The following is a 144,179-nucleotide window of genomic DNA, read 5'->3' on the forward strand; positions in this document are numbered from 1 at the left end:
TTCTACCCTGATCCCAGAACAACTGAGAGACTGTTGCTAGTTGTTGGGACAGTTTGCCTCACTTTTTTCCCTCACTCCTATGCTAAACCACTTATTTACCCATTATATAAATTCTGGGGACAGCATGTCTGCCAAAAATGAAATACACAGTCTGTCAGACAAAGTGAGGTCCAGCATTAAGGAGGAAGTTTCCACAATACTACAATTGGGAGTGATTGTGCACTCCAGTAGCCCCTGGTCCAGCCCAGTGGTTCTGATACTCAAAGCATCCCCACTGGGGACTGCCCCAGAACTCAGTTTCAGTAGGGACTACAGGGGAATTAACTCAGTTACCCTGACTGATGCACATCCAGTCTCCAGAGCTGATGACCTTATAGATAGCCTGGGTGCAGCCCAGTTCTTGAGGACTTTTAACCATACTTCAGGTACTGGCAGATAGCCATGAGGGGACAAAAGAGAGATCAGTGGGTCAAATGAACATAGGTTTCAATTTGCAAATTCCTAGTAGGAAATCTTTGTGATTCGCTATTAGGAAATCGCAAACACAAATGTACTAATGTGTCCATGACACATTTAGTGAGACCCAATGAGCTCGCAATTTACCTACCTCATTAATATTCATGAGGTAAGTCGCAAGTTGTGACCCATTGGGAACTGCTAAAATCACAGGGATGGTGTCCTTCTGTGGATAGCAGACCATCATGTCTGTGTATGCTTTTAAATAAAGCAACTTTTTTTAATAATGCAGAAAGTTTTCCTTTTTTTTTAGAGTGGGCACTGGTCCATTGGACCACTGTCTGCCATTAAAAAACATTTTCACATGCATTCACAAAGGGGGAGGGGACCATCGGGGACCCCTTCCCGTTTGCGAATGTGGTACCAACTCCTCCACAGAGTCCATAAAAAATAAAGGTTTTGCGATCGCATACCACTCGCAAAACATTCTTACAGACCAGAGCAAAATGCGATTCAGTAACAATTTACTGAGTCACATTGTGCCTTTGGTACATTTTAAAAAGCATTTACCTGTTTGCAACGAGAAAATTACTTCCTACATCTCGCCCAGTATTCTCTACCTCACAGGGTTACTTTCCATTTAAGATGTTGCCCTTTGGATTGAACAATGATAGTGTGGGATTTTTCTTGTTTTTTTTTGTTTTTTTACTTTAATGCTGTTTGCATGCTACATAAATAATTTATACATTACCTCTAATTTAATCATGACTGTTTTTGTGCCAGGCTACCACTCAGCCAACAACCCAGTTTCTCGCACATAGTGACAAGGAACCTGAAACTGCGGCAACAGAAAACTATCAATACATAAAGTTGCCACCTGCGAAACTTAGTTGAAGGGATGCGACAAATACGCAAGTAAGAGTGCCAGAAGGGGCCTAGATTAAGCAGCATCTTGGTGGATTAGATGAGGCAAACACTAGTAAACATACATGAAATAAACTAGATACAATTGGCAGCTCCTGGCATTGGAACATACAAAATGATGAAATCAACACACATGCTCAATAAAACAAGAAAGTAACTCCGAAAACTAATAGTGGCTGTGTTCTATAATGGTGCGCACTTCCAAAAAGTTTTTCCTTGCTAGTGTATAAATCCGAAACAGTCAGTGATATTGAAACCTGAGCATATACGTTATGAGGAGTGCCAGGGTAGTTCCACACCCAGCCACAAGGTGTGTAGGTTGTGATCCAAGAGGTCCACAATGAATAAATGAAGTTGAAAGAACCACGGCACATCCTATCATTCCAAATATTTGTCCTTTAATCTTCTTTGGTTATTCATTGAATAAAACATCCGCTACAATGTTCCATGTACAAACAGCCAACACGTGTTTCGTCGTAACGACGACTTTTTCAAGGCTTGTTGATATAGTATATATTATTAGAACTGTGCCGCACTACGGTTGGACTTATCATGGTCCAAGTACAACCTTTGACTTATTTCTAAGGTATACCCCTGAACACAAAACGGCATACCCTCTTATTTGGAAAGGAATTTCTACTTTGAACGACACAATATGGATGTGTTTTGGCACATTCAATGAATAACCAAAGAAGATTAAAGGACAAATATTTGGAATGATTGGATGTGCCGTGGTTCTTTCAACTTAAAAACAAGAAAGTACATCAGGATATCATTGACGTCAGGGCTGGAGCTTTCACAGTAGAGCAGGTGCAGTGGCACCGAGGCCCAGAGGCATCAGGGGCCCATTGAATCCAGATTAGTGCTGTATTTCATTGTGCAAGCAGTCAGGGGGACATTTCCTTCCTTGCATTAGGGATCAAACAAAACTGGTGATGCTACTCTGCAAACGTCCCACACATCTAGGCAGCAAATGGCTCTGTGACCTCATTGCAACAAAGATTTAACATTAGCAGTACCATTCTCACAGAAGGACTTCACAACATTTTCAATGCTCTGGAAAAAGGAGATGACCCTGAATTTGAGCAGTAGAAACAAAGCTATGTCTACCAAGCAGTTGTCCTAAACTCTGCCACTCAAAACGTGACAGAAACGGTGTACAACTGTGGAAAAATGATTATTAAATGATCCCATAGAACATGAAGATGGTACAACCTCTAGTTGACTCCTACTATTGGACAGAGGTGGCGCCATCTGTTCCTTCATGTCAATGGCTTGACATGTGAAAACCAAATAAACTATTGTTATTAAACTTGTTCTCATGGAGCAAATGGAAATGTTCTTCTGTACTGAAACTGATGAAAAGGGAAAGCAGAACATAGAAGCTGTACTCAGGAAAGGACAATAAGTACATTTATCTCATAAAACCATGTGGGGCAACTGTCATGTAGCACTCGTCTCCCTGTGCAAGAAGGGTTCAGCCACTAAAACATGAGATAATGCTAGTCAAATTATTGTAAATCAAGGCCACTGTTGGAGGCTGGAAGGTAAGGTGTCTTAATGCATCCTCAAGCCAAATAGGCTCTAAATCAGGAAGCATAGGACACACAAAACAACATGCAATCAATATTTCAAATGTTTTGTATGTGATTTATGATGTAGTCAATCTTGCTTTATTTAAAATCTTGACCTACATTTTTTTTTTTTGTTTATGAGTTGTAAACCAGCTGAACCATTCTGTTTATGACAGCACTATGCCACACTATACCAGGTGTATCTACATTTACTGATTTAAAAAAAGAGTTTGCTAATTGTCATTGGTTCTCACCCTTATTTAATTTTTGAGTAAACCATTGGGCTGTGCTATTGTCAGGACTATTTGCATTACCCCTTCTTCTGCAGCTCTTGTTATTCTGTGGAAATCAAAACTGATGGGATGCAACATTGATGACTGCACTTGTCCCGACTTGCCCCTCCTCATTGCTCATCCTGCTCCTAGTGTGCTGTCCTATTGTAGCACAGGCAAAAATATTGAAAAAGCATTGTTTTATACATTGTACTTTAGGCTAACAATATGTTAATCTGTGTGTTTATGTATGGCTATTTACATATAAAGAAGATGCACTTTGGATAACCCTAGTATCATAATTAGGTTATGCTATGTACGTTTGATCAAATGTCCTTTCTTATAGTTGCCCTGACTGTGGATAAGCCTTGAACGCTGAACCTCTCACTGATAGACTTAAGTTGATTTTGAAATGTGTTTTCATGTTTTCCAACTTTTACTTAGAAGAGGAACTCTTTGTTTGCTTTGAGACGAATTTAGACTAGATAATATTAATTGAAAGTTGATTGTTATTTTCACTGTATCTGGGGATGAGAAAGTGCCACCTGTACTATTCAGTGCAGACCAATGATACATCCAATGTCATGCAGCTGTGTGCGCTCTTGTTCAATGATGGGAATGAAGGATGGGAACTACCTGTTCCAAGTATTTACTATCCAATTATAATTGTATTCACTTGAGTCTGTCCACTCATTTCTTTGTGGTACAATACTTGGATAAGTGCTAATTTCCATGGTTCAATACTTCCCAACTTGAATGTATTTCAGAAGATCAGTAGTGGTACACGTTTTACTTTTTACTAGTAGCTTTAATACAAACCAAAAAGAACTTGTCTTTATTTCGGTGATTTTTCTAATAGTGCTCTGGCCAGGCAAATTAAAGTATATTACTATCTAAACAATCGGCTCTAAACATATTGGGCCGGATTTAAGAAATGTGACGCTACATCCAATGCAGCGCCACTTTTCTTGCACCCCACAGCATCCGTTACTGCTGCCATGTGTGCACCGTATTTAGCATACGGCACACCATGGTGCAGGGTAGGTGCAATAGTGTAAAAATATTTGACGGTATTGATGTACTGTTTATGAGTAGTGCTAAAATGTTGGCGCTAATCCTGTCCGGTACATAGGGACCCATTGAAAGCAATGGTCTGCCCCCTTTTACCTCCTGCTCTGTACAGGCATTACAAATAGCCACAAAAAATGAAGCAGTGCAATCTCTTAGATTCCACTCTGCCATTTTTGCTGTCCCCCTAATGGGGAACGCCCACTTGCATACATTATGCCTGGCGCAGGCATAATGTGGCGAAAGGGGTTACAAAGTGGTGCAATGCAGGCGTTGCGCGACTTTGTAAATATGGTAAGGCAAATCTGGGCTCATTAGGCCACATTAGCATATAAAAACTGAAGCTAATGTGGCGCAAGGAGGCACTTAAATCTAAGCCATTGTCCTCTACTTCAAAATTCCCACACGGTGACATACTTGCAACAACAGAGAAAGATGGTTTTAAAAGCAGAAAAGACCAGATAGTTCTATTGACTTTTCTACTGGTGTCTCAGGCGCTATCAGATAAATTGTTTTTTTTAAATCCAAATGCTGTTATCTCCTGTAAACTTCAGAAATAACGGCATGCTTAATTCAATCAAAAGAAGAGATACAAGCATCAATAGATTTTAATAGTGGGTCCTCGTTGCTGTTAAGTAATTTGTTTTCACTATCAAAATAACCTGCTCTAAACACTTTGGGCTGAATCACCAACATTTTTTTTTAAAAAACATCAGATGTACACCTCCTCTTAAATGTACTTTTACACTACTTGTATGATTTACAAACCTCCATTTGAATGCACTTATACACTTTTTTATAATTTACAAACCTCCTCTTGTATGTAATTTTAGATTTTTTTTATAATTTACAAACCTTTCCTGTAATACTCCCATAAACCATCATCAGGCAGACATTTTGGGCATTCTCCTTCAACAGGTGTGTAACTTTTTCAGGCATTAGCATTCTTCGAATGTGAATCTGTATTCGCAGTGCAATCCTTCTCTGAAAATGCAAGTGCTGATGTGCAGTTGTACATTTTTAATTTTTTTCTCCAAGGGTTAAATATTTGTCAAAATAGAGACTACCCCTTCTCCTACAGCCCCAACAAGGTTTGGGCTGCTCCATTTCCCTCTCCATCCATGTACTCCTGATGACCCAATCTCAGATGTTTTCCAGGTTAAAAAAGGGATGGAAAGCACCTTGTGAATGTCGATAAACGAACTTGTGAGTGGGTGTTCACAAACTCACAAGTCAAGCCATGCCTTTTACACCCACAACTCACCCACTGCATTGGATTTACACATCTGTAATTGCACAGTTATGGTTTACAGTTACCCAAGGTGTCAAAGAACTAACTCTACTTTTATGAATACATAACAGGTGTAAATCCAGCCATTTTCAGACAAAAACATACACTTAAGGGAGAAAAAACATTTCAGTCAGACTACTAGTGTTTGTGTGGAGTGCTTCTGAGACAGCGATGTTCATGTTCTTCTTGTTCAGACATCTAGGGGGTGATTCTAACCCTGGCGGTCGGTGATAAAGCGGCGGCCAACCCGCCAACAGGCCAGCGGTCCAAAAAATTGAATTCTGACCCTGGCGGGAACCGCCAACAGAGACCGCCACATTAACACTCCGACCGCCACGGCGGTACATACAAACAGCTCGGCGGTCACCGCCAACAGGCAGGCGGCAGACAATGTAACGCCCACCCTATCACGACTCACCAATCCGCCACCTTTTCCGGGGCGGGAGCCCCGCCGATAAAAACACGGCGGAAACAGACCACGAACGGGAAAACGCTCACCGATACACACTCCATGAGGAAGGAGGACAGCATGGAACCCGAATTAAACATCCTACCTGCTCTCGTCTACCTTCTCATCTACCACGAGTATGAAGTCCGGCGCAGACGACAACGGTGAGTACTGCACCCACGACACACGGGAGGGGGAGGACGAAAGGTTACGGCCACACACATATGCGACCCCCCCCCCAACTATGTACACACCAATGCAGAGCAACAAGTCACAGTGACACCACCCAAACACCCCAGAAAAATGCAAACACATAATTAAATTGTGAGGATAATTTATGTAAATAATAGGCTCGGACAAATATACGTCAACTATGTAAAAAATATATACAAAAATCAAACTATATACACTGCCATGGAGAACCGAGGCAATCAGTCCTGTACAACCAAAGTACATAGAATAGTCCGTGGGCCACAGTGTAGCGACACAAGGGCAAAGCCCACACAGGAGACCTGAGTCCTTTGGAGAGAACACTGCAGGGGCATCTGATGTAAAAACTACAGGCACCTCAGGGGGAAGGGAAGGGGGGGCACCACAGCCACATGAGTCCACGACGCCAGATCCACGAGGAGCCACCATGCCCACTGTACCATCCTGGGGAGTGCAAAGCCACAGTCTCTCAAGTCTCTACAGTGGGTGGGCTGCCCACTGTACCATCCTGGGGAGTGCAAAGCCACAGTCTCTCAATGTCTCTACAGTGGGTGGGCTGCCCACTGTACCATCCTGGGGAGTGCAAAGCCACAGTCTCTCAAGTCTCACAAGTGGTTGGGCTGCCCACTGTACCATCCTGGGGAGTGCAAAGCCACAGTCTCTCAATGTCTCTACAGTGGGTGGGCTGCCCACTGTACCATCCTGGGGAGTGCAAAGCCACAGTCTCGCAATGTCTCTACAGTGGGTGGGCTGCCCACTGTACCATCCTGGGTAGTGCAAAGCCACAGTCCATCAGGTGGATGACAGTCTCCACTGGTCAAGGAGGAGGCATGGTGGGCACAGTGAACCATAAACAGTGCTTGAGATGAAGGGCCCAGCGGAGCGGTGCTTGAGATGAAGGGCCCAGCGGAGCGGTGCTTCACAGGAAGGGCCCAGCGGAGCGGTGCTTGAGACGGCGGTGCCCAGCGGAGCGGTGCTTGAGATGAAGGGCCCAGCGGAGCGGTGCTTGAGTTGAAGGGCCCAGCGGAGCGGTGCTTCACAGGAAGGGCCCAGCGGAGCGGTGCTTGAGACGGTGATGCCCAGCGGAGCGGTGCTTGACAGGAAGGGCCCAGCGGAGCGGTGCTTGAGATGAAGGGGCCCAGCGGAGCGGTGCTTGAGATGAAGGGGCCCAGCGGAGCGGTGCTTGAGATGAAGGGGCCCAGCGGAGCGGTGCTTGAGACGGCGGTGCCCAGCGGAGCGGTGCTTGAGACGGCGGGGCCCTGTTCAGCGGTGCCTATCTTCACGGCGGGGCCCTGTTCAGCGGTGCCTATCTTCACGGCGGGGCCCTGTTCAGCGGTGCCTATCTTCACGGCGGGGCCCTGTTCAGCGGTGCCTATCTTCACGGCGGGGCCCTGTTCAGCGGTGCCTATCTTCACGGCGGGCCCTGTTCAGCGGTGCCTATCTTCACGGCGGGGCCCTGTTCAGCGGTGCTCTTCTGCACGGCGGGGCCCTGTTCAGCGGTGCCTATCTTCACGGCGGGGCCCTGTTCAGCGGTGCTCTTCTGCACGGCGGGGCCCTGTTCAGCGGTGCCTATCTTCACGGCGGGGCCCTGTTCAGCGGTGCTCTTCTGCACGGCGGGGCCCTGTTCAGCGGTGCCTATCTTCACGGCGGGGCCCTGTTCAGCGGTGCCTATCTTCACGGCGGGGCCCTGTTCAGCGGTGCTATCTTCACGGCGGGGCCCTCTTCAGCGGTGCTCTTCTGCACGGCGGGGCCCTGTTCAGCGGTGCCTATCTTCACGGCGGGGCCCTGTTCAGCGGTGCCTATCTTCACGGTGGGGCCCTGTTCAGCGGTGCTCTTCTGCACGGCGGGGCCCTGTTCAGCGGTGCTCTTCTGCACGGCGGGCCCTGTTCAGCGGTGCTCATCCAGTAGGTCAAGGGAGCCAGACCTGTGCTGGACTCCCTGCTCAGTCGCCCTCGGACCGTGTCGTGTCTGGACCCTTCGGGGACGGAGTCCTGGGCTCTTTAGTGTCCTCCTTCACAGCTGGGATGTGACATGTGGGGCCCACCTGCTCCACGCTCCTGCTGCCTTTCCGCTCCTTAGATGGGGCTCTCGGGCCCTTGCCTCCCCTAGATGTTGTGGCTGGTGAAGTGGGCGCACTTTGCTCCTTGGGGGCAGCCGTGTCAGTCCTCGCACGGCGGCCCTTGTGTTTGCGGGTCCTCTTGCCGGGGGGGGCTGGATGTGTCCTTGCTGCTGATCGAAGTGTCACTGCTGGCAAAGGGTGGACTCCAGTACCCATGCACAACAGTGACACTCGAAGCTGGGCTGGTGGTGGCTGAGGTGCTCTTGGGACTCTTTGCAGATGGAGGGGGTAGGTCATCGGAGGGAAAGAGGTTAAGATTAGCCAGGAAAAGTTTTTAGGGCCAAGGTAAAGGGTAGGAGAAGTGGTGATGGGAGTGGAGGAAGAGGATGTGGTTGTAGGAGAGTCAGGTGTGCTGTCATTGGGTGAAGGTGCTGGTGCTGTAGGCTGTCGTGAGGTGGATGGCTGTTGGGTGGGTGGCTGCCTGCGTTTGTGTGTCTTGGAAGAGGGGGTGACAGACACAGTGGGAGAGGACACAGGGGATGTGTAAATGGCAGTGGGGGTGGTGACTGCACGCGTGTGGACTGTACTGGAGGGTGAGGTGGTGATGGAAGCACTGGCTGATGTTGGGGTGCATGCAGGTGTGAGTGTAGACGTCACAGGGAGGGAGGAGGGAGACGAGGAGGAAGGGGACACAGAGGTGGTAGTGACTGTTGGAATGTCTGCATCTGTGTGTTGCTTGGGTGAGTGTTTGTGGGATCTGTGGTGCTTGTGTCTGGATGAGCTGCCCTTGGGTGTTGAGTTGTGTGCAGGCTGGTCTGATGGTGTGGATGGGATAGGCTGAGGAACAGGAGACAGAGACAGGCTGGAGGCAGTCAGAAGAGGGAGGCTGGAAACAGGGACAATGGCTGCCGTCAGTGCTGAGGCCAGAGCAGTGAACGCTCGTTGATGGGCAGCCTGACCCGAATGAATGCCCTCCAGGTACACATTGCTCTGTTGCACCTCCCTTTGCACCCCCTGGATGGCATTCAAAAGGGTAGTCTGCCCAACAATGAGCGTCCTCACGAGGTCAATGAGCTCCGCACTGAGGGCAGCAGGGGTAACAGAGGCAGGGGCTGAGGTGCCTGGGGCGAAGGAGACGCGCGCCTTCCTGGGCGAACGGGCACGGAGCAAAGACTGAGGGGCTGCTGGGAGGGCGGTGCTGGTGCGCTGGGTGGCGGCTGTACCTGTAGAGGCGGGGGCACGGATGTTGCCACCACCGCTAGGGAGCACCCATCCGAGGACGTGTCTGTGTCGCTTGTCTCACCACCGGTCCCCATTGTGGTGCTCCCCTCGCCCTCCGGATCATTGGTGCCCTCGGTGTCTGTTCCTGGGCCCACCGGGGCCTTGTGACTTGCAGCTCCCGCGTGCTCCGATGCCAAATCTCCTCCGCCTGATGATGCTAATGCACACATGCACAAGAAGATGAAGAAAAAGGATGGGGGGAGAAAAAAGAAGACCAGGTTGAGTGCATGCAATGTCAACACCGTTGGCGGAGAGGACAGACACAGGAGCCTCATGCACTAAGCCGCGCATTCGGGTACACTACTCAGTACTACTGACTAGGACAACAGGTCAAGAGACGTCAAACACGCACATGGGTGATGCTGGACCATCAATGGCTGTACTTGTCACCCTACAGAGGTGGGGGGCGGGGGCACAGGGCCATGCCTAAGGGAGAGGACTACACTACAGAAAGCGCCCTGGCCTAATGTCACCCACAGCCCTCCTCCCCCACCCAGACGCCTCCACTGCGCAGAAAGATAGGAGAATGTGCTGATACTCACCCCCTTGTGTCTGCTGTGATGTCTTCATGCGCCCATCCAAATCAAGGTAGGCCACCGCCAGGATCCGGGACATCAGGGGGGTCATGGTACGACTGGCACCCCTCCTAGGTTGGGAGGCCATCCCCAGCAGTGACTCGGTGGTCTTCCTGGTTCCGCGGCGGATGTCCTCCCACCTCTTGCGGCAGTGGGTGCCCCGTCTGTTGTGGACCCCCAAGTTCCGGACTTCCTTGGCGATGGCACGCCAAATGTCGACTTTCTGATGGGCGCTGACCTATTTGACATGTACAGGGTGGAAAGGAAACAATCATCAATGACCTGCATGTTAGATGTGATTGCCCCCCCCCACCAACTTTGCTATATGGCACATGCTCTCATCTGTCGTGCGTTGCACTCCTCATTCGCCCCCCACCCCACCAACTTACATCCACCCCAATCCACACAGGCATAGCCCATTCCATGTGCACCCGGTGTACTCACCTGTTGGTCTGGAGGACCGTAGAGTAGCGCATACTGGGGGAGGACCCCATCCACGAGCTTCTCCAACTCTTCAGACGTGAAGGCAGGGGCCCTTTCCCCAGTCGCAGCAGCCATTGTCACTTCCAGACCGAGGTCACAGCAGCACTTGCAGTATAGGTCCTCTCCTGTGGATGATCAGGTCTCGAGTGATCAATCAGCTAGGAAATGGCGGTCACGCCCGCGGCGGTGCGTACCGCGACCGCCGTCGCACATCGTCATTGGCTCCTGAAACCCATAGGCTTCAATGTTAACCAATGCGGCTTCGTATAGCGGTCTTCGACCGCCTACCGCCACGGTGTGCCCCACCAGCGCATTGACCTCACATCCCATTGTCCCACTTCTCAGGTCAGGCAGAAGCCATTTCAAGGGCCCACATGGCTTAATTTTGACTGCGTCACACAGGCCTAGGCCTTGCATTGCCACACATACACGCCTTTCAATCCATTGCGATTCTTCAACTGTGCAAGCTGTGTGAACGTACCTGTGGTTTGCCTGACTCTGTGCTCCATGTTGTCCTTCCTAGGCACCGTCCGCTGGGACTTGCGAGGAGAAGGATGAATCCTTGCGTGTACCGTCCGCTGGTGGACCTGTCGGCAATGGAAGAACGCCATATAATACTACGCTACAGACTTGACCGTGCCACTATCCATGATCTGTGTGCCCAGCTGGAGCCAGCCCTGATGTCCCCCATCCGCCAACCCACAGGGATTCCCCCTCTGGTGCAGGTTCTGTCAGTCCTCCATTTTTTGGCAAGTGGATCATTCCAGACAACAGTGGCCATGTCATCTGGAATGTCTCAGCCTATGTTTTCCAGGATTTTGACCAGAGTGTTGTCTGCCCAGATGAAACGCATGCGGAGCTACATCATATTCCCAGAGGAGGGTGAATTGCCTACAGTGAAGGATGATTTCTATGCCCTTGGACATATCCCCAACATCATTGGTGCCATTGATGGGACACATGTGGCTTTGGTGCCCCCAAGAGACGATGAGCAGGTGTACAGGAACAGGAAAAATTACCATTCGATGAATGTCCAGGTGGTCTGTTTGGCTGACCAGTACATCTCCCATGTAAATGCCAAGTTCCCTGGGTCAGTGCATGACGCGTATGTTATGCGAAATTGCAGCATCCCCTATGTGATGGAGCAGCTACAGAGACAACGTGTGTGGCTAATAGGTGACTCTGGTTACCCCAACCTGCCTTGGCTACTGACCCCAGTGAGGAATCCCCGGACCAGGGCAGAGGAACGGTACAATGAGGCCCATGGGCGGACTAGGAGGATCATCGAAAGGACCTTTGGCCTCCTGAAGGCCAGGTTTAGGTGCCTGCATATGACAGGGGGATCCCTGATGTACTCACCAAAGAAGGTGTGCCAGATCATCGTGGCCTGCTGTATGCTTCACAATCTGGCATTGCGACGTCAGGTGCCTTTCCTGCAGGAGGATGGTGCAGATGGTGGTGTTGAAGCAGCTGTGGAGCCTGCGGAGAGTGAAGAGGAGGAAGACTCAGAGGACGACACAGACAACAGGGACAGAGTTATAGAACAGTATTTTCAGTAGCACACAGGTAAGAATCACCCATGCCATTTTACATTTCCTGAAAGCCTCCTGCATCTCAACTTTGTCTATTTCCCCCCAGAACTTTTAACATGATGTTTGATTTTCCGTTCCCTTTTCAGTGCTGTATGTCCCGCTGCATGACTTCTGCTTGGTTAGCCCATGGACTAATGCTAAGTGACCTCGGTATGTGTTCAGCACAAAGTTAACAGAACGTAATTGATATGTAATGTGTTATACATTTATAAATAAGACAGGCTGAGTCCTGATTGATTTCAGTGCAATGAGTGATTTATTTTTTGTGCAAGATGATGGTACATGAAAGTAAAACAGTGATGGGTGGGGGTGGAGTAATGTCCATGGCAGAGTCCAGTTCTCAGTCTGACAGGTGCATTGTCCATATGCCTGTGGAAGGATGGAGCAGGGGCAGTTCAAGGTTTGACAGGGTGGCAATGTGGAACAGTGGGAGGACTTCAGGGGGTATCTGATGCTGGCGGGGGTCTTGACATACTACTCTGTCGATTTTTTTGATCTCAGGCTCCTCTTGCGGGGTGGTTGTTGTTCAGCAGGAGGTGGGGTTCTGGTGGCCTGTCGTTGTGGTGGGGCCTCCTGTCCACTAGCGCCGGCGGAGGTGGTAGGCTGTTCCTGTTCCGGGCTAGTGACAGGGGCCCTGTGTGATGCCACATGGTCCCGAAACGTGTCCTCTATACGGTTCAGGGCCTGGACTATGCTCCCCATAGCGGTAGAGATGTTGGTTAGGTGGTCGCTGAACCCCATGTAGCGTTCCTCCTGCTGTGCCTGGATCTCCTGGAACCTGGCCAGTACCGTCGCCATCATCTCTTGTGAGTGGTGGTAGGCTGCCATGATGGTGGTGAGGGCCTCTTGGAGAGTGGGTTCCCTGGGCCTCTCCTCCCCCCCTGTCGCACAGCAGCCCTCCGAGTTGCCCTGTTTTCCTGGGCCTCTGTCCCCTGGACGGTGTGCCCACTACCACTGCCCCCAGGTCCCTGTTGTTGTTGGGGTGGTGGGTTAGCCTGGGTTCCCTGTAGTGGCAGACACACCGCTGCTTGACCTGTCCTAGAGACTGAGGCATGGGCCCGCTGGGTGGGAGCTGTGCTGTTGTTCCCAGAGGGGGTTGGGTCTGCAGTGGCCTGTGTCTGGGTGAGGGGAACCGACTGTCCAGAGGTCCCCGATGGTCCGGGCTGGTCATCAGGGTCCAGGTCGACAGAGCTGCTGTCATCACTAGGGGCCTCTTCCGGGGGTGGGATGGACATTTCTGGTCCCTCCTGACCGGTGTGTTGTCGTTCGGGTCCTGCATGGGATAAGAGGGTATGGTTATTGTTTCTGTGTGTGCATTTGCTTGCGTTTTATGGGTGCCCTTGTCCCCCAGTGCTGGCATTCCCTTGGGGGAGGTGTTGTGAGGGTGTTTTGTGGGGGGGGGGATGGGTATGTGCAGTGGTCATGCTTAGGTGATGGGTGTCCATAGTTTGGGGATGGCATGCAGGGGTTGGTGTTGGGTGGGTTGTGCTGGAGAGACATTCTCAGGGAGGATGTGTGATGGGGGGTTGGGGGTGAGGGTGGGGGTGGGGGTTAGCATGCTGGGGGGGGTGAAGTAGTTGAGCTTGTACTTACCAGAGTCCATTCCTCCGGATACTCCAGCGAGGCCAGCAGGATGCAGGATGTTTAGTACCTCTTGCTCCCATGCTGTGAATTCGGGTGGTGTGGGTGGTGGTCCCCTGCCAGTCTTCTGCACTGCGATGTTGTGTCGCGAGACCATCGATCGCACCTTCCCCCGTAGGTCGTTCCATCGTTTGCAGATGTCGTCCCTATTTCTGGGATGCTGTCCCACCGCGTTGACCCTGTCCACGATCCGCTGCCATAGCTCCGCCTTCCTGGCTATCGTGGTGTGCTGCACCTGTGAGCCGAAGAGCTGGGGTTCTACTCTTATGATTTCCTCCACCATGACCCGGAGTTCTTGGTCCGAAAAGCGTGGGTGCCTTTGGGGTGCCATGGGGTGGTGTGTATGAGGTGTGGGGTGGTGTATGTGGTGATGTGTGTGTTGGTGTGTGGTGCTTTGTGCTTCTATGTGGTGTGTGTGATGGTGTTGTGTGCCTCTGTGTGATGTAGCTCTATTTTCGCTGATGTGTCTCTATCTCCTTCGTCTCTGATTTTTGTTAGTAGGGGTTTGTGGGTGATGTGGGTGTTTTATATTGTAATGGGTGTGTGGGAGTGGTGTGTGTATGTGTTTCAGGTGTGTGCCTTTCACATTGTCCAATGTGGTAGAGGTTTGTAAAGGTGTGTGTATTTTGACCGCGGCGGTGTGTACCGCCAATGGACTACCGCGTTTGAAAGACCGCTGCGTGGATTTGCCGGTCGTAATGGCATGGGCGTATTTCTGTTGGCGTGGCGGTGGAGGTTTAGTCATCTCCAGTTTACCACTGGCCGCTGATGTGGCGGACAGCATTGGAGGTCGGATTTTTGGAGGTTTTGCAGTTGTGGGTCAGAATGTCCGTAGCGGCTGACCGCGGCCGCAGCGGTATTGTGGCGGCCTTCTGACCGGCGGTAAGCGGCTTTTACCGCCGAGGTCAGAATGACCCCCCTAGAGTAATTGTCAGCAAAACCTATAACTTGGATGAAGAGAGATGAATCATATAGGAAATCAATTGGATTCAAAATGAGTGTTATCAAACAAGAAAGTCCTCTTAACTCGGAAGAAGCATAATCGATTTAGCTAGTTGGGCTATCTGATTGGTTCTTTGACGGTGAAATTACACAAATCTACAGAGTGTACACGAAATACGTGGAAGTTGAAATAAAGTTGGATGAAAGTTTCAAAATGAATGCAGGGGTTTTGCCATTGTAAGGCAGGACCATGAATCAAGAAAGTTAATGGAGTTGGAGTTATTGAGTTACCACTCAGAAATTCACCACAAATGAAGTAGCAACAATATCAATTAAATCATTTAGTGGATCAAAAGATGAAGTAGTTATGTACTGTTGAGCTGAGATATACTATCAACGAGAAAGCCCTGATCTGTTACTTTCCACCGTTTGATGTATGTTACACAATCAAGCTTTGGCGATCTTATCTGTGATTCAGACTTTACTGTCCAGAATTCTCTAAACAATGTAAGTACTCTTTGCAGCAGAACTAAATCACTTGTAAACCTCACTAGATCTTGAATTCAAGACATCTATTTAATTTCTGGAAAAAAGGGGTGCTGATATAGAATTCTCCTAATGCTGAGCCATAATTTGTGATGCAAAACTATACTAATGACTAACGCATGGAATAAAAACCTCAATAACATAATTAAATATTTTACAATGTGTTCCATTCCACCTCAAGATGTACTTGAATCTGGGAATTATGGATTTCGACCTTGCACAAAAAGGCATGTTTAAAAACAAAACTTGCAATAACTGACCTCTTGCGTTCAGAAATCTCACTGAGACTCGCCTACTTAGCGATTTCTCTCGCGCGCACTCACCAAATTAATGTTGTAGAGCTAGAGAAAAAGCTCTTCATGGATTTTTTAAGAACTCCACATTCCACGCAGAGTGGGGGAAGCTCTTCGAACTCCGTGGCGGAACGGAATTCTTTGCCACCCCTAAAAATCACTCACCAGCCCTAAACTCTGTGAACGCTTAAAACCCCTCAACCTCCCTCACTACCATAAATCCTATAATCCCTCACCACCCCCTAGTCTCCACTGATCTGTGAACCCTTAAAACACTTCACCAGCCCTAAAATTCACACTTTCCCGAGTGCAAAAAACTCTCACCACCCCTAAACTCCACCAATCCCTGAATTCTACTTAGTGCCCGTTCCTCCTCTAATGCTTCTCAACACAGGCTTGCTTATATTAGCACAGTTCATGAGCACTCTGAGGAACTGATACTTGACATTTTAGTTTTCCTTTGTTGAGCACCCTTCAACCACAGATGCACACTCTGGCCAGCACCCTTTTCAACAAGACATAAAAATATGCTATGAGGAAGATTTATAATTACATTTCACTGGGTTTCTTTTACACAAGAGACACACAGATGGTGCAAAGTGTTATATTGGGATTCACTTTACAGCGGACAACATGTTTTGAGCTACAAAGTAGTCCTAAATAATGCAAAGTAGGGCTATGTGCTGCTTTGCCCTACTTTTCTGCTAGGAGGTGTATCATCAATGGTACATGGGCATTCCAGTGAAATTACCAATGGATTTTGAGGGCAATACCTATTTAGTGACATTGGTAGACAGAGATTTATGTTTAAAAAAACATGCATCCTCAAGATAGGCATAATGGAAAAAGTTTTTCTTTTTTCCCAAACAGTCCAGCTTTGCATGTGTGCTATACTATATAGTATTTCAGTGGATATTGTGCTGTTCTGTCCTCTCCCTTTCAGGCAATGCAGCACAGCAACTTTGAATTTTGCATTCTGTTTTGTGAAAATGTACATGCTGATTTACAGTTTGACAGAGAGGGTACTGCATCTCAACAGTGACAGAGCACACCCTCCTCCAAACTCTCGGTCCACCTGCCTGATTTAGGAGAAGGTGGCCCACCACTCTGTAGGAATAAAGCTCCTTCTAATGACCGAGAGAGTATATGCTGTCACAAATAAGCCATTAGACCTTATGCCCTATTTAGAGTGAACGATCCGACAGCTTTATTTTACTGTCCGTCACGGGTAGTTTTACATATGCTGGCGATGAGGGACAGTAAAAAAAAAAAACATAATTACCCACACAACGTCAGAGAAATTCTCGCTTTTAGAGTTTGTTTTTTAACCTCTTCAGTGCCATGGATGTAACCGTTGCATCCAGTGGCACAGCGCTGCTGTGCCACGAACATAACTGTAATGTCCTGGCACTGGCCCACACTAGCGCTCCCCCTGTGTTGCCACCCCGAACCCCCTGGGACATCCAATGACATCAAAACACACCACACGCTGACTTCAATAGAGGCCATAGGATGCCCTGGAAGCTACTTGCTTCCAACTTGTCGAGGAGTAATCAGGTAAGTTTCTCCTGCTGGCAGGCAGGGTGGTGAGTTTGTCTAAAAGGGACATTGGGGAAAGAAAATACTTTTCCTTTCCCTTGATGTCTCTTTCAGCATTCTTGCTGTCTGATCACACCGTGATCAGGCAGCAGGAATACCCCCTAGACACCTGGGACTGCATTTTTTGTCAGTTTCATTGTAGGGGAGTTGCCCCTTGGGCAAGGGTCGATTCCCTATGGGGGGCATATTATCGATGGCCATTTCTGCCCCCAAGGGGGGGGGAGATCAACCTATTGTTTTTAAGGTCTATCTGCCGCCATGGGGGCTTAAGCCGCTAAGGCACCAGTGATTGTTTTCTTTTTTTGTGGGGGGATGGCCCATTGGGCAACAGTCACCCCAAAAGGGTGCACATAACTGTTGGCCATTTCTGCCCCCCTTGGAGGCAGATCGGCCAAATTCTTTAGGCCCATCTACCCCCAAGGGGGTGCAGAAGCCATCAGACACCAGGGAGTTTTTTGTTGTTGTTTTTTTTGTGTGGGGTGGGTGGCCTCTTGGGAAAGGGTCACTCCCCAAAGTGGAGCATAGAATTGATGGCCATTTCTGCCCCCCTTTTGGGGACAGATCGCTCTATTTTTTTGGACCTATCTGCCCCCAAGTGGGTTCAAAAGCCACTAAGGCACCAGGGATTGTTTTGTTTTTTTTGTTTTTTGGTGGGAGGGTCACCCCACCCCAAAGGGGGCACACAAATAGTGGCCATTTCTTCCCCCCTTGAGGTCAGATGAGCTTTTGTTTTAGGCCCATCTGCCCCCAAGGGGGGCAGAAGTCATTAGACACCCAGGAGTTTTTTGTTTTATTTTGTTTTTGTGTGGAGGGTGGCCCCTTGGGCAAGGGCCACTCGCCAAAGGGAGGCATAATATTAATGGCCATTCCCGCACCCCTTAGGGACAGACCTGCCTATTGTTTTAGGCCCATCTGTCCTTAAGGGCGGCAGAAGCCACCAAGGTGCAAAGGATTTTTTTTTTACGTGGGGGGCAGCCGCTTAGGCGCAATAGTTGTTGGCCATTTCTGCCCCCAAGATACCAGGGAGTTTTTGGTTTTGGGTTGTTTTTTGTGTGTGGGGGCAGCCTATTGGGCAAGGGTCGCTCCTCAACGGGGGCATGGTATTGATGGCCATTTCGGCCCCCCTTAGGGATAGATTGGCCAATTTCTTAAGGCCCATCTGCACCCAAGGAGGGCAGAAGCCACTAAGGCACCAGGGAGTGTTTTGTTTTGTTTTTTTGTGTGGGGGTGGCCCCTTGGTCAAGGTCCAGGGTCACCCCCTCAAAGGAGGCACATAACTGTGGGCTTTTCTGCCCCCTTTAGGAACAGATCAGCCTATTTTTTTAGACCCATCTGCCCCCAAGGGGGGCAGAAACCAGTAGACACCAGGGAAAATGTCTAAATGTTTGGTGGCATGGTTTGTCGACTGGTGAATTATTTGCATTTGTGATTATAATGTTTTATTGCTCCTTTTTGTTTAAAGTTCAAAACTTTTGATTCCTTTGCTGGTACTCCTTGCGGTTTTGGCAGTCGTTGACCTGCAGTTTACATAGTTACATATTTTGGGTAGGAAAAAACTATTTACCTCAAATGAGTATCCCTGACATGCATGAATGCTTTTTTTTGTAAACGGTGTACTAAATGCAGGATTGTGTGTGAAATTGTCCTTAGATTTGTGCACAATGATATTAGTGTTGTCCCATGTGTACTTTTCTTTTCATTTTCCTTTTTAGTGCGATATCTTTGGTGTTTCCTGTGTCAGTACAAAGTAGTTGCTGTGAGTCTAGCTTTTTCAGGCAAGTGAGTGGTATAGTTTCTGAGTACATAGGTCTTTGTGAGCCACAGTTTGTTTGTTACTCATTTTACACAGTGTTGGTTGTTGTTGGTGCATTTGTCAAGTTACTTTTATTAGGAAGGATCATGGCTAGCCGCAGGTGACTGCTCAGCAGGTTGTTTGTAGGCTTTTTGAGTCATCTTCTGACCATGATTATGAGACCGACTCTGTATCTGAGGCAGAGGAGGAAGTGCAGAATTCTGGCAGTGAATTTTCTGTCCAAGAGGAATCACCTGATAAGGAATCACTCTCAGTGTGGATGAAGTGCCTGTTTTAGAGGAGGACACTGATGTGCCAATAGGGCAGCAGACTGGGGCTGAAAGGCTTCCCATTTGAAGATCTGAACTCTGGGTTGCCCCATACAAGGAGAAGCCGGCGTTGCCTGCCTTTACTGGTCTCCCAGGGCGTAGAGTGAATATGGATTTTTTTTGCCTATGAATTTCTTTCAGTTGTTTATGGATGATGTATTTTTGGAAGCGATTGTTGAGCAGACTAATATGCATGCTTAACAGTATTTGAGGGACAACAGTGCCAGTCTTAGGCCACACTCTGTAGATACCTAATGGATGGTTGAAGAAGTTCTTGGGTTCAACTTTTTTGATGGGGTTGATAAGAAAGCCGTCACTGTCTTCATATTAGTCTACTAGTCCCTTTATGGCAAAGGCTATATTTCCTGCAACCATGAGTTGTAATCAGTATTTGCTTCTTCGGATGCTGCATTTTGTTGATAATGCTTTGGCATTGCCACAAGATCACCCTGATTCTGTTTTTTAAGATTCGGCCTTTCCTTGACCACTTTGTAGATCGGTATTCAGAGACCTTTGTTCTAGGGAAAGAAGTAGTTGTGGATGAGTCTTTGGTCCTGTTCAAGGGCAGTTTGTTTTTAGGCAGTACATTCCTAGCAAGAGAGCACGTTATGGAATTAAAATGTATATGCTGTTTGAAAGTAGTACAGGATATGTTTATAATTTCCGCGTGTACCCTGGTAGGGATTCCAGTATTAACCCCCATGCTTGTCCGTTCACTTTTGAAGTTAGTGAGAAACTTGTGTGATAGCTTGGTAGACGACTGATTAACAAAGGTCACCATTTGTACCTAGATAACTTCTACACTGGATTACAATTGTTCAGGGAATTGTTCAAAGTGGACACTGTTGCTTGTGGCACAATCCACTCTAACCATAAAGGCTATCCAAGGGAGCATGTATGTAACAAATGTGAGGGGACAGTGCAGTGCCTTGCGTAGTGATGAGCTGCTAGCTGTGAAATTTGCAAACAGGAGGGATGTCTACATGCTGACTAACATCCATGATGAGCTTACTTCCCCTGTGACTGTTTGGGGTCAGGTTGCTGAAGTGTGGAAACCTGTGTGCATTTCAGACTACAATAAGCACATGGGTGGTGTAGATAGAGTAGATCAGAGCTTGGAACCGTACACTGCTGTTCACAAGGCTTGTGTTTGGTATAAAAATGTGGCTATGCGTCTCTTCCATTTAGCAACTTTTAATGTTTTTATGGTGTTCAAGGATTGTTCCTCCGATTCAAAGATGACATTTGTTAAATTTCAGAGGTCTGTGATAGAGAGCCTTGTTGTGGTGGAACAGGCAAGAGGTCCTAGAGAAGCAGTGGTGATCACATTCCTCCCACCCCACAAAAAGACATTCCTGCTAAGAAATGTAGGGTCACATTTACTAAAAAGAGGAGCGGTGCTGTGCCACAATTGGCAGCATCACACTGTGTCACTTTGGAAATGCAAGGATGCGCTGTTTTTATTAGAATACGGCACTTCCCCCTGCGCTTGTGCTAAATTGAGCTGCCTAGCGCCAACGCAGGCGTCCGTGCACCAATGTGCAAGGATGTCTTCGTTGAGGGGTTTGATTGTTTAAAGGTGGGATGGTGTCCCTTCCTGCACATAAACAATTACTAATGGTGATTTGGTACTTCTATGTGTGCTGCATTCTGCAGCACAGACAGTAATGCCAAAGCGTCATTTTAAAATGATTGTTTATGTGCAGCAAGGGACACCTTCCACACATAAACAATAATTTCTGGCATTTCGCGCTTTCTATGTGCAGCACACAAAGAAAAAGCAAAAAACGAAGGAGGAATAAAAGTGTTGCTCCTTGTTGCATCTTGCTTACGCCACCCCTTGGGTTGCGTTAGATTTTGGAGCTACCTCAGGTTTACAAAAAATTAGAAATCTGGGGCAGTGTCAAAATGCAGTGGGAGTTGCTGTGGCACACCCAGAGCAACACCCATTGCACACCCCTTCCACCAAGGGACTGTGTGTGAAGGGGCCATATTTACAAGGTGCGTTAAGCCACAAAAACTGGCTTAACGCCACCTTGTAAATATGGTGCAGGGCATAGTGCGGCAGGAGTGTCATGAAAAGTGACGCTCCTGTGGTGCTAGGGGCTCTTAAATATGCCCCATAGATTCGGTGCTCGAAGAGGTATCCAGAGGGAGACTCGTATGTACTGCCCCGATTGTCCTTCTAAGCTTGGGCTCTGTGTGGCCAGCTGTTTCAGAAGTTACCACACTCAAAAGAATTATTGGGGACTACTGTGAGCATAAATGTCAACTGCCTGTCTATATTGTTTGATATTTTTTGTTCAGTCTAACGGTTGGCATTACGCTTGGCTGGCAGTGTGCCTGGAGTGGTGCTTGGCTGGAGGTGTGTGTGGAGTGGCACTTGGATGGTTGTATGCGTGGAATGGCATTTGGCTGGTGGTGTGCGTGGAGTGGTGCTTGGCTGGCAATGTGTGTGAAGTGGTGCTTGCCTGGCGGTGTGCATGAAGTGGCGCTTTCCTGGCGGTTTGCGTGAGCTGGCACTTGGGTGGTGATATAAATAGTGACTTGCTGTTTGCCACTACAACAAACTACAATGGACATTTGTGCCGATGCATTGATCCTACACAGAAATGTGAGGTAAATATACTTTCCGGGTAAGAAAACATTGGGGGATCCACACAAACAAAAAATCCCTGGACTCCACTGGGTATCTAGTTTTTAAAAATGTCTGGGTTTGGTAGGTTTCCCTAGAAAAACACTACAACTGGGACCAAAAATGCAGGTGCCTCCCCTGCAAAACAGGTAGTTTTGTAATAGAGTTTTTGATGTGCTCATGAACTGAGGTATAATTTTTATCATGATACTTGGGGTAATGCTGAGTGGAAGGCAGTTTGTGGGCCCCCTCTGATTCCAGAACTTTCCATTACCGAAATATGAGGAAAAAGTGTTTTTTAGTGACATTTTGCGATTTACAAATGATTCTGGGTGACAGCATCTGGCGAAAGCCCCACAAGTCATCCCAATCCTGAATTCCCCAAGGTGCCTAGTTTTTAAAAATGTGTGCGTTTCTTAGGTTTCCCTATGTGCCGGCTGGGATATAGACCAAAATCCACAGTTAGGCACTTTGCAAAAAATGCATCAGTTTTCATTGGAAAAATGTGATGTGTCCACGTTGTGTTTTGGGGGCATTTCCTGTAGTGGGGACTAGGCCTACCCACACAAATGAGATGCCATTTCTATCAGGAGGTTTTGGGGTAATGCTGGGAGGAAGGAAGTTTGTGGCCCCCCTTTGATTGCATAACTTTGCAACACCAAAATGTGAGGGAAAACTGTGTTTTTCTAGATAGATTTTGAGGTTTGCAAAGGATTCTGCGTGACAAAACCTGGTGAGAGTGCCACAAGTCACCCCATTCTAGAATCCCCTAGGTGTCTAGTTTTCAGAAATGTATAGGTTTGTTAGCTTTCCCTGGGTGCTGGCTTAGCTAGAGGGCAAAATCCACAGCTAGGCACTTTGCAAAAAATGCATCAGTTTTCATTGGAAAAATGTGACGTGTTCATGTTGTGTTTTGGGGCATTTCCTGCTGTAGGGACTAGGCCTACCCACACAAGTGAGGTATAATTTTTGCATGGAAAATCCAGTCACTCAGTGTTAGAAAACCATGCGGCGTGTGGTTTGCGTCATTTTAAGCCTCTGTAAGCAGTTGTTGCGTGCCGTTTCTCCAGCCGGGATGCGTTGATCTCCCAGCCACGATGTAGGTGGAGCATCGCTTTCAGCTGCAATGCCGGTATCGCGCCGTGTATCAGCTGCGTAGTAAATTTCCCCACATGGAGTTCTGTGCGTGGATTTTCAGTTCTTGTCTGCTAGCTTCACTTCTCAAGGGCCCAGGGACTGGATAGGGCACCTCCTGGCAGGGCAGGAGTCTCAGCAGAGAGTCCAGGTGCTGGCAGGGGAAGTCTTTGATGGCCCTGGGACTTCAACAAAAGGAGGCAAGCTCAATATTCAAGACCTTGGAGATTCTTCTCAAGCAGTAATGCACAATAAAGTCCAGTCTTCGTCCCCTTTCACAGGCAGAAGTAGCAACTGCATGATTGCGGAACAAAGCACAGTCACAGGCAGGGGCAGAACTTCTCCTCAGATCTTCAGCCCTTCTCCTTGGCAGAGGTTCTTCTCGATTCCAGAAGTGATCTTTTTTTTTTTTTTTTTTTTTTTATTCAGCACGTGAACTTTTTGTATTACATATATGTATGAATGAATCCAACTTTCATCTTTGCCCACATTAATGTTTTGACATATTAACTTATAGCATACAATAGAATTTTTCATATTTTTCAAAATTGAATTACTTAATCTCCTTGCTCAACTGCCCCTACCTTCCGCCTAGTCTTCCGCTGAGTTACTCATTTTGGCCCAAATCGCATGATATCTTTCATGGCTCCTATCCGCTGAGCATACAATTTTTCTCTAACCCTAGTAGCTTCCATTTTCACCTCCCATAGTGCGTATGTCGGGGGGCTGATGATTTCCATGCCAGCAATATAAGTGATAAAGCTATCACTGTACTTGCAAATACCATCTGCCTAGATGCATTAGAAAGATTAATAATTTGCATCATGCCCCAAAGCGCAACCTAGAGGTGATCACATGGCCTATCCAGGAGCTTAACCTCTGAAAAATCTGTTCCCAGTACCTTGCCAAAGATATACAGCTAAAACACATATGTATCCAATCCCCATGGGAGGTTTGACAAAGTGGGCAGGAGCCTGATTTCTCAGAATGCATATCTCTTACTACAGCGGGGGTATAATACAACAACCACCTAGAAAATAAGATACTCTTTTTTATTTTGGCCCATCTAAGTGCTTTGTACGCCACCTCGTTGTATTTTCTCCAGTGCTGTATCTCTATCTTACATCCTGTCATATTGGTTATTCGCACCAAAATTTGGATGGTTATCTTGGTTGTCCCTGCATCCTGAAGTAGTTTAAACCATTTTCCAATACCTGGTTGATTATTGTAGAAGGCCTGAGCAATGGGTTTATTTGTGCAGTCTAATGGTTGTCGCGCTAGATGCAAAGAGTGTTGAATTTGACAATATGAAAATTTTAAGTTTTCTGGATGATCGCTTGCACCCATTGCACACTGTGCCCATGTTTTCAAACAATCCACTAAGTAAAAGTCCTCTAAGGTCTTAAAACCCAGCTCTTCCCATTGCAGTATATGGCTTTGACTTAATTCCACTCCTAAACAACCAATGTCCCTTACTCGGAGGAACGAAAATGCCTTATCAATTTGATATTTACGCTTTAACTGTGATATAATTGCTTGAATCATGACTGGTAATTTATACCTGAGCCTTTTTGCTAGGTGAGGGAATGTAAAAAAATCGGACATTCATTTCTAACATCATCTGATTGAGATAAAAATTACATTTTGGCTTTTGCGCTACTCTCGACACCCAATCAAATACAGCTGCTTCGTAATAAGTTACCATAGTAGGGAGAGCTAACCCTCCATCTTCCACTGACAAAGATAATTTAGCCAATTGGAGCTGGGGCTTCTTGTGATTCCAGATAAATTGTCGAATTAATATGTCTAAGTTATCAAAACACTTTTTTGGAACTCGCAGAATCACACTTGAAAAAACTAATAGTAGTATCAGAAGAATCGACATTTTGACCAATGCAGTCCTTCCTATTATAGTCATAGGAGACTCCTGCCATTTAAGTAAGAATCCTTGCATTTTTTTGAGAACATTTGTGTGATTCAGTTGAAACAAATTTGCCGAACTCGGAGACACATATATACCAAGATATCTAATGGGATGCGAGGCTGAAGATGCAACACGAATACCTTGTGGCAGGACCGACACCTCTGCATTATATAGAAACACCTCTGATTTAGATTGATTGATTTTGTAGCCCCCTAGCTCAGAGAATGCCCTAATTTTTGCAAGTGTTCTATCGATATTCTGTTATTCTGCACTAAGATATAAGATCATATCATCTGCAAATAGTTTTACTTTGGGAGCTAGGGGTAGAGGGGCTTGAATATTTAAGTCCTGTCGAATCACTGCAGTTAGAGGTTCAATGAAGAGTGCAAACAAAACTGGAGAGAGAGGACAGCCCTGTCGCATGCCTTGCGTGATTTATACTGATCCTACTGTCTGGGCACTGACTGAGATTATTGCTTGAGCCACTGTATAGAGAGTCTGTATAATCTGGATAAATTTCCCAGGAAAACCAAACTTTGCGAGTACCGAGAATAACACTTGCCATTGAACTAGGTCGAACGCCTTTTGTGTCAAGCATCATAATTACTGCCGGATGACTGCTATGCGATAAATAATCTATGGCTTGAATTAAAAAATTGGTGTTAGTGGATAGTAGCCTAGCCTACCTGGCAGAAATCCGCACTGATCCTCATGAACCAGTGCTTGAGCAACCTGAGCTACACGAACTGCCAGAATCTTAGTAAAAAGTTTATAGTCCTGGTTTAGCAAACTAATTGGACGATATGATCCAGGATATTCCGGTGGTTTGTCTTTTTTAATAAAACTAACCACGATTGCTCTTGAAAATTCGGAGGCAACCTCTACACCTCCTAGCATTGCATTAAATACATTTGTTAATATATCAGCGATTTGATCTTTTAGAATTTTGTAAATTTCTGCCAGGAGGCCATCCTCACCTGAAGCTTTTCCGTTGGAAGCATCCCTTATTACTCTAATAACTTCTTGGGAAGAAATAGGAGATAATAATACATTCTGTTCTTCTAGCCTAGGTAGAAGTATTGCATCTTGATTTGTAAATCATTTACTTGTTTTTCCTCTGTATATAGCTTAACGTAGTGTGAGAGAAATACTCTTTTGATCTCCTAAGAATGCATGTCCATACTACCCTGCTCTTCATCGAAGATGGCTTTTACTAAGTTAATACTGGCACGCTTTTTGATTGACCAAGCAAGAAATCTACCAGCATGCTCACTTTCTTCATATTGACGTTGATAACTAGTATTCCTATTAAGTATTTCCTTTGAAAGAAAGACATTTCTTAGATTAGCCAGAGCCCTTGCCAACCTTTATAGTGTCTCCGGACTAGAAAATAGTAGCTTTTTTCTTAATGCCTGTTCTAGCTCATTTTGCAGTTTAGAGCTCTTTTCACGAGCTGTTCTACCTAGATGGGCTTTGAAGGAGATAGCCTCCCCTTGTATGAAGGCCCTAACGGCCCCCCATATATAAAAAAAGGGGCAGATCCCTTATTTATCTCCAAAAAATCAGTTACTAATACTTTGAGGTTAGTTACCCAGTCTTCATCTGCCAAAAGCGACCTATCAAGGCGCCATTGTGAACGACAATGCTGATTAGCCGAATCTTTGAAGTCATCAAAATCGACCCAAGGAACTGAATGGTCTGAGAAAGAGTTTACGAGTATTCCTGTTTGGTGCCACTTTAATCTAAATGAGATCAGAATAAAATCAATTCTTGACGCCGTATTATACCTCTTAGAATAACACATATACTCTTTAACATACTGAGGATCAGCTCACCACGCATCTACTAAGCCTAACTCTTGTATCAGTTTTGCCAGATATTGAGAAGTTTTTGGTTTCTTCTGTGCTTTATTCTTACATGATGAGTCCCACAAAGTATTTGGCATCACATTAAAGTCCCCTCCTACTATAAAATACCCTTGAAGAAGGGAAAGATGCATATATAGTGTCTGCATTGGTTTTATATTATCCTCTATCAGACCATAATAGCTTACGAAATGGGCCTCCTTATCTGCCATTGTTGTGGAGACTATTATCCATCTCGTCTGTGGGTCTCAAACAATCCTATTTATTTTCCCTACAAATCTCCTGGAGAACAAGATTGCCACGCCTCGTACTGCAGCATCCACTGAAGCGTAAAAAGAATTGGCAATGTATGGCGGAAGTCTAGGTAGCTTAGCATTAAGCTTTAAATGTGTCTCCTGTAAAAGAAGCACTTGAACCTGTGCTGTTTCCAGCCAGCCAAGCGCTGCACAAAATCTCACATTTTTGTTGGCCCCATTTAAATTATGTGAGGCTACTCTTAATTTAGATTCCATCCTTATACAAAATGCTATTCCTTCCTCCTAATTCTCATCGCCTTTGTACTATTAGTTTAACTGAACTTTTGTCTTGTTTCTTTTCCTCAGGCGAGCAATTAAGTTGGATGACTAGCACCTGCATTTTTCGTTCTAACTCCCTTTTGAACCCCCTATCCCCTTGTGGAACTCTCCCTTCCCCGACAGATCCAACCGGTCATGAATCCATCGGACAGTGCACCACCCCCCTCCCTGTGCCCAAATAACCCAATATTAGTGTGTATTGACGTGGCATCGGTGGAGCCTTGGTCTTAAAAAGAGCAGCAAGGTGGAGGATCCACACTGACACCGGCATACAAAAGCTAATCGTCCAATCGAAAAAAAATACCTTGAGCGACTCTAGCACTTCCCCCTACCTCCTCCCCCTACCCCCGCTATACATTTCACATCCCCTACACCTCTTGTTAATATCTACTATCCTTGTGCTCTAGCTTATGATGAGAAACAGATGTAAGTTCCTACTAAACCATGGAAAGCATACAATATTGAAAAACCAAAAAATCAATACGTAATATGCAAAATATGGCCTGACGCACTACACATAAAGGCTTCTACTAACTATTTCCTTGTTTTTTTACAAGCTGCAAAAGATCCTTGCTTCCTGGACATTTTGGAAGACTTTCGCTTGACCTTTGTACAATACTTTCAGTTTCGCTAGTTGCACTGTACCAGCCGGGGCCCCCCATCTTTTGAAATCATCAATTAGACCGACAAACTCCAGACGCCGATGGGCTGCTGCCACTGACTTGTCAGAAAACACAGCAAATCTAGAACCATCGTCCAATTTAAATTCACGTACTTTCCTTGCTTGAGAAAGAATTTGCTCCTTTAAACTAAAAACGCCAAAATTAACCAGAATAGTAAGTGGATACTTTGAATTAACAGGATGCACAAAGGGTACCCTATGGGCCCCCATGATGGATAAATCTCCTTCCGGGTTTGCCCTGTCCAGAAGAATGATTTTACCAATAAGTTCAGACACCACCTTAGTTACAGATGAGCCAGCTTCCATCTTCTCCGGAACCCCTACAAATCTAAGGTTGGAACGTTGTGATCTATTTTCCATCTCATCCAGCTTATTTTGTAAATCCTTTAGTTCGGATTGGACCCGTGATGTTGTCGTCTCCACTTGGTTATTGGTGTCCTCTAAATCCGAGCCCTTTGTTCCACCTGTGATACTCTAGTCGAAAGAAGCGTTAAATGAGTATTAAGTTGGTTCAACTGTTCCTTTGTTTCCCTACAAGTTTCTTCCTGAGAAACGTTTATGGCTCGAAGTTCCAATAAGATCTGGCACATCAACTCCTCCATTGTTGCGGTAATATTTGTGGTGCCTTCTGTATTCACCGTAATGAGGGGTTGTGTAAAGAGCTGGGTGTTGAAAGCATAGTATTGGTTGCTAGGTTCTCTGAAATTAGATAAAGTATCCTTGATCCACTTGACACAACAGCAGCGGCATCGGTGGGGGGTGCTGTGATGTTAGTTGCAGTTTCTTCTTCTGGCAGAATTGTACCCTCGGATCCTCCTTCTTTTAATGAGCCTCCTGCGGTCGCTTTAGGTGTTTCTTTAGTATTACTGGAAAAAAGCGGATAAGCTTTCCCCTTATATTGAGAGAATGTCGTAGAGTGAGAAGGAGGGAGATTGTTTAATGATACTAAGGTTGGTGATAAAGAGGAAGTCGCATCTGTTGAACCATCTTGAAAATGCAGGTCGGCCGACTGCACTGCTGATTGAATCTTCTCCTATGCCGAGCTCGGGCATGACAGAGAGACCTAATGAAGAAGATGTAGAGTCCTGGCTCCCCGCAGAATCTCTAAGAGAGACTGATCCGTCTTGTTGATGAGAGCTATGCCTATAGCTGCCCAAGGCAGTAGTAAGAATTTAGATTTTTTTCCTTTTGTGTGTTTTGCCATTGTCCGTGCTTTAAGGCCACCGTCCCGGGTGATACGTTTCATCGTACACTGGGAGGGGAGGACCTTATCACGGGGTAAGTCCAGATGAGACTGAAGTGGAGTAAATAAGGCTATAGGGAGTGGCAGCCAGATAGGTAACTTGAATGTTTTAAGTACGGGAGGTGTAGAAACCACAAAAGTGAGTAGCAGGGGTGGCAGGAGTGGCAAGAGCAGCAGGCGCTACCAGGGAAAGCAGCCACATCCACATAACTGCAAACCACTTCCCTTGTGCTCCCCAAACCCCTGTTAATTTTGAAGGGACATCTAAAGGCTGATTTGAAAAAAAATTGAATTTAAGAAATGACCTCTGCCCGCACCTGACCTGTCACACTCTTACCTCACCCCTTGCAAACAACTGTTTATTTCCGTTTTATTTTTTTTGCAGTCTTTTTCACTCCTTCCAATCCATGCGAAGTATCTACAACGGTTTCCTTATGCTGGCCACCACAGCTTCCTATGCTGCCACCCCTGTTCACCCAAACCACATGTCCCACTCCAGCGCTCCACTTATCTGACTGTTGCAATCCGTGTCATTCGTCTCCCTCCTCTCCTCTCTCTCTGCTTGCCAGTGTCTCCGTGCCTCCTGCCTTCTTACGTGTCCTCAAGATGTACAGCCAATAATCGAAAAGGAGGCAATACTAGCAAGAAGTGGCTGGGAAATTTCCGAACACTCCCGTTATTGTACCGCTTTCCTCCTCCTCCTCCTGCAGCCTTTCGGTCTCCCAGCACCAATGCTGGAGACCACCGACTCGTGCCGACTCGCACCTTACACCTTCAAAAAAGAATTTTGTTCGGAGTCACCTCCCAACCTCCCGATGAATCCCGAACGGGGGGAGCGCACCATCAGCCGCTCAGGTGCTCGGTTTCAGTGCAGCGCGATCTTCCGCGCATCGCGTCCGCCCGCCATTGCTGCTCCAGACAGAAGCTCGTTAGTCACGGAGCATGAAGGGAGCTCCATGTGACATCCAGAAGTGATCTTGAAGTAATCTAATGTCTGGGGTTTTGGGTCCACTACTTATACCCGTTTCTGCCTTTGAAGTAGGAAAACTTAAAAGGAACGTATCTCTTGTTTGTAAGATCCTGCCTTGCCCAGGCCAGGCCGCAGACACACACCGGGGGGTTGGAGACTGCACTGTGTGAGGGCAGGCACAGCCCTTTCAGGTGTGAGTGACCGCTCCTCCCCTCCCTCCCAGCACAGATGGCTCATCAGGATATGCAGGCTACATCCCAGCTCCCTTTGTGTCACTGTCTAGAGGAGAAGTGCAAACAGCCCAACTGTCAAACTGACCCAGACAGGGAATCCACAAACAGGCAGAGTCACAAACTGGTTTAAGCAAGAAAATGCCTACTTTCTAAAAGTGACATTTAGAACACAATCTAAAAACAAACTTTACTAAAAGATGAATTTTTAAATTGTGAGCTCAGAGACCCTAAACTCCAAACTTCTATCTGCTCCCAAAGGGAATCTATGCTTTAATAGAATTGAAAGGCAGCCCCCATGTTAATCTATGAGACAGATAGGCCTTGCACAGTGAAAACTGAATTTGGCAGTATTTCGCTGTCAGAACATATAAAACACATTAGTATATGTCCTACCTTAAACATAAACTGCACCCTGCCCATGGGGCTACCTAGGGCCTACCTTAGGGGTACCTTACATGTAAGAATATTAAAGGTTTAGGCCTGGCAAGTGAGTACATTTGCCAAGTCAAATTGGCAGTTTAAAAACCACTCACAGACACTGCAGTGGCAGGTCTGAGACATGTTTACAGGGCTACTAATGTGGGTGGCACAACCAGTGCTGCACGCTTACTAGTAGCATTTCATTTACAGGCCCTGGGCACCTCTAGTGCACTGTACTAGGGACTTACTAGTAAATCAAATAAGCCAATCGTGATTAGCCAATTACACATACATTTTACATAGGAGCACTTGCACTTTAGCACTAGATAGCAGTGGTAAAGTGCCCAGAGTATCAAAAAAAGCAAAAACAGAGTCCAGCAATATCAACAACCTGGGAAACAGAGGCAAAAAGTTAGGGGAGACCACGCCAAGGATACCAAGTCTGACGCATGTCCCCCCCAGCTGAAAGTGGGGAGCAACTACCCGACCTCATGGGAATTCTCATCACTAAGGCTGAAGAATCTGGACAGACCATCAGCATTGGCGTGTTCTGTACCAGGGCGGTGTTCCACCGTAAAGTCCTTCCCCTGTAGGAAAATGGACCATCTCAACAGTTTTAGGTTCTCACCCCTCATCTGCATTAACCATCTGAGGGGGCTGTGGTCGGTTTGAACCCAGAAGTGAGTCCCAAACAAGTAAGGTGTTAGGTTCTTCAGTGCGCAGACCACAGTAAAAGCTTCATTCTCTATTGCACTTCACCTACATTCCCTGGGAAGTAACCTCCTGCCAATGAAGGGTACAGGTTGATCTAGATCCTCTTCATTAAGCTGTAAAAGTACTGCTCCTATACCATGCTCTGAGGCGTCTGTTTGCACAACAAACTCCTTGGAGTAGTCAGGTGCCTGCAGCACAGGTGCTGTACACATGGCAGCCTTCAGGGCATCAAAAGCGATCTGGCAAGCCTCTGTCCAGATCACCGTCTTTGATTGCTTCTTGGAAGTCAACTAGTTCAAGGGGGCAACAATGGTGCCATACCACTTGACAAACATCCTGTAATAGCCAGTGAAGCCTAAATAGGTCCTCACCTCAGTCTGGCTGTAGGGGTGCCACTGGTGTCCCAAATACACCACTGAACCCTGTCCTATTTGGCACTTGCTAGCCTTAATAGTGAGGCCTGCTTTTTGCAGGGCTTACAACACTCTGCAGAGGTGCTGCAAGTGTTCCTTCCAAGTGGAACTGAACACTGCAATGGCATCCAGGTATGCTGCGCTGAAGTCATCCAACCAAATCAGCACCTGGTTGACTAACTTCTGAAATGTGTCTGGGGCATTTTTCATCCCAAACGGCATCACTTTAAACTTAAAAGTGCCCATCTGGGATATAAAATGCTGACCTCTCCTTGGCACCCTCAGTTAGGTCTAGCTGCCAATACCTAGACGTTAAATTAAGTGTGCTGAGGTATTCGGCAATTCTCAACCGATCGATGAGCTCATGAGCTCGGGGATGGGGTGCGTGTCAGTTTTAGTGACTGCATTGAGACCCCAGTAGTCCACACAGAACCAGAGTTCTGGGGTGGCACCATGAGCAGCAGCCTTTGAGACCAAGACCACAGGGTTGGCCCAAGGACTGCTAGAAAACTCAATGGCCCCTAGGGATAACATCTTAGACACCTAGGGGGTCATTCTGACCCTGGCGGCCGGTGACCGCCAGGGTCACTGACCACGGGAGCACCGCCAACAGGCTGGCGGTGCTCCCGAGGGCATTCTGACCGCGGCGGTTCAGCCGCGGTCAGAAAGGGTAAACCGGCGGTCTCCCGCCGGTTTACCGCTGCCCCATTGAATCCTCCATGGTGGCGGAGCGCGCTCCGCCGCCATGGGGATTCAGACACCCCCTACCGCCATCCTGTTCATGGCGGGAAACCCGCCATGAACAGGATGGCGGTAGGGGGTGCCGCGGGGCCCCTGGGGGCCCCTGCAGTGCCCATGCCAATGGCATGGGCACTGCAGGGGCCCCCGTAAGAGGGCCCCGCAAAGTATTTCAGTGTCTGCTTTGCAGACACTGAAATATGCGACGGGTGCAACTGCACCCGTCGCACCCCTGCAACTACGCCGGCTCAATTCTGAGCCGGCGTCCTCGTTGCAGGGGCATTTCTGCTTGGCCGGCGGGCGCTCTTTCGGAGAGCGCCCGCCGGCCCAGCGGAAATGTTTAAATGGACGCCGCGGTCTTTTGACCGCGGTGTGGTTATTTCACGGCGGTACGTTGGCGGACGGCCTCCGCTGTCCGCCAAGGTTAAAATCACCCCCCTAATCTTTGATGCTAGCCCTGACCTTATCAGTCACCCTGTAAACCTTCTGTTTAATGGGTGGACTGTCCCCTGTGTCCACATCATGGGTACACGAGTGTGTGACCCCTGGAATCAAGGAGAACATGGAGGCAAACTGACCCAATACCTGGTGACAGTCACTCTGTTGTTCTGAGGTCAGGGAGGGGCTCACTCCCTCCACAGACCCATCCTTTTCTCCAGAAGACAGGAGGTCAGGAAGAGGCTCATTCTCTTCCTCCACCCCATCATCTGTGGAAAGCTAGGAGCATGGACAATTCAGTCCGCTCAAAGTGTGGCTTGAGACGGTTCACATGCAGGACCCTTAAGGAGTTCCTGGGAGTCCGCAAGTCCACCAGGTAGGTGACTTCGCTCTTGCGCTCCATCACATAAAATGGCATCACTTTAAACTTAGAAGTGCCCATCTGGGATATAAAATGCTGACCTCTCCTTGGCACCCTCAGTTAGGTCTAGCTGCCAATACCTAGACGTTAAATTAAGTGTGCTGAGGTATTCGGCAATTCTCAACCGATCGATGAGCTCATGAGCTCGGGATGGGGTGCGTGTCAGTTTTAGTGACTGCATTGAGACCCCAGTAGTCCACACAGAACCAGAGTTCTGGGGTGGCACCATGAGCAGCAGCCTTTGAGACCAAGACCACAGGGTTGGCCCAAGGACTGCTAGAAAACTCAATGGCCCCTAGGGATAACATCTTAGACACCTAATCTTTGATGCTAGCCCTGACCTTATCAGTCACCCTGTAAACCTTCTGTTTAATGGGTGGACTGTCCCCAGTGTCCACATCATGGGTACACGAGTGTGTGACCCCTGGAATCAAGGAGAACATGGAGGCAAACTGACCCAATACCTGGTGACAGTCACTCTGTTGTTCTGAGGTCAGGGAGGGGCTCACTCCCTCCACAGACCCATCCTTTTCTCCAGAAGACAGGAGGTCAGGAAGAGGCTCATTCTCTTCCTCCACCCCATCATCTGTGGAAAGCTAGGAGCATGGACAATTCAGTCCGCTCAAAGTGTGGCTTGAGACGGTTCACATGCAGGACCCTTAAGGAGTTCCTGGGAGTCCGCAAGTCCACCAGGTAGGTGACTTCGCTCTTGCGCTCCATCATCTAAAATGGCCCAGTCCACTTGTCCTGGAGCGCCCTAGGCTCCACTGGCACCATTACCCACACTTTTTGCCCAGGTTGAAACTCGACCAGAGTGTCACTATTATCAAAGCACCATTTTATGTCTACCTGGCTTGCTTCCAGGTTCTCTGGTGTGAGAGCTCTGAAGTGAGCAGTCTGGTTTCTAAAGGCCAGTATGTAGCTAAATACATCCTGAGGAGGTTTATTGAGGTCTTTCTGTAAGCCCTCCTTCACCAGATTCAAAGGTCCCCTGACAGGGTGGCCATTTAAGTAACTCAAAAGGACTAAATCCAAGCCCCTTTTGAGGCATCTCCCTTTAGGCAAACAGAAGGCATGGCAGGAGGACACATTCTTTGTTGATGCTATTTGCAGTGAAAAAACACATGCTTTCTTCTGCAGCACTTTTTTCCCATTTTTTCCCCCCAAAAAACAATTTTAGCAGTATTTTGGCTAATTTCTTTGTCTCCTCCAGGGGAATCCACAAACTCTAGGTACCTATAGAATCCCTAGGACGTTGGAAAAAAAGGACGCAAATTTGACGTGGATAGCTTAGGTGTACAAAAAGTTATGAGGGCCTAAGCGCAAACTTCCCCAAAAAGCCAAAACATGGCTTGGCAAAGTAGGGGAAAAAGACCTGTCAGAAAAGGGGTTAAAACATAGAGCCGAACGTATTTTCCTACGTTAACAGGAATGCAGTCTCGATTATTCCAGCCAATGTAGAGAGTTGTTGTTGGGGTAGGTGAAAGACTTTAAACTTTGAGGGCTGAGTATATGCAGAGAGGCAAATGGTGAGCACTCTGCCAACTTGGCTGCCTATACTCTGTTTGCCGAATCCTATATAAGTGTGTTATTAAATCTGTTTATGTGGAACACACAAATGCTAAGCAACAATAGCAGGAAAAATGAAAGGGCATATTTAAATATCACATGCGATTATAAAAGAATTCTAATCTATTAGTGTTAGAAATGGGGTCTTTGGTTGACAGTCAGGTTACCCCCTGTTCAAGCAAGGACCCTCACTCTAGTCAGGGTAAAAGAGAATCACCCTCAGCTAACCCCTGCTTACCCCCTTGGTAGCTTGGCAGAGCAGTAGGCTTAACCTCAGAGTGCTAGGTGTAAAGTATTTGTACCAACACACACAGTAACTTAATGAAAACACTACAAAATGACACAACACCGGTTTAGAAAAATAGGAAATATTTATCTAAACAAAACAAGACCAAAACTACAAAAATCCGACATACCCAAGTCAAGTTATGAATTTTTAAAGATTAAACTCAAAAATAGCGCTTAGAAACAAAAATGCTTCAATGAGATGTTAACACGGCGTCGTGACGGAGTCGTTCCCAACAAGCCAACACCAGCGGCGCCGGACACGGAGTCGTGTAGACCCCCAAGTACAGTACCTTTGGTGTAGAGTGAAAACAAGCCGAGACGCGAAGTCAGGAATCGCGGCGTCTGTGCAAAACGTTGAATCCGTGCACTTCAAGCGGTGTCAGTCACGCGTGGTGCGGCGACTTCCACGGAGTCGCGGACTTCAGCGGGGCTGCTGCAGCGACGGGCCTGCGAAGAGTGTCGCGTTCCAGCGAAGGTCACGGCGTCAGGTGCAGGCGGCGTTACCGGATTCAGCACTGGCGTCGGTCCGAAGTCGATTTCCTTGGATTTCCACCAGCTTTCCTTTCAAGGGCCCAGGGACTGGGTAGGGCACCACTTGTCAGAGCAGGAGTCTCTCCAGAGACTCCAGGTGCTGTCCCTGAGACTTCAAACAACAGGAGGCAAGCTCTAAATCAAGCCCTTGGAGATTTCTTCACAAGATGGAAGGCACACAAAGTCCAGTCTTTGCCCTCTTACTCTGGCAGAAGCAGCACTGCAGGAAAGCTCCACAAAGCACAGTCACAGGCAGGGCAGCACGTCTTCCTCAGCTATCAGCTCTTCTCCAGGCAGAGGTTCCTCTTGGTTCCAGAAGTGTTTCTCAAGTCTGTAGATTTGGGTGCCCTTCTTATACCCATTTTAGTCTTTGAAGTCACCTTTCTTCAAAGGGGACTCACACCTACTTGTGAAATCCTGCCTTGCCCAGGCAAGGCCTCAGACACACACCAGGGGGTTGGAGCCGGCATTGTTAGAGGCAGGCACAGTCCTTTCAGATGAGAATGACCACTCCACCCCTCCCTCCTAGCAGAGATGGCTAATCAGGAAATGCAGGTTACACCCCAGCTCCCTTTGTGTCACTGTCTGGTGTGAGGTGAAAAACAACCAACTGTCAAACTGACCCAGACAGGGAATCCACAAACAAGTCACAGAATGGTTTAAGCAAGAAAATGCTCACTTTCTAAAAGTGGCATTTTCAAACGCACAATCTTAAAATCAACTTTACTAAAAGATGTATTTTTAAATTGTGAGTTCAGGGATCCCAAACTCCACATGTCCATCTACTCTCTAGGGGAATCTACACTTTAATCATATTTAAAGGTGGCCCCCATATTATCCTATGAGAGAGACAGGCTTTGAAACAGTGAAAAACGAAATTGGCAGTATTTCACTGTCAGGACATATAAACCACATAACTATATGTCCTACCTTATCCATACACTAACCCTGCCCTTGGGGCTACCTAGGGCATACCTTAGGGGTGCCTTACATGTAAGAAAAGGGAAGGTTTAGGCTTGGCAAGTGGGTACACTTGCCAAGTCGAATTTACAGTGTAAAAATACACACACAGACACTGCAGTGGCAGGTCTGAGACATGATTACAGAGCTACTTATGTGGGTGGCACAACCAGTGCTGCAGGCCCACTAGTAGCATTTGATTTACAGGCCCTGGCACCTCTAGTGCACCTTACTAGGGACTTACTAGTAAATCAAATATGCCAATCATGGATAAACCAATTACATACAATTTACACGAGAGCATATGCACTTTAGCACTGGTTAGCAGTAAAGTGCTCAGAGTTGAAAAGCCAACAGCAACAGGTCAGAAAAAAATAGGAGGCAGGAGGCAAACAGACTGGGGATGACCCTGCATAAGCAAAAGTCCAACAACTAGCAAGAGAACATTCTGAGAGTGTTTCCACAAGAATATAATACAACATACAAATAAGCCGATAAGCTGTTGGTGATAAACGAAAGCAATAAATATAAAATGTGTTTTTTCTTTAGTGTTCTTCCCTACTTCTTCTTGTTTTTCCCTTTCAATGGAAGCGGTATTGGTGTCCCTGGACTGGTTTGGTGCCCAGAGAAACACAATGCTCTAGTGTCATGACCTTTAATCTAGCACACACAGGATGATAGATTCCAAATCAACCGTTTACTTGATAAAGGCTTATAAATTACATGGAACTAATTAAAAAAAAAAAAAAACACAACGGAGATATTTTCTAAACCGCGCGGCTGTATTCTCGATGTAAATACCCTGTGTGTGTTTCCTCTTTCACTCCACAGCGTCATTGGTATATAAGACGAACCAGCTCCGCGTCAATTTCAGGCAACTGCATGGATTCGAATTTACTGAACATCCTATCTTTCAATACATATTAAAAGGTGAGGAAACGAGAGAGAGGGCAAGAAAGGAAGAAAAGAGGCGCACATAGAAAGAGACAGGGTGATGAGAGATAAAAGAAAACGAGGAAAGACTAAATAAAGCAGATATGGCCATCATGTTTTCAGTAAGGACCTTGAACGATTTCTAGACCTTCCTTACATCACACCTACATTTATTTCAATATTAATATGAGTTGTTGCTAATAATTTTTATTTCAGAATTGAGACTTCCCTAACACATTGATATCAAATGGAAGCCAAAACATAGGAATAAATGAAGGAATTACAGTGGTAATATTGCATACATGCTGCTCCAGTGTACCATGCCCAGTTTCGGTTACTGCACAGTGTGATATGTCACTGCATTGCTGAGCTTTTAATCTATTTATCAGGTCTTGTCATGAAGATGGTCCTGGTTTTCTTGTCTGCGCTGCTCCTGGCTCTCATGACGCCATCTGGAGGGATGGAGTCTGGAATTATACTGCGGATTGATGACTGTGCCTTAGTAAATCGTAAGTACAGTATTTCAGATGTACTTCGGGTAAAAAAACACTAGTTGAAAGCAATCATTTAGGGAAGGCAGTCCATTCACACCATGCTATGAAGCTCAGTATCCTTTTTCTACCTCTGACCTTGAGGCACCCTTCCACCGCTTGCTAATGACACACCATTGAGATGCTTCTCACTGGTGGAGTCGCAGTGTTTGCCGTCATTAACTGATTGCTCTTTGGTTGATATATGTGGGTAATCGGTGCACAACCTAATATCTCTCTGACTCTCCCTCCCCTACAATGGAGCATGGGCATGATAGACTTCACAAGTAAGAATACATATTCATTATCACCTTGTTATCCCATTTTCAAAAACAAGGGTTTTGGCAAACCTACATGAATACAATACAACTCACACCTTCGGCTACCCTATATATATATATATACATATATATATATATATATATATATATAGACACCGCAAAACTGTTTTCAATGCATAGCCTGTTATCTTCAACATGCAATTACAAACTATTGTCTTTTTAACAGGAGGAGGGTGTGTCCACATACCGACATGCAAAAGAATACTTTTGTAACCTGGCCCCATCCCTAAACATCTAGGTCCACATAAAAACATCAATCAGTATCTATAGGTTTGAAACTTTTTCAAGGGTGTAGATTAATAATTTAGTTGAATTCACTAAACTATCCAGAAGCTGCACCAGTCACAGCTTTCCATGCGTAATACTGGGGATGTCTTTTGGAAAATCCTGGCAATTATGAAGTAACACTTCTCCTTTCTTTTTGTCAGAATTATCCTTTGCCCTTCACCCACAAGAAAGTTGGGGGATTAAATATTTTTCCACAATAGAAAGCCATATATTACAGCCCTTGGTTGGAGAAAATGGCATGGGAAAGTGTCAGGAAGGGGTTTGTAAATGTACACAAAGTTACCTATTTGAGCAGTTTAAAAACTCGCAGGTCTAACCACGTTTAACGCACACATCTGTCCTGGGATTTACTCCTCCATAATATTTCACACTTGTGGGTACTGGGTATTGTTACACAGGAACAAAATACTGCAAGCAATAATCAAAAAGTGACCTTGCAAGGTCAATTTTTCGTTATTCCTTGCAGTCACTAATCCAATAATGTGTAATTGTTAATCTGATTTACATGCCCTAATGGTCCTGGTATCTGGGCCCTTGTCTACGAAGCATTAGTCTGGGCAATATTTACTAACATTCGTGCGTGCTTCAGGCTGCTATTTTCTTTCTTAGCCAGATAACGTAGACTTTCCAGGTGATGCATTTGTTAGGCCTGTGCCAATCTGCAGCAAGGCGTGAGTTGGCACCTTCATGCATATTTGTAGTTGTTCTTCATCCAGGGGATTCTAATGTGCGTGCATTTACCCAATGACTAATTAAGGTGTGCATTGAGGCTGGGGTCTAGAATAGGTTCATCAGGGGTGGTTCTTGTGGCCTGCCATACACATTGATGTTGAGCTGATGTACTTGCGGGTTCCCTGTCGGGTCTATTACGGTATGGTTGCAGCTGTGGAAATTCAACCAATCACTTGGAAATGTGCATGAACCTGTGCTGCATCGACTGCAATTTGCTTTTTAGAAGTGTAAGTGGTGACTGTTCTGGTGGCTCAAAGGTCATATACATTTCTTATAACCCTTTTGAAGCTCTTCTTTGGTTGAGTCTAAAACGTATGTATTACTAGAGACTGATCATTTCTTTAGCTATGCATTAAGTAAATTCTCTAGTTTAGCTAGTGTTCACAAATCCTTTCGGGTTTCTGAAACAATATTTGTCCTAGTCCTGTGCCCCCACTTATCCTGTCTCTGTGTACCTGTCCCCCCTCTGTGGTTCACGGAGGCCTGACTCTTTCTCCCATCCATGTTGCAGTTGGTTTGATACAATCTGGTTTCTTTAGGTAAGCTACCATCTTTTTGTTAGTGATCCTCCTTATCCCACTATCCAGTGTTGCATTAGCATGCCTCTGTGATTTGAAACCAGTGAAACCAGTGAAATTGAGGCTAGTGAGGCAGTGGTGTGTGTGGTGTGTGTGAAATGAAGTCATCAGGTTTGTAGGAGCGAAGTAAGGTGAGCTGAAAATCCAGACAGTACTTGTCTAGAAGAGACAGAGTGATCATAATGTATAGGGCACTAATGAGGAATGAAGGTTCTGTTGTCTACTAAGCATTGTTGTTGTGCGACAAATACTCTGGGTACCAACCCCTTCCCCCTCGGAAGCCAGGGTGTTCTGTGAGAAAATCACAACAGTAGGTATTGTAAGCATTCCTTTAAATACACAAATAAAACTGCAGCCACGTGACTAGCCTCAAGGCATTTTTAAATATTAAGGCAAGGAAACCTGACATGCATATCTAGTCAATGGGCTGGAAAGTAGCACAAAACCACCTGTCCTTCAGTACTGCTACTGATCCACAGCACCCTATTCCACTCCTCCCAGATATGAGCGTGCAGGGTCGGGGTGGCTGCAGAGGAGCAGACTCACAATCTCCTTTCTAATATTCACTAGTCTCAGTCAACTGTGCTCCAGTCACGTTTCAAGGCCCCGGAGACAAAAAGGTGTCTCAGTAGGGAAGTAAGAACCATGTACTTATGAGCAGATTGACATGTTGCTCTCCCGCTTCGCCGATACAGCCCACATACATCCATATTGGGAAACTATTAGGTTCCATCCACATGAACAGTTTACTTATGTGAGGCAATGGTGGTTATGCCAACCTTGCCCTGTTCATTATGAGGATCCATTTCCTTCAGTAGAGTTTTAAAGTGTATACTTTTGTGAATAGTGATTTTTATGAAATTTCTCTCTTTGCCATCTTAGAGAAATTGACACACACAAAATGATGTATCAAAACGGGTTGATCTCTTCTATTTATTCTTCATTTAAAAGTGGAGTAGAAACAATGAATGCGTTTGTTCACGTTGCGGTCAAAGCAGCCTTTGATTCTGTTTTAGTGAGATCCTGTATTCTTTCTCTGCTTTATGGCTAAACAAACAATGCTGACAGTGTAAGCATACTACTGATACATATTTCACCTGCCTTATCATTGGTGGCACATTTTGAAGCAATCACTTTACAATAGAAAATAAACTCAGTAATCAAAGGAGTGAATGTATTTAAAAGGAAATTGGAATAAAGGTAAACATCCAACAAAGGAAATGGTCACCGCCAACTAGAGAGTCCTGCTCAGTGCTTTAAATGGAAAAATAGAAGTGCAGGTACTCTGTAATAGAGTACCTGCTTGTTTCTGAGAAGTGCCGGTACTCTCCAATTAAAAGTATTAAGTTTTTCTTGAGATATGCCGGTACTCTCCCTCTCAAAATAAAAAAGTGCCGGTACTCATTTAAAGCACTGGGTCCTGCTTTAATACTAACACGCTTGAGAGCCTTTCTCACTCCGCACGACCAGTTAAAATCAGGACTTGGGGAACCTAAAGGAGCTTTGACAAATATTTTCACACCAACCCCCACACCGCATAGTGTGATTGACAACGTTCGGCGAATCTGAGTATTTCAAGGGGGATTTATGGACATGTCTTAAAACAACTGGAGAAATGCTGTACTTTACACCACATTTAGTTATTTTTTGAACTGACATGCTTTTTACAATATATTCCATGGTGATCTCACAGTGTAATGTGATTTAACTAATGGTGGGAGCTCAAGTTCATAAATTCGTATTGATTATGACAAAACATCCTGTGCATGACAACAATAGTTTAGATGCAGTGTCTTTAATCTTAATATAAGATACTGTAAACAAAATGGTGTAAAAATGACATAGTTGTTCAAAACACCCTGCAAGGATATAGACGAGAAGAAATATAAGAGGCAAAGAGCAAAAATCAAAATATGTCATGGCTTGACTTTTGTAGAGTTTTAAAATAAAACATTTTTCTAAGTTTGTAACCTCACTTGGCCACGGAATTGTGAGCTCATTCACATTTGAAACAATTGAGATCTCTTGCAGCTTTTTTTATTCTGGAGGCAAAATAATGTTTATGTCCTTACACAGTCTCAAATACATAACACAAACCTGAGGATGAAGGATTCCAATTAGGAAGGGGACAGAAAATAACTAAGGGGCATATTTAAGAGCCCCTAGTGCCTTTCCAATGCCACATTAGCATAATCTTTTTATGCTATTGTGGCGTTAGAAGGCCAAAAACGCTGCACCATATTAACAAAGTGGCACAATGCATGCATTGCACCACTTTGTAACCCTTTGTGTTACATTATGCCTGCGCCAGGCATCAGGTATGCAAAGGAGGCGTTCCCCCATAAAGGGGGGTGGACAAAAAATGGTGCAAAGAAATCTAAGAGATTTCCTTGTGCCATTTTTTTCTGCTTTTTTAATGCCTGCTCAGACCAGCATTGAAAGGAGGCCCACTATTATTCATAATGGACCTCAATGGGCATTGCAGGATTAGCATCAACATTTTTGATGCTAATCCTGCAAAGCGCTGGACTAGTGTCATTTTTTTTAACATTAGTTCCCATAACTACCGCCATGGTTAGCCGTATCTTAGATATGACACACACATGGTGGTGTTACGGGGGGCGCCAAGGGGCACAATAAAAGTGGCCCTGCACTAGGTGCAGCACCACTTTTCTTAAATATGCCCCTACGTTTTCAAAAGATTCACTAAATATTGAATATTACTTGTCAAATACCACCTTAGAAGAGAAAAGCATTGGTATAGATGAGCAGGCAATAAATAAAGGGATGTTAATTTTACTGTACATGTAAGGTGTTCATAAATGATAGCAGCATCTTATGTTGTCTATACACATCGCACACTTTGACTTTTCCAATATTACACGGCTGTACCTGCTCATCTTCTAAAATTAGGAAACAACAGGTGTTTATTCATCTGTTTTTAATTGATAACTTCTCATACCCTGCAAATAGATTCAATTTTATTTAATTCAAATTGCTGCAAAACCAACCAATATATACTGAAGGGTTTTCCAGCAGATTCACTTAATTCAAATCTACTAAACAAGCCATATGTTTGTTCTAGTTTTAAATGTTCTGGAGAACTAAATAAACATCTGCAGCACACCTATGCATGATTGAATTTGCAAAATGATAATGAGCTTCTTTAATATGATACATATATATCCTGAACTTATAACATACTATCAACTGCTGTTTCACAAGGTATTAATTTAATTTTGCATACTCAAATCTCGGGGAAGTTTTCCTCCATCGGAATTTCACTGTCAGTTGTTGTATCCACCAATATGCTAATTGTCGAATTCAGTGATTGTATGGACATTCTAAAATTCCTGTAAATTGTCTGCACCTTGTGCATGGAAATACAGAATTAAAGACGTGGTATTTTGAAAAATAATCACATACATCCCTGCAGTTGAAATTGTGTCAAACACAAATGAACTGATCCTGTATCTGAACCAATCATGCAAGTCTTCAATGTCAGCAACTCAGCCATGGTTTGAAGAACCTCAATGTGCATGGAGTTCTGTTATCCATTACATGAACTAACCATTTTAGAGAAGGCAATATTTTTGGTCCACCAACTTATGTCTCCAATTATAAAAATAAACTGATATTTTGCTTGGGAATTTCAAGTTGTGTGTCAAACTACAGGTAAATACAAAGGTATGAACCATAAATAAATACTGCACAAGAATATACCAGCAGTAATGCCACAGCTATAGAGATTTTATTGATGCTTGTTATTGGATGGTTATGTATAGGTGCCAAGCTCCACACACAAATCTGGCTGGTGGTTTTCTGCTCAGACATGAAGCAACCACGTTGTACTATCCCTTCTTGCGGAGGCTCCATCATTAACCACGTGTTTCAGCTTTCTTGTTTACTTCAGCAATATCTTTTTGAATAATGATTACATAATATCAAGACACAGTTAACTGTTGTTTCTGAATTCTTTGTAATGAAACTAGGATTCCTGATTTCCAATTCACCATAGACACATTTCAGATTTCCTGCTTGCTAACATGCTTACTTGAGTCTGTTAACTGTTGTTTGTGAATTATGTGTAATCAAACTACAATGGCCATTTCTCCTATTTGCAACATAATTATGTTTTTTACTTTTTTCAATTGCTTACTGAAGGTTACTTTTCACTAAAATACTAAAGCTGTTGGAAATAACTGGTAGGCTGTCTTTAATTTTCAAAGTAATAGGTGGCTTGTGTGATTGCTCATTGGCTTACATGTTGTTTGGCAATTAGCTTAATCAGTTATAACTCTTTCTTATAACGAAACATTTTCTCATGACTTTCTCTCATTTTTCAGTGGCATGTTTTTGAAAAGGATGGCTTCAGATATTCAAATGTATTCATCACATCTTTGATTTAGAGTGATGAAGGTTTATCTTTTCATATTCAGTGATTCTCTAATACATATGCTTTTTATCTAACAAGCCAACAATGAAAGGACTTCCATCCTACTTTTTTTACAGACCAGACATAGCGTGTGGAAAAAGGCTCATCCTTTCTATGAATAAACCATGCGTTGTCTTTGTTTCCATATTTTTAGCTAGTATACTTATTAGGTTTAAAAAGTGTGTCATATGGATGGAATTGTAAAAGGTTGTTGATAAATTCTGATATTGGTTTGATACATCATTATATCTTGTTAAAAACTTCCATTACATGAGTGAATTCCACTCACTGCATCCTCAAGTTAGGAGTCTTCTTGAACCTCTTCAATATAATTGTTGGGTTCTATTATGATGAGATCTTCAATAGATTGTTTTGATACATTCTTTACAGCAGTATCAGTGCTAATTGTAGTCTCTCACTCTGCAATGCCTTGCTCAATAGTTTGAGTACTGGCACCAGTTGCAAATCCTATTTGGACAAAAACACTTAACCTAATTCTTTACATTTTCACATTCATTTTGTTCCCTTGCTCTAATGTGATGTCAATTTCCTTTTGTACACAAGGTAAACGTGGACCAGATCACAAAATATTGGTGACTGCCATATAATGAGGGGTGTGCTTGCTGGAAATACCTTTTCTTGGCTGTATTATGTAAACAGATTTCAAGAGATATTATTGTGTTGCAGGCACTTTTTCACATAATTGTAATAAAGGTTGTTGTGGGAGGGATACATTGCATTATATATTACATTGGCGGATTTGTGTGTTGCATCACTGAATTATGTTATTGTTGTGTGGTATTGTAGTTGCTGTGAAGTGTTCTGTTTTAACTGTTTTTTTTGTGCCGCGGCAGGGGTATTTTAGTTGTGAAACTACATTACTTTATGTTATGCTGGTATGTTATGTTCCGTTGTTAACTTTAGCAATGTTCCAATTGCTGCTATATTTTCAAGGAAAAGCAGCATGTACCTTTACATTTCCAGTAAACAACAACAATTTGCTACTGTATAAGCTGGTAAAATACTACAGCTTGTGCTGTTCATCTATTTAAGACACCAGCCCGCCCAAAGCTATGTCAGAGATATGTGTTATAGTAACACTGCCAATGTTAAATTTTCACGATTCAACCCTAAAATTATGAAAGGATTTATAAAGTTTACAATAGCTGATAAGGTGTTTGAAACAAGACCCTTGATCTTTACCTTTAAAGAGATCACAACATCTTCCTTTTGCCCTACTTATGCAAGCAGCTTTTTTCCAAATATATTTTACTGCATAACCAAATAATATTGAACCAGACAATGTTTTAACCAAAATATCTTCCCTGTAATTCCTTGGAGTTACCCTCACATATTAGAAAACAAAGCCAGGTTTTCTCACGAAGGGGAGCAAATATCAATCATCCAAAAATAATTACGAATTTACATTTCTGCTTTACATCAATAAAGTGGTAGATTGCTCAAAAGTAGATTTTTCATCAAATGTAATGTTCTTCAAAATACAAAATAGTCCTTTGCATTAAATAATCAAATACCTTACTCAGGGCCTCATTAGGAGTCTGGCGGTCCTGGGACCACCACACTCGCAATGTTGGTCACACCACCACCAAAGCAGTGGTCCAGCCTCCATATTATGACTGTGGAGGGGCTGCTACAGTCTGACTGCTGGCACCGCCAGGTTGCCCCTAGTCAACAGCCTGGCGATGCAACCAGCGCTGCCCTGGGGATTACGAGTCCCCTCTCCGCTGGCTTTTGCATGGTGGTCCCACCGTCATGCAAAGCTGGTGGAAAGCAGGTGCCGGGGGCCCCATGGAGGCCTCTTCATTGCCCATGCACTTGCCATGGGCAGTGCAGGGGTCCCCATGGACAGCCCCATCATTCTTTTCACTGCCCGACTTATGGGCAGTGAAAAGCGCAACAGGTTCTGTTGCAACCGACACACCGCAACATTGCCGCTGGCCCCATTACAAGCTGGTGTCATTGTTGTGGTGAGATTTACCGCTGGCCCAGCAGAAAATTCATAATAGGGCAGAAGGCGGAAAACTGGATTGGCTGTTTTTCATCCTAAAGAGTTTGGCTGGCAGCCTCTGCCACCCGCCAAATTCAAAATAAAGCCCTGAGTTGTTTAATGAAACACTAGGGGCTGCATTACTAAAAGTGAACTGAGGGCCCAGTGGCCTGTGCACCCACTTTTTGTGCCCGTTAGGCACTTTCGTATGACAGAAGACGAATTAGAGACGTGAGTGGCAACTTCTGTAATACAAATTGAGCCAGTGCAATATGTGTGCTCATGAATACTCAAAGAGTTATTCCCTAATTTGTATGAGCAGCATATTTTTATGCCTAACTATGTAAGTGCATAATATTTTTCCTAAAGGTTTCTCGGCTGCTTAAGACATCCCATTTGAGCTCAGTTCTTTGTGACTTTTTTGATGTAGGATGTAGCATATTGAGCAATAGCTGTACTTTGTTTCTGTAGCAAATTGAATTTTAGTATTAGAATTTCATACGAAAGTGATTATTGTGTCATAGTCATTAATGTATAGTATTCCTACAGTATGTTTAATATTTCACTTTTTTGTAATTTTTGAGTCTTTGAGACATTAGACTATTTAATTATCTTGTTGGCATAATGGTCTTGGAAACTGTACCTTCATCTTTTGATTATTGGTTGGATTGTTACTAGGGCAGTCTGCTGCTTGTAGTACACTTGCTGACTCTATGAAGTTTACACAGACCATACATTTTTTGGTTTTGGAATTTCACAGGTAGTATACTTTTAAATAAAGTATAAAATTGATTGAGTCTACGTCAAATTTAGCTGCATCTTTTGGCCATAATATCATATGTATATAAGATCCTCCTGGTGTATGACATCTTTTTTATATGAATTTTACTTTTGTTTTGTATGATTATAACTGCTTCATTAACGTGTGCTTTGGTTTTGCTTCTTCAGTAATTTCTAAGTTCATAATGATCCCAGATTTAATTTCTTAAACTCTGCAGTTATCATGAATGGCATAAATTGAGTTATGTTTGTGTTTATGTTTCCTCTGTAAAATATATCTTGGTGTTTGTATGTTTCTATTATCCAAGAAATATTAATCAACAATATAAATATTTTGTTTTATTTGCTGGTACGGGTATGCTATGTTAAAGTAAAATAACATTTTTTTATAACATTTTCAATTCTATGTCCATGTTATGCTTTAGTTGAGACCTTCCATAATTCTTATTTCCTTACATATTTTACTGAATAGGCCCTTTACACTCAAGGTCCATGCATATATATATATATTTACAAAATGATGTAATTTTATGTGGCCATTTCTTTGGTCTGTTGAGTTTGCATTTCCAGGATGTGGTAGTGTTGGGGAATTAACGTACATCACTCTGTTTCTATTTATTTGGCTGCATAGGCTTTTTGTATAATTTATATATATTTCGCTGTTTATTTTAGAAACATTGTATTTAGTATTAGGATCTGTACTTGTACTTGAATCTGAACTTTTAATCAAGTTAGAAAAAAATAGGGTAACAAAAAGTGGCAGATATCCTGTTCACCATTTTACAACTGCTGTAGGCTATCATACAGTTGTAGCACTGAGGACAGGCACCCAAAAAGTCTGTGATAGAGTATCCCGTCTGACAAACTCTGTTTGTAACCCATTATTCACATTATTTTAAATAGTTGTAAGCATTGTAGGTTTATATTGATCATTTTTCCTTCCAATATTTTTCAATGGCTTGATGGCTACCGTTTTTTCAATTTTTTGAATTAGATCCTAAAATATAAAAAGCATATTTAATTTAAAAAACAAACAAATTCTAGTACAATTCTGTTACAGTATATGTATTATATGCAATATGTTGATATGTACAGTAAATGTGACTACATTAGGAACAAACTGTGGGTTGGCCCTTTAAAGATGATACAAGCTTATTAATGTGTGTTTGCTTGTTACTTATGTATGTTTATGTATGCTGCATTCATATTGTTGCATACAACTGTTTGTGAAGTATGGGCTTATGTTTGCTATAAGTCTCTACACTGGTGAACATGATTTTGAGCAATAAGGGATAACGTTTAGTGTGAGTGTTATAATGGTTTTCAAAAATACACAGTTAAAGTCTGTTCATAGTGTATAACATGTTCATATGCTAAACTCCAACAGCAGCAACGTCTGTGGTCTGTATACAATAGCATTTATGTTCTTGTTGTAGGAGGACATATTTTGACCTGAATTAAATATGTAACACTAATACAGCACTCATTGTCTGTCCCAACCTTCACATATTTCTGTCTGTCTCACACGTCATATTTTTCTTGTGATAATATTTATGAAGTATTCCAAAATTGAGACCTCACGTCTCTAGAAAGACTAAATGCAACAAAAAGGCAGGGTGAAAAAAACAACTACATTAAAGACATGTCAATATCAACATGAATTCTGGGAAATTAACCCCTTCATTGCCAGGCCTTTCCCCCCTCTGGTGCCAGGCCTATTTTAGGCTATTTGTGGCAGTTTGTACTTAGGCCTTCATAATTTTTTGCCTACATAAGCTACCCACACCACATTTGTGTCCTTTTTTTGCAACATCCTAGGAATTCTAGAGATACCCAGAGTTTGTGGGTTGCCCTGGAGGAGATCAAGACATTTTCCAAAATACAGCAAAACTTTTTTTTTTTTTTTTTTTTTTTAAGAAAGGGCTGCAGAACAAGGCTTGTGATTTTTTTCGCTGAAATTGCATCAACAAAGGGTTTGTAATGCTAAAATCACCATTTTCCCAGCTTTCAGGAACAGGCAGACTTGAATCCGAAAACCACATTTTTAAACACAATTTTGGCATTTTACATGGACATACCCCATTTTTACTATTTTTTGGGTTTTTAGCCTCCTTTCAGTTAGTGACAGAAATGGGTGTGAAACCAATGCTGGATCCCAGACAGCTAAACATTTCTGAAAAGTAGACAAAATTTTGAATTGAGGAAGCAGTCACTTGTGTAGATCCTGCAAGGTTTGCCTACAGAAAATAACAGCTGAATTAAAAAAAAAATTGAAATAGAGGTAAAAAAACTGCAGTTTTTCTCCACATTTTACTCTGTAACTTTTTCTTGCAATGTCCGATTTTCAAAAGCAATATACCGTTACGTCTACTGGACTCTTCTGGTTGCGGGGATATATAGGGCTTGTAGTTTTATCAAGAACTTCAGGTACCCAGAGCCAATAAAGGAGCTGCACCTTGCAATGGGTTTTCATTGTATACTGGGTATACAGCAATTCATTTGGTGAAATATAAAGAGTGATAAATAGGTATCAAGGAAAACTTTGTATTTCCTAAATGGGCACAACATAAGGTGTTGAGAAGTAGTGGTTATTTGCACATCTCTTTATCCTTGGGTCCCCATGCTAGCATGTGAAGTACAGGTAATTTCTCAAATAAACGTCTTTTTTACACACTGTCTTACATTTGGAAGGAAAAAAATGTAGAGAAAGACGAGGGGCAATAACACTTGTTCCCCTATTCTGTGTTTTCTCAAGTCTCCTGATAAAAATGGTAACTCACTTGCGTGGGTAGGCCTAATTCCCCGGAAAGGAAACACAACATGGACACATCACATTTTTACATTGAAATCTGATGTATATTTTGGAAAGTGCCTATCTGTGGACTTTGGCCTCTAGCTCAGCCGGCACCTAGGGAAACCTACCAAACCTGTGCATTTTTCAAAACTTGACTCCTAGGGGAATATAGAATGGGGTGACCTGTTGGGCTCTCACCAGATTCTGTTACTGAGAATCCTTTACAAACCTCAAAATGTGGCAAAAAAACACTTTTTCCTCATATTTCGGTGATCGAACATTCTGCAATCTGAGAAGAGCCACAAATTTCCTTCCATCCAGCATTTCCCCAAGTGTTCCGATAAAAATGGTACCTCACTTGTGTGGGTAGACCTAGTGCCCGCGACAGGAAATGCTCCAAAACACAACATGGACACATCACATTTTCCCAAAGAAAACAGACCTGTTTTTTCAAAGTGACTAGCTGTTGATTTTGGCCTCTAGCTCAGAGGAAAACCTAGCGAACCTGGACATTTCTGAAAACTAGTCACCTAGGGGAACCCAGGATGGGGTAACTTGTGGTGGTCTCACCAGGTTCTATTACCCAGAATCCTTAGCAAACCTCAAAATGTGGCAAACAAAATACTTTTTCCTCCACTTTCGGTGCTGCAAAGTTCTGGAATCTGAGGAGAGCCATAAACTTCCATATACCCAGCATTTCCCCAGGTCTCCCAATAAAAATGGTACCTCACTTGTGTGGGTAGACCTAGTGCCCGTGAAAGGAAATGCCCCAAAACACTCTGTGGCACATCAAATTTACCAAATACAAAACTACGTGTTTTTGAGGGGGGCACCTGCGTTGTTGGTCCTGGGCTCAGCAGCCATATAGGGAAACATACCAAACCCAAACATTTCTGAAAACTAGACACCTGAGAGAGTTCAGGGAGGTGTGACTTGCGTGGATCCCCCAGTGTTTTCCTACCTAGAATCCTCAGCAAACCTCAAATTTAGCTAAAAAAATCTAGTTTTCCCCACATTTCTTTGTGGTAACACTACACCAGCACAAATTACCTACCACCCAACATTCCCCTCAGTCTCCCGGTAAAAATGATACCTCACTTCAAAGGGCAGTTTGAAAAAAAATGTTTTTAGGCTGACAAGTGGGGCAGAATTTTTATCGACATAGATGCGACAATGCTGGGTGGTAGGAATTTTGTGGGAAAAATGTGTGATTTCCAGCAAAGTTGGAGGTTTGCAGGGCATTGTGGGTAAGAAAATGGTGCGGGTGCATGTGAAGCAGACCACCCTGGACTCGTAGATTTTTCTACATGTCAGCGTCCCAAAGTCCAAAAAGTGCAGCCCTCACCACTCCTAATGGGACAAATTTGAGAGTTGGACAAGCTCTCATGGCCCAAATGTAAAACCAAAACCCAAAATAATCAAATGCCCTCTTGCTTGCTGTGGGAAAATATGTTTTAGTGTGCAGGGGGAGAGCTGAAAGACTGTTATCCCCTTCAGTTGGAATGGGGGCATAACCATGCCCACCCAATTTTTTTTTATTTTTTGCAATTCCCAGGCATCTAGTAGGCTTTCTGGCCCCCGGGAGTGGATAGAAGGTAATTGTCCCATCTGCCCACTGGTGTCTCCATTTATTTCGGGTGGGGGAAAGGCCATACCTCCACCCTCTTTTTTGGAAAAAAATCTTCCCTGCTCTCTAGTGGGCTCTCTACCCCCTTGGGGCAGATGGGCATTACACAAATAGGATGTTCTTCCCCCAAGGGGGGCAGAAAAGGCCAACAATAATGTGCCCCGTGGCTGCCCCCTCAAACAAAACACACACACCAATCCCTGGTGTCTAAGTGGTTTCTGCCCCCCTTGCGGCAGATCGGCCTAATAGAAATAGCTCAGCGGCCTGAAATAAATGTGTCCCCCAGGGGAGCGACCCTTGCCCAAGAGGCTGCACCTTCAAACAAAACACACACACACCAATCCCTGGTGCCTAAGTGTTTTCTGCCACCCGGCGGCAGATCGACCTAATAGAAATAGGGCAATCTTCCCCCAAGGGGGGCAGAAATGGCCTAAAATACATTTCCCCCCAGGGCAGCGACCCTTGCCTATGGGGTCGCTCCCCTTGCGTTAAATTGTCACAAAAAAAGTTAAATCCCTGGTGCCTAGTAGTTTCTGCCCGCTTTGGGGGCAGATTGGCCTAATTAAAATAGGCTGATCTGCCCCCAAGAGAGGCAGAAATGGCCTAAAATAAATTTGCCCCCCCCAGCGGAGTGACCTTTGCCTAAGGGGTCACTCCCCTAGTGTGAAATTCAATTAAAAAATAAAATCCCTGGTGCCTAGAGGATTCTGCCCCCTTTGGGGGCAGATTGGCCTAATAAAAAAATAGGTTGATCTGCCCCCAAGGGGGGGCATAAATGGCCTAAAGATAATTTGCCCCCCAGGGAATTGACCCTTGCCTAAGGGGTCGCTCCCCCACGTGTAAAAAAAAAAAACAAAAAAAAAAAAGCCCTAGTGTCTAGAGGTTTCTGCCACCCATTGGGGGCAGATCGGCCTAATTACAATAGGCCATTCTACCCCCGGGGGGCAGAAAAGACCTAAACATGAATTGCCCCCTGAATTGCTAGCGCTTCCTCTGAGGGCCCATTACTGGACAAGGTGGTTACGTCCCTGGAACCTGAGCGCCACGGCAGCAGACGTAACCACCTCATCCAGAGCACACAAGGGGTTAAAACATGATACATATTGAAATGCTACTGGAAAGGAAGTGCTTCAATCTGTTCTTTAAATTTCCATATGAGCAATTAGCCTGCATTTCAGCGTGAAATTTAGATCTTTGAGGTACTGCCTCTGAAGAAGTGTGAAAATACATTTTATTCTTTCAAGATCAGAGAATATTATTTATTATTGCGACAGAGTGGAGAGCAGTGTAGGGTATAGGAATCTGTCTTCATGATTAGCTATTGCAGAGTAACAGAAACAGGTTTTAAATGTTCAGTAGATTTTTCCTAGAGATGCCAGCCTAACTGCAGAATGTAGGGTTAATTTCAGAGGTGAAAAATCCAATCAAAGTTAGCAATGCATGATTAAATAGTTTGAAATAATTTGAGCTGGTTTTGTGTACTTACCATTGAAGCGTTAATATGAGCTTGTAAAGTTTGGTGTGTTAATTCTACATAGTAGGTGCGTTAATTTATTACTGGGTAACAATCTGGAATTAAAATGGAGTCTGGTGAAGAGTGAATTGTGATGGAGTGATCAGGTGGGAAAATGAGTGGATTTCATTTTTAAATGTTACAAAGTCACTCATAAATGTACAACTTCTAGAATAATACAGAAGAGAAAATGTCATAAAGAATGGAAAGTTTCATGTTCAACTTTATGTTCTCAGCATACAGTGGATTAGAGTTGTTGCAATGTGTTAAAAGTGTTCAAAGCAATTTAATGCAAAGGAGGAAGAGTCAGGAAGAGCAAATTGATCCTTGGACCTTGTGTTTGGCACAGAAGAGGCCTTATAGCAAATTGACATTTTTGTTGTTGATTGCAGGCCTCTAGAAATAAGGAGAATTTTTCAGGATACTATTCAAATCCATTTGAAATTGGATGATTTTAATACCATTTAATGAGGGACCATCTCAAATTAAGTTGATAGGAGTCAGAGGATTAGTAAACATACGTCTTATAAAACATCTGTGAATCATCATCTACTGTTTGTAACAAGGATTCTCACAGCTATATCTAGCTATAAGGTATAACTGTCCAACACTGAATTAAGTATTACCTAGAATTACCTTTTTCTGCTAAAGCAGCACACAGTTTTCAGCGTCTTCGGCAAGGGATGGATTGATAGTCACAGGGTAGAAGTTGATGCAGTCTTCAGGGACAGCTCTAACGTTTTGTTAGAACAGGTGAGCTTCTCAGTTGTTAAACAATTAGGTACCTCTTACCGTCTCAGCTTATGCATAAAGGTATCCTTTTATTAACGTTCTCCACTCACTTAAATCAACATGGGGTGTGGTATCTTGAAATTAAATATGAATACATCTGGTGTTTCACTCTATACAGCTTTTTCAAAGCATAAAACTATTTTTATTCACAACATGTCTTAACTTTAGCAATCCTCAATTGATATTCCATTTCAGGTGGAGACTGCAGGCACTGTGATGTGCTGTCACCTGGCAACCTATTGCATCCTAAACAATCTAAATCAGAGCTGCTAGAAATTAGGTTACTGGTTGAAGGGGGTGAAACCACAGTCAGGCAGCTACCCTGGTTCCTGTTTGGGTGAAACACAAATAAACCCCAATTTAACCTGTGCTTAGCCCTCTGGTAGAGTGGCATAACAGCAGTCATGCTTAACTTAGAGACAATGTGTAAAGTATTTATGCAGCACTTCAAACACTCCTACTTGTTCCCATTGCAAAGCTTTCACTTATTAAATGTAATAAGGTAATCCAATGTTGTCCTATGAGAGAAGTAGGCCTTGCAGCAATGAAAAACAAGACAGAAGAAAACCCACATCAATTTAGAAAAATAGGTTCAAATGTAATAAATGATTTCAGATCAAAACAACAAAAATCCAATCAGAAGAACCAGAGATATGCACCTTCAAAGGTTTCGGTGGAAATATACCTTGAAGCACAAAATGCCACCTGTGGTTACCCAGCTACCCCAGACTGGGGAAAAGTCACACGTTCTGGCTGACCGCGATGAAGCATGGGTCAGATACAGGTGCCAAGTTAGGCCAGTTAAACAAAGTACCTAAAATCCTGGTTAGGGAGTATTGAGACCCCTCATGTTGAGGATGTGTCACGCATAGTACTGCATCATTGTCGAGGATGCTGTTGACGAGGGATTTGCAATGCGAATTTCTGTGCCGCAAATACGTCACACACCTGTGTTGCCAAAGACTCTAAGGGGCCGCTATGCATAGTCCTGAGTCGTTGTTGAGGTTACCATCAGTAAGGGTCTGGCAATGCCAAGGCCTGCATCGATGCGTTGTGCAGCGGTGTTTCTGAGAAAGCTGCATGCTGCAAAGCGAGGCCCTGTGTTTGATATGCTTGGCGCTGTGGCGATTCTGAAATGGAGGTGGTGCTTCATGCTGGATCTGTTCTACCCATAGGACCACAGATGGGTTGGCAGAGCACCTTCAGAACCACTTCCAAGGGTCCAGGGTTAGGCTGGCACCATTGGGGGGGAAAACTCACCACAGAGTGTCCATGTGCTGTGTTTCAGATAGTTGGACCATTTTCTGCCCCTGAAACTCTGATCAGGAGGTCAGCCTACTAGCCCTTGGAGCCACTGTTGGACATGGGATCAAGATGTAGGTCCAGTACTTATACTCAGACAGCAAGACAGCAGAGCAGGAAGGCAACACTATTTGCCGAGCAGCAGAGTAGTCTTTCTGAGTCTTCCGCAAGTCCAGAGATGTACTTAAGAGTTGGGTCTGAGGGTCCATTATATATACCTTGTGCCCAAACTGAAGTAGGGAAAGGTTCTGTAGGTCCCCGTCATCAAGTCAGAGATGATTCATCCTGCTAACATCAATTCTCCTTTGCTTCACTGTCTAGGAGCAATAAACAAAGACCAACTGGCAGCTACACCTAGTTTTGTGAACTAGGAAACACACTGCTGGCACTAAATGGTTAGGACAAGAAAATGCCAACTTTCCAAAATGGTATTTTCAGAATTGTGATTAATAATCCAAATTTACCATTAAAGAGTGGTGTTTACAGAATTGTTACTTAAAATGTGACTTTACCATTAAGGAGGGTTTTAAATTACAATTCTTTAGACACCAAACTCAAGATTTATACTTGTTCCCAATACAAGTTTAGTGCTTATTAAATGTAATAAGTTAACCCAATGTTGTCCTATGAGAGATGTAGGCCTTGAAGTAGTGAAAAACAAATGTAAGAGTTTTTCACTATTAGGTCATGTAAATCTTAAAAGTAGATGTCCTTCTTTTTAAATATACTGCACCCTACCCTTTTGGCTGTTTATATACTACCCTTGAGGTAACAAATGTATTAAAAATGAAGGTTTGGCCTGACAAAAGGTTTATTTTGCAAGCTTGTAATGGCAGTTTAAAAGCTGTACACACTGACAGGCCTGATGCATTTTTAGAAGGCTACTTAAGTGGCTGGCAGAATCAGTGCTGCAGGCCCCCTAGCAGCATTTAATTTACAGGTCCAGGGTACATAGAGTACCCCTTTAAAAGGGACTTAATAGTAAATTAAACATGCAAATTGGGTGTAAATCAATGTTACCATATTTAAAGGTGAGAGCACCAGCACTTTAGCACTGGTTAGATGTGATAAAGTGCACAAAGTCCTATAAGCCACCACAGGCTCAGAAAACAGCAAAAAGGGTGAGGGCAAAATGTTTGTGGCAGACCATGCACAAAGGGCCAAGTCTAAAAGGTGCCTTTAGCCCACCCAATAAAACCTTTCAAGGGCGTCATTATCACTTTTCTTTGCTGCATTATAACTTAGCAGTGAGTTTGATGCAATCATTATTTGTTACATCCTTTTCTTGCTGTGGAACATGGAACAAGCAACGATTCATTAAGATTAATTTGTGTCCCTCCACTGCTCAAACTGGGATTTCAGTACTATGTATTCTTTTGTGTTTGCATTTTCATAAAGCAGAAATATGATCTGATGCAAAGATACTGGAGCACTTTATGAGCGTAGTTACATTGCAACATATTCACATTCATTTTCCTTGGCAACGGGAGATTGTTATTTGCCCAGAATCAGAGAATGTTGAGCCAACGTCGGCTCCACTTGTTAAATAACTGCCTATTCTTAAATGAGGCTATGAGGCAGAGAAATTACCTTAAATTTAGCAATAAATTACTAACCAAGTTATTTACTTATCTTTTTTTCCACAAAGGCATTTGTAACACCTTAAAACTCAGCCTCTCAGTGCTTAGAGCTGGTAACACCTCTCTGCTTCACAACATATCCCCGCTTCACATGCATGCACACATATTTTCATGCACGCACACCACAAATACTACAGCTAAAGTTAGATGTTTTATACATTTTATATGCCAGAGATATAGGGCAACCCTGATACAAGTGTATTTTGGGTTTGCTCCAGCACAATTCAGGGTGTGCTACCAGAACTCCCTAGTACATTTGATGGGTAATACCAAAACAAACCAATTTCACACAATGCCACTTTCTTTTCTTTTGCAAGTACACATCCTGTTAAACATAACCAGGCAATGTTCAGCAATCACAGGAAAAGGACTAGGAGCGCACAACCATCAATAATATTTCAGTACCAGCCCATCTTGAGAAAAGGCCAGTACAGTATGTAGCCAGTGTGTCATGGGCCTAGTGCAAGGAAGTATATGTCCCCTGGCCACTATTTGAACCTGCTGAAGACTAGTAATCAGTGTTCAGTGGGTCCCTAATGTCTTAGGGCCTTGGTATACTGCACTGGCTACACCACTGAAAGTTATAGCCCTCCTCAGACAGCACCAATAGAAGATATGCCCCTCCCAAGGCGGAATAGAAGAAGTTATCTGCCCAATAATTGTTTTTTTCTATATACTGTAAAGTATTTTTTGAACAACAGCCTTTCAAATATATTAGTTTAGTATTCATGGGTTTAATATCAATTTCCAAAGTGAAACTTGTGAAAAATGTAACTTTGTTCGCAGCAGCAGATCTTATAGGTTTCTTTCTGGAAACACAAATAAATGTCAATAAAAGCTAATTTCAGAGGTATATGAGGGACACTGGTGGCAACGAGGCATGTAAGCTAATTTCATCCTAACAAGTCAGTGTACAATCGCTGTGCTCCTCGTACCACTGGAAAGTAAATCTGTGTCACTATGGACTTGGCTCACATTTGAAAAAGCAAAGCAAGCATTGCAAAAGCTAATTAGTCTTGCCTATGAAAGATCTATTGGCTTTACCATTTTGTTAGCCATGTTATACAGCTGTGCAGCCACTGCACAACATGTTTGAAAATAATTAAAATAAAAGCGCTATGACATGGTCAACCACAGCCGCATCATAATGCTTTTTTTGTAAACTTCACCCATTTTGTACAGCAACTGTTGTGCAACATGTCTGAAAGTTATTTGAAATAGGTGCTATGATGCAGCCAGCCTGACGTAACAGTTATTTTCTAGCTGTCAGCCATGATGCACTGTTCAGCATGACAGAAAGTTTAAACAAGCATTCATGAAAGTTAGAGCTCTTGGTGTTGAAAATGACATTTTTTTTACTTTATTTTTTTAGTATGCAGTGGAGTGATGATATTGGCACAGCGCTATTACCGTTCATATGACTTTGCAGCGCTAGAGAACCAGAAAATGGGAAATAGGTTCTGAGGGAGGGGAGACAAGAGTAATATACTGGCTAAGAAAAAAAATAAGTAACAACACCTGGAAAAAGCAACCACTCATAGAGAATGCAAGATTAAGTAAAGCATGTGAAATGTTAACAGGAACAACATGGTTATGCTAACACATTCACATTTCTAATATGCTAGCTGGAAAAAACCTGCAAAATTTACCATTCTAATGTGCACGAACCCGGGAAAGGGTGCAGTATCACAGGCTGTCCCTTGGGAACTCTTTTAGCCACATATTGTATTGCAATTCAACACATCCCCAATGACTTTTGTGCACCGTGCCGAAATATGAAGCGCGGTGCCAATTTTGTGAAAGGTTTTACACTGTGCATTCAGGTTATGAGGGAGGAGAGACAAGAGTAGTATGCTGGCTGAAACAAAAAATAATTAACAACATCCTGGAAAAAGCAAACACTCGTAGAGGATGCTAGATGAAGTAAAGCATGTGAAATGTAAGCAGGAACAACATGGTTGCACTACAAATGAAAAGGGAAGCTTCAATGAACACGAGCAGGAAGCCATGAAAAAATGTACCCAAAAAACAGATAAACACAAAAGAGCATAATTACACAGTAGTTAGTCCCTGCTCTCAAAGAGGAAAAGGAGGGACAAAGAGGTATGACTAACCACTAGCAAGCACAGATTTTTAAATGACACTGAAACGAACAAATGAAATGGCTTTAAGCCCACAGAAGTGAGTATACTTAAAGTATACAAGAGGCCGTACGCATATGCTTGACCTTTAAAACTGCTATGACAAGACCAGTAAAAGAGGAGTATGAATGTAGAGAAGAGAGGTACTGAAGCAACATTTGGAGCATCAACTTGATAGGTGTAGGTGAAGGGAACAGGTGAGGTTTATATAGTAAGGGCAAATCACTCAGGACAGAGTGGAATTGTGATGGGTATTAGAAAAGGGCAAGAAAGAAAAGGTTGCAGTTAAGAGAGGTCAGTTACAGCAAAGAGGAAATGTATGCAGTCAGTAGGTTCAGTGCCATATGGGAAGAGAGAGGAATGAAATAAGATGCATTTAGGGATTAGTAAGAAGGGGAGAGTAAGAGATCAGATTGTTGATAGGAACTTGCATGGAAGTGGGGAGAGGGGCATGGAGAGTAGAGAAGAGAAGGGAATATGTGAGTGGCGGAAAAGAGAGGTGTATATGTCAGATATAAGCTATAAGACAGGCCTGGACAGCAGACAAAAAGGAAGCTCCCACAAAAGAAAGTAATAAAAAATGGGTTGAGGTTTCTCTCCCAACCTTTAGTGCTGTGCAAAATAGGGTATTCTTTACCCAAGGCCTCACAAAATCTTATAAGAGGCTGAGCCAGTATTGTCCATTGGTTTTGGTTAGTGCAGGTGTCCCCTCATGGAAATTCAATGTTGTCACTTTAATGTTTATGTTATAATATTTCATTAATGAAGATAATGCTATATCCTGAATGCATTTTTATGCAGTTAAATGAGATACATATCCCACTTAACAAAATATCTTCCTGTCTCACCTTAATAATTTTCCTTCAGTCGTTACAGATACCTTATTGGGGCTGGATCTCATGCACAGTGCAGCAAACGACCCATCAATTCAGAAAGCAATCGGCAAAAAAGGTTCAACTCCAATCAAAGGAATATCCAAGTGAGTGAAAACATCATAGGAAGCATCATATTTAGAATTTAGTCTCATTGCAAAAGCTCCAATCGAAAGAATATCCAAGTAGTAAAAACCTCATAGTAAGCAGCATATTTAGCTATTACTCTGTGCAAAAGTTAATACTTTTAATAAGTTCATATTGTCATAGTCTGTTAAAATATGCCAGCAGATTGTACAACTCTGTAAAAACCACATTGCATTTTTTTATTTTCTTTGGCAATTAAGTTCACTGTCATTTCCCAGCCAAAAGCTGAAATGTGAGTTGGTGAGTGAGTGAATAGTTTATAAAGTGCAATAGTTATATACTTTTTAAGAGTGTCCCATTAATTAACTTGAAATTTATCACTCTATTAAAATACAACCTTGCCGAATTAGAATTTATCAGGCATGATAACTACCGAATTACGCATTTTGGAAGAATAACACGTGGTCTTTACCACTTTACATACCAAAATCTGAATTTTTTGTTAAATATTGAGCATTAATCCACTGATAAATATTGTCAGTTGTGACGCAGATAATTATCATGTATTTAAATAATCATGATAGGTATAAGTATAGTAACAGAAGTTTCTTCACATGTCAAACATAACCTCTAAGACTCTTAGGGCTCATTATGAGTTCGGCAGGTGGCAGTGAAGCCCCTGCTTGCCCTATTATGATTTTCCTGCTGGGCCGGCGGGCAGAAACAGTGTATCCTCCCACCGGCCCAGTGGGAAACAGGGCCTTTATAATGTGGCAGTATTTTACTGCCCGTAATTGGGGCAGTGAAATGCACAACGGGGCTGTGCATGGGGGTCCCAGCACTACCCAAGCCAAGTGCTCGGGCAGTGCAGGGGCCCCCAGGAGGGCACAGGGTCGCCCATTCCACTAGCCTTTCCGTGGTGGTGTAAACCACCAAGAAAAGGCCGGCGGAATGGGAACCATAATCCCAAGGGCAGCGCTACTTGCAGCGCTGCCCTGTCAGATTTGAAATGTCGAGACTGCCAGTCTGCCTGGCGGTGGCATCGTTTCCACCGTGGCTTCTCCGCCTCGGTCATTATATGGCTGTGCAGACCACAACTACCGCTGAGGTCCACCCGCCACTGTGCGGGTCTTAATGTGGATTGACCTAAAGCACTTATTTTACAACTGAAACTGGCTAAACTAGTGTAAGAATATGTAGTTTTGTGATGCATGTGGGCTTTGGTGGTGTAAGAAATTAGCCCAATAATTGTTTCAACAAATTTAGACTGTGTGAGGGTTTCCTACCATTTTAAAACAGTGGACTTCTAAGCTCTACAGAGTGTGCTATTTTGTGACTACCGACAAGCCAGGTCAAGTTATTCTTCATTTGTAATCCAATGGAGCGCCAAGTTTCTGGTTCAAAGTGTTGGGTGAATGTAACTAAATTAGCAATATGGTTTAATAATGTCCTTCCAGATACCTATCATGTCCTTCACACCCATTCTATCTTTAGAGGATGAGGAGTATACATTTTAGATGCTACCTCAGGCAATCACAGGATAGTCAATGGGAAGTTTCCCACCTTGCCTATTGCTTGAGGCCAGAGTTAAAAAAGCCCCTCAAGCAGAAACCAATCAACTCCATATCCCAGGTGCTTACAAATCAATTCTCTGCTATCACTAAACAGGGCATGCCCTGACCCTCAGATCAGTACTAGGAGTCTTAGTGGAACCACTCAGGTGTATTTACCCTCCTTTTTGCTTTATGACGAGTCAAAATTGCCACTAAGCAAAACCCCACATCATTATATTTTTTTATTGCTGCCTGAAAGCTGGATTCACAATTAACTCTTAGCAGATTGTTAGACTTGACATCCTTGGCGTGGTCTCCCCTAACTTTTTGCCTCTGCTTTCCAGGGTGTTTCTGTGTGCTGGACTCTGTTTTTGCTGTTTTGTTTTCTCTGGACACTCTACCACTGCTGACCAGTGCTAAAGTTTAAGTGTTCCCTGTGTAACTTACATGTGTAATTGGCTTTCCATGATTGGCACATTTGATTTACTAGTAAGTCCCTAGTAAAGTGCACTAGAAGTGCCCAGGGCCTGTAAATAAAATGCTACCAGTGGGCCTGCAGCACTGGTTGTGCTACCCACATGAGTAGCCCTGTAAACATGGCTCAGACCTGCCACCGCAGTGTCTGTTTGTGCAGTTTTAAAATGCCAAATTGACCTAGCAAGTGTACCCACTTGCCAGGCCCAAACCTTCCCTTTTTCTAAATGTTAGGCACTCCTAAGGTAGGCCTTAGGTAGCCCCATGGGCAGGGTGCACTGTATGTTAAAGGTGGGACATGTACTGATGTGATTTACATGTTCTAACAGTGAAATACTGCTAAACTCAGTTTTCACTGTTGCAAGGCATATCTCTCTCGGAGGTTAACATGGGGCTGCCTTTTAATACTATTAAAGTTCAGATTCCCTTTGGGAGCAGATAGAAATCTGGAGTTTAGGCTCTCTGAAATCACAATTTAAAAATACAACTTTTAGGAAAGTTTGTTTTGAGATTGTCTGTTTGAAAATGCCTCTTTTAGAAAGTAAGCATTTTCTTGCTTAAACCATTCTGTGACTCTGCTTGTTTGTATATTGCCTGTCTTGGTCAGACAGACAGTTGGGTGGTTTGTGAATCTCCTCTAGACAGTGACACAAAGGGAGCTGGGGTGTAGCCTGCATATCCTAATGAACCATCTGGGCTAGAGGGGAAGGGAGTAGTGGTCACTTACACCTGAATGGGCTATGCCTACCTCACACAATCCAGTCTCCAGCCACCTGGCATCAGTCTGGAGCCTGGCCTGGGCAAGGCAGGATTTTGTAAACAAGAGAGACTTCCCTTTGAAGTTTGCCAACTTCAAAGCCAGTAAGGGGTATAAGTATTGGACCCAGAACCCCTGAAAAGCAGATTTCTTCTGGAACCAAGAGGAACCTCTGCCAGGGAGAAGAGCTTGAGAGCTGGTGGAGGAGTACTGCCCCTTTGCCTGTGACTGTGCTTGTTGGGCTGGCCTGCAGTAGCTGCTTCTGCCTGAGAGAGGACAAAGACTGACTTTTGTGTGACTTCCCACTGGTGAAGAATCTCCAAGGGCTAGAACTGAGCTTGCTTCCTGTTGTTGAAGTCTCAGGGACATCAAAAACGTCTCAATGCCATCACCTGGACTCTCTGCTGAGACTCCTGCCCTACCAAGTGGTGCCCTAACCTGTCTCTGGGTCCTTAAAGGTGACGCTGATGGAAAAGGACAGAAATCCACAGAAAGACCTCCGTGCGAGGGAAATTTTCGACGCACCTCCTCAATGCGGCTAATAAATGACATGCCGCTGGCCTCGCGACTAGAATCAACGTTCCACCTGCATCACGACTGGGAGATCGACGCATTGTGCCAGGAGAAATGACGCCAACACCTGCTAGTGGCTGCAGATCACGACGCAAGCCCTACGCAGCATGGTTTCCTTACACTGTGTGACCGGATTTCAAAATCAACATCGCTGGGAGTGAACAAATCAATGCAAAACCTGCCCGGACCCAAGGTGCCCATCTGGGAATCGATGCATCTCTCTCTTGCCCGAGGGAAAAATGACGCATGCCGATGCGACCAGAGATGGAATGATGCACAATCTCGCTTGCAAGTGAGAAATCGACCCATCGCTGGCCTTTTTTGACACACACGCACCATTGTGGCTTTTTTATACGAGAACCAGGTACTTTGTATAACAACAGCATGCTCACTGTTTTCTAAGGATTAAGGGCCAGGTGTAGGAAAATTCGGCATTGCGACTGACAAATTGCGAGTCTAAGCGACTCACAATTTGCGAGTCGCAATGCCGGATGCAGGATAGTGTCCCTGACACCATCTGCAAGTTGCAAGGGGGTCCCAAAGGCCCACCTCATTAATATTATTGGGGTGGGTCGCAATTTGCGTCCCCCTTGCGAGTCGCAGCACTCACAGGGATGGTGGCCTGCTGGAGACAGCAGACCACCATGTCTGTGACTGCTTTTAAATAAAGCAGTTTGTTTTTTTGTAATGCAGCCCATTTTCTTTAAAAGAAAACGAGAGGCATTACAAACGAAAAAATGAAATGTGTCAGTTTCATTTTTTCAGAGCAGGCAGTGGTCCATAGGACCACTGCCTGCTCTGAAAAAATGTTTTCAAGGCCATTCACAAAGGGGAAGGGGTCCCATGGGGAACCCTTCCCTTTTGCGAATTGGTTAACACCAGTGTGACACTGGTTGTAACTGCGATTTCTTTGCGACCGCGTTCGCGGTCACAAAGCAATCTTACATCGCGCTGCGACTCGCAAATAGGAAGGGGAGAACCCCTTCCTATTTGCGACTCGCAGTCCCATTTTGCGAGTCGGTAACCAGGTTACCGACTCGCAAAATGGGACTGCGAGTCGCAAATAGGAAGGGGAGAACCCCTTCCTATTTGCGACTCGCAGTCCCATTTTGCGAGTCGGTAACCAGGTTACCGACTCGCAAAATGGGAATGGCCATTGTGATGTGGGTTTTGCGCCGACGCATAAAAGCCTTTGTACATCTGGCCCTAAGACTCTTATTCTTTCTAAAATTCATATCTTGACTTATGTATGTTGATTGTTTGTAATTCTGGTCTTGTTTGATTTAAATAAATGTTATCTATTTTTCTAAACTGTTGTGGTGTCCATTTTGTGGTGCTTTCACTGTATTACTGTGTGTGTTGGTACAAATACTTTACATATTGCTTCTGAAGTGAAGCCTGCCTTCTCATGCCAAGCTACCAAAGGGGCCAGTTGGGGTTAACTGAGGGTGATTCTCCTGTACCCTGACTAGAGTGACGGACCTTGCTTGGACAGGGAGTAACCTGACTGCCAACCAAAGACCCCATTTCTAATACATATGTTTATAAATTGTAAGTTACCTCTATACAGAGGGCCTCTGTGAAGTCAGTATCCCCCACCAGATCACCGCCCACTGCGGGCGCACCAGTCACACTGCCCTAAAACCTGCCCTGGGTTCGAGAAGGAATGATACCACATGTTTTCACTGCCCGTCTGAGTGGTACTGATTGAAAGAACAGACTATTTTTTTTTTCTAGTGGTTTTTCCATTTTCAAAAAATATATATATTACTTGTTATCATTGACACATTGCATACAGGAGTTTTACTTGTCTCCTGTTAAATAGTTAACCTATATTCATTTCAACACTTCATGTATTGGTCAGTCCCCACTTGCTGCTAAGACAAAGGACGGGACATCAAAACAATATCTTTTGGCTGACCTGGCAGTGGAGAATTGTGTACCCAGAGTGATGCAAATATGTTGTGTTCGCTGGTGCCAGCTATATATCTGGTCTGCCCTCTTTAGTTCAGTTCTATTGCAGCCTGGATGGTGTAGTATAGGGTAATTAATATATGTCAGGTCTGATCTCAGGAAATTACTTTGTGGTTATTTTGCGGGTCCTTCAAAAGAGTATGTTAGTTTGCTCTAGAGTTCCCTGTGTTTTTGGATTTAGAGGGCTTTGTACTCAGATCTCGTCCATCTATGGACTTCCTCTCTCCAGCAGCAGTAAGGAGGTCTGTCAGGAGATTTCCAGTGCATTGCTCCGGCTTGTAAGGCCATGACCAGGCCCAGATCCATTACCTAGCCTGCAACCTTTAGGGCTGTGAACGGAGATATAGGCTCAGTAGACAAGCCTATATGGTCAGCTCGTGTGGTGACCTAGTTGCTCTCTCCAGGTCTGTGGGGACCACTTGCCTGAACCTGACCATGGTCGTCCATGTTTATGTCATGTGTATGAAGGCTTTATACGTCATGTGGCATCTGGGATACGCTTCATCTGTTGTCATGAAAATGGTGTTCAGCCTGTGAGGAGTGAGATATGTTGTGCACAGATAATTGAATTGTGTATAGCAGAATCTAGTTGGCCCTTTCTGCAGGGTCATCACAAACGTTTTGCTATTACCCTCTTCTTTGCTGAACCTGTTTTTATTGGCTTTAAGGACTCTGCACACTTTACCACTGTTAGCCAGGGCTTCAGTGTTGTGCTCTTTCCATATAACATTGTAGAAATGGCTTACACCCAATTGGCCTATTTAATTTTCTTGTGAAACCCTAGTAAATTTGTGTTACCTGTACCTGGGGTCTGCATTTTAAATGTTAGTAGTGGGCCTGAAGCACTTATTGTGCCACCCACTTAAGTATCCCTTTCAAACCTGTCTTGGGCCTACCATTGCAGCCTGTGTGTGCAGTTTTAGACTGGCATCTCTACTTGGCAAAATAAACCAAACCTTTTGACAGGCCCAAACATTCCCTTTTAATACAAATGTCACCCCGGGGTAGGCCCTGAACAGCCGAGAGGGCAGGATGCAGAGTATTTAAAAAATGGGACATGTACTTTTAAGTTTTACGTGTCTTGGTAGTGGAAAACACCTACATTATTTTTTCACTACTGGAAGGCCTACCTCTCTAAGAGGATAACATTGGAGTTCCCTTGTTACATTTAAAAAGGTGCAACTTCCAAGTGGGATCAGGTATTATGATCAGAAGCCCTCTTTATGGTAAAGTTGGATTATTATTCACATTTCTGAAAATACAATTTTTAGAAAGTTGGCATTTCATTGTCCTAACCATTTGGTGCCTGCATCCTGATCCTGGATCACATGACTAGGTGCAGCTGGAAGTGGCCTTTGTGTACTGCTGCCAGACAGTGAAATAAAGGGAAGGTAGTTAATGAGGGGGGGAGCTGTCACCCATCACACTTCCACATTAGAAAGGCTCTGCCTGAGCACTCTTACAAATGGTTCAAAACTGATCTTTTTTGATCCCAGACAAACTTCTGCCGAAACAGGGAGGAATGGGATGCCGGACACCTCAGGGTTGGAAACCTCTAGAAGCTTTCCACTCTTCAAAGTAGACACCTGGTATAAATGTTGGACCTCAGAATCCAAGACATCAGTGCACTTCTGGATCTATGGACTCTGCCAGGAAGAAGGACTGCTGTGTTGCTGAAAGGGCTGCCACAGTGCTTGACTACTGCTCTAAAGGACCGCTGCCCTGATGTGCTGACCTGCTGACCTGCTGCCCTCCTGCCTGAGTGAGGACTGGACCTGAATCTCTAAAACCAGGACCACATAGTGGGTCCAGGGGCTTGTTGGCTGGTGTCCTCATCAGAAGCCTTTGGGGCATAACAGACCTATTAAAACCTGGACGCCAGCAGACTCTGCTATATGTGAGGCCTGCTCTCCCAAGTGTTGCTACCCTTGTCCTAGACCTTTGGAAGTGGGCCAGAAGGTGCTCTGTTAGCCCATCTGTGGATCCAGCAAAACCATCACATCACTTCTGTTGCACTGACTTCCCTGACACACGGACTTCACATCACCTGTTTACATAGTTTAAATACATTTATTCTGCCAATTTATTGGCCCAAAAAACATCACATAAAACCAGCACCTAAAAACGTCTTCATCATAAATACAAATTCTGTCAAGATGTGACAAATTGTGACACTTTATCAGTGGACTTCAAAACAACAAAACATTAGAAAACCAATTAGCAAACAGTCATCTGCATTGACTATTCTTCTTAAAGTGCTAGTGCATAACAGGACCATGCACTCAAAATAATTCTATTATAATGCAACACAGGTTCATACACATGATGCATTTACAGATAGGATGCCATATCCATGTACATTTCAATTATAAGTTTTCCACTTAGAAGCCAGGCCTGCAGAAGATATGTTGATATTGAAAAACCCATCCACTTGGTGTCTTCAGATTGTAATATAGGCAATCACTCTAAAAAATATGTCAGAGGCAAATGCCGACACAACAGGGCTATCCACTTACTCTTGAACTTTATAAAATAGGTGCACAAGAACAATAAATGAGCCACAGTTTTTTTACAAAGCAAACACGCAAGGCACAAGGGTGATGCACTTGTCTGCCACTTATTTCTAAGTTCATTTACTGGTAATATTCAATATCTAAGTCTTAGGAAGAAAGATCTGGCCAAGGGTGGTTTTGTCTGGTCCTGAAATTGTTCAAAAACAGGGATACAATTTTACAATTTACATGAAAAAATCACCCTGTTAAGGTGCATCTTACATACCCAAATCATACAACCAAGTTTTAATATGTTTGAACCAGGGAACAGTGGAGTACTTATCAATCTTTTTAACCTCATCCACTGTGTGTGTCTCACCAGGATCTGTGACTTGCCCAATCATACCATTAGCCAATATAAAAGTGGTTTCAACACTGCAATGTTTATGATGTTCCTCATCCCAAGATCAAGTTGCATGGGAAGGAGTGGGGTTCATCAAGGTAATGTTGGCAAAAGCAATCTCACAAATCTATTCTCTATTAACCCTAAACCTCTAGTTTTATCATGACCCCATAATTCAATCCCATATGTATATATTATTTAAATATGTGAAAAAATGGCAAATTAATTTGTGCCTCCTTTCCAGCTTGGTGTGGTTAGCACAGTGCTAAATCCTATCCTTAACAAGTTTGCTAGAAAAACAGACAATTGAGGGGAGCAAATTTAGAGTGTCAGTGGTGTTGTAGGTTACTCCACATTGGAGCTGCTCTCCATCTAAACTTGGGAACTACTTAGAGCTCTCTCTTTTTTTAACTCTAAGCCTGAAAGGGTATTGTTTATATATATATATTCCTTTATCGAACCCTAACCCCTAAACTCAGCCACCCATAAACCCTAAAAATATCCTTATCACCCAAATACCCTTACCCACCCTAAACCCTACAACTCCTTACCATCCAAATACCCTTATTCATTCTAAACCTGAAAAAAAACATTAACACCCGAAATCCCCTTACCTACCCCAAAGCCTAAAACACCCTTACCACCCAATACCCTCGCCCACCCTTGACCCTTAAACCTTAAAAATACTCCTACCATCCAACAACTCTTACCCACCCCTCAACACTAGAAATACCTTTACCATCCAATACCCTTACCCACCCCTAAACCCTTAAATTACCCTCACCCACCCCTAAAACCTATAAATACTGTTACCCGCTATTATACCCTAAAAATAACTTTACTGCCCAATACCCTTACCCTAAACCACTAAAATTCATCCTTACCACCCAGTGCCCTCACCCACCCCTAATCCCTAAAAGTACCCTTACCACCCAATACCCTTCCCACCCTAAACCCTAAAAACCCTTACCACCCAAATACCCTTACTCACTCTAAACTCTGAAAATCCCTTGCCACCCAAATACCCTTACCCACCCTAAACTCTTAAACAGCCTTACCGCCCTATACCCACACACACCCCTAAAATACCCACACCACTCAAATGCCTTACCCACCTCTAAACCCTAAAAATTCTATTATCACCTAATACTCTTATCCACTCCTATACCCTCACCCAACCCTGAATCCTAAAAATACCCACACCACCCAGCACCCTTTCCCACCCTTAAAGCCAAGCAATATGCTTAGCACCAAATACCTTTACACACCCCTTATCCAGTTACTAAGTTATAGTTACCTTATGTTCAAGAGTTACAGTACTTGAAATAACTCTGACTATACCAGCTGAATTTCTATGTTTTTGTGTGTGTAGAATCCAAATTTAACTATACAGCCCCTGTTTTTTCAGTTATTTTCCAGGGGATTTGTTAATATTAAATAAAATGCCCATTGCAATGCACATTGGGGGGGAGTATGATGCAGGGCATAGCCTGGTATTGCTGGCATTGTGCTGCCCCAACTCAAGCTTGCTGCCCCTGCCCTTCTTCATCGCCATCCATTGTCCAAGTCCATGTCCCCTCTCCCTCATAACTATGGTTCTACTCCTCTGAATTCCGCCCAAACTCTGAGAAATTCCACAAAGTTGTACATGCGGAAGAATGCTGCTCCCCCTACATCACATATGCAAATAAATAATGTCCAGGCCCAGTGCCCTCACCCCTGTGCCCATAGAGGAGACCTTCAAATAAGTTTCTGGTCTATAGGCACAGGGAGTGGGCCAAAGGGCCTGTACATTATTTATTTGCATATGTGGTGGGGGGCTGTGCTCAGACAAAAATGTATCTTGTAGTCAGAACTCCACGGAAAATAACCTGTCTCTTTTTTCAGCTTTTTTCAGGCTCGGCCTGTTTTCTTTTTTCCAAGCACAGACCACTCCCATAAGCAAATCCTGTCCATGCCCAGTGATGGTCCCTTGTGCACCTAGAAGAGAAAGCAAAACTATCGTTTGAATGCTGTCTGGGTCCAGGGTCCCGTTGCCGGCAGCCTGGCTCTCTGCCTCCCTCTGCCCCCTTCTCCCAGGCTGCTGAGGACAGTGAAAGGTGGGAGGTCTGGATCCGGAGCTGGCACCTGTGCAGCCCCTCAGCAGCAGCTTACAGCAGCTCTATGCTGACCGGCAGAAAGCAAAGCCTTAGGTAGGGGTTCCCATTTCAGGCCTCTTCTGCTGACATGGACCACCGGCCTGGAGCCACACCTGCACAATTTACTTCATTAACTGCCCTCCATCACAAACTTGCTCCTGAGGGCCAAGCACACCCCCTGTCTTGCACCAGCCTTGCAATTGCTTCCTCTTTACTTACACACAGACTCTGACTGCCCTTTCATTAGGGCCCAGCACTAGCAGCAGCAAATCAGCTCACCATCAGCAGCCTGGTATTTTCACAAAGTGCCTACTCATGCTTGCCACTAGGTTCTAAGGAACTCTCTTAGGCTTGACACATCTCCATGAGGCAGGGCTGCCAGACTACCACTCAACAGTTCATGCTCCCCTGGTCTCTAGCACTCCCTGATGGCCTCACCACCGTGCCCTACAACACAACTTCTTTTCTCAGGGACTCTGGGGAGACAGATTCTTTTCAAGTGGAGCTCTGACTGCAAGCTTCCTTTTTTCCAAGCACAGACCCCCTCAGATACAAATCTTGTGCATGCCCAGTGTCTGACCCCGTGCGCATATGGAACAGGAAGCAAAATGAGGCTCTTAATGGTGTCTGGGTCCAGGGTCCCTGTCGCCAGTGGCCTGACTGTCTGTCTCTCTCTGTCCCCTGCTCCCGGGCTGCTGAGGACAGTGAAAGGAGGGTGGCCTGACACAGGTGCAGCCCCCCAGCACTGTCAGCAGCTCCACACCGACCAGCAGAAAGCAACGTCTTAGCTAGGGGCCTCCTTGCCTCTCGTAGGGCAAATTTTGTCTTCATTTTGGGCTGAGTGTAAAGTACAGCCCAGTTATGGGCCACACACCGGCAGCGCAGTACGCGTGCCAGTGAGCTCCGCGCCTGGGGTTGGGGGAGCGAAGTGGAGCGTGGAGTGCCAAAAACTCTGTTAACTACACCAGCAGAGTGGAGCTCACCACCCATCCCTACTCATTACAGCCCTGTGTGTCTGTTGTTCTGTCACTGCCCTTCCAATCTGCCCTGAACAGTTAGCTTACTTCCCCGTCCTCTGTACTCCTTACCCAGTTACTGACTTATAGTTACTTCATGGCATGAGTTACAGTTATTTGAAATAACTCTAACTATAGCAAGTGTATTTCTGTGGTTTTGTGTTTGTAGAATCTGAACCTAACTATACAGTCCCTGTCCCCTTTGTTTTTTCTGAGTTGATTTGCATTTTATTTCCTAGCTATAAAGTAACTGTAACATTTGTTTTTTTCAGAGATTTTTTAACATATAAAATGCCCATCCCAATGCATGTTGGGGGACGTTGGATGCAGGATGTAGCCTGGCATTGCTGGCATTGTGATGTGTCCACCCAAGATTGCTGCACTTGCCCCCCTTCCTCCTTGCCATCCATTGTCCAAGACCATGCCCCTGCTCCCTCAATACGGCCCATGTGTGGCCATTGTTCTGCCACTGGCCTTCCCATCTGCCCTGAACAGTTAGCTTGTTGCCCCATCCTCCCTCCCTCCTGTTGTCTGAGTCCATGCAACAGCCCCCTCCCTCCTGCCCTGCATGGACTTATGTGCTGCCCTCCATTTAGTTTGATGTTCCTGCACACTCCTTCTGCCCTCCGTTACCTAATTCTATGCTCCATCATAACCCTTCTGCTTAGCTCTGTGCTTGGCTTGCTGCCCATACCTTCCTTCCCCCTGCCCTCCGATGTCTATGGACTTGCCCCTGCTCCCTCCTTTTTTCCCACCATCTTTTATGGACCTGCCACTGCCACCTCTACCCTGCCTGTCCAAGTTCCATTCCCCTATCCCCTCTTCCTGTCTTTCATGGTCCATTTTACAGCCACTCCCTTCTGCCCTCCATGCTCTGTTGTGCTGCAACTGCACCTACTGCCTATGCCACGTGGTCTGTTGTGAATATTTGGATCACAAATCACGGCACATCCAGAGACTTCACTGAACCAGAAGACCATAGCGCTTTCTTGAACAACCTGACCTTGCAATCTATGGTTACCACCTCCGGACACCTGGAATCCTTCCTGCCACATACAGAGACCGCTCTCATTGCACCGTCTCCTCGGCCTCAGTCCCAGCGCCCATCCTCACAAAAAAGAGGCTGGATGTACGAACGACCCCCAAAATCACAGGATGCTAGTGAACACATCCTCCAAGCAGTAATCGACCACACACAGAATGCAGGCAGAGACAAATACCGCTCCCCCTGAAACCCTCACCAGACAATCACCACACGGAACACCAACAACACAGTGAAACAGAAACCTCCAGGACCCGAATCCGCTACCGGAGAAGCTACCCTCTGCCTTAGGACAGCCAAGTGGCGAATTCAACTAACCTAACTGTTGATTGCTCAGGGGAGGGAGGGGACCTGTTAGAGACATGACCACCAAATGCCTCTTAATGTATAGGGTAAATCACATACATTGGCTGCCATCCTCACCACAGCAGCCATGTCAACCTGGGACCCGATACAAGGCTGGGGAGGGAGGGGAGGATGGGGAAGAAAAAGAAAAAAAGGGGGGATGGGAACAGAGAGAAAAAGTACAACAAGGACAAAGTTCCTGTCCATTGGATAATACATAATTCCCAGCTTCAACGGTGGGAGGTTCCCAACATAGATACTTCCAGACTACTTGCATATCCCCCTAAGGCAGACATATACAAACATGTACATACACCTCACACCCCGCAACATATCGTATATCTTACATATTACCCAAGGAGGAAGTCATTCTCCCACCAACTACCACCCCCATTCCCATACGAAGGGCGGACTTGCAAAATATTCAGTACCTCCTACCCAAACACTCTACATTCACCAGTACTAGTACCATCTCACAGGGGACCCCACTACTCCCCCAGGAGAACACACAGACAAATCTAACAGCTAGCATCACACCCCTAACCTCCAGAGGGCGAACTAATGAGGGCACACCCATCAACCACCAAGGCAAATTCCCCCACACATACTAATCATTCTGAAGGAGGTAATAATGTTGACACAGCTTCATAGGCCCACACCCACACGCCCGCCTCCAGCGGTTCCGGGACTGCCCCACAAAACGCACTCATGGATAACCACCCGGAACGCAGCCCCATTTATCATAATTTACAGCAATTTTCAAAACCCTACACCAGTCTAACATTCAGAAATCATGGAATACATACTACAAGATATCCTGTGACTCGCCACCCCTGTTTCCCCCTTAAAGCCCAAACTTTCGACCCTATACCCGTATTCAGACTCCTCAATACCCTACGCATTATCATAAATGACTACCCGGTTAGGAGGCTCCTAAGAGGTCCCACAAAACTATGAATAAAGCATGAACTCCCCCATTACACTCCAATGATATGATAACACCTCCCCGGTGCGCGGAACCTACAGGTAAAGACTTTCAGGTTAGCAGGATTTAAGCAGAGAGTATTTACTCACTACGACTAATATCCCCCCTTTTTATTTATTATTATTTACTTCCCTTTTTCTATTGCAGTTCCTAGACCCGGTTTATTCCCACCTCCACCCCTGTAACCCGTGTACACACTAACGTAGTAGTCACTACCGGATCTTCTGGGTATTCTATTCTACTTCACCTTACCTCTTCCCTCTTTCTTTTTGTCTCTCCCCTTTCGTGACCAAGGGGTGTTATTTTCAGTATTATTCCTATTTTATTCCCCTCCCCCACTTATCCCTTATTATACACTCAAACTGAGGTCCCCTCCGCTTCCATCTTGGGTTTACTCTCCCCCCCCTAGACCTTTCTCATGGACCTTAGCACATTCGACACACCGTAAACCACGAAATATTCTACATTCATGGGATCGACAACTCCACTCACAGTCCTCTCCTGGAATGTACACGGTATGAACCAATACATTAAACGCCAAAAGATATATCTTACCTCCGCTCCAAACATGCCGACATCGCCCTACTACAGGAAACACACCTTTTCCGGCAGAATCAGAGAAACTACACGGAGATTGGGTGGGCAAGGCACTTTGCAGCGGAACACCGCCTACACTGGAAGGTCCACAGGGAACGGGAAGGAGATGCGGAGTGGCAATACTTCTTTGTCGCTCACTACAATTCCGATTACTTAAGACATGGCATGACCCGGAGGGATGCTACGTCCTCACAAAACTCATGGTAGGATCCTCCACAATCTGTATAGGCTCGATATACGCCCCTACCGGCTCCATGCGCTCCTTCTTTCTCTCCCTCAATCGTCTGCTAACGCAGATAGGCGCCTCACAATACATACTTGGGGGGATTGGAACATAGTCCAAGATGCTATCCTAGACCGATCAAGCGGTCTTGATATGGGCAACAACGCAGACAGAGCCCTGCTAAAAGACATCCTTTCAGATCATGGCTTACTAGACTGTTGGCGCCTTTCCCACCCCTCCAGTAAGGAATATACCTTTGTCTCCTCGGTCCACGGGACTCAATCATGGCTAGACTATTTCCTACTCAATCACAGAATGATACAATCGATTAGGTCAGCAGAAATACTGGTGTCCGCACTATCAGATCACTACCCGGTTTTAATAACCCTTGAACTTGGGATGATTACGCCAGGCCGCAAACCCTGGCGCCTCTCTAACCCCAGATACCAAACCCCGAAACGGAAGGAACAACTCAAGACTCATATAGCCACATACCTGAACAATAATAAGGGCTCAGTAACCTCACCGCAGCTTCTCTGGGCTGCGGTGAAAGTAACTATTAGAGGGCAGCTAATGAGGGACGCAGCCATCTCCAATGCCCATAGAAGGGCCCAGAAGCACACGTTATAAGATAGAATAGTCCATGCTACAAGGTAATACACAAGACACCCTACCCCTTCCAACTGCCGCCATTTAGAGCAGGCCAAAATGGAGCTTAACTCTATCTGTACCTCACAAGCGGAATATGCCTTACAATGGTTGAAGGGCCGACACTACGAACATGGAGAGAAATCTGGCTACCTGCTAGCTGCCCAACTACGCCAACGAGAAACCGCTCTAGCCCAACAGGCATACCGGCATTACACACCCAAGATAGCACACTCAAAACACATCCCCAGGCCATCACGGCTGAATTCGGTCGGTACTATCAAGCCCTATACACCTCAAAAACGGTTGAAGACACTACTCAACTAGCCGCCTTCCTACAGAGGGCACAAATACCCCGCCTCTCAGAAGATGGCAGGGCACTTCTAGAAGGAGACATCAGTAAGGTAGAGATACAAAAGGCAATAGCCAACCTATCATATCACAAAGCTACCAGGAGAAGATGGGTTCACATCAGAATTCTATAAATGGACGGGAACCGACACAGTGGATGCCTTACACGAGGCGTTCAAAGGGGCAGAGCAGGAGGGCTCCTTACACCCACTATCTAATAAAGCCTCCATCACAGTTTTTCCAAAACCCAGAAAAGACCCACTTCTCAGCGGAAGCTACCGTCCTATCTCCCTCCTGAATGGAGATATTAAAATACTGGTGGGAATACTGGCTACTCGCCTCAAAAAAGTCATCCCCTCTCTAATCCACCACACCCAAGTAGGCTTTGTGCCGGGCCGCTCCTCAAGGAATCATCTCCGCACACTCTTTCATGCTATCTGGACAGCACGAGATACGCGAGAGGAAGCCTTGGCCCTCTCACTGGATGCCAAAAAAGCATTTGATCGAATAGAGTGGTGGTACCTCTTTGAAATTTTAAAACACTTTGGGTTAGGAGACGGTTTCATCAATAAAGTGCGTCTACTATAGGATTCCCCGACAGCCCAGGTGAACTGGGGAGGGTTTCTCTCGGACACCTTCCCGATTTGTAGAGGGACACGTCAGGTTTGCCCATTATCCCCTCTCCTATTCCTACTTGCTGTAGAACCCTTGGCAGCGGTCATCCGTAGCTCCAACCTTATATCAGGAATCCTGCTACCAGGCGGAAACTCCGTCATCTATTTGTATTCAGACGACATATTACTTACCCTCAAAGATTCACCCAACTCCATTACAACTCTTAGAGAGATACTAACAGTATTTGAACACATATCGGGGTACCAGATCAACTGGGATAAAAGCGAAGCTTTACCACTTTCCCCAGTCACAGTTAGCACCTCAACACAAGGACTACCGGTCAAGTGGAAACGTTAATCCAAATACGGGGCTGGTTAACGTAGTGACACATAATTTATATCCACTACTTAGTAATATGAAACAGGATTTTGAGAAATGGAGCCAGCTAGGCCTGTCTATGTGGGGCAGGGTGCAAGCAGTGCGGATGGTGACCCTACCAAGATTTCTATACGTCCTAGGAATGTTCCCTCTACATGTACCCCTACCTTTGCTACGAGAGATAGACCATCGTATCCACGCTTTCGCTTGGGGATCTTTGAGCCCGCAACTACCTGTTAGCCCGAAGTGAGTGCGGCGGACTAAACCTCCCCTCGGTCGAACATTATGCCTCCGTGCTACACCTCTCACAACCGGTCTTCATACTCCCGAACACAAGAGACCCACCGTTATGGGTGGACGTACAACAAGCACTTACAGGAGCTCCCTACGGCCTCCAGATGCTCTATGATACGGGCCAGATGGGCCCCAATCCCATGATAGGAGCCATGAGGAAAATCTGGTGATAGGTACATCGATCCCTTAAAATAGATCCCAATCTACATGACAGAGCCCCACTATGTGGCAACAAGGGGTTCCAGATTGGGGGGAAGACCATTGTCTGGAGGGACTGGCATCAAAAAGGCATCATACGAGTAGACCATCTCATATCGGGGGATACCTGGAAAACATTCAGGGAACTCCAGGCAGAATTCAAACTCCCAGAATGTTATTCATGGCGCTACCTCCAACTCTGACATTGCCTGATACAATGACTAGGATCTTCCCCCCAACGACTCCCACTCTCTCCAGTACTACACTACCTGGCAACTTGGGGGCAACTGAAGGGAGCGGTATCGGGACTACAGGCATTATTGAAACGACACCTCTTCTCACACCCCCTCCTGAACTCCCTTAAGAATAAATGGCAGACGCACCTACAGACTGACTATGACCTACAGGACTGGGCTGATTTGATCGAAGCCAGAGATCGCAGAGCACGTGAGGCCCGCCTAAAATTCTGTCTCTTTAAGACCCTACATGACTGGTACTGGACCCCACAGAAACTACGTGCAGCAGGACTCCTACCCCATGCAACCTGTGGAGATGTCCACACTTGCGCTGCAATTTAATTCACATCTTACACGATTGCCTGGCCATACAAACTTTTTGGCGGTCAATGGGAAACACCCTCCGGGAAGCCCTACCTCTGCCACCACTCCTCACCCCATCTCTACTATTGCCACACGATACTGACGAACTCTAAAATGTTTCACGAAAACAAAGCCGACTACTACATACAACGCTGGCCACGGCAAAACTATGCATCCTCAGACACTGGCATGAAGCGGCCGTTCCCTCCCAAAACGAATGGTTGGTGGCAATGTACCAAGCAGCAACACATGAACAACTCATTTATAACTTACAAGATAGAACAGAACTGTTTCTATAGACCTGGTCACCCTTCCTCTCGGGCCACAGGACTAGACCCTTTTCAAAGAAATCTACATCAAACCACACAGCGGGAATGTGCCCTTTACAACATCAAACTATACACAGCCATCCCCTTTTGTGCTTTTCTCCCAGAACCCAGGCATGATCCCCCTTAGGAAGCTATCCCACAGCTTCCTGTAAACCCGCTGGCCTCTCGTTTTAGTTTTTGTTTCTATTTCTGTTTTTATCCTTAGTGGCCTATTACCATCATCTATGTCACCCTCCCCCCCACACCCCCGTGCCCCTTAACGCTCCGTAACTTTGTTCTATTATCTCCACACTATCACCACCACTACAATAATTTCCTTCCTGATTATTTGTGATCCCTAACCCCTCGGTCACCGCTACTGTTATTTCCATACTTGTTGCCACCACTGATATTATCACAATCCCTATCGTCATCCCTAGCATCAACACTCTTTTTCTTTTTCCCACACCCATATTTATCTATATCCCTGCCCCTCCTTAGCCCCTCTTTCTATTTTGATCTTTCATCCTTCCCTTTCCACTATCTTTCCTTATTTCTCTCAGTAAATCTGTACCGCTCTCCCCCCATCCTTGACCATTTCCCATCTATATCATGCAACATTTTGAATTATATCTCCCAGCGGTTAGAAGTGCACTTTTGAGAGGCTGTTGGACCTCAGAGTCTCTCGCCCATGTCGCTATATCAAGGTCCTCAGTAAGAGTAGCTCCCATATATCGAAACTGAGGCGTCACCTCAGCTTTTCTTATACCATACTGGATCACCATATATCGCCCCTAACTTTAAGCCCACACGTGGAAGTTATTCAAAATCACCTCTTCCCCCCTCTCATCTGTTGCTCCCCCACAATATACGTTTATTTTTACCCGTACCATGTATATATTCTAATCACCAGGGGGAGGACCACCTTCCACTAAGAAAGACAACCACCCGCATGACTCACCCCTAGAGATATGGGATAAGGCGATGAGAAGATTATTTGACTAGTATTAAGCCCGACTATAGCAGGACTGCACAACGAGAACATCATGGAGCGATTGGGTTCTACTTTTCTTTTCTTTTATAAGTCTGTCATAATAAGACGCGGATTGAGTCCCTATTTGTATTTGTATTATTTTACGAGAATTATTTCTACTTTGTCAAATAATATTGACGACGTCAATCGATAACTAGGAATGTAAATATTCACGCAAACTGTTTAAATAAGCGAACATGTGTATTTATAACAGACTACAGAACTTATACTTGTACATGTCAACCAAGCTAAGAGAAGATACGATCAGAAATAGGAATGGTATAAAATATTTCTTGTAAACTGTGTAAAGTGGTGAAAACAATAAAAAAGTACAACACAAAAAGAACTCTGTAGTAAAGCTGCTGATCACCAAGAAGTTAACTGACAGTCTGATGCTGTTGTTGAAAGTGCATGTTCCAGGGTGCATGTCAGAATGATTTAATGAAATAGAAGAGGAAGACATTTGAGAACTCACTTAAAACATGTCCTAATTTTCCTTTGTACAGCACTAACCATAATTTCTATCACAAAATGTACCACCCACAGTTTGTTCCTGTCTAGATGTTTCAAGATTCCAGTTTGTGATTCCCAAATAGCGATTTTTAAGAAATCGCTATTTTATAAATGCAAAATGGGATGTATCAAAATTGCGAGTCGGTATTAGCGATTTTTAAAAAATCACAAATGCAATTTGCGAGGTCCAAATACAGAATCGCAAAATAAATAGTGAATCGGTATTTGAAAATCGCTAATAGCGAAAATGGCAAACCGGAACAACCTGATGACATCACAACCAGGAAGTGAGTCAGCCCATGCTGTTTCCAGGAGCCACACCCACAGGAGCAGGCAGAGAGACACAGCCCAGCACCAGGGAGCCAGCTTTCTGAACCTGCCAGGACCAAACTGCAAGATGGCCAATGATGGGAAGAAGAAGGACAAGGGAGACAGGAAGCGCAAGCTCAAATTCAGTGAGCAGGAACTGGAGGTGCTCACTGAAGAAGTTGTCATGAACCATGACAAACTGTTTGGAAAGAACTCACTACAGGTGCCTGAAAGTGAGAAAAGGAAGCTGTGGCTAGAAATCCAAACAAAAATATGCGCAGTGGGTGTTGCGCAGCGCTCATTGGAGGAGATACGCAAGAGATGGTACGACCCATGTTAAAGAATGGGTAGCCAGCAGGCTGATGGAGGCAAGGAGTACCGGAGGAGGACCACCCACCCAAACACCGTCTACACCACTGGAGGACATGGTGGAGTCCACACTGCTTCCTGAAGCTGTCAGTGGGGTCACTGACATTGACACCTCAGGCACACCCAGCACCAGCAAAGGTAAGGCCAGTAATGATGTGTATCCCCATATCTGCATGTATAAATGCCACTTAAAAAATAGCTAGTAGTGCAATGCATTGTGATAAGTAGTCCATGCCACATCTTATATACGACCCAACAATGCCTTATGGGAGTGGTAGTCCACAACTCTAACCTGCAAATACCACCTAGATAGCAAGAAAGTGTACAGCCACACAGAGGAACAACACACACAACTCACAGTGGTACGATGTAACTGTACATTTATTACTATTGTGCAACAGTTTGTGATATATTCATAAATGACATGCTGCACATTGTCGTTGCAGATGTATCAGGCCCTGCCGCAGCAGAATGTGGAAATGTGGGGGATGTTGAAACACAGCCACAGTCCGACTCCAACACCAGTGGGTCTATGATCATTGCACCAACTAGACACAGGGCAAGGGTGTTACTTCTCTCAGAGTTGAACATGAACTCAGATGAAATGTGGGATGAAGTCCATACACCACCTCCAGAAGCTATATCCATTGGAAGACAGCGGTCCCTGCCCCAGCGCCAGTCAACTCCCCTCAGGAGGCATCACAAAGCAGATAGACAGTGCACAGATGAAGGAGAGGGCCCATCAATCGTTGGCGGCCTTGAAGTGTCCATGCTTAAAGTGCAGCACCTGCAGTGCAAACACATGAGATTAATACACAGACAGTTTGAGTCTCACAATGCCAATATGAGAGTACTGCACAAGCAGATGGATATAATCAATGAAATCATTGGATCAAAGAACAAGCAGTTGGAGTCTCTGAATGAGAGACAGCAAAAAGCAGCAGAAAACACAAGAGAGATGACAAACTCCATTGTGGAACTCTGTACTGTGATTAAGCAGCAGCGTGTCAGCCACAGCAGGCGCCATCACCAGTTTATTGCAAGGTTTAATGGGTTTTGCAGATCCATCAATCGGCTCGCTAGTTCAACTGCCTTGATATCATGGCGCGATGTGGCCATCCAGGTGGAGATGGCACATTGCAGTCGGGATGTTGCACAGGGATTGTTGCAAATAACCACCGTTCTGGATGCAATGCAGACATCACGCAGTTTTACAACAAGCAAACAGGGTGCTGGGGATAGTGAGGAGTCCTCTAGCCTCAGAAGTCTGACAGTCCCTGTGATTTATCCTAGCTGTCGCAGTCCCAAACACAGTACTGCCTGTGAACCCGCTACAAGAGGTGCCAGCGAGAGCACTGATCACTCAAGTGGAGTACGTGGACGTAAGTAGTGATAATGAGGGCTACAGGGGCATGTAGCAATACAGTTATACTATGATGTTAATAGTGTGACACTGTTAATCGCTCATGTCTGCCTATAGTGTATAGCTATGTCCTATTGATACATATGTTACCTGAAGTCAAGGTAATAAAGATGCTGACTACAGAAATACATATTTTTGAGGTGGTGTTGTCATTACTTACATCAGAAATGGTTGCGCATTATGTCAGAACGCCTTTGCCTGCCCTCTGCTGCACTGCTCCTATCTGCTGGCTGTAAGGGTGGTAAGGGATCATCATCCTCCTCTGAGTCTGGCTCCATTATTTCTACTGGGATGCCCTTGGTGGTTGCTATATTGTGCAGGATAGCACGTGCAGCCACAATTTTACATGTGGTCTCTGGGCTGTACTGTAGAGCCCCTCCACTTTTATGGATGCACCGGAAGCGGCTCTTCAGCAGCCCGAAAGTGCGCTCCACCACATTGCGGTTTGCCCTGTGTGCTGCATTGAACCTCCGCTCTGCTGGTGTTGCAGGGTTCAGGTAGGGCGTCATCATATAGGTGCGCACTGCGTAGGCACTGTCTCCTAGAAGGATGAGAAAGAAAAATGAGTACTTGTGACATCTGACGTCACACTAACCTCAATGCAACATTGTAAACTATCAAATTACCTAGTAGATTGCCTTCACCAAATTCCCCAGTTAGCAGTCTTGTGTGAATTCCACTGTGGTGAAAGATGGGCTCCCTGGGTACCTGGCCACAAGATCGGTGATGATGTAGGAGCCATTGCATACAACATGTATGTTCATTGAGGATTGATTTTTATGGTTATGGTACACGTACTCTGTGGCCGATGGTGGACCGAATGCAGCATGTGTCCCATCTATGGCACCTAAGACTTGGGGGAACTGTGCTATCTGGTAGAATTTAATTTTGGTTTGTTGTAATTCCTGTGGGGTGTTGCAGAATCTGATGTAGTGTTGTATCCTGCTCAGCATGGCATTGAGAAATTCGTTGAAGATTCTAGAGAGGGCACTCTGTGATACCACTCCTGCAGCTGCAATGACCCCTTGATAGCTCCCTCAGGCTAGTAGGTGCAGGGAGCATAATACCTGCACATGGGTGGGTATGCTATTGGTTCTATGTGTTGTGTGCTGCAGTATGGGTTGTAGCTTAGCTATCAGGTCAAGTATCATGGCTGAGCTCAACCTGTACTTCTCATAAATCTCCTCCTCAGTCTGGTCAAAAAGGGTTATGTGCACCCTAAAAATGCACTCCTGTCTCCTCCTCCCTCTTCTCAAACCTGCCAAGATCCTCAGTCTCCTCGTCATCACATAGAATGCAGCCATTGTGGAAAAGAGGCTGAGTCATTCTGGGCCTCTTTACATAGGTTGCACCTGGTTACCACCTGGTTTCAGTTTGTGGTAAATTGCATGTGAAAAAGGCCATTCTGTGTATAGTCGCAATTTGCGAATTTTTAATGCATCGCGTTGCGGCATGGTTTTGCGTGTTGCACTCAGCGAATCATAAAAAGCTACCTATTTTCGCGTATAGCTATCAGCGATTCGCTAATCGGTGTCACAATTTTGTTTTCGCAACTTGCGATTTAGTATTTCGTCTCGCTATCTGCTAAAAACTGTTTGCGATATGCCAACTCATGTCGCATTAGCAAAAAAACTTTATTTTTGTGATTCCTTATTTTGGCGCTGTGAATGCCTTTCACACATCGCAAATGGCGTTTTTGCATTCGCAAACAGACAAATTTTTGCACCGCTTGCGAATGCAAAAACGCTTGATACATCTGGCCCTAAATGTTTTAATTTTCACCAGTTTGATTCAATCAAAATGGCTTCAGGGGAACCACACTTTTGGCATAAGTAAGAATTTTACCACTCCAGTTGTCCTTTGAAGACTCTGGGATGCTGCAGTCAAACACAAGGGAATCAACTGACAAGCTGCTCCTATCAGAAGTACATGTTTTACTGAGAATCTCAGACTTCATTCTTATATGGCTGAAAAAGATAGTGTGAATTAGTAGAAAATGCGCTCTCATTGTAACGTATGGAGCACTTTCCATGACCTTTATGGCAAAATCATGAGAAAACTTTTTTCTCTCAAGCATGATTCATGAAATTCCAGCAGAAGGCTATTTCACATGGTAAAATCACCTTAGATCACACCACAAGTCCTAAAATGAGTATGGTACCATCAACAATTTATTTATATTGTAACTAAAATCTGCTATCGCTCTTTATATGGTCTCTTATTTCTGGCCTTCAAAACCTGCCATTCATTGCAGTGCATTTCAATGGGGTGCTATTCTGCCAGCACTTCCTGGTTGAAGTGCTGACAGCCAATCAGATCTCACCATGAGATCTGTGCTCAGGCTGTGCCCAGATATACCAATTTATTTTTTCTTTAATATCTCGAAACTACTGAGAGGAGTTACACCACAGAACAAAAAGCACTCTTTCTGGAGCAAAAGCTACATTTCCTCCAAATTTGGTGCAATTCAGTACAGCGGTTCAGACTGCAGTTGTTTCTAAAGATTCCTATGGAAATTACATGGGGAAAAGTGTTTTGGGATCCCCCCTTTTTCTGAGCCCCCACTTGAAGGATCACCCTGAAACATTCAAGGCAGCACCTGAATTGAGTGGCAAATTAGTTTTTAAAAATGTCATAAAATTTCATCACAGACCCACAAAACCACTCCACACCCACTCACAGACCCACACAGCCACTCACACACCCTCTCACACACACACCCATTTTCACACCCCCTCACAAATCCACTAAGCCACTCAACACACACTCACACCTGCACAACCACTCACATACCCACTGACACACCTATACAGCTACTCACAGACCCACTCAGAGACCTACAGTACCACTCACACCCACTCACAGACACACATATCCACTCACACACCCACTCATACATACACACACACAAACACACACACACACACTAGTTACACACCGATACCGCCACTCACACACCCAGTCACAGACCCCCAGTGTGGGATTGGGTGATTGCGAGGGTTTGACCGCAGGGACAACCGACAGGCCGCCATGACCAGTAGCGGTTGCATTAACGTATGGTAATTAAATATTACTTTATGTTTAAAAAACCCTGAAAAAAAACAAAGGGTATAGAGACCTTATAGCTAGGGAATAGAATTGAAATAAACCTTAGAAATACACTAAAAAACTAAAGGTCACAGGGACATCATAGTTAGGTTCAGATTTTACAAACACAAAACCATTGAAATTCAGCAGATATAGTTATACTTATCTCAAGGAACTAAAGCTTATGCCCTAAGGTAACTATAACTCACCCTCAGCATATACTGCCAATAAACCCTCATGCTACCTCATTCATGGCATCTTTTATGACATCATTGATAATATCAATGCAACATTTGCAATAAAAGTATTGATGAGAAACCTGTGTATGGGGTGTATGAGTTATAGTTGCCATAGGGCAACAAGGAGGGCAGTGGTCAGGCAGAGCTGGCGGTGCTGATTCTGCTTAAGATTTGTGTGGGAGCAGGCAAACTTAGGGTCTCCTGGCTGTCTGGACCTTGCAGCACATATCCAGTAGCTATTGGCAATACTCCTGTCCCTGCACAGGAACATTCTGCGGTCCGAACCATCCGTAGCTCAGTGATTCACTGCTTAGCTGCCCCTGTAGAGTTCCCTCTGGCATGGGCAGTGCTCCCGCCCACTCTGCCCACTCCCCACCAAGAGGCAGCAAGATATTGTTAGTTGGGAGCCTGATGCATTCAGGATGGCGCCCCGTCCTCTGCCGCCAGGCATGTTTGCTTGAGTCAGCAGTGGTGGGGTGGTTTCCCAGACTTGGGATCAGACCCAGGCTCACTCATCGTCATTCACTTTCTGCCTCTGTCCAGGGCTGCGTGGAACAGTTAGGGCCTTTCTCACTTCACTTGCTGTGCCATGGGCCTGGGTGGTGTGCGGTGATCGATGTTGGGGAGAAGATCTCACCTAGCCATGGTGGCAGTGCTTAATTTGTAAAGAAAAAAGTGCAGGTGCTCAAAGCCCTCCTCTTAAACATGCGGCTGCTGCAATCAAAAGTGGGAACACGGAATTCTGAGGCAGTGTAATCCTGAAGCCATTGCGGGCTTCTTAAATCCATTTAAAGCCACTCCCTGCCCCTGAGCTGACTTTTGCAGCTTTCTGCTTTCTCCCATTGTGACGCTTTTTTGTTTTTCTCTACCTCTGTCGTTCCCATATGTGTCTTTTGCTTGCAGAAAATGCTTGGGGCAGAAGAATAAGCACCGGCCCTCAAAAATAAGTGGTGATGCTCAGCACCGGAAACAACAAGCACAAATTAAGCACTGCATGGTGGCCCCTGATAGCAAATAGGGGTATAACGGTCCCCCAAGCTGCCGCTCCCACACAGCCTAGTCCTATGTGGGGCCAAATAACCTGGATACTGGTGCTTGGTCACCTGAGGGGTCCCAGGCAACACAGGCAAAGCCTGGGCACGTCTGTTGTGTCTCCAGTCAGACAGGAGCCACAGTTGATGTGGATCCCAGTTTTCTTCCCCAATGGGGACAGCAAGGGACATCGGTCTTCACCTGTTCAACTGCTGAGACCTACCACAGCTCCTCCTCAAGTGTCTCCTCTACAGCAAGATGGAGTGTGATGGATGTTCCAGCTCCCAACAGCAATAGGGGCAGGCCATGTGAGAAGTCTGATGCTCTAGCTGGCCCTTAGTCCTGGGTTACATGGTCCACCTACGGCTCAGTATGCTTCGTTGACCATGCCATAGCTGCAGTGTCGGTTGTTGGCTACAGTTAAGTCCCTGCAATCAGAATGGTTGCTGATTTCAGGTGAGGGCTAGGAAGCTCTCTAAAACACCACCATCTTCATGTGTGGTCGCCCCCCCCCCCAAATTGGCTATAATCCTGATTGGGATATTTATCTTAGTGTTATATGCAGAGAATATTGTACAAAGTGTACCCAGGGCATGTACGCTAATCGTCACTAGTAGACTGCAGCATATAATGTGCCACCACTCAAGTGGCAGTGCAACACATCACTGCAGGGATGATAACCCGTATCCTGGCTGTGCAGGTTTGAACTGCAAATTCAACCCGCCAAAATAACATATTATAAATATGAAAATATTAAATACAAATCCAGTTAATTTTAAAGTAGGATTAGTAACAAACATTTTACAAAAAGTACTTTTAAAAAGTCACCTTTTGAGTGCCTAAACCCTCTAGAAGCCCATTCACATGAGCTTCCAACCGTCCCAGGAGCTAACTAGAATATTTATGAGGTGTGAACTTGTTCCCAGAGGTGAGACAAAGGCTTTGGGTCTTGGGAGGTGTTTTGTTCCTCTAAAAGGATGATCATCTAGGCAGGGAGCTGGAACCTAATTTTCTTCAAAGAGGCCTACCCTGTGACAGACAGTGTGCTCCTGCCCCCTTCCTTCACCATATAGCCAGTCAGGCACAAGGCCCAGTGGGAGAGGAGCTGTCCTTAGAAGCATTTTTGAGTACCACGGAGGAGGGGTTGCTCATTTCCCTTTTATACCTCTGTGGGGTCGGGGCACAGAAATTCTGCACTGGGTAAGATAAATTCTGCTGTCTTGGTTTGAGGGAGCGAGGGGTACTGTGGGATTGTTCACAGTAGGGCACGTAGAAACTGTTGCAAAAATGTGTAGTGTTGCCACTGGGAACCTTTTCCCTATTAGTTAGGGAGGGGATACGGGTCATCTCGACCTACAGGCTAGTGCAAGAAAAGAAATATGGGGCCCTTAAGGGCTGGACCTGGTGTCACTTGTACCCAGAACAAAGAAGTGGACCCCAGAAGTCAGTTGACTGACTCCCTGTTAAGGTACAGAGACACAAAATCTGCAAGAAATCCACTTTCCTAGAACAGCACAGCTGACCAGTTTCTGGTGGCTTCTGTCAGAGTTAGCCGACCTCCAAGTGGTCTTGAAACCCTTGGTTGGTGTCAGAGTGTGTTTCTCTTTCCTAATACTAAATGCTGGGACTTAAAAACATTTTGCAAAATTTCTTCCTGGAAATCGATTCTGGGACGAGGACCAACCTGTGAGCCAATCTGCCAATGAAGCATCACTAGTTGTCCTGACTTCGCTCCGGCTCCAGCTATCTTCTTCTCTGCAGTGGCAAATCCAATTCAGTGGGCCCAACACCAACTGGTGTCTGATGACATCCAACCCACTTCTGCTATAGCCTGCAGCCTTGCCCCACTGGAGGAAATCTGATTTTCAGAGAAGAGTTTGTTGGGAGGTAGAAATCCACACAGGTCCAACACCAATCAGCATATGTTTCACATTAGTGGCTTCCTGAGCACAAATGAAAGACTTTTGCAGCTCAGAGCTTTTCCTGCCATCCTCAATGGCTTCACTGAGACCATTGTCAATTTTTAACCGTTTGTTGATGCGCCCAAATTTGGATTCAGATTGCAGCCTTCCTTCACTGAGGACTCTACCTTCTTGAAAAGTCTGAAGGTACCTCTTTGACTGAGACCAACGTGGTCCTCATATCCAACAGAAACTCCATCATAATTGGCCTTAAACCTCACCCTTGCCCTAGTCTAGAGCGACCAATTGGCAGTTTGTGCTTTTTTAAAAAAAAGATTTATTTTTTTAAAAAAAGAAAGAAATCATAGCTCCGGTTCCGCTTATTCGATTTTTGTCGTGTTGGTGTAATTTTATTCATTGAGATATTCTCTTTTTTACAAATTGGAATATGATTTTTATTGTGTTGTGTTTTTGACCTTTTATCTGTTTTGGTGCTACTAAATGGCTGGCCTGTTTACTTAAGACTGCATGCTCCCTGATATCGCGACAAGGGGGTGAACTCAGCTTTAAATTATTGAAACCTTTTCTGGATGTAATAAGATCACTGACATTGTTACTTGTGGTGGACCTCCACCCACCTCTACTATTAAACCACATTCTCACACTGGGAACCAGTTCAAAGGTTTTTTTCCTCATCACTCTTGCCATTACAAATTACAGTATGCATCTGCCTAAGTGCATCCTCTAGTTTCTCTGCCCCCATTTCAGTGAAACAGCTGCATGTCCATGCTGGCAGAGTGCCAAAGTCAAGACCATCTGTGCATGTCTGTGCCTGGACCATACATACAATCTTTTGTTGAACCTCTCAAAATAACGGCTACAAGACCTTTTCATTCAAAAGAAGAGTTCATAGCGCATAGCCCAATGGTAGGTCAACTGCCTGCTCCTCCTTCTCCCTTTGCCATCGACTTTAGGTTAGTTTCCTTTCATTTCTGTCATTTATCCACAGACATAGCCTGCACCTCTCCTGGCTATCACACACATTCCTTATCTAAGAATGTTATCAAACATAGCCCCTTTGTAAACTGTTTTTATTAACTCCATATCTCTCCCAAGACATCAACTTGATGTCTTGGTGTTTCTTACTTCGCAAAAACTGCTGCCTTTTTCCAATAGATGAAGGATTCATCTGGCTGAGATTTGTATGCTATTCATCTTTGTGATCGCCCTCTCACAATTTGGGCAGACTGGCTAACATTAATAGGACTTAAATAGTATGCTAGTACTCCCTCTCAAAGTGAAAAACAATACCTGAACCAGTTTTCAGTCTTTTAACAGTCAAATGTAGTCCTATGTTTTCTTTTTCTGGCTGTTTAATATACCATCCATCAGGCCCTAAAAAGATGTCTGTAAAAAAAAGGCCAGATAGATTTTTCTATTTTATTATGCAATATTTAAATTTCATCAATCTTTGAATAACATTTTTGGTTGTACTACAGATTATCAAGGATAAAATTATCACGAGGCCAAAATATTGAAGACCAAAACATTGAGACGGTAAATGCTCACAGTAAATATAGATTTACTATTCTTAATTCCACATCTATGTACCTTGAAGATATATATATTGTCAAGGTACATATGTGGAGTTAGGTATAGTAAACCTAGGTTTATCTATGTAAACTTACCTTCACAATATTTTAATCCTCAATATTTTGCCACAATATTTTGAGGCCATAATTTTCTGTAGACACTATTCTGGTGGAATATCTATGAAATTTCCTTCCCACTTAACAAGCCAGGCACTTATTAGGTGCGTTTATTTTCTAATATAATATTTATTTCAGTCTTCAACCCTTTACCCCTTTTTATATTTTCATCCCTTACCCGCAAATTACTCACACTAGAGGAAAAGTTTCCAGAACAAATCCATGTGTTCTTAATTATGTTCTAGCTAACATTCATGTTCCCCTGTCCAATGATGTAGCCACTGCTACTTCTAATTTACATGCGTAGATTTCCTCAACCCTTAATATGCTAGCCACTCACCCACTCAAAATACACCCCCAGTATGATAATGACGTTCACAATGCAAAGCTGAATTGTTGGAAAGAAACTGGAGATCAGACTATGATCCCATTTGAAAGACATGTGAAGACAGCCATCAGTGAGTATCATTGCTTATTATATACAACACAAACAAAATGTTATGTAGATTCTGTAGGATCCTTGGAAAATCAGCCCAGTGAAACTTTCACAATAAACCATAGCATATCCAGTTGCTAACAGTAATACCATCACTGTATCCATAAAGCTGTTCCCTAATCTCTCTCAATACCTTCATGATAAAGTTGTAAAATATAGGTACATTTTCTAACTGATCCTCCATAAATATTATAAAACTTGTTTCCTTAGTAGAATGAAGAGTCCACAACTAGCCCTATACTTACTGAATTTCCTCCCCCCCCTTTCTCAGGAAAAGATAGCATTCTGACCTTTGTTTGCCCAAATTATTCCCTATTAGCCAACATATGATTGATCCAGCTCTGCTGAACGTATGGAACATCCTTGGTTTTAGGTACAGTTAGAGATGCATGTAAACAAACATTTGCCAACCAACTATTGAAAAAACACATGGTTGATACCTCAAATCTGAGTAACTACTGTCCTATTTCTCTTTTGCCCTTCCCTACCAATGTTCTGAAAAAGCATGTGAATTAATCTCTTTCTCTCTGTCTGGAGACCAGTAGTATATTAGACCAGTCTTAATCTGACTTCTACTCTCTGTATATCATATCACTGAATCTGCTCTCCTGTGGGTCTCCGAAATCCTCAGGAACCTCCTCAACGAGAGAGGAACAGCAATGTTGGCCCCTTTTCATCTGTTTGCCACATTTGAACAATAACTCACACTATCCATATCTCATTGTTATAGCATTGAGATTTGTGGGCATGCCCTCCGCTCGCTCCAACACTTTGTACCTAATCAATCTGTTGGAAATGGGGTCTCTAGTTGGCAGTGGTTGCACCCTTTCCAAGTAAAGACCCTCACTCTTGTCAGTGTAAGGGAGTCACACACCTAAGATAACCACTGAACACTCTGCTTGGTAGCTTGGCTGAAGCATTCAGAGGCAATGTGAAACATATTTGTGCACACACACGCACACACACAGAGTAGCACAGTGAAAACACTATCAAAGGACTCCATACCAGTTTAGAAAAATAGCCGCTAATTATCTGAGTAAAGCACTAACAAACCGACAAAAATCCAACATACACAAGTAAAGATATCACTTTTTAAAAGTTGAAATGAGTCTTCATCCATAGGGAATCAATAGTTGACTCCTTTTAGCACAAAGTACCTGGGAGGCACCGGAAAAGCAAAGCTATGCTCCTGTTCCTTACTGCGCAGGGGATTCTTTACTCGCAGGTGAGATTATATTTTGGTTCCTTACTGGCAGAGGAGGTAATGCATTGATTCTTCCCTTGCAGGAAAGACGATGTGCTTATTTTTGGACACGCTGCCTTGGTTCCTTACTGCGGGGCGGGGTCAATGGAAAATTGATGCCGAAGGATGATGTGTGGAAAATCCATATGCGCTGTGTTGATGGAACCACATCGAAACAGGTGCAGCATTAATTTTGCAGCTGCAAGATGGGTACTGCATCAATTCTCTAGCTCTGGGATACACACTGCTTTGATTTTTAGCTACGGCACACCAGTGCGTCTTCAGGTCACTAGCTCACACTTCCTAGAGCCCAGGGGCTGGAGTTGGCACCACTTGGCAAGTCAGGACTCTCAGCAGAATAGCCCAGGCACTGGCAGGTTAAGTATTCAAAGTCCCTGAGACTTTTTAACAGGAGGCAAGCTCAGTTCAAGTTATTGGAAAACCTTGAAAAGCAGGATGTAGAAAGCAAAGTCCAGTCCTTTCACTCCCAGGACAGAAGCAGCAGGGCAAGTCAACAAAGTAATAGGCAGAGTGGCAGTCCCTCCTATAGCATCCAGCTCTTCTTCCTGCAGAATGTCCTCAGTCCAAAAGTGTTCTAACTATGTGGTGTCAGGGTTTCAGACACACTCTAGGTGGTTGGAGACTGCATTGTTTTGGGGACGGACACAGTCCCATTCAGGTGCAAGTGTAAACTCCTCCCATCACTCTAGCTCAGGACGACTCATCAGCCTGGTAATGAACCATCAGAATATGTAGGGCACACCTCAGCTCACTTTGTGTGACTGTCTGAAGTGAATGCACAAACAGCACAACTGTCATCTTGACCCAGACATGTATTCCACAGACAGATAGAAGTGCAGAATGGTTAAGCAAGACAATGCCCACTTTCTAAAAGTGACATTTGTAAACCTAAAATAAAAAAAAACAACTTCACCAGAAATGCATTTTTAAATTATGAGATCCCAAACTCCACATCTCTATCTGCCCCCAATGGAAAACTACACTTTAAAGATTTTTCAAGGCAATCCCCATGTTACCCCAAAGAGAGATAGGGTTTGCAAAAGTGAAAATCAAATTTAGCAGTATTTCACTATCAGGACAAGTAAAGCATACTGGTACATGTCCTATCGTTTAAATACACTGCACCATGCCCATGGGGCTGTCTTTGGCCTACCTCAGGGGTGACTTACAGAAGGTTTGGGCCTGGCAAGTGAGTAGTATTGTCAGTTTGACAAGGCAGTTTAAAACTGCATACACAGGCACTGCAATTCCAAGCCTGAGATGTTTGCAGAGCTACCCATGTGGGTGGCACAATCATTGCTGCAGGCCTATTAGTAGCCTTTGATTTACAAGCCGTGGGCACACCTGGTGCACTATACTAGGGACTTAGGGCCAGATGTAGGAAAGTTCCAAATTGCGACTTGCAATTTGCGAGTCCCTGCGACTCGCAAATTGCAAGTCGCAATTTGGGATGCAGAAAGGTGTCTCAGACACCTTCTGCGAGTCGCTATGGGGTCGCAAAGACCCACCTCATTAATATTAATGAGGTGGGTCGCAATTTGCGACCCCATAGCGACTCAGGGCACTCACGGGGATGGAGGCCTGCTGGGAACAGCAGACCTCCATGTCCGTGACTGCTTTTAAATAAAGCTGTTTTTTTTTTTAAAGTGCAACCCGTTTTCCTTAAAGGAAAACGAGCTGCACTTTGAAAAATAAACCGAAACCTTTTGTTTCGGTATTTTTCAAGGCAGGTAGTGGTCCATGGGACCACTGCCTGCTCTGAAAAATTATTTTTTGGTACAGTCACAAAGGGGAAGGGGTCCCCTGGGGACCCCTTCCCGTTTGCGAGTGGGTTACCATCCACTTCAAGTGGATGGTAACTGCGAGCCCATTTGCGACCGCTTTCGCTGTCACAAATGGAATTGCATACCACTGCGACTCGCAAATAGGAAGTGAACACCCCTTCCTATTTGCGACTCGGAAATGCATTTTGCGAGTCGGTTCCGACTCGCAAAATGCATTTCTACATAGCAAAGACGCATTTGCGACTCGCAAACGGCGAAAATCGCCGTTTGCGACTCGCAAAGTCGTTGCTAGATCTGGCCCTTACTCCTATTTCAGGTATGCTGATCATGGAGAAACCAATAACCAATACAGGGACAGAGGGCATATACACTTTAGCAGTGGTTAGTGGTAAAGTGCACAGAGTCCTAAAGCCAAGAAAAACAGATCAGAAAAAATGGGAGGAAGAAGGTTAAAAAGTTTTGGGATGACCCTGAAAAAAAGGCCAGGTCCAACAGAACGTCAGTCAGTCTCTCTGTTTCCTTTCACCTCCAAGTCCATTCCTAATCCATTCAGAGTACCTGAACACTCTTCCCCCGCTCCCAATTTATTCAAAATCTATATCACTGCTCTGGCAGCCCTAGTATGAATATTTGGTTTTCCAATTGTGTCATATAAGAACAGAACCCAAGTATTTGTTACCATCCGAGAAGACCGTACTTTCACACAGGACTCATTCAAAGCATGCATGTCTCTGTGGCCAAATGGATGAATCTAACTGTCTTAAGCTTTAACATTAATACAACAGAGTTTCTGATATTCGGCAAGTGGATATCACCCACCAGATCTTGGAAACATTCCTACTCTGGTCTCCACCGTCCAAAAAGTATAACCTGACAGTTTCCAAAAGTTCAGTTGTTCAGATACTTCCTGGTTTACATTCCAAAGAACATTCAAGAAAAGCATCTTCTGTATTCCCGTTTTCTCCTGTAAAACAGCAGCACAATTATTGACCACTTCTTGACCAACTACTCCAATTTTCTCTACTTCGCCCCACCATTTTCCTATTGCACAATGGAGTTGCACACAAATTGCCAAAGCTACTTGGGTTGCAATTGTTACCTTCTCACCTTCCAACTTTCCACTGGCATCCCGGTCAGGATAACTTCAATCTCCAGTTTTTATGGGTAATCCATAAAAGCCTTGCCAACACGGGCCCACTATATGTAAGGCAAAAAATTCTGCTCTACTGCCTGCCGGCTTTCTCTGCTCAAACAATGCAAATGTAATTCTCGTTCCTAGGATTTCATACAAACGTCATGGTGGTTGTACCTTCTTCCAATTAGCCGCAAGCATTGGACATAGCATTGGTCATAAAGAAAAAGTTACATTTATGACTTTTTAAATATTGACTCTCTTTCGCCCTAAAAATATTGCAGTTGACTCTAATTAACTTGAGGGTGCCGTCAGAGTAAGAAAACAATATATAAAATTGCATTTCAGTTCATTCTATTGTCAGTTTCCAGGCTATGCAGCTCTTTAGTATAATCTGTGTCCCTCTATGGACCTTAATAGTACAAGCTGAACTTGTAAATTAACATTTTATAGGTCAAATGCCTAGGACAAAAGCAAAATTGTTAACCGTTTAACTATTAACGGCACTGATCAGAAAATCTCCTTTCTCATTTGCAGAGGAAAGAGTGACAGGAAGAGAAAACATTAAATTAACGTTCCACGTGATTTAAACTAGGCCAGGAGTTAAGTTACTATCTTTAAATCACAATTAGGACTCTCAAATGGTATATTCATTATCCCATGCATGTTTCCCCACATTCTCTAAAGACAGAGAAAACCATGAGGGGCAGTGGCTGTTCTGACAGTTGATAGAGCGTTCCGACCTAATAAATTACCTGTATCTGGACGCTCTTAGGTCGATGAATCTTTTGACCAAGTGGGACTCTCTTCACCCGAGAGTAATCAATCAAAATCAACAATCAATAATCAATAACGAACATAAGCAATGCCCTGATCAACATAACACTTCACAATTAATCCAGAATACATTTTGGCGAAACCATGACCTTTCGGTCATGAATAACCACACCAGTTTATTCAAAGTTAGTGCGTTTATTTCCCTATATTAACAAAGCTAGCACAATATAAATGTGTCTCAACACCAAATGATATATGTAAATGAACATTAATAGCTGTCCATAACGACGGAAAAGATGCAATCTATGCAGCATTTGAATAACAATGCCTTCTATGATGACAACGCAAACCACTAAAACTATAATCTGTAATGAGCTAATTGCATACATTGGTCAGTACAACAAGGTCTCAAATTGCATCGTGCAACAAATGAATCCTCATCTAACCTCAAATTAGCATCTGCATGTGGGATTTCATGCAAAAACAATTTAGCAACATTAATTTAGGAAACTCCTAACTAGGGCTCTTAACAAAAATCAGCAGTTGGTTACCTAAAAAGAAAACACAATGCAATTGTACAATTTTCTTTCATATTTACCAAATTCAATCAGCATTCAAGGAAGTCTTCGTCTCACAGGTACCGGTTGATCAGCATGGGACGGGGCAAAGGGATAGGGTGGACGGGGCAATTGCCTCACCGCGGCAAGATAAAACTACTACTTCATGCAAAAGGGACAAATCAAAGTTAAAGTCTCTAGGGCGAGAATTATTTAGAGTCTCTTTCTCTCGATTAGAGAAAGCATCAAAGTCTCTTCCAAAATGGCGTCGCAGCAAGATGGGCCATAATAGCTGCAATGTCCTGCAAAATGGCGGGTAAAGTTCGTAATGGGCTCGTAATGGCTGGTAATAGCGGATAATGTCTGTAATGGCTCGTTTCTCCTTGTGCACCTGGTTTAAATAGACAACAGTTCAAATCCAGAAGGGTCTTCCATTGGAGGGTTCATAGGTTGGCTTCAAATTGTCCAATCAAAAACAACAATTCACAAGCTTCTACCTAGGCATACATTATCCTTGGAGTCGGGAACGTAAGTTGCAACATATTTTACCAATTAACTCACTTTCAGAGCTTCCATTGTCCGCACCTGCAGATTGACCTTGGAGCAAAGAAGAAGATGCCAGGCTGGCACGAAACCTTAAAGATAAGCATGTGAACCGATCTCACTGGAAAAGTACAGCTTCAAGCAAGAATACACGTTTATTAGCACATTGGAAAAAAAATACGAGCATCTAAACCGTGAGACAAGCAACTAGGCCGAAGCCTCCACTAAAGTTGTGCTAAGCTAAAACATTTCAAACAAGCAAATCATGGCATACGTTTATGATTATGTCGGATTCGTACAATTCTAATACATCACGTTATAAAGCACGCTTATAAATGTTGGCAAACTACTCTGAGGGCACATTTGTCCCCGTACAATCTTATTTAGTTCGACTAAAGTCACACTTGATTATTGCGATACTACGTTTATGCGCTAATAAATATAAAACCTTCATTTCTGCGTCATCAATCCCTCCTCTGATGACTACTTGTCATCACACAAAACCATTCCCACAAATTTTATTCCATTAAAATTCTGTCAGTTCTCTCTGCCTTTTAGTTCCCCTTGTTCTTGCTTTGTTTTCTTCTGCCATTCTTTTCATCATTTTCTCTTCCTTCCTTCTCTTAATTCTTTCCATGATCATTATTATTCCCCTTTTTATTCCCCAAATCCCAAAGATGCAAATTAGAACTATCAGAATTCCCTGTATTATTTTCAGTAGTATTCCATTCCAAATTCCACCAAGCCAATTTCCCACTGAAGCAATTCCCTTTCCAACCTTCTCCCAAACTCCTGGTTCTTTCAATTCCTTCAAGTCTGCACTCTCTTTCGTTAAATTTGCAAGCATTGTTTTAATTTTCAAACTGTTGTCTGGAATATACGTGCAACAGTGACGCGCACCAAGCATTTTGCAAACGCCGCCATCCTTTGCTAAAAGAATGTCTAGGGCAAGCCTGTTTTGAAGAGTCATAGCTCTTTCCGCTGCAAGTTCAGCATCCATCATAATTATAGCACCTGAAAACTTTGTCAACATGTTATCCACTATAGTAGACAACTTTCTTATTTTGATGGAATTCAACACAACTCCCAATGAAGGAATCATGGCTCCAAATATATCTCCTACCACAGCAGCTGCGGTCTCTCTTTTCTGGATACGATGAGATCCAGACGTCTTTGGAATCACCAATAGGTCATCCAGTTGATAAACCTTTGGGAACACTATACCCAAATAACATCTCCCCCACCATCCCTTTGGAAGACGATAATAGGCATTATGCCCACAAATGTAATATACACCTGGTATGACAGGGTCAAGTCCGTTCAGCATAAATGTCCATTTGGCCTTAAAGATAAACGTATGTTTACATTCACTCGCACCCACAAAAATATTATCATAATAAGATTCACCACGATATATACAAAATTTCCCTACATGCCAAGCATCTAAAGCTATTCTCCCTTGTGTTCTTATTGCGGCAAAGGCATAATTTTCTACTGAAGTCCTCTTATGTAGCTCTTTTTCTAATTTCGCATTCATGTGTGCCCTTCTATCATCTGTGCGATCTAAAAAGCTTATTTCTACTGCAGAGAGGGAGCAGGTAAGGTTTTCCCTATGAGCGTGAGCTGTTTCAAAAGGTTGCATTGGCTCGAAAAATTCCCTCATTATTTTAGCATCCCAATCCTTCGCAATCTGGCTTAGCTGCGTGATTATAGGAACATATGCAAAAGTAACATCATAATTTGGGTAAAAATACTGTATGTTGGTTTGACCATAAAACCTAGAAGTTACTATACTACATGTAATCCCATATGTAAGAGGCATGTGGTGATAAGTCACCCCTTCCGTTACCGATGTCGGTATCTGTGTACACACATAACAATCTTTCGCATCCATAGTCTCAACATATTCTGTTAGCAAGCGATAGAAAACATTATACGAAAGTTCCTTCTTTTCATGCAAGTGTCTCTCATCTAATTCTAGTCTTTTCAGTGCAGTTAGTTCAGTGACAGTAACAGGAGCAAAAGTAGAAGCATCAATTTTCTCATTCTCACCCTTACCATGCATTCCAAGCACTATTGCCATTATTATTAGTACACATGCAGCTATCAAGCCTATACACACATATTTACAATATTTCACTCTACTGTTTTGTGTCATGATCTGTATAGAATCAGAGAGCTAGAAGCACCTATAAAAGAAACGATTTAGCAATTCAGTTACAGAGCTGAACGAGCGCAATGTTCACACAGTTTTCTTCAGGAGCCAAGTCACTTATCGGTTAGCAGCATTTGTCTCAATTCGGCAATAACTCAGTCTCAATTCAGCAATAACTCAGTTTTTTTTTTTTTTTTTCCTCAGTTGGCAACGTTGTCTCAAATCGTGTTTAAGAGTCAATCAGGTTATCAAAGTCTTATCAAGTTAGCAAATGTCTCATCCGGCTTAGCAATGTCTCAGCTGGTTTTATCACGTTATATTATAGCAAGCAATGTCGTTTACCAGCTTTTCAATCAACAGTGTCCATAAAACTTTTCTTTTCTATTGGTATCTCTTCTTCTTCGTTCTCGAGGCTAAGAGATACAAATTCGTCAGTCCAATCGTCATTGACTACATATGCCCATTCTAGACCGGAATATCTCCTGTTTGGTATCCTTTTCCTTTTCAATTTTGCATCTCTCTTTGACTCTGCCTCACTGGTACTTTCCTCTTTGGCCAAATCTTTTTCACCACTTGATGTTGGTACCACGACAGACACTTCCTTTCTTTTCTCTTTCACTTTTGGCCCTTCACTGTCGTTCAACTTTTCTCTAGCTCTTGGTTTTACTGGTGATATACTTTGTTTTCTCTTTGCACTGTGTCCACCTGATGGACCTGCGATCTCTTCTGAAGAAGTTTGAACAATTTCGTTCTGTTCTGCCTGGTCCCCTCCTTCTGGGGAGTCAATCAGATTCTCCTTTTCTTTTTCTGTACCGTCTGCTTCTGGGAAAGCCCTCCTCTGATCAGGCTCTCCTGCTTTTTCACCTCTTTCGAGCCCTTTGTCGCCGTTACTTTCTTCAGGCTCTTTGTCACTTTCAGCTGCTTCAGGCTCTTTGTCACCTTCAGCTGCTTCGTCGCTGTCTGAGGTTTCTCCTTGGTCTTCCCCAAGTGAATCGGTAGCTTCGTCCTCAGAGAATATTTCTCTCTCGTCTATTTCTGCCTGTTCGTTTTTAGTTCTGTTTTGCTCTGTCTCAGCGCTCGGTACTTTATTATCAGGTACTGGCAGTTTCAGCGCTTCAACTTCCTCATCTGTGGGACACAACACTTTCTTTGTGTGACTGGCGTGGATCCAGTTGGGAACTCCCGCACACTTCACAGCGGTAGTGGTTGTCAGGATCACTTGGAAAGGGCCTTTCCAACGGGGTTCCAGACACGACTTCCTCACGTGCTTCTTTACCACGACCCAGTCACCTGCTTTCAGTGTGTGTCCTGGACCTTGGATCGGTGGCAAGGTGGTTGCTTCCACCTGGTGAGAGAAAGAGCGAACCACGTCAGCCAGACCTTTGCAGTAGTCTAACACCATATCATCTGTAATATTCAAAAGCGCGTTTGCGGGAACTGCAGGAAGTCTTATGGCCCTGCCCATGAGAATTTCGTGCGGGGACAATCCAGTCTTTCTGTCAGGGGTGTTTCTCATTGACATTAACACCAAAGGCAATGCGTCAGGCCATTTCAAATTTGTCGATGCACATATTTTCGCCATTCTTGATTTCAGTGTACCATTCATTTGTTCCACCAGTCCTGAGGCTTCAGGGCGATAGCTACAATGCAGTTTTTGCTCAATGTTCAGCGCTGCGCAAAGTAACTTTATCACCTCGTTATTGAAGTGACTTCTCCTATCTGATTCTAAAGAGATCGGGAATCCGAAACGTGGTATCAACTCCCTCAACAATAGTTTTGCAACTGTAAGGCTGTCATTCCTACGTGTGGGGTATGCTTCAATCCAGTGACTAAAAATGCACACAATCACCAACACATACTTCAGACCTCCATGCACAGGCATCTCAATAAAGTCCATCTGCATTCTGCTGAACGGGCCACCGGCCCTGCCAATGTGGCTCACGTTCACAACCGTTCCCTTTCCTGGGTTCATCTGCTGACAAATGACACATCGATGGCAAATTGCTTCTGCAACTTGACGAAATCTGGGGTTAAACCAATCAGTTTTGAACAATCGTATCATGGCATCTCTCCCTAGGTGAGCCTGCCCATGATAGAACCGCGCTAGCTGCGATAAGAGACAATTTGGTAAAACAAATTTTCCCTCATTTGAAACCCATAACTCATCTGGTCTCTTTGTACATTGTGACTTAATCCAGGAAGCTTTTTCATCCTCCCTGACGCTATTCTGTAATGCTTTTAGTTCATCCATTGTATCCACGACCTTCAAGGCAAATGCTTCAGCTGGTTCAAGCTCTGGCTCATTTATCGAATTCCATTCATCCCTGAGCAATATACAGTTCAAGGCACAAAATCTTGCGACTTGATCCGCATACGCATTTCCCAAGGAAACATAGTCCTGTCCTTTTGTATGAGCACTACACTTTACCACTGCAATTTCGGCTGGCATTTGAATGGCGTGTAACAATTCCCTTATTCTCTCCCCATTTTTCACTGGCGACCCTGAAGAGGTCAGGAAACCTCTCTGTGACCATAGTTGCCCAAAGTCGTGCACAATTCCAAACCCGTACTGACTATCAGTGTAAATGGTAACCTTCATCAATGCGGACAGTTGGCATGCTCTTGTAAGGGCTACAAGTTCTGCTACTCGTGCAGAATAAACTCCTTGAAGCCAGGACGCTTCCAAGACACCTGTTACAGTACATACAGCATATCCTGCTTTCAATATTCCCAATGCATCTCTTAAACATGACCCATCAACAAAAACAATTTGGTCATTTTCATCAAGCTTAGTATCCTTAATGTCAGGTCGGGGTTTTGTGCAAAATTCAGTCACCTGAAGGCAGTCATGCTCGACGTCTTCAGCGTTCTCAATTTCAGCATTTTCACCGGGAAGCAAGGTTGCTGGATTCAACGTAGTGCACCTTTTTAGCTGCACATTCGGTGAGCCCAGAATTATTGTTTCATACCTTGTGAGTCTTGCTCCAGTCATGTGTTGTGTTCGGGAGCGGGTCAAAAGTATTTCAACTGAGTGAGGGACCATGACTGTTAATGGGTGTCCCATCACTATTCCTTCACTCTGAGTGAGGCTGATACCAACTGCTGCTACGGCACGCAAACACCCAGGCAGTGCTGCTGCGACCGGATCCAAAGTAGCTGAAAAATATGCTACTGGTCTGTTTATGCCACCATGGGCTTGGGTCAAGACAGACAAAGAACATGCATCACGTTCATGACAAAACAATGTGAAAGGCTTTGTGTAATCAGGCATACCTAAAGCTGGAGCCCTACACATGCATTCTTTCAATTCAATAAAAGCATCCATCTCATCTCCTTTCAGCTCTATTTCATCCAATGCATCCTTCTGGGTCAGTTTCAGTAAAGGCTTTGCTAGAGTTGAGAAGTTGGGAATCCACTGGCGACAGTAGCTCACCATCCCCAAAAACTTCCTCACCTCCCTCCTCGTCTTTGGTGGACTCATTTGAAGTACACTTGTTATTCTTTCCTTCATTATTCTCCGTGACCCTTTCTCTATTTGATGACCCAAGTATTTCACTTTCTTCTGACAGAACTGCAACTTTGAAGGAGACACCTTGTGTCCATTCCTTCCCAAGTGGTTCAGTAGGGCAATGGTGTCGGCTGTGCAGCCACTTTCTGTCTTAGATGCAATCAGTAAGTCATCAATGTACTGTACTAGAACTGACTCGAATGGCAATTCTAACGCTTCCAAGTCTTTCTTTAGAATCTGATTGAAAATTGACGGTGACTCAGAAAACCCTTGAGGAATTCGACACCAACTGTAAACTCTGTCTAAGAATTTGAAACAAAAGAGAAATTGGCTGTCCTCATGAAGAGGCACCGAAAAGAATGCTTGTGACAAATCATGACTGAGAACCACTCGGCATCGCAAGGGACTTGAAACATTATCACAGCTGGATTCGGTACTACAGGGCAGCATTTGACTATGATGTCATTTATTTTCCTCAAGTCCTGCACAATTCGGACCTTTCCACTTGGCTTTATTAGTCCCATGATTGGTGAATTACATGGACTGCTTAACACTTCTTTCAGTATTCCCTGTTTTACGAACTCGTCAATCAGTTGGGCGACTTTCATGAGGGTGTCTTGTGCCATATGGTATTGTGGGGTCTGGGGAAAGGTTACATTGGGTTTTACGGTCACTTTCACTGGTTCCACTCCTTTCACCAATCCCACCTCTTTTCCTGTCATATCCCACACTTCTTTTCCGACTGTTTCCCGTAATTCAGCTGGAATATCTTCTTCGGTTAACATCGGAAGAAGGTTAATCAGAGGAAATTTTTCATCAACAATTTCCATCTCGTCCCCTTCTACACTGTCCTCTTCTTCCCCATCACTGCTCGTCTGAATTCTGATTCCATCGTACGAACACATAATCGAACATCCCAATTTGCACAATAGGTCTCTCCCTAACAGTGCTATCGGGCTTGAGTCACATACCACAAAATTATGTAACCCTTGATAGTTACCAATGCTGACTGGTACTGGATCTGTGATTGGGTTCGTCAGGTACCTGTTTGCTACTCCCACCACTTGAACTGTTCTCCCTGAGAGTGGCAAATTTGGTACTTCAATGCTCCTAACAGTTGAACGTGTGGCTCCTGTGTCAACCAAGAATGAAACACGATGACCCATAACTTTTCCCTCCACATATGGACCCCTCTGATCAACTTCCAAGGATGCCGCAAGCACACAATTTCCCTCCTCATCTGAACTTTCATTCTCCCATCCATCGTTTATTCCATTCTCACTGTGTAATGGGAACTGTTGTACTGTGCCATTTGTACTCATCACCTGACTCGAGACCTGTGGAGGAACCATCGCTTGCTGCTGACTCATTGGTGCCAAAGGTATTTGCATTTGCTGATTAGGTACCATGGGTAACTGCTGTTGCATTGGCTGCATTTGCGTCATCTGCATACGGGGCATCTGCATCTGCTGCGGCTGCATGGGCTATAATCCCTGCAGCTGATTTATGGTCTGAAAATTTGGATTTGGACCTCTCATTTTCGGTCCCCTCATTGTCTGAAATGCATTGACATCATTGTTTTGCTGACCAACACCTGCACCTTCCTGCACCATCATCGGGCACTCGCGTTTCCAATGTCCGACGATTCCGCACACGTGACACGGCATCACCCTTTTCAATGCCTGCACACCATTCAGCGTCACAACAGTGTTCAAATCCGGACCATTACTCCCAAAGCCTCCTCTGCCTCTGCCTCTCACCTGTGGCTGAAACACCATATTTCCCTGCGGCTGCGGCTGCGGCTGCGGTATCTGTTGTTGGAACCCTTGCAACCCTTGCAAACCTGTCTGAGCTGCTTTAAGTTGCATCATCATCACTTTCTCTTTCAACCTTTTCTGTTTCACTTCAATTTCGTCGCTACAGTATTTTGCATAATTCAACACCTCATCAATCGGTTTTGACTGCCAACAAATCAAATGCGTTTTTATCATCTGACTTATCTCTGGTCTCAGCCCTTCCACAAATCTAAACACAAAATGAAGCATGTCCTTCGCCTCTATTGTTTCCGTGCCACTGTAGTTCTTGAACGCCTTCAACAACCTCTCATAGTAACCATGAATCGACTCTTTAGCCTCTTGGGCAGTTCGATCAATCTTCTGCCAATCCACATTTTTCACGGCAACCTTCGTCTTCAAATGCTCAATCACCTTATAGTACAAGCTCATTACCATAGGTGATGGTGCACCCGTATCCCTGTCTCTCTCTGGTTCACTTGTCGGCCAACCTACAGCCCTTTTGCATTCTTCCCACAAATCTGCCGGAACCACAATCTCAAAGAGGGTGTTCAGGTCTTCCCAAAGACATTTTGCAAGCTTCACAAACCTATCAGTCTGTTGATACCATTCAATCGGTTTCTCTCTCAGTTTGGGAAAATCATCCGTAAAAGACTGAATGTCGCTTCTGTGCCACGGTACATGTATTAATTTTCCCCCTGCTGTCTCCCTCATTGGTAACATGGCTATTGCATCATTACTCTGTGGTCTTTTCTCCTTCTGCTCTGGGACACTGTCTTTCCTCTTTTCCTTTTTCTTTGCCCACCTGCTTTCCCATTTGTCTAAGCACCTCCACACTTGTGCACTCTGCAGCAATTCTCTAAGGTGTGTTTTCATGCCTGCTGACCTCATGTGTTCAAAGTCTGTGGTCCCGAAATCCAATCTATAGCTCCTGCTCAAGTGTTTTGTCTTGTCTATTTCAACCCCGTTTTTGTCAGCTATTTCTTGCAACCTTCTATGTACCTTGTTCACTTCTCTCGTAATCCTGGGACATAGATACCTCAGCTCTTCTTCCGAGTAGGACTCTAACCTATTCACACCCATAGTCCCTTCCACCAACTCTTCTGCTTCCATGTTCAACCTCACCCTATTCAGATAGTCTTCTTCTTTCCCACTGGCTGAGCTTTGTGTGGAATTCAGACTGTTGAACCACTGTGTCAGCTGTTGCGCATTCAACCCCATCAGCGTAGCATTCACATCGACTGCCATTGATGGTTGCGGCAACTTTTGAGTGTTCGATGATAGCGGTATTATCAGTGGGGGACTCGACCTCACCACTGTTGACTGATCACATATGGGACTAAACACCATCAAGGACCCAGATCCAGTTGGCTGAGCCACTATCGGAGTTGTCTCTGGAGTGTTTTCTATGTACCTCCTTTCCGTCCCATTCTGCACCATTAATCCTTGACCGCTCATACCTGAGTTAGGCTGATTGTACAAAGGTACCGGTGGACCTACAGTAATAGGTAGGGATATCGCATCTGGGTTCTGTCCATTTCCCAGGTTCTGAGGCATGTTCATTCCCACACTATGGGTCATCATTGCCGGCATGCCCGTCTGACTCCCCGTCATCTGAGCATGTGCGGTTCCCCTTTGCATCTGCTTTTGAGGCATCAAAAGCTGGGTTGATTCAGCTTGTGCCAATGTTGGGTTGCGGCCATTCTGTATTCCCGTCACGGTTGGATCTAGAATCATTCCCATACCGTTGTCACTGCTGTAGTACCTTGGGACCTGCGGCTGATAATTTTCTGCTGTTTTCAACATAGGCACATCTGGATATATTCTCCTAACCTGCGGTATCTGCGGGGTGAACAGTAGACTCGGGTCCTTAGATCCCGATGGCGTTTCTGAATTCGGAGTTTCATCATTCCGTACCGGTGCCGGAGGGGCAGAACTGGTACTTGGACCTTGTCCACTCACTGCATAAGGTGGTGGACGGTCGTTCTACCTTTCTTATCCTGGTCTCGAACTTCTTTTGCTGTTGCTGTCTAGCCACTAGTTCCCAAATCGCTAGAGCCTCAAACTGTGCTGGCCTTGGAGGTACCTTCATATCGTACATCGCGAATCTCAAATTCTCTAGGATCCTTATATTGAATGTCCCATGGATCGGGAACGCTACGCTCCCATGTTTCTCTGTCAGCTTGTGCCATTGCTTTAGCCAAAGGCACGGAGCTACCCCCTTTTCTTCCATTACAATGTAAGCTGGTGTACCTTCGGGTGGCGTTTCCTCTCCTACGCTCGCTTTAATGTAAGACTCCCCCTTCATCGTACTCTTTAATGCTTTAAAAAATTAAATTTTCTCGTCTTTTATTTCACAAAATTTGTAATCAATAGGTGACTTTAATTCCCAGAATACTCTTCGCTTGCCTTTCCCCTTCCAATCGAGCCCCACGGACTGCGTCCAGTCTGTGCGCGACCCTTCTTTACAACCAACCTATCCCAGCGCGGCTCCTAGTGACGTCACACTCACACACACTGCGGCTGACAAAGCCTCGCGGTTTGTCCTCCTTCACTCAGCTCCTCTCGTAACAACTTCTGGCATGTATCGCAAGCAACCAAATAATAATAAAACAGATCTGTCGGTTTACTACAGGAAGGGTAACACAATCGCTTCAGGACCTTAGGGATTTTTCACTAGCCTCGGCAGTTATTCCATCTTTCTCGGTCCCCACTTTCGCAAGCAAATCTGGCCCGCAGATTCTGCTCTCAACTTGTCAATGATCTATTCCAGTGCACTTAGAATTTGTCAAAGCCCGAAGTCGAAGTTTTCTTTCTCTCCCTTAACACACGTACCGACTTGTTGACCACGCCCGATCAACCTATTAAACTGAGCAGACCACAACATAAAACAAGTGTCTCATACACTTTTCAACATACTCCGGAGTCTCTTGACCTCGCAGGGCCCGTCTCAACAACAACAACCACGTGGACCTTTTTCTGCACAAAGCGCCACATGCACATGAAGTTCGACGACTTCCCTACTCTCACACTCAGAGTCGCACCTCCGCTATTCTCTATGAAGTTCGACGACTTCTCTACTCCTACACTCGGAGTCGCACCTCCGCTATTCTCTAAAATCCTCGCAACCTTTTCACACAATCTGCGGCAATAAGCTGTGCAAGCGCAAAACCCTAACTTCACTCATACCGTCACTAGTACCACCGACGCCTCTTTCACACCTCCATTCTCTCCATTCGCAAGCTCCGAGATCCCGGGAAAGTCGCGGGGGACTTAGCCCATCATCATTCTCTCAATCTGTTTTACCCAAGAAAAATCTAATTCAACACCATATACCTCTCGAGCAGGATCCCAAAGGGCGTAACCATTAATTCAACACCATATACCTCTCGATTTGGGTCCCAAAGGGCGAAACCATTAATTCAACACCATATACCTCTCGATTTGGGTCCCAAAGGGCGAAACCGTCCTCTGCTACCATCTACTGATAGAGCGTTCCGACCTAATAAATTACCTGTATCTGGACGCTCTTAGGTCAATGATTCTTTTGACCAAGTGGGACTCTCTTCACCCGAGAGTAATCAATCAAAATCAACAATCAATAATCAATAACGAACATAAGCAATGCCCTGATCAACATAGCACTTCACAATTAATCCAGAATACATTTTGGCGAAACCATGACCTTTCGGTCATGAATAACCACACCAGTTTATTCAAAGTTAGTGCGTTTATTTCCCTATATTAACAAAGCTAGCACAATATAAATGTGTCTCAACACCAAATGATATATGTAAATGAACATTAATAGCTGTCCATAACGACGGAAAAGATGCAATCTATGCAGCATTTGAATAACAATGCCTTCTATGATGGCAACGCAAACCACTAAAACTATAATCTGTAATGAGCTAATTGCATACATTGGTCAGTACAACAAGGTCTCAAATTGCATTGTGCAACAAATGAATCCTCATCTAACCTCAAATTAGCATCTGCATGTGGGATTTCATGCAAAAACAATTTAGCAACATTAATTTAGGAAACTCCTAACTAGGGCTCTTAACAAAAATCAGCAGTTGGTTACCTAAAAAGAAAACACAATGCAATTGTACAATTTTCTTTCATATTTACCAAATTCAATCAGCATTCAAGGAAGTCTTCGTCTCACAGGTACCGGTTGATCAGCATGGGACGGGGCAAAGGGATAGGGTGGACGGGGCAATTGCCTCACCGCGGCAAGATAAAACTACCACTTCATGCAAAAGGGACAAATCAAAGTTAATGTCTCTAGGGCGAGAATTATTTAGAGTCTCTTTCTCTCGATTAGAGAAAGCATCAAAGTCTCTTCCAAAATGGCGTCGCAGCAAGATGGGCCATAATAGCTGCAATGTCCTGCAAAATGGCGGGTAAAGTTCGTAATGGGCTCGTAATGGCTGGTAATAGCGGATAATGTCTGTAATGGCTCGTTTCTCCTTGTGCACCTGGTTTAAATAGACAACAGTTCAAATCCAGAAGGGTCTTCCATTGGAGGGTTCATAGGTTGGCTTCAAATTGTCCAATCAAAAACAACAATTCACAAGCTTCTACCTAGGCATACATTATCCTTGGAGTCGGGAACGTAAGTTGCAACATATTTTACCAATTAACTCACTTTCAGAGCTTCCATTGTCCGCACCTGCAGATTGACCTTGGAGCAAAGAAGAAGATGCCAGGCTGGCACGAAACCTTAAAGATAAGCATGTGAACCGATCTCACTGGAAAAGTACAGCTTCAAGCAAGAATACACGTTTATTAGCACATTGGAAAAAAAATACGAGCATCTAAACCGTGAGACAAGCAACTAGGCCGAAGCCTCCACTAAAGTTGTGCTAAGCTAAAACATTTCAAACAAGCAAATCATGGCATACGTTTATGATTATGTCGGATTCGTACAATTCTAATACATCACGTTATATAAAGCTCGCTTATAAATGTTGGCAAACTACTCTGAGGGCACATTTGTCCCCGTACAATCTTATTTAGTTCGACTAAAGTCACACTTGATTATTGCGATACTACGTTTATGTGCTAATAAATATAAAACCTTCATTTCTGCGTCATCAATGTACTGCCTGTTTTTCCTTTGCTTGAGAGCAAAATTTGAGGGATGTGGCATGGACAGCCAACAGGCAGACACATTTCTTTCTGGTATATATATACCCCAGGCTGCTTGGCTCTTCTCAATGCCTTGAGGCAACACAAATGATGAAATCCTCAAGATGAAGGAATTGATCTGTTGATCATGCTTGTTCGGCTGCCCTTCATTTGTTCTTCTGTTGCTGGTAGTGCCAACGAATTGAGAAAGTTTGTAACCCCCACTCCACAACCTCCCTTCACTTTGGAGCAGTCTTTCTTAGGAGAGGTGAATGTGCCTAACAATCATCTCCTTCACCATCTCATGCTAAGACATTTTCCTAAGCTTGATGTTGGCCAACCATAGTCTCTCTATGGGACCGAGGATCAGCAAGGATAAGCGTATTAGTGGATCTGACAGAACACGTTCCTCACACAACTGAAAAATAAACATTCAAATAAACATCTCCTGCCCATTGGTGATGCCTGAGCAGCCACTGGCCATGGTAGTTTCATCTTTTCATGGTCAGTCCTTGGTAGCAAGCAAGTTCAGGATGGACTTTGTCAAAAGATACACACTTTATAAAGGACCCTGCACATCAGTAAAAGCTGTGTGTGCCTGTGTATAGGAGCACAAACTGAGATCACAGATAGAGCACCTTATAGGCCTTTAATGAAGACAGAGAATCTTGAGAAACTCAAATTACTTCCGGATTTCAAACTCAGACATTTTGTTATTGAGCTACAGCAGTGATTTTCTTATTCAATATTTGAGGTATGTTTTGTGTTCCAAAACAGTATAGGAACAGGGGTGCACAGTGGTTCTTCAATACAACTGGGTCGGGTGAAGATCTAGGCACCTTAGTCTGGTGGACCCTCATTCTTTGTTTCTGCCCTAGGCAATCATTGTACAATCATCTGCACAAATCTGCTGAGTGTTCTGGATTTGAGGTAAAACAACCTGATGAGCTGAGTGGTACTATACAGTGTCACTCAATCTGGGGAGGAAGGATAAATTATTGTGATAGCCCACCCTGTTGCCCGAACTGAGTATTTATTGAAAATGTCAAGTTGGTAATCCTTAGCTAACCCCTCATAAACACATGTACCTCATACCTGTTATTGCAACTGTGTTGTTTCTGGATGGACAGACATCAACAGCTACTGGACAATGCCCCCACTGTAGGATCATCCCCTTCCTTATAACAAATGGTCCTTTTGATCATGGTAACTAAGCCAGGCAATGTTCCACTAATGATGAAAATTTTCTCTGCATGTCTCCAAGACTTCTGGATGTAATCAAAGTCTCATTTCAAAACATAAATTGTGAAGGTACAAAAAAAGTCTCGCTGACGCCTTCACAATGACAAGGAAGAATGTTAAGGGGAAACTGCTGCACTTTTTAACCAAATGCTGACCATAAGATATTTGAGCTAGATGCTAGCGCACTGCAACTGAGGTTTTAGGACCTTGAAAACATTGCACAATGAGACATTGTAATTTGAATTGCCACTGAAGAGGATAAGTATTTGAACACCCTTGAATATCATAAATTACTGTTTACCAAAATAATACTCAGTTTCAAGGACAGACACTCAGTGGGCAATGAAGGGGCCAATCGAGTGGCTTCTAAAAGTTCAGGTCATGGCAGGCCACTCAGACATTTTTGTAATGTGTTCATTGTATCTGCCACAATGGAGGTGAGGACTATGGTTGTCATTATCCCTCAGGATGATCACCTGTTATTTCTTTAGGACTTGGCTCTCAGCACATTGCAAAAAAGGTAGGCACCAAAACCATTCACAGAGTTCTTGCCATCAAACTACAGACAGGAAAAACTAAGTGGCAACCAAAGTTACCCAGAGGTCAATGAAACAGGTAGAGATTTTGTTTTAAGGGGAGGTCAAGGGAACATGTGGAGGAGTGTGCTACTTCTTGACTTGAAAACTGTAACATCTTCCCTCATATTGCTTTGCAAATCATTATTTCCACTTTCTATGCGTGCTGGATTCTGCAGCACACGTAAAAAGAGGAAAATGTCCTTAAATAGTGTTTTTGTGCAGGAACGTGTCTCTTCCAGCACAAAACAATGTTCCCAGGCTGGCTCTCTGTATATTCTTGGTAAAATTATAAAGGAAAGCGTTAAGGTTCCTATATAGATCATGCCTGTGGATTTTAAGCTGGTGATACACTTTATATTCAATAGGTCAGGGATAGCCTAGCCTCCAGTATGGTTGCATCCCATGAGATTAAAGCAATGTTAGTCAGCCATATCTGATTGACATATGAGCCCCACCTTGCAAGGACTACCCTTTCGTTCTCCCTGTTGGTCAAGCTCAAGTATAAATCCCCACATATTTCTCGCAGTGGCGTCTGGTACTGCAAAGTACTCCTGAAGCATTCGTCATTTCTGATTATGTAATGATGACATCTGTCTTGGCTTGAACAGGAACTTCTCCTTCAGATAGGAGGTGGAAGTTAAGAAGATTCATGCATCAATGTATGGAGCATAGCGTAAAGGATACTGTTGCTACGTTCGAATATGTGAATCTTTGAAATACTGCTTAAACACCATTGCATGGGCATTGAGATGCATTAATATAATTTATTCACTATTTATAACTTTTATCCTCACCATGTAAACCATGATATACAACAAATAAACTGTTGATGAGCTAAACAAATGTATACCAACAAGTACAAATACAGATCTCCTCATTAAATAAAAACATATCCACACAAAGAAACAATATGGTAGCAGTTGTAATTCCATTGATAATTTCAATTGTTTTCTTGTTGCTGAAATCAAGACCATATTACAGATGCATTACTGTACCCCAATGTTTGATATTTGGAGCTATGTAAAGGAGTAAAGTAGTTATGTTTATACTTCTGGCACAAATGCTTTCACGATTCAATAAAAGAATAAATAAGTGAGTAAAGAACTAAAGAAAGAAATACATGCATCAGATACGTTTCTGCGTTTTTGTCTTTATGAAACATCATGAACTGTTCAGGTAATGAGGCTTTTTAAGAGCGCGTTATACCCAATATTTGGAATAGCAAAAGTATTTAAAGTGTGAGGTCTGAATGAAGGAAGCCTACTATGATGTCAGGGACTTTAGACCCGTATCTGAGAACAAAAGCAGACCCAAACACTGGAAAATTGGGTATAGCTGGAGTGTGGGCAGGACAAGCTCCATTCATTAGCAGGGTCATCTAAACTGTGACACCTGAACTGGATGGGTTTGGGTGAGTGCAGGGGCAGCCTTGTGGGACACGGCTGCAAAGTGACGTACTCTCAGCACTGAAGCTGGCAATAAAGTGTGCCATAGAACGTCAACTGTCTCTTGGTTGGGAACTGCTTTGATTTAAGAAAATGTGTTACGCTCATCAGATACAATTGTAAGAGCAGGAGTTGTGACAGAAAATATTAATGAATATTCACATATTTGAGTAATGGATTTGCGTAGAAAATGTAATAACCTACAGAAAATAATGCACGCATTTGAAAATGTGTCCACATGAGTGGCAGCCAATATTTACGATGTGTACTTATTAATGGCTTATTAATATGAAATGTTGAGCTTATGTTTGATTAATGTAGTAATACATCATATTAAGGGTTATGCATTATGTATTAGCTTTATTATGTATTAGCTTTATTAAAGTAGGTCTTGGCCTAGTTGCACAGCCTTATGTCAAGCTGTATTTCTTAACGTTTAATAAAATGTTTGCTTAGTAAATTAAATTGTGATTTTCCACTGTGCTGACCTAATGTGCTCGTAGCTGAAAATCTTTCTCATGAGACCTGCTTGCCAGAAAATGCTGTTCTTGTTAAATGTTACATTGTAGACGTAATGTGTGTAAGCCTGACTTTCTCAGGTGAAGACAATAGAGACACTGACTGGAGTATAAGCTGCAACAATAGTGTTACTTGGCGAGCTGGATGATGAGGACATTACGAAAGGAGCCAATCATCGACATGAGAACTGGGTACCAGTTGAAACTGTAGATTCGAAATTTTAGTTTTACTGGACAAAGTGTAAACATGAGATCCCTTAGGATAGGGACCTGAAAGTAGTTCTAGGAATTCTAACTTAGCCAGACTGCACAGAGGCGAGAGACCACTCCCCATTATTTCTGGTGCATCTTGAGAAGAGACATGCTTAACTTTAATGCTTAGAAGACTTTGCCTTTCTGAACTATGATGCTGAATCCCTATGCCTGCTGACCAGACTGATGTCCTGAGGACGAAGACTGTCACAGATTGCTGATCCAAACTGAGGATAGGTATTTTGACGATTATGTTGTTTGCTATGTCTATTTGATTTTCTTTTTAGGTACCAACCGCGCTATTTTGACAGAGCCATAGTTAGATGTTTTTCCAAATTTGTATTGACTAAATTGTTTTGCATGAAGGACAAACATGCTAATTCTAATCTGGTGTTAGGTAGGATCCTCACTAATGAAAATCAATACTTTGAGTAACATTTGCTATCTTTTCTTTGCTGAATCTAGATGTATGTAAGTTTGTTTGTGCAGTTGTTCTTGCTATTAATTTGCACAGTGACTTTGGGATGTGTAAGAGTTCAAGCCTTGATTAGATTACGTTTCTTTAGGCAATTCGGACAGCCAGTATTGTTTCTGTATTTTTATCATTCGATTTTGAGATTATTTTACGTGACATTAGCATTGTTAATTATGGGAAATAAATATTCTAACTTTTACATAAAGGTGTGATTATTCATGACAGAAAGGTCATGGTATGTGACAAAAACTGACTCCTTTTGAGGATTGATTATTAATGTTGTTGATTGTCATTGATTATTGGTTTGTACATGCCGGATATGGTGGGTACATCTTAAGCGCAGTCAAAAGGTTCATCGACCTATTTGTGTCCCCTTGTAAGTTTACTTCAGGTGCCCCAACACAAATGAAATAGGAACAGTAACCCTTTGTTTATTTGATCACATACTTTATAATGTGAAAATGTCTAACCAGTTTTGTATCAGTGGATTCTCAGCTATGTGTCAGTAACTATTGTTTGCTTCATCTTTGTAGTATTTATATAGTAATATGTAAAGTGGTTTTTCTTTATGTTTTAGAATGTATCCTGCTTGTCATTGTGATGTTCTATGATTCCTACGTGGAACTCTGGTTGCTAGGTGAAATCAGACGACATTTGACTTCATCTGGCAGGCAGTGATTCACCGTGGATCCCTGTACTTCAGTTGGAATAAACTGCCTTAAATCTATTCTAACTGCGTGATCTTTCTTCATACTGGATACTGTTGGAGTGTATGTTTTAAAAGAATTATTAATACAAAAGCTTGCAATATATTGTGTGATAAAGCTGCATAGAAAATGTGTTTAACGTAGAGAAAAAAAGGCACACGTTTGAAAGGTGCCCACGGGGAGTGGCTACCAATGAATACGAAGACTAATTAAAAGGCTTAATAATTCTGAATTATTATGCATTATGTTTAAATTTGGATTAGTATATCATAATTAAGGCTACATGTTAAGAGTTTGCTTCATTTAATAAAAGGTTTAACTTAGCAAGGGCTTGGGCCTAGCTGCCTGGCATCATATTTGAATTGTATTTTCTAACGTGTAGACTGTGTGCTGATTTTCTTGTAGGGCACGAAGCTGTACTTTTCCAGAAGTTATGTGTGTGTAACCGTAGTAAATTCTTTCTCATGTGAGCCGGCTTCCTCAAGGTGATGTTCTTGCTAAATGCAACAGTGTAATCCGTAACAGGTGCAAGGTTAACTTTACTGGGAGAAGAGAATGAAGACACTGACTTGAGTGGAAACTGAAACATTTTTTACCTGACATTCCAACCGTTGAAGACGTCAATAAAATGGACCAATTCATGACATGGGAACTGTGAACTGTGGAAAATTCTAGTAAGGTGTTTGCAAATATTTGGACAGAGATACGGATGCACCAAACTTTATCCAATGAGGAATTAGGGAATAGTTAGACAGTTTTGACTTAACCGCATGACCCAAGGTGAAATCACCATTGCATTGCCGCTTCTTCTTAAAGACACTTCAAGCCCATACTTTAAGATACTTTTCAGTTATTAAGTCTTTTAGTCGTCCAGTCACCCAACCCATCCTCTGCCCACTTTTACTGATATTATCTTCTCCTCTATCTGAGGGAAGAAATCCATTCCATAGTTATGCTATCTTAAGACTTTGCCCCGTTCTAACTTTGCCTGATGCTGATGAACTGATGTCCTGACGCTGCTTGCTGATCTGTTGGATTGGTAACTATCCGATGAAAAATTGTGATTGTCTGTTTGCCTTTTCTTTCTAGGTACCAACTGCTATTTTGATAGAGGCCTTAGTATAGATGTTTTCTAAATTCGTGTTCACTAAAATGTTTTGCATGAAACCCAACATGCTAATGCTAATTTAAGGCTAGTTGAGGTATTCACTAATATCTAATGCAAAGAGACAAATGACTGAGTTCTTGCTTTGTTGATTCATGTACCAATGAGACTCTGCTAAGTTGATTCATATTAATGATGTGCTTAATTTTTTAATGAGTATAATCCATGCATTGATTAAGTTGCTAAATAATAGTGCTTTCTGATGTGTTTATTGCTATTGAGATTAACTGTCATGATATTAGATTGTTACAAATAGGGAAATAAATATCCTAACCTTTAACTAAATTGGTGTGGTTATTCATGACTGAAAAGCCATGGTGTGCTCAATTATCAATTCTTATTGATTGTTTATTGATTAGTGATTGTCATTATTGATTGTTTATTGATTCATTGATTGATGATGCTAAGAAAATATACCGTACTGGGAAGTCTCCAAACGTGGTCCAAAGGTTTGTCGACCTAATTGCATCTCCTTGTAAGTTTACTTATTGAGGCTCTGATGTGCTAACAGTTTTTGGTAGCAGTGCAGATGATTTGGCCCTTTGACGTCCTGGTACAGATGGTACAAGGTGAAATGGTTTGGTGGTCAAGGTGTACCGAATAAATTGGGTTTTTCTTTTTCAATGATGCAAATTGGAGAGATGATGTGTCCCTAAGTCCCAAATGACTTTCCCGGAATCTCGGAGCTTGCTGAAGGGAGTTTGAGTATGTTCTCAGCGTTCTAGTGACAGTGTGAATGAAGTAGGTTTTGCGCTTGCACAGCTTATGCGAATCACAGGTGAATTGTGAGGTTTGTGAGGATTTTAGGCCAAATTATGATGTTTTAGTAGGAAAGGGCGTACTCCGCAATATGAGAGTAGGGAAGTCGGCGAACTTCATGTGAGTGTGGCGCTTTTGCTCAAAAATTGTCCACGTGGTTGTTGATGATGTACGGACTCTGCGTGGTCTAAGACTCCGGAGTATATTGATAAGTGTATGAGACACTTGGTTTATGTTGTAATTTGTGCAGTTTAATAGGTTGATAGTGAAGTTGATGAGTCGAGTTTGAGTCAAAAGTGAGTGAATGAAAACTTTGATGGAGATTTGGTGAGTTCTAAAGTGCACTAGAACAATAATCCATTGACAAGTCAAGAGTAGAATTTGTGGGTCAAATTTTGTTTGCGAGTGCGGGATCTAAGAAGGAGAGAGTAGCGGCCGAGGCTAAGTGAAATCTCTGTAAAGTTCTGAAGCGATTGTGTTACCTTTCCTGTAGTAAACCGGCAAATCTGAGTTTTATTTTGGTTGGTGCTCCCAATAGATTGCATTAGTTTTGTGTGAATTAAGAGTGGGAAGTCAAGCTGCAAGACTTTGTCCGCCGCAGTACGTGTGAGTGTGACGTCATTGTAGCCGTGCCAGGATAGGTTGGTTAGTGAGAAGGGTAGCGCACGGATTGGCAGCCGTCCATGAGAGCCAATTGGTTGAGAAGGTAGGCGAGCAGAATTCTGGGAATAAAAGTCACTTCCTGATTTGATTTTGAACAAAATAAAATACGAAAAGATGAAATTTTTCAAGGGTTTAAAGAGCGCTTTGAGGGGAGATGTATACACTACCGCAAGCGTAGGGGAGGTTCCACTGCCAGAGGGTACACCGGCTTACATTGTAATGGAGGAAAAGGGTGTTGTGCAATGTCTTTGGCTAAAGCAGTGGTGCAAAGCGACAGAGATGGAACGTTCAAGTTGAGGATTTTGGAAAATTTACGGATGGTGCTATATGATCTGAAGCCACCTCCGAGGCGAGCACAGTTTGAGGCGTTAGCAATCTGCGAGCTAATGGCAAGACAACAACAGCAACAGAAATTTGAGAGGAGAATGAGGAGAGCAGAAAAGACACTTGCAGAGGCTAGATGGGATTCTGTACAGAAAGTTTGGAGAAGAGAGACATTAGACGGAGTTAAGCTGTTTTCAGCGATAGCCCAAGAGGTTGAAGTAAAAGGGAGGAAAGCTACTAGTAAGACTGACAGAAGCCCTTCCAGAGACAGTGAAGCTAGAAAGTCCTCGAATGGGATAGATGACTCAGACGATGATGAATTCCTTACTCAGTTACTGAATGATCGTCCACCACCACATGTGAGAGACGAAAATGTCCCGAGTACCAGTACATTTCCTACAGGTTTGATACAAGAAAAGGCGACAACGAATCTGACACAGGTTAGTCCTGTCTCGACTCAAGTTCTGATGCAGAGTAGTTTTGGTATGCCCACCGCACAGGTGATGCAACCTCAGTTGCAACCGCCACAGGCTCGGAGGATTTACCCTGATGAACCCATTCTGGAGTTAGCCACCAATCTGAGGGTGCCGACCGAGACCAAGGTTGATTCAGACTGAACCAACTTCACTTTTACTGCCCCATGTGCAGCCGCTAGTGATGCCGAGATATACTTCGGTCACAGGACCGCAGTAAGGCATGTCGCCAGTGATGAGCCAGAATATGGAAGTTAATCTCCCACAGGTTTTGGGAAATAGACAGACACCAGATGCCATATCTTTGCCTATTATGGTTGGTCCACCTGTACCATTGTATGCACAGGCAAAGCCTAGTGTGTGCAATCAAGGGGTAATGACACAAAATACGACGAGGCGGGTTAGCAGAAAGCTCCCAAGGGATGATTCCAGTGGAACCGACATTTGAAGGATCCAGATCCGTGTTGGAATTCAGTCCGATTGGGGCTCCTCCAGATGCTATGAGACAGTCAGGTTCGAGATTGCTGACAACGCAGACCTCGAATGCAAATGCACCATAGACGCCTTTAGTACAGACTGGAAATATTTCATTGCAAGGTTTAACTGCACAGCAGCTGACCGACTGGTTAGACAGACTTGATACTCCACAGACTGCTCCTGTAGCAGCAGGGAGAATGGAAGGAGAAGAGTACCTAAACCATGTGAGGTTGGGTATGGAAGCAGGTGAGCTCGTAGAAAGGAGCATGGGTGTGAACAGGCTAGAGTCATTCACGGAAGCAGAATTGAGGTACTTGTGCCCAAAGGTATCTAGAGAAGTGAGCAAAGTGCACCAGAGGTTGGCAAACCTGGCAGACAAGAACGGCATAGACCTCATAGACCTAAAGAATACCAAACATTTGAAGAGAAGTTACAGATTAGATTGCGAGCCAAAGGATTTTGAACACATGAGGTCTACAGGAATGAAAGCGCTCCTCATAGAAATACTGCAAAGTGCACAAGTTTGGGGAGCTTTAGAAAAGTGGCAAGACAGATGGGTGAAGAAAAGAGACAGGAGGAAGAGTGACCACAGAGACTAGACCGCTAAAACACTACAGGACACAAGCACTGTAAAGATGTTGCCAATGAGAGAAACTGCAGGAGGGGTTCTTGTCCATGTACCTTGGAATAGAGGTGATATTCTATCATTACGAATGATTACCCCAGGTTGAGAGAGAAACCAATAGAGTGGTATCAGCAGACAGACAGGTTTGTGAAGCTTTCAAATTGTCCTTGGGAAGACCTGAACACTCTCTTTGAGATAATAGTTCCAGCTGGATTGAGTGCAAAAGAAGCGTAGATTAGCCGACTGAGGAACCAACAAGGGAAAAACACACATGTGCGCCGTCCCCTGATGTGATGAAGTATTATTATAAAGTGATTGAGTTTCTGAAAACAAGAGTTTCGCCTAAGAATATTGATTGAAAGAGGATTGACAGAACGGCTCAGGAAGTCAAGGAATCGATACGTGCATATTATGAGAGGTTGTTGAAAGCGTTCAAGCATTACAGTGGCACAGAGATTATTGAGGCGAAGGACATGAATCACCTTGTGTTCAGATTTGTGGAAGGGTTGAGACTTAAGATTGGCCAGATGATTAAGAATCATTTGATTTGCTGGCAAGCAAAACCAATTGACGAGGTGTTGCAGTATGCGAAGTACTGTAGTGATGAGATTGAGTTGAAGCAGAGAAAGTTGAAGGAGAAAGCGATGGTGATGCAAATAAAGGCAGCACAGACAGGGATGCAGGGAAGATTTCTACAGCCAATGGTACAGCAGCCACAGGGAAACAGGATGTTTCAGGTGCAGGTGAGAGGTAGTGGTTGAGGAGGTGTTGTGAACCGTAGTCCAGACTTGAACACTGTAGTAGTTCAGAACGATGCGCAGGGAATGAAGAAACTGTTACCTTGTCATGCTCGCGGGGTCGTTGGACACTGGAAGCAGGAGTGCCCAATGTTGGTGCAGGAAGGTGTTGTTCAACAAAGCAATGATGTCAGTTCATTTCAAAATGTGAGAGGACCGAGATTGAGAGGTCCAAATCCAAATTTTCTGAATAATGTGAACCAGATGCAAGGTTTTCAACCCATGCAGCAGGTGCAAATGACACGTATGCAGCCAATGCAGTTACAACCAATGCAACAGCAGGTCCCCATGGTACCTAGACTGCAAATGCAAGTGCCTTTAGCCCCAGTGGAACAGCAACAGGTGATGCTTCCTCAACAGGTCACAGGTCAAAGAATGAGTCAAAATAACAGTGCAGCAATGACCATTGCGTGGTGAGAATGCGTTAAATGATGAATGGTGGGATGAGAGTTCAGACGGAGAGGAGTGCAGGCTTGCAGCATCCTTAGAGGTAGATCAGAGAGGACCCTATGTGCAGGGGAAAGTTATGGGTCACAAGGTTTCATTTTTGGTTGACACCTTTCGGGACAGACAGTTAAGGTAGTAGGGGTAGCAAACCAACTCCTGACTAATCCTATTACAGATCCGCTTCAAGTTGAGATTGGCACTTTCCAGGGATTGCACAGATTTGTGGTTTGCGAATCAAGACCCGTGTCCCTATTGGGAAGAGACTTATTGTGCAAAACGAGGTGTTCGATCACCTGTTCCTATGAGGGAATTGAGGTCCAGACAAACAGTGACGATGAAGGGGAGAAACAGGTTTCAGAGCCTGAAGTAGAGACCACAGATGAGGACTACCCTCTGATTAACTTCTTTCCGATGTTCACAGTGGATGATCTCCCTGCAGACTTACAGTGAACAGTTAAAGAAAAGGTGTGGGATTTGACAGGGAAAGAAGTAGGGCTGATAAAAGGAGTAGAGCCAGTTAAAGTCAGTGTGAATCCTAGCGCTGTATTCCCCCAGATACCGCAGTATCATGTGGCGCAGGATGTCCTTATAAAGGTTGCACAAATAATTGAAGATTTTGTGAAACAGGGAGTCTTGAAGGAGGTATTGAGCAGTCCATGTAATTCACCAATAATGGGACTGAGAAAGCCCTGTGGGAAAGTTCGGATTGTCCAAGATTTGAGAAAGATCAAAGACATAGTGGTAAAATGTTTCCCAGTGGTACCAAATCCAGCTGTGATTATTTTTCAGATTCCATGTGATGCAGAATGGTTCACAGTAATTGATCTGTCCCAAGTGTTCATTTCTGTGCCTCTTCATGAGGACAGCCAATTTCTCTTCTGTTTTAAGTTCTTGGACAAGGTCTACAGTTGGTGTCGAATTCCTCAAGAGTTTTCGGAATCACCTTCTATATTCAACCGGAAACTTAAGAAGAATTTGGAGGCATTGTAGCTGCCTTTCCAATCGACTCTAGTGCAGTACATTGACGATTTGTTAATTGCATCCAAAATAAGGGATGAGTGCAAGTACGATTCCATTGCCTTACTGAATCACTTGGGGAAGAATGGACACAAGGTGTCTCACAAGAAATTGCAATATTGTCAGAAAGAGATTAAGTATTTGGGTCATCAAATTGAGAAAGGGTCAAGGAAATTATCCAGGGAAAGAATAACTGCAGTCTTACAGATGAATCCCTCGACAACACAGAGAGATGTTAGGCTGTTTCTAGGAATGGTGAGTTACTGTCGGCAGTGGATCCCAACTTTCTCAATCATCTCTAAGCCATTGCAGAGGCTGATGGCCAAAGTGGGTCAGGATGCTATGGGGTTGGGAGAGAAGGAAATGAGAGCGTTTACTGAGTTAAGGGAGAGCATGTACAGGGCTCTAGCTTTAGGTATGCCTGATTACACAAGGTCTTTTGTTCTGTTTTGTCATGAACGAGATGCACGTTCTTTGTCTGTCTTGACCCAGGTCCATTGAAGTGTAAACCGACCAGTAGCATATTTTTCAGCTACTTTGGACCCAGTTGCAGCAGCCTTACCGGGTTCTCTCTGTGCAGTAGCAGCAGTTGGACAAAGCCTTACACAGTGTGAAGGCATAGTGATGGGACATCCTTTAACAGTTATGGTCCCTCACTCAGTTGAAATTCTCCTCCCGCGTACAAAGACGCAACACATGACTTACGCAAGATTTACCAAATATGAAACGATTATATTGGGGTCACCAAATGTAACGTTAAAGAGATGTACAGTGTTGAACCCGGCAACTTTACTTCTAAGTGAAAATACAGTGGTTGAAAATCTGGAAGATGTTGAACATGATTTTGTCTTGAGGTAACGGAAATGTGCACCAAACCAAGATCTGACATTAGAGATACCCAATTAGAAGAAAATGACCAAATTGTTTTTGTAGATGGCTCATGTTTGAGGGACTCAGTAGGAGTGCTGAGAGCCGGATATGCTGTATGCACAATTTCTGGTATCTTAGAAGCGTCCTCACTTCAAGGAGTGTATTCCGCTCAAGTAGCTGAGCTGGTAGCTCTTACCATGGCTTGCCATGTCTCTGCCCAGATGAGAGTCACTATATATACTGACAGTCGATACGGATTTGGAATTGCTCATGATTTTGGCCAATTATGGTCACAGAGGGGTTCTTTGACCTCTTCTGGTTCGCCAGTGAAAAATGGTGAGAGAATTGAGGAATTGCTGTATGCGATTCAGTTACCTCATGAGATTGCCGTGATGAAATGCAGTGCACACCTGAAGTCACAAGACTTTGTTTCAATGGGAAATGGATATGCCGATCAAGTTCAAAGGTTTTGCGCATTGAACTGTATATTGTTCAAGGATCAATGGGAATTGTTACCTGAGAGAGAAAATGAGACATGCACAGGTTACGCATTGAGGGTGATTGACATGTTAGAAGAGTTGAAATTGTTGCCGGACCGTGTCAGCAAAGATGAGAAGCGTTCTTGGGTTAGGATGCAATGCTTACAAAGATCAGATGATTTGTGGGTTTCAGAGGAAGGGAAAATGGTTTTGCCGAACAGTCTTTTATCACAGTTTGCAAGGTTTTATTATGGCCAAGCACACATTGGGAGGGATGCCATGATCAGGTTGTTCAAGATTGACTGGTTCAATCCAAGGTTTAGACAAGTTGCAGAAGTGATTTGCCAACAGATGAACGTGGGGAAAGGGACAGTGGTGAATTTGAGCCACATTGGAAGACCTGGAGGTCCATTTAGCAGAATGCAATTAGATTTCATTGAGATGCCTGTGTGTGGAGGTTTGAGGTATGTGTTGGTGATTATGTGTATCTTTAGTCACTGGATTGAAGCATATCCTACACGCATGAATGATAGCCTCACAGTAGCGAAACTGCTGCTTAGAGAACAGATACCACGTTTTGGTTTTCTGATCTTTATAGAATCAGAGAGGGGAAGTCACTTCAACAATGAGGTGGTTAAATGACTGTGTGCAGCATTGAACATTGAGCAGAAGTTGCATTGTAGCTACCGCCCTGAAGCATCAGGACTAGTGGAACAGATAAATGGTACCCTGAAGTCGAGAATGGCGAAAATGTGTGTGGCTACGAATTTGAAATGGCCCGACGCATTACCTTTCGAGTTAATGTCAATGAGGAATACACCTAACAAGAAGACAGGACTGTCTCCGCATGAGATTCTCATGGGTCGAGCTATGAGACTGCCCGCAGTACCTGCGAATGCTCTTGTGAATATCACGGATGATATGGTGTTGGACTACTGCAAGGGCCTGGCTGATGTGGTCTGCTCTTTTTTTCACCAGGTGGAAGCTACCACCCTGCCACTGATTGATGATCCAGGACACAACCTGAAAGAAGGAGATTGGGTTGTCATCAAGAAACACGTAAGGAAGACATTCTTGGAGCCTCGTTGAAAGTGACCCTACCAAGTGGTACTAACGACTACCACAGCTGTGAAGTGTGCAGAAGTTCCGAACTGGAACCATGCCAGTCACATGAAAAAGGTGACATGTCCAACTGATGAGGAAGTTGAGTTGTTGAAAGTACCAACAACAGACAAGGAAGTCTCAGGGCCGGAGAGAGATCGAAGGGGAACTGAGACAGAAGGAGAGCCCATTGAGGACGGCTTGGTCACTCCTGTAAGACACGAGGGAGAAGATATCCACAGGGGTGACGGTGAGACTATCTCAATTGAGGCAGCAGGGGAGCCTAGTCAGAGGGAGGCTCTCCCTGAAGCAGACGATTCTGAGAATCAGCAAGAGCACTTGACAGACCCAGAAGGCGAAGGAGTTGAGGTGGAAGTGAGTCAAAGTGTCCAGACTCCTCCTGAGCAGATTGCATGTCAATCAAGCAAAAACACCATAGAGCTAGAAGAAAAAGGAGGGTTGCCACCAGAAAGATCAAAGACCAAAGAGACACTGAAAGGAGACAAGTGGCCAGAGTCACAAGTAAAGAGGAGAGAAGTGGTTGTCGAGGATACCATAGAAGAAGAAGTAGATACAACAAGGAGAGAAGATTTAAGTGAAGGAGAGTTGCAAGGTGATCAGAAGTTGAAAAGAAAGAGAGCAGCAAACAGAAGGTACCCAGGTCCTGAATGGGCATATGCAACTACAGCTGAATGGCAACAGGAGTTTTTGTCTTTTTGTTTTGATCGAGAAGTCCCAGGCCAATATTTTGGCACCTGAATCTGGCTGAAAGACTGAATTGGTTAAGGATCTGAGGTAGAATTGAAATAGAAAAGGGGACTGAGTGTGAGAAAACAGGGCTGATTGCAGAGGCCCCATAACTTTTTGCCCCCATTTTTCCTCTTTTTGCTGGTGTTTTCCTGACTTTGATGGTGCCCTGGGTACTGCTAACCAGTCCCAGGGCCTGTGCTCTGTGTAAAATGGATATGCAAATTAGGCTAATTATAATTGGCTAAGTTAACCTACCTATAAGTCCCTAGTATATGGTAGGGCATGTAGGTTTAGGGGCCACAGCATAGGTGGTGCACACCTAGGTGCACTGCTGAGGTGCCCAGTGTCATTTTAAAAGCAAGCCTGCCTTGCTGGCTGCTTTTAAATTAAAGTTATATGCAAATTCGACTTTGGAATTAAAGGTACTTCCAAAGTCTTAAACTACCTTATTTTTACATATAAGTCACCCCTAAGGTGTGCCCTATGTGCCCCTAGGGCTGGGTGCCATGTAACTATAAGCAGGGACTTTATAAAAATAGATTTATAAGTCCTGGTGAGGTAAAAACAGCCAAATTCGTTTTTCCCTCATTGAAGTAAATGGCCTTCATAGGCTAGAATGGGCAGACTTTATTTTAAATTTTAAAGTCTCCTTAAATGTTGCATACCAAGAATTTGGTATCAAATTAATTGTTGTAATAAATCCTACAACTTCCAGTTGTTGGATTTAATATAACTAGTTCAGGTAAAAAGTTTAGACTTTACCTAAAAAGTTGCCAATTTCAGCTCTGCATTGTTTTTGCTGCTGTGCTCTGATTGGCCTGCCTGCAGCAGCTTCTGCCAGGCTGCCTTGATGAGGTGTGAAGTGGCCAGGCTTCACACAAAGGAATGTGCTTGGGGGAGAGAATCTCCCCTCAGCAGATGGTGAGGCAGGAAGGGGGAGGGCTGCCAAACTGGTCTTCAAAGGCAGAGAAGGACATTTGCAGCAACCAGCAACACCCCCACATCCTGCAACCCCAGACAGCTAGGTGCCCCCTTGATTAGATTAGGAGAGGGCAGGAGAGGGGTGTGTTTATGATTTTTAGCCACACCAGTGGGTGGGCTCAGCCAAAAATCAGATTCATCCATGTTGGATTTTTAGAGACTGTTGCCTTCTGGGATGGATTTTTGCCACACTTCCCAGGAAGTGGTCATCACAGGGGGACGACCCTGTCCCTGATTGGAGAACCAGGGCCCCCCTGCTTTTCACCCAGGAGCAAGGATAAAACTGGCAGACCTGCCCCCACACCTCAGATCCCCTCCAGAATTCAACAAGAAAGGAACTAAAGAAGAAGAAGGACTGCCCTGATGGACCCCTGGCCTGCACCTGGACCCTGCACTCAGAAGGACTGCACCAGCTGCACACTTGGGCTTCACCACAAGAAGGACTTTGCCTGGCTTCAACTGGTTCAAGGAGGGACTCCCTGTTTGCTACAGGTGAAAAATTGCTAAACCAGAGTCCCCTGCACCAACTCCTGAAGAAAGCGACCAGCTGACCACTGTCCAGTGGCCAAAAAGGAGTTTGCGCCAGGTGCATTCTGGGAGTTGAAGTCCGCACCCCCCAAGGACCATCACAGAACTTCTGGACCCTTGGGGTGAGCTGTGGACCCCAAAAGAACCTTAAAAGAACATCTGGGTGAAGCCCCAGAAGTTTGGAAAAGATTTGAGAATTTTTGGAAAAAAGTTCCAGAGAGGGACCGACCCGTCGCGGAAATTCTAGCCGGCTTGCCTCAACCGCGACCCGGCCTGACTTCGTGGTTCGTCCCGGTAAAGAAAAACATCCAAAAAAGAGACTAAGTCCGAAGGTAAAAAGTTGACCGGGACCTCCCAGCCATCGTATCCGAGAAGGGCTCCATGGACGTCGGATCAAGATCCAGGTTTACCCCGGTCGAAGGATTTTCATCTCGAAAAAACGACTAAGTCCGAAGGTAAAAGTCTCCACCGAGGAAACCCACATCGCGTATCCGGACAAGGGCTCCAGGAGGTCGGATTCAACTGGCAGGTTCGTCCCGGTGAAGAAAAACTTCAAAATAAAGACTAAGCCAGAAGGTAACTTTTTAACCGAGGCCTCCCGCGACCTGTAGCCGAGCAGGGCTCCATCGCGGTCGGCCTGAAAGTTTGACTTTGCCCCGGTCGAGGTGCAACCAGGTGACCCGATTGGCGCTTTTTGTTTCTAAGCGCTAGAAAAGTAATAATTCTTTAAAAATTCATATCTCCGGTTCCCCTGAACCGATTTTAATAGTTTTTGTGTCATTTTAAAGATAAAAATATAAACTATTATTATAAAGTGGTTTTGGATTTTTAAACTGTTTCCTGTGTTTTATTTGAATACTGTTTTGTGATATTTGAATGCTTTACACTTTGTCTCCTAAGTTAAGCCTTGACGCTCGTTGCCAAGCTACCAAGGGTTGAGCTGGGATTAATTTACTGAGACCTAACTGTACCTAGGTGGAGGTTAGTGGCTTGTTGCTAGGTGTAGGTACCTACCTGCCCTTACCAATAACCCATTTTCCAACACTGAGAATTTAGCGGATAAGACTTTGAGCAACCTGAAATTGACTTTTGAAACTGATTTTGACAAGCTGCTAACCTGAATTGAAAAAGGGATCCTGGGAGTGAGATTGAAAGCTGTAAATAATTGCCAAAAGAAGATTGGCTTGTTTTGACTTTGCTGCAGCAGAAAAAAAAAGAAAAAAAGAGAGAAAAACTATCCTTTGTTGCTATTCTAATTAACCATCCTCCACTTTTTGATTCTTTACAGATCATGGCTAATACTATACAGGAGAATAGAGGGAGTAGATGTTGTAAATATTTGGGTGTTAGCTTAGGTATTGAGTGTGTGATTTTGGTTGTGGTTGTGATTGTGCATATGACACTAATGGATAAGAGTGGGACTAACAATGCTTCAGTTCCTGAAAGTACTACCGTACTAACAGCTTTGGAGAGGTTTGAACTGGATGAGAGATACTTACACGAGGGTGCTAATACAAAAGGGGAACTTTCTTCTAATTTTTTCTATCGCTTGATGAGTGAGTATGTTGAGACAATGGATGCAAAGGATTTCTTTGTGTGTACACAGATTCCTACTTCTGTACAGGAAGGAGTCACTTATCATAGTTTGCCATTAACATACGGGATAAGCTGTAGCCTGTTACCAACAAGGTTTTATAACCAGGAGGATATTCAGTACTTGTATTCTAATCAGGATTTAGTGGTTTCTTATGTGCCTATAATAGAGGATTTGAGTGATGTAGCTAGATACTATAGTATAAAGTTAGTTAAAGGATTCTTTGAGCCCTCATTAACAATTAGTACATCTTATGCTCACCGCAATAATTTGACATGCTTGCTTACACCTGTAGAAAAGAGCTTTTTAGATCACACTGATGATAGATGGAAAGCACTAAAGGGTAAATTAGAAAAAAGGTTACAGCAGCGAGCTTTTGCTAATAATGAAGCTTACGGTGTGATAAGAGAGCAAGGGAAATTAGCTTTAGATGCATTACACGTGGGGAAGCTTTGTATATCTAGGCCAAAATCGTACTATGACAATGTGTTTGTAGGAATGAGTGAATGTAAGCATGTGTTTTTGTTTCAGAGTAAATGGACGTTCATGTTAAATGGACAGGATCTGGCGATTCCTGGGATCTACTATATATGTGGTCTTAATGCTTATTGCCGTCTTCCAAAGGGATGGTATGGGACATGTTATTTGGGGATAGTATTCCCAAAGATATACCAACTTGATGACTTAAAGAAGTTTCCGAGATTGTCTGAATTACATCCTACTAGACAGAAAAGAGAGACCACTGCTGGTGTAGTGGAGATATATTTGGGGCGATAATTCCTTCAGTGGGAGTTATTTTGAACTCAATAAAGAATTAAAATTTGTCTACTATTGTGGATAACATGCTGACAAATTTCTCAGGAGCTATATTCCTGATGGATACTGTGCTTGCTGCGGAGAGGGCTATGACTCTTCAAAACAAACTTGCTTTAGACATTCTTTTAGCGCAAAATGGCAGAGTTTGTAGAATGCCTAATGAGCGTCATTGTTGCGCATATATACCAGATAATAGTAACAAGATTAGAAGCATGCTTACTAATTTGATTAATGAAAGTATAGATTTGAAGGAATTGAAAGAACCTTGGGCCAGATGTAGCAAAATAACATTTTGCGACTTGCAAATTGCGAGTACTAGCGACTCGCAATTTGCAACTCGCAAAATGTTATGCAGAAAGGTGTCTCAGACACCTTCTGCGAGTCGGTATGGGGTCGCAAAGACCCACCTCATTAATATTAATGAGGTGGGTCGCAAATTGCGGCCCCATACCGAGTCTAGGCACTCGCAAACATGGAGGCCTGCTGTCGTCAGCAGACCTCCATGTTCGTGACTGCTTTCAATAAAGCAGTTTTTTTTTTTTTAAGTGTAGCCCGTTTTCCTTAAAGGAAAACGAGCTGCACTTAAAAAAAAAAACGAAACCTTTAGTTTCGGTTTTTTTCAGGCAGGTAGTGGTCCCTTGGACCACTACCTACCCTGAAAAAATATTTGTGGGTCCATTCACAAAGTGGAAGGGGTCCCATGGGGACCCCTTCCAATTTGCGAGTGGGTTACCATCCAATTGAAGTGGATGGTAACTGCGACACCATTTGCGACCGCATATGCGGTCGCAAATGGTATTGCATACCACTCAGAATCGCAAATAGGAAGGGAACACCCCTTCCTATTTGCGATTCTGAAATGCATATTGCGAGTCGGTCCCGACTCGCAATATGCATTTCTGCATATCAAAGAGGCATCTGCGCCTCGTAAACGGCGATTTTCCCCGTTTGCGAGGTGCAAATCCTTTGCTACATCTGGCCCCTGGTGTTTGGGAAAAAGTTTGAAAGGGTTTTGCTTCAGTGGGGAATTGGCTCAGCAACATTTGGCATGGGATATTGTCTAAAATAATACAGGGGATATTGATTGTTGTGGTCTGTCTATTTGGATTGTGGGTGGCATGTAAAATTAGAAAAAGAATAAAAATAAGTAAGGTTAAAAATGATAAGAAGAGGGAAGAAAAGGAAAGGGAAAAATTGTTTCAGGAAAAATCATAGGGAAAGCCAATGCGTGAAGAGATTGAAATGACAGAATTTTAACCGATGTAAAATTTTTGGGGGAAGATCTTATGTGATGACAAGAGTCATCAGAGGAGGGATTGTTGGAGTGTATGTTTTAAAATAATTATTAATATGAAAGCTTGCATTTATTGTGTGATGAAGCTGCATAGAAGATGTGTTCAACATAGAAAACTAATGCACGTGTTTGAAATGTGCCCACGGGGAGTGGTTACCAATGCATACGAAGACTAATGAAAAGGTTTATTAATTCTGAATTATTATGCAATATGTTTTAAATTTGTATTAGTATATCATAATTAAGGTTAATGTTAAGAGTTTGCTTCATTTAATAAATGCTCTAACTGAGCAAGGGCTTGGGCCTAGCTGCCTGGCCACATATTTGAATTGTATTTTCTAACATGTAGACTGTGTGCTGTTTTCTTGAAGGACACGAAGCTGTACTTTTCCAGAAGTTATGATTTTGTAACCATAGTAGATTCTTTATCATCAGAACCGGCTTGCTCAAGGCGATGTTCTTGCTAAATGTAACAGTGTAATTTGTAACAGGTGCAAGGTTATCTTTCCTAGGAGAAGACAATGAAGACACCGACTGGAGTGCGAACTGCAACATTTGTTACCTGACATTCCAACCGTTGAAGACGTCAAAATTCTAGTAAGGTGTTTGCAAATTATTGGACAGACATACGAATGCACCAAACCCTATCCATTGGGGAATTAGGGAATAGTTTGACAGTTTTGACTTAACCGCAGGACCCAAGGAGAAATCGTCATTGCCATTCTACATTTTTTTCCGGACACTTTTCAGTTATTAAGTCTTTTAGACGTTCTGTCATCCAAACCATCCTCTGCCCACTTTTCCTGATATTGTCTTCTCCTCTATCTGAGGGAAGAAATCCATTCCTTAGCTATGTTATCTTAAGACTTTGCCCCGTTCTAACTTTGCCTGATGCTGATGAACTGATGTCCTGAGGACAAAGACTGACGCTGCTTGCTGATCGGTTGGATTGGTAACTATCCGATGAAAAATTGTGATTGTCTGTTTGACTTTTCTTTCTAGGTACCAACTGCTATTTTGATAGAGGCCTTAGTATAGATGTTTTCTAAATTTGTGTTCACTACAATGTTTTGCATGAAGCCCAACATGCTAATGCTAATTTGAGGTTAGTTGAGGTATTCACTAATATCTAATGCAAATAGACAAATGACTGAGTTCTTGCTTTGTTGATTCGTGTACCAATGAGACTCTGCTAAGTTGATTCATTTTAATGATGTGCTTAAATTCTGAATGAGTATAATCCGTGCATTAAGTTGTGTTCTGAGTGCTAAATAATAGTGCTTTCTGATGTGTTTATTGCTATTGAGATTAACCAACATGATATTAGATTGTTACACGTAGGTAAATTAATATCCTAACCTTTAACTAAATTGGTGTGGTTATTCATGACTGAAAAGCCATGGTGTGTTCAATTATCGATTCTTATTGATTGTTTATTGATTAGTGATTGTCATTATTGATTGTTTATTGATTCATTGATTGATGATGCTAAGAAAATATTTTGAACTGGGAAGTCTTCAAACGTGGTCCAAAGGCTTGTCGACCTAATTGCGTCTCCTTGTAAGTTTAGTATTAAGGTTCTGACGCGCTAACAGAGGCCGTAAGAAGCAGTTTGCATGTTATGTTGTAGCTCTAGAAATCACTTAAGCAACAATCTGTGGTGTCCTGCCATTGGCAAAAGGTGCACAAAGTGTAATAAAAATGGACATTTTCAAGCTGTTTGTAGATCTCAAAATGCAGGATCATATGTTAGGATACATCATGTTGATGTTCCAAAAAACACTGTATCCAATGAGATTCAGGAATGCACCAATAGATTCTCTAATGTTCTTCTTACTATACAAAATATGCATAAAGTGGTCGAAGTCAGAGGACCAATTTGTTAGATGAATGGCAAGAATGTTGATATTATGGCAGGTTCAGGTGCATCCATTACTGTTTTAGCAGATAAAACATTTCTTTCATTATGGCCTAAGTTGATCAAATTAGAAGTGTCTGATATTAATCCTAAAGCTTTTGGAGATAAAGAAATTGATTTGCTTGGTTATTTTCATTCACATGTCAACATCCTTTGTAGATGTATCTCGACTAACATGTAAGTTACCGTTAATGGTAGAGATTTAGCCGGATGGACAAATTTGGCTAAACTGGGCATACATTTAAAACCAGGGCATGACGATCCAAGTGTGCTGGGGGAAATGCACATTTTATCCATTGAGCTTGATGGTCCTATATTACCCACTCTGATTTCTAAATTCCCTAAGCTTTTAAAAAATGAAATAGGTACCATGAGAGGATTTCAGCATCTAATAAGTTTGAAGAAAAATGCTGTTCCAGTAAAGCATAAAGTTAGGCCTGTACCAATTATTGTATGTGATGATTTAAAAAACTTTTGATGTCTTAACTAAAGAAGGAGTTATTGCTCCCCTGACTCTTCTGAATGGGTATCTCAGATTGTTTTAGCTAAAAAAAAAAAAAAACAGGGTTCTACTCCTATGTGTTAATTTAAGATCCTTGAACAACAATATCATAGTGGATTGTCACCCATTACCTCGGATTCAAGAAATGTTCGCTAACATAGGTAATTCCAAATATTTTTCACCTATCGATTTGCACTCTGCCTACCATCAGATACCCTGAATTCAGAGTCTCAAGAGCTCACCCCATTTGTAATACCGCTTGGGGCTTACAAGTATTTATGAATAGCTTTTGGTCCTGCATCTGCGGTGAGTGTTTTTCAAAAAGCGATGGATGTTTTATTTACAAACATAACAAACGTACAGGCATTTCAGGATGGCATTCTTTTATTTACTGATACCAAAGAACAACACTTTAAAATTTTAGATAAAGTATTAAGAACTTTAGAAGATTTAGGTGTGATCGTCAAGCCAGAAAAGTGTAAATTTTAAGTCCAGCAATTAGATTATTTTGGACATTCCATTTCTGCTGAAGTTATTAAACCAAAATTTTACAACATGGAAACAATACTTAAAGCACCACCACTGGAAAGTAAAGATGCTCTCAGATCCTTTTTGGGGTTATGTGAATATTATGCCCATTTTGTACCAGATTATGCCATGGTAGTGCAACCTTTAAGAAATTCATTGGAAAAAAGAGTCACATTCAATTGGACTTCAGAAGTTGAGCCAGCATTCACAAAGGTAAAGGAACTTGTGTTTGGTGTTCCTGCTCTAAGTCCCTTCATTGGCGGAGAAAAATGCATTATTACCATAGACGCTAGCATTAAAGTCATAGGAGCAGTATTTAATGGGTAACAATCAGTAAATGGGAAACATATCACCATAGCTTTTGCTTCCAGAGCTTTACTAGAAACTGAGACAAACTATAGTACCATAGGAAGGGAGGCATTGGCTTGTGTTCGGGCAGTTCAAAAATGTAAAACCTATCTGTGGGTTAATTCTTTCGAATTGCGCACTGATCACAAACCTCTTATATTTTTGTTGAATGGTGATAGACTTGAAAAGGATTCAGCTTGCCTTGTACCTTTACTTTCAAATTTTCAAGAATATGATTTTACGATTAAGTACATTCAAGGAGGAAAATGTTTTCAAGCTGATTGTCACATATGCCTTTACCTGCTTCTGAAGACATAAAAGAAGAGTATGAATATTTTGTTGCTACTATTGATGTTGTTTCTGATCTTAAAGGGTCTATTTCTGAAAAAGATTGGACAGATGCCACTACACAAGATGAAATTTTGTTGAAAGGTTTGGATTTTTTAAAACAAGGTTGGCCACCCATTCATAATCTTCCAAATTATTTGAAACCATTTGCTCAAATTGCTTCTGAATTTTCTTGTGAAAATTGAATTTGTATCCATGGTGGGTGTTTTATTCCTCCTAAAAGTTTAAGAGAGAAGCATATTAGATTAACACATGAAGGTCCTCTAGGTATTACTGCCACATATGAAAAACTGAGATAACATTATTGGTGGCCGTCCATGAATAGTCAAGTTGAAACTTTTATCAACTTATGCCTTCAATGTGTAGTTTCAGACAAACATTGGGAAACTATACCAAAACCTCTCCAGGATGCACCATTTCCAGATCAACCGTAGTCTAAAGTAGCTTTAGACTTTGCTGGTCCATTTAATCTGCTACCTAGAAGTAAAAGATTTATAATTGTTTTAATTGCTTATTATTCTAAATGGATCTATTATTCTTTTGTAGAGTGAGCCTCCACTGAATCAGTTCCTTCATTTCTTAAGGATGTTTTTTCACTTGAGGGAGCCTCCAAAGGAATAGTGACAGCCAATGGCAATCATTTTGCTTCTAATCTAATGAAAAATGTTCCCACCAATCGTAATATTACACACATTCAAAATAATTCCACACAATGTTTACAGGAAACAGTAGAAGTGAAACAGGAAAAACAAAAACAATATTATGATACTTTTAAACATGTCAATGATAGAAAGTTTAATGTGGGATACTGAGTTCTCATTAGGAAACCCTTTAAAAAAAAAAAGGGAGAATCTAAATTTACCTCACCTCTCATAATTGACAGAGTTACAAAGAATTATGTTTTAGTACATGATAAGGGTTGGTGGAATAAAACTAGGTTGGTTCCCATTTCTGATATTCAGGCATACATATACAACACAACTCGCCCTGTTTCTGATGAAGGTTCAATCTTATTTGAAAAGGATAGAAATAAATTCACAAACACTATGTTCCAAAATACTACCTTCTTAGGTCGTATAAATCTAATGAACAGTATGTTATAGAGAACCTTCAAAACTTGAATCTTTCTAATGAACAGGCCGTTGTGAGTTTTCGAAATATGCAAAATAATTTTATAGATTAAAATTTGAATGTTTTTGCTTCTACTTTACACCAAACCAATATAAGTGGCAAGAGACCTTGCAAATTACACTACATTGTCAAGATTACGATTTAAATTAGTTGTTTTATGGGAAAGAGGTGCTGTAGTGTTCATATAGTAATATGTCAAGTGATTTTCCTTTATGTTTTAGAATGTGTCATGCATGTCATTGTGATGTTCTATGATTCTTACATGGAACTCTAGTTGCTAGGTGAAATAAGATGACTTCTGACTTTGTCTGGCAGGCCGTGGTGCACCGTGGGTCACTATATTTCAGTTGAAATAAACTGCCTTAAATCCATTCTACCTGTGTGATCTTTCTTCATATCGGATACTACAATCTTTTATTACTTTCCAAATTTAAATAATATAGCACATCGCCGTTGCTCAGTTATAAACTTGTTCATCTACTGGTGACAAAAGAGCCAAACTCACAATAAGCATCAGGAGTTTCATGACCCTCCTACTTTAGCAACGTGAGCTTGGAGAAGGTGTGTCACTGGACAGTTCTCTATAGCTGTCTTTAGTGCCATCGACTTTTTATTTTAATTAAACAATTGTCATTGCTAAGTATCCCAGCATTACAATAATGCATACAGAAAACCACAATTCCCATTGCACCAATTCTGGACAATATGCAGTTCATGATGTGGGATGAAGATCCGTCCTGGTATCCTGACCAGACCGCTGGAGCGATTGACTTTGATTGGAAGAGAAAGAGAGGGAGGGATTAAAAGAAAGACAAATGAAGAGAAGATAAGGTGGAGAGATAGTGCACTGATGGGCACAGAGGTGGATGAAAGAAGAGGGAGAGGACATCTGGATGGATGAAAAAAGTTCAGAAAAGATGAAAATAAAAAATGAAAGCAAAATGAAAAATGATAGAAAGAAGGATGAGAGAAGGAAAAAGGAAGCGCAAAGGATAGAGAGAAAGAAGAAATGTTGAGAGGGCATGATGCAGAGCCCCAAATGCCTGTTATACTCTTGCTTGCCTTACTCGCACTGTGGCATTTGAGCTTGAGCTCAAAGTGCGAGGCGTTTTGTCAGCTTACTCCTTTGGTAAACGTAATGAGCTATGAGTCACACACAAACCAAGAGCTTCTAGAGGAATTAAAAACATAAGGCTATGTATTAGGAGGAAACAACATTAGTAACAAGAACAGCAAAGAAAATAAGTCAAAAAATGCTTCTCTGCAGAATAACCCAGGGAGCAAAGCCTCTGCCTTAGGGATATCTAAATACACAGCTGTAAAAAAGTATATTGGCTTCGACCACCAGTGACAAAAAATTATACCTTAATGGTAGCAGTTTATTCATTTTGGCCATCTTGCTATTCCTTATGGCAGGGCTATCCCCAGAAGAAAAACAGTCACTTGGCACTGCGCATCACTGTCCTTTTCCAGTCGCCCATGCCAGGAGTGAAACAAAGTGGGAAAACTATACAGGGCATTTTCCCGTTTCACCAACATGTTTACCTCGCATGTATAGACGTATCGCTTGTCTCACAACAATCAGCAATACGCTAGGCCCAAATTCCATGTCAGTCGTAAGGCACATTGTATTGCTTAGGTTGTTTCTCTGCAGAAACAGTCCACCGAGCAGGATTCCAGCATTTCAAAGATTCTACAAACAATCTATGTGGATAACAATATATGTGAATGCATAGTCTAGAAACTAACAAAAGGTTCTTTGTGTTTCTGTAGTCTAGTATGCGACTAATCTAATGACATCACTCTCTTTTCCAGGGCAACTCTGGTTGCTTCTAGCCTGCAAGTCTGGTTGATGTGGCTTCTACTCTTACCTTGAGTCAGTCACCTTGATATAAACCCTATTTATTTTCTTGTGGCGTTTCTCTAAAGAATCCACTTGCATTAGCTGTAGGCCAGCAGTACTGTTCAATACAGGATGGTGGTCTTGCTCCATCATCAAATGCAGTTCTGACTCAAGGGGTAAGAACAGTACATCAGCCAAACTCATTTTCAGTTAGTTACCTTTTTATCAACATCCTATCCTCTACCCAATCCTTGATCCTTTCCAGGGAAGGTACATTGGTACATACAACGTTTGGGTTGATCATCTGCTGGAAGCCTTTTCTTGGGGCAATGGATCCATAGGGTGAAGAATGCCATACCACACTGCATGAGAAAACAGTTATCACCCACAGATGCCGTAAGGCATGGACAAAGTGGACAAATGCTCAGAGACCCAACTTCCCAGGAGCCAGATGTAAAAATTACCTTGCTTTCACTTTATCATAGTTGTATTTTCTATCAGCACCTTTCGCTTTTCTCTGTCTACCTATATCTTGAATGCTGTCTCTCTCCACCCAGTGTTATGTTATAGAGTTTTGGGGCCTCAATATATATGTAATTCAATATTGTTTGGCATCATGCAGGCTTTAACAGGTAGAAAATAGGCAATATAATTCAATTGTTTTCCAAACACGGGGTCCCAAATTATGTCTGGCCCACAGCCACAAAAATTCTTAGGATGATATTGTTGTTACCTGTTGCTCAGTGAACTATGGGCCTCATTCCTACCGCCGCCCGCCAAGCGGGAACCGCCACTTGGCCGGAGGCCATTCTGGCTTTCCCGCTGGGCCGTCGGGCGCCCGCCAAGGGAGCACCCGCCGGCCCAGCGGGAAAGGCCCTGCAAACCAGAAGCCAGCTCTGAATGGAGCCGGCGGGGTTGCAGGGGTGCGACGGGTGCAGTTGCACCCGTCGTGATTTTCACTCTCTGCTAAGCAGACAGTGAAAATCATGCTGGGGCCCTGTTAGGGGGCCCCTGCACTGCCCATGCCTGTGGCATGGGCAGTGCAGGGGCCCCCAGGGGCCCCACGACACCCGTTCCCGCCATCCTGTTCCTGGCGGTAAAAACCGCCAGGAACAGGATGGCGGGAAGGGGGTCGGAATCTCCATGGCGGCGCTGCTTGCAGCGCCGCCATGGAGATTCAGCCCAGCAAGGGGAAAACCGGCGGGAAACCGCCGGATCCCCTTTTCTGACCGCGGCTTTACTGCCGCGGTCAGAATGGGCTGGGAAGCACCGCCAGCCTGTTGGCGGTGCTTCCGTCATTTTTGCCCTGGTGGTCGCCGACCGCCAGGGTTAGAATGACCCCCTATGTGTCCTAATATATGTACTTTATTGGCATTTATAGTGAGTACATTTGTAGAATACACTATGCACACTTCATCTTTTCTTAACTGTCATTTGGTGGACATTTTTGCTTAGAATGCAGGAAGAACCATTCTGGAGCCAATGAAGTTTCGTCAGGATCATATTTATTCTGGCCCCAACTAAGATGTGCTGCAGCATGTATGATGTCCCTAAAGGGTGTGATTGTAGAGTCTCTTGAGGACATGAGATAATACATTAAGACCATCCACATAGCAGCATACTAGGACTTGTGCAGCTGTTATAAATTCACTTTCTGGAATGAATGCGTTGACGTTCTCTGGAAGAGAACACTAGCACCTGGTCAATTTTGCATTTTTTGCTATGTTTACCTTGAGGGTTAGGTTGATGTTCCAGGTGTATAAATAACTTGCCATTGAGTGAAAGCTGGGTTTCAAAACCACCAAGGTTTCTGTCATTGAGGCAGGTTTGTACTACATCTTGTTTATTGTTCTTGGCAAAAAACAGCCATTTTGTATTGGCTGAGTTGAGCTTCTGGAAGGGACTGGACACCCAGGTCTGGATTTGCAAGCCTTGTTTGAGGCACTGGATGTGTGAAGCAGAGGAGACTTTCACCTAGAGTTGGGTATCGTAGGCATATTGGTGACTCTTGATGTTGTAATCTGTGAGTAGAACACTAAGGCCCGAATTTATACTTTTTGGTGCAAAACTGCGTGAACGCAGTTTTGCACCAAAAAGTATAGCGCTGGCTTGTGGCATTCCTGAGTGCCAGCCGGGTGCCAAATTAGTGGAATGGCGCAAGCCAGTGCTCAGCTTGAGCTAGCGTCAACTAAAATTACGCTAGCTGGGTGGGGGTGAGGGTAGGGAAGGAGGAGGTTGTGCCCTAAAAAATGACACTAGCCTGGTTAGAGGCAAAAAAAGTCTCTAACCAGACTAGCACCATTTCCTGGCGCACAACCATCATAAAACATGACTCCTGTCTTAGTAAAGACAAGAGCCATGCCCACCACCCCAATGGTCAGCACCGGGAACAAGTGTCCCCTGGGCATGGCCATTGCACCCTGTGTCATGCAAGGGGCCCTACCTGGACTTACCTGGGATGGAGTCCCCCAACCTCTGGGGGGGTTGGGAGTGTTCCTGGGTTTGGGGAGGGCACCTGTGGATCCATTCCATGGTGTATCACCATGGAAATGGGTCCACAGGTCCCCTAATGCCTGGTCTGACCCAGGCATTAAATAATGGTGCTAAGGAAGCTTAGCACCATTATTTAGCCCCTCCTCCCACACCTGCATCATTTTAGCATGGGGGATAATTATGGGGCTATGGGGATAGCACTATTTTTTGGATGGAATGCCTACCTTGCATCTCATTGACACCGGGTAGGTTCACTCATCCAAAAAATGGTGCAAACTCCTATATTTTGATGTTAGACATGTCTAAGGTCAAAATATAAATATAGAGTTAAGTTTGCGCTATCTTTGCATGAAAAAATTATGCAAATTTGTTGCAAAAGGAGTATAAATATGGGCCTAAGTGACTCCATGTAATCTTTGAAGAAAGGAGATAGTATGAAGAACCGGCAAACTGCACAGGCAATAGGGATTTTTGTGACCTAATGGTGCCCATGTGGACTAAATGTTGTCAGTTGTAAAGGTAGGAAGTGAAAGACTGAAGGACAATGCAGCTGAATCCCATTTGAGACTTCAAGTTTGGTATGAGAGAGGGATGGTCAACTGTGTTGAAGGCAGCTGAAAAGAACGGCAAAATCAGGAGGCAGGGGTCATCTTAATCTGCAGTCAGTAGGACATAGCCTATGATGTGTAAGGTTGCGGTCTATGTGCATTAGTGTGATCTGAAGCTAGACTGGCAGCTGTGCAGGAGATGGTTAACATGGATGTGATTTTGGAGTTGGACAGATACCACATTTTTAATTATCACGCTGATGAATGGTAGGTGAGGGATGGGCTGGTAGGTGGTGAGGTAATTTAGGTCTAGTGCAGGTGTCTTTAAGACTGAATGGATCTGGCCTGTTTTGAGAGCTTTGGGAAGATGCCATGTGTGAGGGAGTTATTGGCAATCGTAGGAATGATAGCATTCCCAGGCAGAGCTTTAGGTGCATTGGTCTACATGTATGTGTGCCTGTTCTGTGTATGACCTTGTACTCTATATTTTATACTTTATTAAGTGCAATACAAAAGCCAAACCTATTGGCTTTGTCAAATCTTGTTAAATAGTAGGTCTTGATTGCTCTCTTGCTCAAACTAAACCTTCAACAATGTAAGCTCTGTTGAAGCACCTATTTGAAAAAAGATCTTAATTCCAAGTGGATGATAAAGATGACATCCACAATAAATTTCGGCTGACTCAACCTGCTGAAATTTAAAGGGTAAACTGCCTTGTTGTTCAGATATGTGGATATTGATGCAAAAAGTGACTAAATCAGCATGTCATGCTCCAATTTGCCGGGCTTAACTCGTAATAGATGATATTCATCACCTGGTAATTTCAGATCCCCAAGTTATCGATATTTATCAGATGTAATAAATGTTGTCTACCCCTCAACGGCACTCCTAATAAAGACCAAAGTGTACTTCCCGGTACTGATCCTCTGACTAAAGCAACCTTTATAAGCTGGCCGCAGTCCATTTAAAATTTCTATGTTCGTCTTTCAGAATGAAAATTGACAGTTTTGCATTCACTGATATCTCGCTCACATTCCTTCCTGGATATGGAATGGAGATGTTTGTAACAACAAAGTCGGCTGTGAGTGGAAAGAGGTATGTTGGTGAAACTCAAATGAATGTGCATAATACATACACAGCTCAACATCACAAAGTCTGGGCCATTTGCTTTGCTAAAATAATTTTTAAAATTATGGTCTTTTATGTGTACCATGACAAATGTGTGCAAAATTACACAATCTCAAAGTGGAGCATTACTTTCCCTGCTTAGAACAGTTGTAGAATATTTAATTCCGATCAACTGTTTGTTCTGTAGCATTGTTGGCGGAAAAACTGAAATGAAAATGGAGGTCAAGATTATATCGAAAGCCACCTTGACCCAGGAGCCTCCAGCTTGTCCTAAATTCAGTGCTGGGGAATGCAATACTGAACTCCTCGATGTGAAGACAAACCTTCCAAAAGGGTGAGTTATTTTGGTCATTCAAAACTATTATTCATACTTTTCAAGAGCAACAGACACCAGGCATGGTTGAAAAAGTAAGGATAGAAGTCAACTATTTTATCCCCAGCCGAGTTGTGCAACATTCATAGCTTTACAACTGTAAGGAACTGCCAAGTTTTTGAGCTTTGCGCAATTTTTTGCGAGTACAATTTCCTCAAAAATAACAAAAAGTAGCAAGAGAACCGTCTCACTAAATCTTTTTTTGCACTATTGTCTCAATAGCACATCACTGGAGGGAAACCCAGAACATCATAAGTGAACTATGACTTTGCCGAGAACCGTTGTAAACGCTGTGTTGAGTCATCATGAATCATAACAACATTGAGCGGTAATGTAGAATAAATGAATTGGCAGGATCCATGTAGAATGACAAACTAAAAAGGTGACATCCTACTGGTTAGTGTGAGTTTTGAGTTATAGGAATATACAGTATGTTAGAAATGGGGTCTTTGGTTGGCAGTCAGTTGCTCCCAGTCCAAGCTAGGACCCTGACTCTAATCAGGGAAAAGGGGAAACACACCCGGTTAACCCCGCTCAACCCCCTGGTAGCTTGACAAAAGCAGAAAGGCTTAACTCAGAGACAATGTGTATAGCATTTGTACCAAACAAACACAGTAATACAGTGAAAACACTACAACATGACTCAATACTAGGTTGGAAGAATAGCCAATATTTATCTGAACAAAACAAGACCACAAGGACAAAAATCCAACATACACAAGACAAGTTATGCATTTTTAAATATAGAGCTTAGAAACACAAATGCTTTGAATTGGTGATACCACAGTGTTGTGACAGAGTCACTCTCAACAATCTGATGGTAATGGCGCCGGTCACGGACCCCCAGGTACAATACCTTGGGAAAATGAGGAAACAAGCCAGTGCATGAAGTCAGGAATAGCACGTCCCTGGATCCGATGCAGCATATGTTCCGGTGCTGCAGAAGCATTAGTTCCTTGCTACGGAGTGGGGGAGGTGAGGTGGCGTTTGTGCGAAGCATTGGATCCGCACACTTCCGGTGGAGTCGATATCCTACGTGGTGCCACGCGGTGTGGCAAAGTCAGGTGTCACAGACATAAGTGACAGGGCACTTAGGGACTCACGGAGTTCCGGACTTTGGCAGGGCTGCTGCGGCCTCGGGCTTGCGGAGTCGTCGCACTCCAACGAAGACCACAGCTTCAGTTGCAGGTGGGGGCATGAAATCCGGCACTGACATCAGTCCAGGGTCATCCGAAGTTAGTGCACTTAGCTGTTCTTGGTTGTGCCACCAGCTTCTCCTTTCAAGGGCCCAGGAACTGGATATGGCACCACTTTGCAGGGCAGGAGTCTCAGCAGAGAGTCCATAACCTGGCAGAGGAGGGGTCTTTGATGGCCCTGATATTTCATAGCATGGAGGAAGCTGAGTCCAACCAATTTAAGATACCTCTCAAGCAGGAATATACCAGAACGTCCAGTCTTTGTCCCCTTTCTCTGGCAGAAGCAGCAATTGCAAGATAGCCCAACAAAGCAAAGTCACAGGCAGTGGCAGCACTTCTCCTTCAGCTCTTCTCCTGGCAGAGGTTCCTCTTCAATCGTTGAAGTGATCTTGAAGTAATTTAAAGTCTGGGGTTTTGGGTCCAATACTTATACCTCTTTCTGCCTTTGAAGTTGCCCATCTTCAAAGAAAAGTCTCTGTTGTTACAGGATCCTGCCTTGCCAAAGCCTGGCTTCAGACTCATGCCAGGGGGTTGGAGACTGCATTGTATGAGGGCAGGCACAGCCCTTTCAGGTGTAAGTGTCCACTCTTCCCTACACCCTAGCCCAGATGGCTCATCAGGATATGCAGGCTACACTCCAGCTCCCTTTGTGTCAATGTCTGGTGGAGATTCACAAACAGCCTAACTTTCAGTCTGACTCAGACATGGAATCCACAAACAGTCACAGAATGGTTTAAGCAAGAAATTGCCCACTTTCTAAACGTGGCATTTTCCAACTAACAATCTAAAAACTAACTTCACTAAAATATGTATTTTAAAATTGTGAGTTCAGAGACCCCAAACTCCAAATTTCTATCTGCTCTCAAAGGGAAACTGCTTTTAAGCATATTTAAAAGCAGCCCCCATGTTAACCTATGAGATAGATAGCCTTGCAACAGTGAAAACCACATTTGGCAGTTTTTTGACTGTCAGGACATGTAAAATACATCAATACTGTCCTACCTTTAACATACACTGCACCCTGCCCACTGGGCTACCTAGGGCTGACCTTAGGGGTGCCTTACATGTACAGAAAGGGAAGGTCTAGGACTGGAAGGTGGGTACACTTGCCAGATTGAATTGGCAGTTTAACACTGCACACACAGACACTGCAGTTGCAGGTCTGAGCCATGTTTACAGGGCTGCTCGTGGTTGGCACAACCAGTGCTGCAGGCCCACTAGAAGCATTTGATTCACAGGCTGTGGGCACCTCTAGTGCACTTTACTAGGGACTTACTAGTAAATCAAATATGCCAATCAGGAATAAACAAATCACCAATACAATATACACAGCGAGCATATGCACTTTCGCACTGGTTAGTAGTGGTAAAGTGCCCAGAGTCCTAAAGCCAACAAGAATTGGTCAGAAAAAAATAGGAGGGAGGAGACAAAATGTTTTGGACTGACCCTGCAAAAAAGGGCCAGGTCCAACACAACCCCCCACTAGCCTAAAGCCATGGGGACCAATCAATAACTTGATGGACTTCCCTGGGATGATAGGACATGGACCCTGGCCTGCAACAGCATGGGCATGTTCCAGTTCTGCGCCTTCCTGAACCCAGTTGGATCCCTCTGTCCATACCCTCAGGGCCCACTAAGCTAACCCATGGGGAACCCTTCTCCTCACCTGGGGATACCATCTGTGCAGCACCTAGCCTTACTTTGCTCACAGATGTATCCCAGTGGACAAACAGTACCACCATGGCCAACACACTGGTGTTGCCCACTCCACCCGCGGGGTGTGACTCCTGTCCCTCCCCCCAAGGGACAACTCTGTCCACCAGAACAGCAAGCCATAGTGGCCACTGACAGCTGTCAGGGATGAGACCCAGGCCTTCCAGGGCTCTCCAACCACTGGGACTTTGGAGAGTGGGGGGCAGTAGCTCCAGGTGCCTAGCACCCTTTGTCCACTCTCCTCTCCACCAGGTCAGGGCTGGCAACCTGACACTGGTACTCCCCTCCGGGGCTATGTACCCTCCCCCTAGGAGCGGTATCCCTGGAGTCGAGAATTGCAGGGATTTTAACCTGTAACTAGTCTTGCAACCTGGGGTCTGCACCCTCCAGTTGGACCGGAGTCAGGGGCAAGGCAACCCTCTCCTTACCCCTTCTTCTGGGGCTCTGCATCCTTCCGCCCGAAGCGGTATTCCCAGAAGACAGTATGGT

The sequence above is a fragment of the Pleurodeles waltl genome, chromosome 7 (assembly GCF_031143425.1).
Source record: "Pleurodeles waltl isolate 20211129_DDA chromosome 7, aPleWal1.hap1.20221129, whole genome shotgun sequence".
Classification (NCBI taxonomy): Eukaryota; Metazoa; Chordata; class Amphibia; order Caudata; family Salamandridae; genus Pleurodeles; species Pleurodeles waltl.